The 144,179-nt window shown below is 38.2% G+C and overlaps 1 protein-coding gene and 2 pseudogenes across 1 annotated transcript; 1 reads left to right on the forward strand and 2 right to left on the reverse strand.

Moving 5' to 3' along the window:
* Window positions 1-35,289: 35,289 nt before the first annotated feature.
* LOC124964108 (ATP-dependent RNA helicase DDX42-like) lies at window positions 35,290-38,094 on the forward strand (annotated as a pseudogene).
* An 8,312-nt stretch (window positions 38,095-46,406) lies between these two features.
* LOC124964110 (microtubule-associated proteins 1A/1B light chain 3B-like) lies at window positions 46,407-46,856 on the reverse strand (annotated as a pseudogene).
* A 4,845-nt stretch (window positions 46,857-51,701) lies between these two features.
* Window positions 51,702-94,187, reverse strand: Mtap (methylthioadenosine phosphorylase). The gene is made up of 8 exons (XM_047525331.1): window positions 94,000-94,187; window positions 83,339-83,425; window positions 82,107-82,165; window positions 78,584-78,751; window positions 67,882-67,984; window positions 63,662-63,901; window positions 59,501-59,623; window positions 51,702-56,835 (listed from the first exon to the last, which is right to left on the reverse strand). Exons 1-8 carry the CDS (start codon window positions 94,030-94,032, stop codon window positions 56,797-56,799), a joined length of 852 nt encoding a protein of 283 aa, XP_047381287.1. The 5' UTR covers window positions 94,033-94,187; the 3' UTR covers window positions 51,702-56,796.
* Window positions 94,188-144,179: the final 49,992 nt, after the last annotated feature.

Below are 144,179 nucleotides of genomic sequence, written 5' to 3' on the forward strand. Positions count from 1 at the left end.
ATCCCCCAAAGTCCACACATTGGAAAGTTAATCCCCAATACAATAGTGTTGAGAGGTAGATCTTTAAGAGGGCAAACACCTCATGAATGGATTATTTTCATTTTCTTGAGAGTGAGCTTCTTATCTTAAAAGTGGGTTTGTTATAAAATCCAATCCAGTCCTCTCATGAGCATGCTCTCTTGGTTGTGAGGCCTTCTGCCATGTTAGGATGCAAGAAGCAGCCCCTCACCAGATGCCATTCTTTGATCTTGGACTTCCCAGTCATGAGAACCATAAGCCAAATAAAACTTTATTGCTTATTAATTACTCAGTCTGTAGTAGACTCTTATAGTAGCATAAAATGAACTGAGACACAGGTTGTAACCCTTCATTATGGAAGCCCTACCAAACTAATATACCAACTTTCTAGTAAAAGCCCTATTTCATTTTTTTATTTAAAAATGATTTTTAATGTGTGAAGTATGATTTGGTTATCTCATGGATCAGGGACTTCCAATCTAACTATTCCTTTAGATCTCAGTTTAATTATTATTTCTTTCAGAATACTTACTTGATCAGGATCTTTTTTTTTTTTTTTTTTTCACGGTGCTGGGGTTCGAACCCAGGGCCTTGTGCTTGCAAGGAGAGCACTCCACCAACTGAGCTATCTCCCCGCCACCAATCAGGATCTCCCTGCCACTTAATTGACAACCACTCTTAATAGTTTCCTCAGTCGTGTCCAATCTACCCTGAGCTAATCATGTAACCATTTTATTTCTTTTTGAAGTACCCTTTTTTTAAACCTCAGTTTTTAGTTCTGCTAGTGATAATGTTATTTAATACTTGGTCTCTAGACTCTAAACTCCATGACAGCAGCAAAAGTTTCTCTTTATCATCATAAGCCCAGAGTAGGTACTTAGCAAATATTTGTCAAATGAACTAAAGCATTCCATTGTTTTAAAAGTTATTTCATTTTGAAATACAAATAAGCCTTGGTAAATATAATCCACCAAGCCTTATCAGCCATACAATATTTAATATGTACATGAATGTCAGACCTAAAATGGTGCTGAAATTCGTGTTATCAGATAATTGCTTCCTAAATGACACTTGGCTTCTTTCTCAGTCCTGTTTCTTGATCTTGTTGACTTTGAACATTAGTTTATTGACTTCCCCAGTTGTATGGTCTCCAGAATTATATTCATGGTCTGTTAGTAAGGATTGACTTTAATATTTTGATGGATTACTTAGGAACAATTACCATATTCTAATTTGTTGTAACCAGTATGTGTATCCTTGGCCATATTCCTACTTGTAACCATATCTTCCATTCCAGGTATTAAAACATAAAGGGACAAATGGCCTGCTCTTAATGTTAGTCCTAGGTAGAGGAAGCAGTCTCTCTTTTCCAAATGTCAGGCACAGATACTACTATCTTGAAATTAGCCAGGAGTGCAACATTACTAACCTTGGGGCAGCCAATGCCCAGGTGATAAATGTGAATGCCAGGGAACTAGAACCTGTGAGTTACTTCTGGATTTTTCTTTCAGACATGTATTAGTTTTCCATCACTTTGACAAAACACCTGAGAAAATCAACTTATGAGGAGGAGATATTTATTCTGACTCAGTTTCAGAGGTTTATTCCATAGTTGCTTGGTTCTGTTTCCTTGGGGTCTGTGGCAAGGCAGAGCATCATGGCAGTAAACATGTGGTGGAGGAGGCTACTCTGTAAAATCCAGGAAGCAAAAGAAAAAAAGACAACATGGGTATACTGTGAGAGGTCTCCCTCCCAGTGCCCAATAATAAAACTCTCCCTGCCACTTAATTGACAACCACTCTTAATAGTTTCCTCAGTCGTGTCCAATCTTCCCTGAGCTAATCAAAGGAATTCTTCATTTCTCTTATGGTGTTCTTAGTTTCTAGCATTTTATTTCAATTCTTAGAGTGTCTACCTGTCTGCTATGTCACTCATCTGTTCTTGCATGTTGTCCACTTTTCTACTAGAGCTCTTAGCATATTAGTCATAACTATTTTCAATTTGGGGCTGGATAATTTGAAACTCTCTGCCACGTTGAAGTCTGTTTCTGATGCCTGATTTGTTTGTTTGCCACTTAGTGTGTGCTATGGTCAAAACTGAAACCTAGTCACCAATATAATAGTGTTAGAAGGCAGGAGTTTTGGGAAGTGATTTTGTCATAAGGGTGAAGCCCCCATGAATTGGATTAGTGCACTGTTTCAGAGACCTTAAAGAGATCCCTCACTACTTCCACCATCTGAGGACATAGTGAGAAGACACCATCTATGAACAAGAAACTAGGCCCTCACCAGACACTGAATCCACTACTGCCTTAGATTTGGACTTTCCAGCCTCCAGCACTGTGGGGATTTATAAATAACAAAGTTTGGGATGTTTTGTTACAGCAGCCTGAACAAACTAACCTTATATACCTTGTAACTTTTTGTTGAAAATATGTTGTATCAAGTAAAAGGAACTTTAGATAGGATTTTAATGAGGTTTTATGTTTGTTTGGCTAGGATTTAGGCTGTTTTTACTGCTTACTGTAACTGTAGTGCCAGAGGATAAAATCTCTCTGCTGTCCCTGTTGGTTCTTCCCCTTTGTCCTTATGTCCCTAGAGATAAGGATCTGAGGCTAGCAGTCCCGTGTTTTAATAGAAGGCCCCTCTTGATATGGTGGGAAGATGTGGCAGGAGGGAAAGTCCTCCATATTCTTCTGATTAGGTCTTAGTCCTTCAGGGAGACTGACTTCCCCATGTGGAAGAGAGAGAGAAAGAGAAAGAGAGAGTTGTGGATTTTGGATGTTTCCCTCCCACAGTTTGGTTAGGTTCTGTGCAAAATTCTAGTCTTTGGACACTTTTAAAATAATCCCCAGACATTCGTTAAGAGAACAGAATGCTCTCTGCATATTTCAGAAGGTTCCTTTTCTCCTTCTCCTGCCAGAAGTATGAAGGAGATTTTGTCTTAAATTTCTATAGTGAGAACTATACAGGGCTCTTGGAGGTAAAAACTCACTGAAGTTGTGCCTCCCCATGGCTTGAAATTTTTACCCTGAACTAGTCCACACTGAGTCACTAGTGATTCTTCAATCATAATTTAAAATGTCCCTACTTATCTTTGCTTGAGCTGGGGCCTTGTACTTCTTTACTACCCTGGATAAACCATAACTATACCTGTTATCTACCTGTCTCATCAGTTTTGGGGAAGAAATTTACCCTGTGACCTCAATTCACTGCTGGATTGAAAAAATTCTTATTTTCCTTTCTTCAGCATTTCTTTTGTTGTATGTGATACCTTTTAAGTTTTTTCCACATCAGACTGGAAGCCAGAAGTCAATTTTCTACTCTATAATTTAGATATATTTCAACAAATACATATATTCTATATACACAGAATATATACTCTGATACACATCATTTTAATTTTTCTTTTTTCACAAATGTACATTTATAAAGCTATAAGCAGCATCTTGCAATTTTTGGTTATTTCACCAGGAAAGCTTTCCATGCCATTTTTTTATACGGTTGCATATTCTATTTATCAATTTAATACAATTTGTTAGTAAAATACCCTATCAACAGGCATTTGTTTCAAGTCTATTAGAAATAATATGAAATGGAAAACACTTGTAGATACATCTGTGTTAATCAACTTTTTGTCACTGTGACCAAAATACTTGACAAGAACAACTTAAAGGATGAAAAGTCTTTGGGGCTTACAATTTCAGAGGTTACACCCATGGTTGGTGAATCTGAGGTGAGTCAGGACTTCATGGCAGAAAGGCATAGTGTAGGAAAGCTCCTCAGCTCATGGTAGCCAGGAAGCAGAAAGACAAGAGAGGGAGGAAGGGAGGAAGGGAGGGGGAGAGAGAAAAGAGAGAGAGAGAGAGAGAGAGAGATCATGGATGGATAAAGTCCAATGCTCCCACTGACCTGCTTCCTCTAGCTACACCCCACCTATCTATAGTTACCACCCAGCAGTCTATGCAAATTTCTAATCCATCAAATGGATTAATCTACTGATGATTTTATAACCCTCATAATCTAATCATTTTACCTTTGACCATTCCTATATTACCTAACACGTGAATTTTGGGGGCATTAAAGATCTAAAACATTACATTCCACTCCTGTTCTCCAAAAGTTTGTGCCCATATCATAAAGCAAAATGTATTCAGTCCATCTCCAACAGTCCCCATAGCCTAAATCCTTTCAGTATTGCTCAAAAGTCGAAGTCTAAAGTTCGCTCAAACTCAAGGCAAACTCTTAACTGTGAGTCCTGTAAAAATCAAAAGTAAGTTATACACATTCAATGTGCAGTAGAACAGAGTACACATTACCATTCCAAAAGGGAACAGTAGGAGCATAGAAAGAAAGGATGGGACCAAAGCAAGACCAAAACCTAATGGGGCAAACATTAGGTCCTATAATTCCAGGTCCAGTATATGGGGCATATGGGGCTGAGATGGGAACTCCAAGGATTTGGGCAGTTCCACCCCTTTGGCCTTGCTCACTGCAACCCACAGCTCCTTTCTTGGCCCAACTCTGCTGTCTGCTTATAGCTTTTCCTCAGCAAATGGTACATGTTCCTGGCACCTCTTAATTTAGGGGGTCTTCATTCCACCTTGATGCATCACCCTTTAGAGTTTGCACACAGGAATTCTGACCCTGCTACACTTTGTCTGGTCTCTCACACCCTCCTCCAAAATCTTGGAAGCATCTATGAATCTCTAAATACAGCATCCTGCATTTCTGCACCACATGGACAATGGCAAGATTTGCTACCAGCTTGAATAGCATCTGGGCTGCCTTGGACCATGACTGCAGTGACTTCTGAGTACCTGGACAGCTGAGTGTGGTGAGATGAATTCTGGGAAAACATTTTCCTAGGTACCACTTTGTTAGCAGGGTGCCCTCATTGTCTTTCAAATGTTATCACTTGTTCAAGATTGAGCCTGCTATGGGTATGTTGTTGCTAATTCCTGAGATGCCTGGAAGCATCTTTCCAATTGTTTTTGTGCAAAATATTTAGCTTCTCTTTAGTGGTAGTAAGCTTTTAACAAATACAACATCCTTAGCACAAAATGTTACATGTGATTTTCTGGCCAAAATATAATTTTTAAAAATCTTTCATCTTTGCTTCTGCTTCTGATTATCATAGTAAATTTGTCTGAAAGCTGCTAGCAATATCCATGCCACTGCCAATGCTGTGCTACCTGAAATTTCTTCCACAAGATTAATTAGTCCATCACCTTTAAATTCAGTCTCACTGAAAGTCTCAGGACATGGGCAAAGTGTAGCCAATTTCTTTGCAAGAATGTAACACAAATGGGCTCTAATCTGATTTCAAACAGAGTCCCTTTTCTCTGAAACCTCATGAACTCTTGTCTTTACTGTCCATAGTTCTATCAGCATAATGGTGTTTAGAGCTCCCACCAGAATCACCCATTGAATTCCACTTACAATGTTCCAAAGCTTTTCCAGTTTGCATCTCTAAACTTTTCCAAAAAAATTCCTTTTCCAACAAAACTTCCCCCAAAGTCTTCTGAACCACATGGTTAGATTAGTCACAGAAACATCCACTTCTTGGTACCAATATCTGTTTCATACAACTTTTTTCATCATTGTGACCATAAAACCTGAAAAGAACAAGTTAAAGGAGGAAACATCATTTTTGGCACATGGTTTCAGAGGTCTCAATCCACAGATGACTGACTCCATTGCTCTGGGTGCAAGGTGAGGTAGAACACAATAATGGAAGGACATGACAGAGGAAAGCAGCTCCAGACATGGCAACAAGGAAGCAGAGAGCTCTGCTCATCAGGGACAAAACATAAACCTCAAAGTCATGCTCCCAGTGACCTTCCTCCTCCAGCCACATCCTACCTGCCTTGGTTATCACCTAGTTAATCCATATCAGTATGTTAATCCACTGATTAGGTTATACCTCTCATAATCTAAACATTTCACCTCTGAAAATGCATTGTCTCACACATGAGATTTTGATATCTAAACCATAACAGGGAACATATTTGCCTTGTTCCAGAGTCCCTTTTACTTTTCATTGTAAGTCTCCTTTGAGACTTACATTTGAGTCTCCATTCTTGGCTTCACTTATTATATTAATGACATAATATAATACATGAAAATATATGAATTTATTCTATAGGTATATATAATTACAAGGCAGAGGTTATACATGGAAGAAAAAGAGAGGAAGTTAATTGGTTACCAGCAGCAGGCAAAAACAACAAAAAAAAACGCTTATGTTGAAACCTTGGCTTGCATCCCATCTTGGCCAATCATAAGGACCACTGTGACCTATTTACATATCAACTTCCCAGACTGTTAACCCCAACCAATCTGAAGCAGTACTTCTCCTTATAAACTGTTCTATCCCAAACCTCTCCTTATTTCTTCACATTATCTAGTCCTTTTTATCCATAGCCTATAATGTAAATAATTCATGTTTTTCTTCCCCAAAACTTTAAAAGCTTTAAATCTTTTTTTGGTTTGAGAATTTTGGTTTAACAATATCTAGGGCAAAATGTGGTGTAGAAACAATCAGAATCTATTATTTTTCTAACTGACTTTAATAATTGCTTTTTCTTGTTCTGTGAAGAATGTCTTTGGGGTTTTAATAGGATTTGCATCAAATCTATACAACACTTTTGGTAGTATGGCCATTTTGACAATATTAATTCTGCTTATACAAGAGCATGGGTCTAAGGTCTTCTTCAGTTTCTTCCTTTAGTATTCTGTAGTTTTCATTGCAGAAATCTTTCATTTCTTTTGTTGGATTGATTCCCAACTATTTATTATTTTTTGAGGCTACTGTAAATGGGGTAGTTTTCCTAATTTCTCTTTCAGTGGATTCATCATTGATATATAAGGAATGATTTATGGGTGTTCATTTTATATCCTGCTACTTTGCTGAATTCATTTATTAGTTCCAGAAGTTCTCTGGTAAAATTTCTTGGATCTTCTTAATGTAGAATCATGTTGTTGGCTAATAAGGATAGTTTGTGTTCTTATTATCCTATTTGTATCCCTTTAAATTCTTCCTTCTGTCTAATTGATCTGACTAAAGTTTCTAGAACAATGTTGAACACAAATGATGAAAAGCAATCCTTAAAAAGAAGAGTGAAGCAGGACATATAACAATACTGTACTACAGAGCCATAGTAACAAAATGACAATGTATTTACAAAAACAGACATGTAGATCAGTGGTACACAACAAGACACAGAAACAAACCCACATAAATACAGTTATCTCATACTAGTCAAAGGCTCCAAAAACATTCATTGGAAAAAAGACAGCCTCTTCAACAATGGTGCTAGGAAAACTGGAAATCCATATGCAGCAAAATGAAATTAAACTCCTCTCTCTCACCCTGCACAAAACTCAACTCAAAGTGGATCAAAGACTTAGGCACCACAACAGAGACCCTGTACCTAATAGAAGAAAAAGTAGACCCAAATTTCTACCATGTCAGCTTAGGAGTTTACTCCCTTAATAAGACCCCTAAAGCACAAGAAATAAAAACAAGAATCAATAAATGGGATGAATTCACACTAAAAACCTTTTTCTCAGCAAAGGAAACAATTGATAATGTGAAGAGAGAGCCTACACAATGGGATAAAATCTTTACCACATGCACCTCAGATAAAGCACTAATCTCCAGTATACATAAAGAACTCAAAAACCTCAACATCAAAAAACAAACGACCGATCAATAAATGGGCTAAGGAACTGAACAGACACTTCACAGAAGAAGAAATACAATCAACAAATATATGAACAAATGTTCAAAATCTCTAGTGATTAGAGAAATGCAAATTATAACCACACTGATATTCCATCTTACTCCAGTCAGAATGGCAATTATCAAGAATACAAGCAACGATAAATGTTGATGAGGATGTGGGGGAAAGGTACACTCACACATTGCTGGTGGAACTGCAAATTGGTGCAACCACTCCAGAAAGCAGTATGGAGATTCTTCAGAAAACTTGGAATGGAACCACCATTAGAACCAGCTATCCCACTCCTCAGTTTATACCTAAAAGACTTAAAAATCAATATGCCACATCAACATTTATATCAGCTTAATTCACAGTAGCCAAATTATGCTGCCAAACTAGGTGCCCTTCAATAGATGAATGGATAAAGAAAATGTGGTATATATGTATATGTATGTATGGTTACATGATTGGTGTAATTCTACATCATGTACAACCAGAAGAATGAGAAGTTATACTCCATTTATGTATCATGTGTCAAAATGCATTCTGTCAATTAGAATGAATTTTTAAAAAAGAGAAAAAATTCAGCTGATACTTCCAGATTTGTTCAATATCATTTTCAGTTAATTTTTGTTATACAATTTGAGATTCAGATCAACATTTATTATTTTACCCATAAATAGTCAGTTGCTATAGCTTCATTTTTGGAAAAGGATATTCTCCTTCATTGAACTGAATTTGTACTATTGTCAAAAACCTTGGACATTATCTGCGTTGGTTAAATTTTTGTTTCTCTATTCTGTTCCAATGATCCTATGTATCTCTTTTCCCACTAATACCATTAGTAGTATTGATTACTGCAGCTATAGAGAGATTAATGAAATCAGATGGACTGATTCTCCATTTTTTTCAAAATTGTTTTAGCTATTCTAATCTCTTTGTCTTTTGATATAAAATTTTAAATAGTATTTGCTATGTGTGTGAAAATTTTGCTGGAATTTTATAGGAATCCCAATCCCACTTAACCTATATATCACTTTGGGGAGAATTAACATCCTTATTATGTTGAATTTTTCAACTCACAACATGGCATGCTTCCATATTTGTTTAGATTTTCTTTAATTTTTTGATTAGCATTTTATAGTTTAAAGAGTATGAAAAATGGTGGAATGAGACAAACATCATTACCCTATGTGCATGTATGATTACATGAATGATGTGAGTCTACATCATGTACAACAATAGAAACGAAATGATGTACCCCCCCATTTGTGTACAATGAATCAAAATGCAGTCTGTAAAAAGATTTTAAAAAAATAACAATAAAAAAAGAAATCCTGTACATATTTTGTTATATTTACATCTGGGTATTTGTGTATTTTACTGATTATAAGTCACATTTATTTTTTTTTTCTTTAAAAAGGAGATCTCAATGATTCATATCCAGTTTGCAAATATCTAATCTTCTGAAATCTCTAAAGTCCTAAAGACACAAAAATGATTGAGCAATGACCCAAGATGCCTGTTGAATATGAATACATTAACAGATGTTTTAAAACTGAAAAAAAAAATCAGGATAATTTTGCTCACTGTTAACTTTCAGCCAAGAGTTATTTAGACCCAAATACAGTCTGTACTAGCATTAATTCAAGCTAAAATTATTTCTGGTAACACTTCAGATTATGATAATTTGAAACATATCTATCAATTTAATTTTTTCAGATTCTGGATACAACACAGCATCACAATCTGCTATGTAATAAATTACCACAAATTTAGCATTTTAAAACAACAATACACATCTATCATCTCAGTTTCTGTGGGTCAAGAGTCCTGGTGCAACTTTGCTTGGTCTTCTCTCAATTATATAGACTATAATCAACATGTTCCCTGGTTATGTTTCCAACCAAGTGAAATTTCTGGGTCAAAGAGCACAATGCATTCAAATTTTGATCAGGTCTGTTAATCGTCTTACAAAAAAATTACTTACACTCCCATTAATCCCTTCTCCTAAAACAGATATAAGCAACTTTGTAAATGTGCCAAGTTTTTATATTTAGATGAACTGTTTCCTCTCATTTAGCACATACCTGTGCTTACCTTTGGTCACCATGCCTATACCAGAGTAGTGTAAACAGACCAAGGTTTTGACACTTGAGGAGACACAATCTCTCATGGCACATCCTAAGGAAGTTCATGTTCATTATCTGATCTTTCATTTGCTGATTTCCTGCTTCAGTGAGATTTGCTGGGGAATCTGGGCACAGAGTGTGAAGGGAGGAAAGGAGAGAGAGAGAGAGAGAGAGAGAGAGAGAGAGAGAGAGAGGGAGAGAGAGAGAGAGAGAGAGAGAGAGAGAGAGAGAGAGAGAGAGAGGAGAGAGAGAGAGAGAGAGGGAATAAGGAAGCAAGAAGGCAAAGGTAGTAAGGAAAATATGAGAGAAAAAAATTCCCTTGGTAATTTGCTCACCATGGAGAGCTGGAGTTGTATTGCAATTCTATCTTTTGTATTTCTGGGCAAGGTGGAAAATCTTAAAAGTGGCAGATGTTCAAACTGTGAAAACTGAATGAGTAATCATCCGAAATATCGATACTAGTTCCTGAGTTCTTGAAGACAACATCATTTGAACATTTGCTAAACACAGAAATTACATTTAAAATCTCAAGTGAGTCACAATTGAGTGAAAACAGACTTGATTTGGGGAAAGAATTTGGATATTCAATGCCATTCTCTATATTCAACAAACTGGGGTGGATTTATGATAAGGTTTATGAAACTGAAGCTCTATACCCTAACTTGCTCACCTGCTCAGATTCCTAATATATATGTATGCACACACCACATCCATATGAGGACTAAAGACACAGAGAAATATTATATATATATATGTTTTGTTATATACAATATTATATATATATGTATATGACATATATGTATATGATATATGTATATCATATTATATATATACACATAGATATAATATTCTGTCTGAAACACAGATTCTGAATCAAAGGACAGGCCATTTATTACTCACCAAATCCATCAAAGAACTCAATTCCCTCCCCCAGTCCCCATCCCCATGGGATGATGCAATGAGGACCAGATGGTCACTTGTGTTTGCAGATGATTGCACCACAGAACAGGAACCTTGCAATCATGAGATTCATAGCTTATATGGAGCTGTTGGTACATATGTCCCTTATGCCTTCTGGATATTTACTCTGAAATGTAAATAATCTTCAAGGATTGATAAGAAGATATAGGAAGGTGTCTAGAATGTAAGCAAGAGGTTCCAGGGGAAATGAATCTCTAAATCTCTCTGGAGTGATACACACTCTCTAACTTCCGTGTTTACTACTTAATGATCTTTTAACTCAGTTTGCCTGTATTCTTTGCTTAGGATGTCTGGGTAATGCAGAAAACAGTATATCCATAGAAACGTACTTCCCCACAGCTCCTTCCAAAATCTGAAGGTGGATAGTCAATGGATTCATGTGAATCCTTCATACTTTTAAGGGGAGGGAAATATTTGTAAAACATTATTTTTTGTAATTTTTTTTAAAGTCCTCCACACTAAGTAAATTTAAGGCCCCACAAAAATTGGATTTGACCCTGCTCACAAATGTGCCTGCAATTGTTTACTGTGAAGAGAGAAAACACATTGGTGAAAAAGTGTCCTACAGTGGTCAAGCAAAATTTGTTTCTTTGTTCCTGTATCCCTCAGCACACTCCCTGAGTTCCATCACCAGCTGTGGTGGAGCTCTCCCTCCTGTGTCCCTTACCACACATTCTGAGTTCCACCACCAGCTCTGGTGGAGCTCTCCGTCCTGTGTCCCTTACCACACATTCTGAGTTCCACCACCAGCTCTGGTGGAGCTCTCCCTCCTGTGTCCCTTACCACACATTCTGAGTTCCACCACCAGCTCTGGTGGAGCTCTCCCTCCTGTGTCCCTTACCACACATTCTGAGTTCCACCACCAGTTCTAATGGTAACTTCCCTCCCTTACAACACTCTCAAGTAGTGGCTTTTTTTTATGCCTGCACGGCTCCCTCATGACTTGAGTAATTTTCCTCTTGCTCCTTATTGTTGTGTATGAAATGTTTTTGCTCCTTTCTACCATCCACCCTCCATCCCCATTCTGTAATTACCTTCACTTTTCAATGATTGTAGCTTTTAAGATTATTCTCTTTGTAAATCTATTCCTAATTCCTTAAGAAGCAAGTAGATGGACATTCTCTGATTTTCTCTACCTTGAAGTCTCCTCCTTTGACTGCCTTGTTTCTACCCTAACTCAATCCCATGCTTATATGTTAGATTAATATTTAATGAAACTGCAAGTCCTTTGTGATCTCAATTTCATTCATATTTTTATTACTTTTTTTAACTTGTTCTAATTAGTTATACATGACAGTAGAATGCATTTGGACACATAATACATAAATGGAGTATAACTTCTCATTCTTGTGGTTGTAAGTGATGTAGAATCACAATGGTCATCTAATCATATATGTAAACAGGGAATAATGTCCAACTCATTCTACTATCCTTCCTACCCCCATACCCCTCCCTTTTCTTCACTCCCCTCTACCTAATCCAAAGTACCTCCATTTTTTCCCAGATACCCCGCCCCCCACTTATTATGAACCAGCATCTGCATATCAGAGAAAACATTCAGTCTTTGGTTTTTTGGGTTTGGCTTGTTTCGCACAGCATGATATTCTCCAGCTCCATTCATTTACATGCAAATGTCATAAATTTCATTCCTCTTTAAGGCTAAGTAATATTCAAAATTGTATATATATATATGTATATACATATATATATATATATATACCATATTTTCTTTATCTATTCATCTATTGAAGGACACCAAGGTAGTTTCCATAGTTTGGCTATTGTGAATTGAGCAGCTATAAAAATTGATGTGGCTGCATCACTGTAGCATACTGATTTTAAGTCTTTGGGGCATAAACTAAGGAGTGGATAGCTGCATCAAATGGTGGTTCCATTCCAAGTTTTCTGAAGAATCTCCATACTGCTTTCTGGAGTGTTTGCACCAATTTGCAGTTCCACCAGCAATGTGTGAGTGTACCTTTTCCCCCACATCCTCACCAACATTTATTGTCGCTTATATTCTTGATACTTGCCATGACTGGAGTAAGATGGAATATCAGTGTGGTTATAATTTGCATTTCTCTAATCACTAGAGATGTTCAACATTTGTTCATATATTTGTTGATTGACTGTATTTCTTCTTCTGTGAAGTGTCTGTTCAGGTCCTTAGCCCATTTATTGATCGGGTCATTTGTTTTTTGATGTTGAGGTTTTTGAGTTCTTTATGTATACTGGAGATTAGTGCTTTATCTGAGGTGCATGTGGTAAAGATTTTATCCCATTGTGTAGGCTCTCTCTTCACATTATCAATTGTTTCCTTTGCTGAGAAAAAGGTTTTTAGTATGAATTCATCCCATTTATTGATTCTTGTTTTTACTTCTTGTGCTTTAGGGGTCTTATTAAGGGAGTAAACTCCTAAGCTGACATGGTGGAAATTTGGGTCTACTTTTTCTTCTATTAGGTACAGGGTCTCTGTTGTGGTGCCTAAGTCTTTGATCCACTTTGAGTTGAGTTTTGTGCAGGGTGAGAGAGAGGAGTTTAATTTCATTTTGCTGCATATGGATTTCCAGTTTTCCTAGCACCATTTGTTGAAGAGGCTATCTTTTTTCCAATGAATGTTTTTGGAGCCTTTGACTAGTATGAGATAACTGTATTTATGTGGGTTTTTCTCTGTGTCTTATATTCTGTACCATTGATCTACATGTCTGTTTTTGTGCAAATACCATGCCATTTTTGTTACTATGGCTCTGAAGGATAGCTTAAGGTTTGGTATTGTGATGCCTCCTGCTTCATACTTCTTGCTAATGGTTGCTTCGGTTTTTCTGGATCTCTTATTTTTCCAAATGAATTTCATGACTGCTTTTTTTAGTTCTATGAAGAATGTTATTGGGATTTTGATAGGAATTGCATTAAATCTATATAGCATTTTTGGTAGTAGGGTCATTTTGACAATATTAATTCTGTCTATCCAAGAGCATGGGTGATTTTTCCATCTTCTAACATCTTTCTTCAATTTCTTTCTTTAATGTTCTTTAGTTTTCACCGTAGAGATCTTTCACCTTTTTGTTAGACTGATTCCCAAGTATTTTATTTTGTTTTTTGAGGCTATTGTAAATAGGGTAGTTTTCCTAATTTCTCTTTCAGTGGATTCATCCTTGATGTATTGGAATGCATTTGATTTATGGGTGTTAATTTTATATCCTGCTACTTTGCTGCATTTATTCATTAGTTCTAGTAATTTTTTTCGTGGAACTTTTTGGATCTTCCAAATATAGAATCATGTCATCTGCAAATAGTGATAGTTTGAGTTCTTCTTTTCCTATTTATATCCTTTATTTCTTTTGTCTAATTACACTGACTAGAGTCTGCAGGTCTGTTGAATAGAAGTGGTGATAAAGGGCATCCCTTTCTTTCTCTAGTTTGTAGAGAGAATGTTTTCAATTTTTTTCTATTTGGATGATTTTGGCCTTGGGCTTAGCATAGATAGTTTTTATAATGTTGAATTATGTTCCTACTCTCCCTGGTTTTTCTAGTGATTTGAACATGAAGGGGTGTTGTGTTTTGTCAAATGCTTTTTCTACATCTATTGAGGTGATCATATGACTCTTGTCTTTAAGTCTGTTGATGTGATAAATTATGTTTATTGATTTCCCTATGTTGAACCAACCTTGCATCCCTGGATTGAACCCCACTTGATCATGGTGCACTGTCTTTTTAAATCTGTTGTTGTATGCTATATTCCAGAATTTTATTGAGAATTTTTGCATCTATGTTCATCAGGGATACTGGTCTGAAGTTTTCTTTCCTTTATGTGTCTTTGTCTGGTTTTGGTTATCAGTTTACTACTAGTCTCATAAAATGATTTTGAAAGGATTCACTCCTTTTCTATTTCATGGAATAATTTTTGTAGTATTGGTGTTAATTTTTCTTTGAAGGTCTTGTAGAACTCAGATGGAAGTCCATCTATTTCTGGGTTTTTCTTGGTTGGTAGGCTTTTAATGGTGTCTTCAATTTCTTGCTTGAAATTGATCTAAATTGTGTTTGTCCTCTTGATTCAATTTGGGTAGGTCACATGTCTCTAGAAATTTGTCAATGTCTTCAAGATTTTCTATTTATTGGAGTATAAATTTTCAAAATAGTTTCTAATTTATCTTATGTATTTCAGTAGTGTCCATTGTGATATTTCCTTTTTTCATCAAGAATTTTAGTAATTTAAATTTTTTCTTTTTCTTCGTTAGCATAGCTAAGGGTTTATCAATTTTACTTATTTTTTCAGAGATCCAACTTTTTGTTTTGTCGATTTTTCAGTTGTTTCCTTTGCTACAATTTCATTGATTTCAACTCTGATTTTAATTATTTCCTATCTTCTACTGAGTTTGGTGTTGATTTGTTCTTTTTCTAGGGCTTTGAGATGTAATTTGAGGTCATTTAGTTTTTGACTTTCTATTCTTTTAAAGAATGAACTCAAAGCAATGAACTTTTCTCTTAGCACTGCCTTTATAATATTCTAGAGATTTTGATAGGTTTTATTGGTATTCTCATTTACCTCTAAGTATTTTTTTTCATTTCATCCCTGATTTCTTCTGTTATCCATTCATCATTCAGTAGCATATTATTTAGTTTCCATGTGTTGAAGTAGCTTCTATTTTTTATTTTATCATTGATTTCTAATTTCATTCTATTATGATCTGATAGGATGCAGGATAGGACCTCTATTTTTTTGTATTTGCTAAGAGTTGCTTTATGGCATAAGATGTGGTCTATTTTAGAGAAGGAAATATGTGCTTCTGAGAAGAAAGTGCATTTGCTCATTGATGGATAAAATATCCTATATATGTCAGTTAAGTTCAAATTATTGATTATATTATTTAGTTCTATAGTTTCTTTGTTTAGTTTTTGTTTGGAAGATCTACCCAGTGGTGACAGAGGTATGTTAAAGTCACCCAGTATTATTGTGTTGTGGTCTGTTTCATTCTTGAAATTGAGAAGGGTTTGTTCAATGTACATAGATGCTCCAATGTTTGGTGCATAAATATTTACAATTGTTATGTCTTGTTGCTGTATAATCCCTTAAGCAGCATGAAATGTCCTCATTTGTCCCTTCTTACTAACTTTGACTTGAAGTTCACTTTATCTTTTCAGAGGATGGAAACCCCTCTTGTTTATGTGATCCATGTGAGTAATATTTTTTTCCCATTCTTTCACCTTCAGTCTGTGGATGTCTTTGTCTATGAGGTGAGTGTCTTAGAGCATATTGTTGGGTCTTGTTTTTTAATCCAATCTTGTAGTCTGTGTCTTTTGATGGATGAATTTAGGTCATTAACATCAGTGTTATTATTGAGATATAATTTGTATTCCCATTCATTTTGGATTATTTCTGGTTTTTAACTTGACTTAGTTTTTCCTTTGATTGACCTTTCTTTTAGTGTAGTTCCTCCCTTTACTGGTTTTTACCTTTTTCTTCATTTCCTCCTCATGGAATATTTTGTTGATTTTGTTCTGTAGTGCAGGCTTTCTTTTTGTGAATTCTTTTGACTTTTGTTTATCATGGAAGGTCTTATTTCATATTTAAACCTGAAGCTTAATTTTGCTGGATATAAAATTCTTGACTGGAATTGGAGAATATTATGCTAAGTGAAATAAGCCAATCCCAAAAAACCAAAGCCTGAATGTTTTCCCTGATAAATGGAGAATGATATATAATGGGGGTGGGGTTGTAGGGAGTGAGAGAAGAATGGAGGAACTTTAGATTTTGTAGAAGGAAATGAGAGGGAGGGGGGTATGAAAAATGGACACCATGTACATGTATGATTACACGAATGGTATGAATCTACATCATGTACAACCATAGAAAAAAATGATGTACCCCATTTGTGTATAATGAATCAAAATGCAGTGTGTAAAAAATTTAAAAATAAATAAATAATTAAAAAAAATTCTTGGTTGGCATTCCTTTTCTTTCAGAGCTTGGTATATGTTGTTCCAGGACCTTCTAGCTTTGAGGGTCTGGGTTGAGAAATCAGTTGGGATCTGACTTGTTTCCCCCTATATGTAATCTGATACTTTTCTCTTGTAGCCTTTAAAATTCTATCCTTATTCTGTATGCTAGGTATTTTCATTGAAATATGCCTTGATGTGGGTCTGTTGTACTTTTGTGCATTTGTGTTTTATTTTTCATTTCATTCTTCAGGTTTGGGAAATATTCTGATAATAATTTATTGAAAAGATTGTGCATTCCTTTGGTTTGTATATCTGTGCCTTACTCTATCCTGATAAATCTTAAGTTTGGTCTTTTCATGATATCCCATAATTCTTGGAAGTTCTCTTCATGGATTCTTACCACCTCCTCTATGTGGTCAACTCTATATATTTTGTCTTCATTGCCTGACGTCTTCCAAGTGGTCTAATCTATTGGTGATGATTTCCATTGAATTTTCAATTTTGGTTTATTGATTACTTCATTTCAAGGATTTCTGCTTGATTTCTTTTCATAATCCCTTTATTGAAGTGATATTTCACCTCCTGAAATTTACCTCTTATTTCACTCCTTACATCATCCTGTATGTCATGAATCAGTTTAACCCATTCTAAACTCCTTCTCTGACATTTCTACTACTGTGTTGTCAATGGATTCTATTATTGGAGCATCTTGATTTGTTTGGGGTGCTTTGTTCCCTTGTTTCTTCATGTCGTTCATGTGTCTTCCCATCTAGCAATATGGACCTAGAGATGACAGCCTCCATCTTGGGACACTGGCCAGGGCTTAGAGGCCCAGTGTTGGGGTGCTTGCAGGTCTGTCAACACTGCTGCCATCTTGGGACATGGTCTCCTCCATCTGGGGACACCGACCAGGGCCTAGAAGTCCATTATCAAGGTGCCTGCAAGTTTGGTTACACCTGAGATCTGCTTCCTGGGTGCGCTAGTAACCACCATCTTGCTGCAGAGGTGGGAGAGAACAAGGTTTTCCCCAGCTCACTGGGTCCTGGGGTGGGCAGGGATGGACAGAACTGGCAACAGTGGATCAGATGGTGGGATTAGGATGTGAGGGCATTTTGCTCTAAGTTCTCCCAGCCAATCAGTCCAGCACCCAGTGGGTTCCTGAGGCCCACTCAGGCCATCACTCACTGGGTCCTGGCATCAGCCTATTTTCTCACACAATTCTGGAAACTAGAAGTCCAGTATTGGCAGGGTTATGCAGTCTCTGAAGTAGTCAGTGGATCTAGATTCTCCTTTACATTCTGAAACTCCTAGCTTTTAGCAATACTGGGGATTTCTTGGCTTATAGAAAAAATTATTCCAGCTCTGTGTCCATCTTTACTTGATCTTCTTCCTATGTCTTTTTCCAAATTTATCACTTCATAGGAAACCAAACACTGGATTAGGGTTGAACCTAATCTAATATAATCTCATCTTGACAATATCACAAATAATGTATTTGACAGGTTTTAGGTGAACACGAATACAACCCAGCACAGCCCCCTAATTAAGTTCTCTTCTTACATTGTTCTTTTACCATATATACTTAATACAGCTTGAGGCCTGAGTGATGCTTTTAAATGTAAGTCAGATTTTGTCACTTCTATATATGCCCATTTTAACTCACAGTAAACTTACAAAATTTGCATAGAGTTACCATATTACCCAACATTCCACTCCTAGGTATATATATATATATATATATATATATATATATATATATATATGAATTGAAAAAAATCTATGCAAAAATCTGTACACAAATATTCATAACATTATTGTAAAAACTGAAGAGTAGAGATAACCCAGAAAACAAATGGATAAAAAAATGTACTATAGCCATACAATGGAATATCATTCAGTCCTAAAAAATAATAAAATACTGATATATATGCTATTACATGGATGAACCTTAAAAACATTTTGCCTTATAGCAGAAGCAAGGCACCAAAGGCCATGTATTGTATGATTCTTTTTATATGAATTGTCCAGAATGGGGAATTCCATAGAGACATTAAATACTTACGTGTTTCTAGAGGGTAGGGAGAAGAGTAAATGAGGAGTGATTGCTAAAAGTTATGGTTATTTTGAGAGGTGATGAAAATACTCTTATGTTGTAATGATAGTAACACAACTCTGTGAATATACTATCAATCACTGAATTGTATACTTCAACAATAGGAATTTTATGAATATGAATTGTATCACAATAAATCTATAGTTAGAAAACAGGGGTCCTTCCCCTGTAAATTCCCAAGACTGTCAGTGACTTTCATGGTTACACATGACTCCAGCTACTCTTTCACTGGATCATTTGCATCAGCCACACTAGTCTCTGCCATTCTTTAAACACACCAAGCAGTCTCCCAACTAGTGCCTCAGAAATATTCTCTACATGGAATCCTCTTCCTCAAAGACTGATTCTCTCACCATTGTACATCATCTTCTTATGCTATTTAATGTTGTTTGCAACCTCATACTAAATTTGATTTTCTGGTCCCTACTTTCGAATATACCATAAAATTTACTTATTTTTTATTTCTTTTTTTAATTTATCTTTTAATTTTTTACAGACTGAATTTTGGTTCATTGTACACAAATGGGGTATATCATTTCATTTCTATGGTTGTACATGATGTAGATTCATACCATTCGTGTAATCATACATGTACATAGGGTAATGGTGTCTGTCTCATTCCACCATTTTTCATACCCCCTCCCTCTCATTTCCTTCTACATAATCTAAAGTTAAAAATTTGTTAGTTGTAGATGGACTCAATACTTTTATTTTATTTATTTATGTGGTGCTGAGGATTGAACCCAGTGCCTCACACATGCTAGGCAAGCACTCTACCACTGAGCTACAACTACAGCCCCTCTTACTTCTTTCGGTTACTGTTTATTTTTTCCTTCCAATCTTTGTCTGCTTTGGTAAATGATGTATCTTAAGTACTTAGAAAAATGACTGGCAAATGGGCATTTCATACATATTTTTGTAAACACACAATGGATTTCCCTTTCAAATATTTGAAGAACAATTTTTCCCCAGTCTCTTATTGTGAAGAGAATACAATGGTGATTGCTACATAGAAAAATGTGAGAATGAAGTAAATAAATAATACTTCTGCAAATTGAAAGTCATCTTTTGGTCTCTTTTGCTGAACCAGTCAAGAAGGTTTAGAGCTCTCTGGTACTATCTGAGGTTGCAGAAATCATTATTCTCATAAAGAGGTTAAACAGTGTTTAAAGCATGTAATATGGATTGAATTCTGGTTATGCCACTGTTACTGTGTATAATGTGGACAAGTCACATAACACCTGGGGCTTGTTTTCTCATACACGAATGGGGGAAATTAGTAGTATCTACATCATGGATGTGAGAATCAGAATACTACCTTTTGAATGAATAGTTACTGTTGGATACATGAAAAGTGATGAAAGAATATTAGCTGTTTTTATGTTAATTACACATTATTTTTATGTTTCTCACAGATTCTTCTTCCTCTTGTCAGAGTGATGGAAGAGTTAACCAATTATTAAAGATGTTTATATTGTTGTTGTTGAGGATAATGGAAATGTCAATGTAGAGAGAAAGTGTAAAAGAATAAATCTAACCCACAATAGAATTAAATTTATGTTAGTGTGAGTTATTCTATAATTTTGCTGTTCATTTTAGAACTTGGATGCCCTCAAATATAACCTTCATTGTTGCAGCTATTCAAAAGCAACATCAAAGATACTTGATATTTAGTAATGTATAGAAGACATAATGAGCTAGAAAGGAAGCCTAGATACCCATTCAGCATAGAATCTGTGTGGCCTCATTATCTCCATACAAACTGTCATGAAGTAAGAGAAATAACAATATTTGAAAAGCCATTCCCATGTGAAAAACTTCCAGGCATGGTAGTAAAAACAGAAAATTAGTCAAAGGAAATTATAAAATGTATGAATATAAAATGGTGAAAAATCTCAAGAGACATAGTTCCAAAATGATAAATTTATTCTATTTTAAAAGCATAACTTCAAATATTTAAAATATATTTTAAGTTGGAAAAATTAATATTATCCCAATTTAATAAAAAATAATAAACTAAACTAGTAGAAAATAAAATAGAACCTCTGCTTCCTGGAATGTGGAACAGACATACTTTTCCCTGTTCCTCTTGCTAAGTACAACTAGAGATCATGGACATGATATGTAAAACAGAGAAAGACTGAAAGAAGGAGAGAAGGAGGACATTCTCAGGACCTCAAGACTCAAAGAAAGACACTGTTCCCTAAGTTTTCTGTTTTACTCACATACCCTAGGTCTGGAACTGAATCCAGCAGGCTGGAAACACTGATGGGTATAGGTTTAAAATGACTTAACTAACATAAGATTGTTTTCTCTATCCGAAGGACCAGGAAAGGTACAACCTGTGAGACAAAAATTTTCACATAATAACTGCTCAGGTTCAGTTAAGCACCATAGAAAAAGTATCCCATTCTCACTAGAAAAGGCTCAGTGTGGATCCTAGACCTCTACCCTTGCTAGGCTGTAATGAGGCTGTGTAAGGAGATAGGACAGACATCCCACCTGCTATTAATAAACCCTCCTCCCTTGTGGTGTCAGTGGATCCAAGAGGGCTTGTATTGCTGACTATTACACAATATTGATTAAATAAGAGTAAAATAATTGGAGAAATGTGCCATGTTCATAGATTGGGTACTTGCTATATTAACATATTAGTTCTGTCCAAGTTGACATATAGGCTTAATGTAATTTCTATCAGTAGCCAAGAAAAATTTCAAAACTATGTATGGATAAAAGATTATTCTAAAGTTTATATGGAAGAGTAAAGAAACTAGAATAGTAAGAACAATTTTGAAAAATGGGAGGACTCAGTCTGCCCAAATTTGAGGCAAACTATACAGTTTTCATTGTTAAGACTGTGTGTATTGACAGAAATAGACACAAAGACCAATGGAACAGACTACAGAATCTGGAAATACAACCACATGCAAATATTCCCAATGATTTTCAACAAAAGTGCAAAAGCAATTCCAGAGGGAAAGATAGGGTTTCAACAAATGGTGCTAGAGAAATTGAATATCCATAGTCAGAAAAAGTAACTTAGACCCATTCTCACATATTATACAATAATGAACTCAAAATGCACTAGGGTCTTAACTATAAAATCAAAATTGTAAAACTTTTAGAAAAAATTTGAGATATAGGTCTAGGCAAAGTATTCTTATAACTCTTTTCAGGTTCTAAAATGTATTTATTTGCAAACTACACTGAAAAAAATCCTTTTTGGGATGCACATAAATCCAGACTTTAAATCCTAGTGATGGATATAGAATGCTTATTGTTATGACATTTAAAAAAATAACTTGTAAATTATCTTATAAGGTTTTTTAAAAATTGTGGTAAAGTATACATGAAATTTATCATTAGTTCCCTTTGGTACTTGCACTATCTTGTGAGGCCATCACCAATAACTACTATGAGAACATTTTCATCACCCCCAAAAGAAAACTCCTCACTCTCTAAAAAGTCATTTACCATTCCTGCTTTCTCTCTGACTGTCACTAATACACTTTCTGCATGAATTTGCCTCTTTTGGATATTCATATAAAGGAATTATACGATACATGGCCTTTTGTGTTTGACTTCCTTTAACTTAGCATAATGTGTTCAAGGCTTGACCATGTTGTAGCATGCATCAGTACTTCATTTCAGAGTTCTTATACTTGGAGCTGGGGTTGTAGCTCAGTGGTAAAGTGCTTGCCTAGCACATGTGAGGCACTGGGTTTGATCCTCAGCATCACATAGAAATAAATAAATAAAACAAAGGTATTGTGTCCATCTACAACTAAAAATAAAAAATAAAAAGAGTTCTTATACATGATACCAAAACAAGATCCATGAAAGGAGAAGTTGATAAATTGGACTTCATCAAAATTAAAAATGTTTGCTCTGTGAAAGACTTTTTCATCAAGTAGATAAATAAACAAATTGCAGACTGGGAGAAAATAATTGCCATTTAACATGCTCATTCAACAAGAAACTAGTATCTAGAATATATAAAGAAATCTCAGAAAGAAGAGCAGACCAACACCAAAAGTAGTAGAAGACAGGAAATAGTTAAAATTACAGCTGAAATCAATGAAATTGAAACAAAAGAAACAATCAAAAAAATTAACAAAATAAAGAGTTGGTTCTTTGAAAAAATAAACAAAATTGATAAACCCTTAGCCACACTAACAAAGAGAAACAGAGAGAAAACTCAAATTACTAAAATTTGGAATGAACAAGGAAATATCACTACAAACACGAGTGAAATACAAAACATATTTAGAAGCTATTTTGAAAATCTATACTCCAACAAAACAGAACACCTCAAAGACATCAACAAGTTTCTAGAGACATATGAATTACCTAAACTGAACAAGGAGGACATACACAACTTCAATTTCAAGCAATGGGAAATAGAAGAAGTCATCAAAAGCCTACCAACAAAGAAAAGTCCGGGACCAGATGGGTTCTCAGCCGAGTTCTACAAAACCTTTAAAGAAGAGCTTCATTCCAGTACTCCTCAAAGTATTCCATGAAATAGAAGAGGAGGGAATCCTCCTAAACTCATTCTATGAAGCCAATATCACCCTGATACCTAAACCAGACAGAGACACATTGAGGAAAGAAAATTTCAAACCAATATCCTTGATGAACATCGACACAAAAATTCTCAACAAAATTTTAGCAAATCGCATCCAAAAATATATTAAAAAGATAGTGCACCACAATCAAGTGGGTTTTATCCCAGGGATGCAAGGTTGGTTCAACATCCGGAAATCAATAAATGTCATTCACCATATCAACAGACTTAAAGTTAAGAATCACATGATTATTTTGATAGATGCAGAAAAAGCATTTGATAAAATACAGCATCCCTTCATGCTCAAAACACTAGAAAAAATAGGGATAGTGGGAATATTCCTTAACATTGTAAAGGCCATCTATGCTAAGCCCATGGCCAATATCATTCTAAATGGAGAAAAACTGAAAGCATTCCCCCTAAAAACTGGAACAAGGCAGGGATGCCCTCTTTCACCACTTCTATTCAACATCGTCCTTGAAACTCTAGCCAGAGCAATTAGACAAGCCAAAGAAATTAAAGGAATATGAATAGGAAAAGAAGAATTCAAACTATCCCTGTTCGCTGATGACGTGATTATATATTTAGAGGAACCCAGAAATTCCATCAGAAAACTTTTAGAACTCATAAGTGAATTCAGTAGAGTGGTAGGTTACAAGATCAATGCTCATAAATCCAATGCATTTTTATACATAAGTGTTGAATCTTCAGAAAGAGAAGTTAGGAAAACTACCCCATTCACAATAGCCTTGAAAAAAATAAAATACTTGGGAATCAATCTCACAAAAGAGGTGAAAGACCTCTACAAAGAGAACTACAGAACACTAAAGAAAGAAATTAAAGAAAACCTTAGAAGATGGAAAGATCTCCTATGTTCTTGGATAGGAAGAATTAATATTGTCAGAATGGCCATACTACCAAAAGTGCTATACAGATTCAATGCAATTCCAATTAAAATCCCAATGACATACCTTACAGAAATAGAGCAAGCAATTATGAAATTCATCTGGAAGAATAAGAAACCCAGAATAGCTAAAGCAATCCTTAGCAGAAAGAGTGAAGCAGGGGGTATCGCAATACCAGGTCTTCAACTCTACTACAAAGCAATAGTAACAAAAACGGCATGGTATTGGTACCAAAATAGACAGGAAGATCAATGGTACAGAATAGAGGAAATGGACACAAATCTAAATAAATACAATTTTCTCATACTAGACAAAGGGGCCAAAAATATGCAATGGAGAAAAGATAGCCTCTTCAACAAATGGTGCTGGGAAAACTGGAAATCCATATGCAACAGAATGAAACTAAACCTCTATCTCTCACCCTGCACAAAACTCAACTCACAATGAATCAAGGACTTCAGAATCAGACCAGAGACCCTGCATCTTATAGAAGAGAAAGTAGGTCCAAATCTTCAACATGTTGGCTTAGGATCAAACTTCCTTAACAGGACTCCTATAGCACAAGAAATAAAAGGAAGAATCAACAACTGGGATAGATTCAAACTAAAAAGCTTTCACTCAGCAAAGGAAACTATCAGTAATATGAAGAGAGAGCCTACAGAGTGGGAGAAAATCTTTGCCACTCATACTTCAGATAGAGCACTAATTTCCAGAATATATAAAGAACTCAAAAAACTCTACACCAAGAATACAAATAATCCAATCAACAAATGGGCTAATGAAATGAACAGACACTTCACAGAAGAAGATCTACAAGCAATCAACAGATGTATGAAAAAATGTTCACCATCTTTAGTAATAAGAGAAATGCAAATCAAAACTACCCTAAGATTCCATCTCATCCCAATTAGAATGGCGATTATCAAGAATACAAGCAACAACAGGTGTTGGAGAGGATGTGGGGAAAAGGTACACTCATACATTGCTGGTGGGGTTGCAAATTAGTGCAGTCACTCTGGAAAGCAGTATGGAGATTCCTTAGAAAGCTTGGAATGGGACCACCATTTGACCCAGCTATCCCACTCCTTGGCCTATACCCAAAGGACTTAAAATCAGCATACTACAGAGATACAGCCACATCAATGTTCATAGCTGCTCAATTCACAACAGCCAGATTGTGGAACCAACCTAGATGTCCTTCAATTGATGAATGGATAAAGAAATTGTGGCATATATATATACAATGGAATATTACTCAGCCATAAAGAATTATAAAATTATGACATTTGCAGGCAAATGGATGAAATTGGAGAATATCATGCTAAGTGAGATAAGCCAATCTCAAAAAACCAAAGGACGAATGATCTCACTGATAAGTGGATGATGACACATAATGGGGGGTGGGAGGGGTTAGTGTTAGGGTTAGGGTTAGGGAGGGGGGCAAGAATGGAGGAAGGAAGGACTGTATAGAGGGAAAAGGGGTGGGAGGGGTGGAGGGAAGGGAAAAAATAACAGAATGAATCAAACAACATTATCCTATGTAAGTTTATGATTACACAAATGGTATGCATTTATTCCATGTACAAACAGAGAAACAACATGTATCCTATTTGTTTACAATAAAAAAAAGAACTCTCAGAGCTGTACAATAAAAAAACCAGAAATTTAGCTAGAACATGGACAAAACATGAAGAGACATTTCACTGAAAAAGATAGATTGTCAACTATCAATAAGGATATGTTCAACATCAATAACCATTAAGGAAACTGACTAAAATCACAAATTAAATGATTCTGAGATATCGCTATACACCTATCAGGATGGCTAAAATACAGAACAAGGAGACAACACTAAAAGTTGGTGAGGATGTGGAGAAATTGAATCTCTTCTACGTTACTGGTGGGATGAAAAATTGTAGAACCACTCAGAAAAAACAATGTGGTAGTTTCTTACAAAGTTAATAACACAACTATCACATGACCCAGACATTGCCCTTAAAAATGAAGACTTACATTACACAGAAAATTGTACATGAGTGCTATAACAGCTTTAGCTGCAGTAGTTCACAACTGGAAACAACCCAGATGTTCTTCAAAAGGCAAATGGTTATACAAACTGACATATCAATATGTATTACCATGTATATTAGATTAATGTCATTGTGACAATACACCTGAGGAAATCAACTTAAAGGAGGAAAGACTTATGTTTGGCCCATGGTTTCAGAGATTTCAGTTTATGGTCATTTGGTCCCACTGTTGTGGGCCCATGATGAGGCAGAATATCATGGTAAGTAGCATGTGATACAACAGAGCTGCTTACCTCATGTTAACTGAAAAGCAGGGAAAGAGGAAGGAGTTGGGGAGAAGACATAGTAACCAAGGTATGCCCTCCAGATCCGTTCCCTTCAATTAGCTCCCATTCATACAGTTTCCATCACCTCCCAATTGTCCCTCCAGCTAAGAATCCATCAATGGATTCCACTAATGACCCAATCACTTTCCAAAATCCCCACCTCTGAACATTATATTCATTGGGGCCCAATGAACATTGGGGCCCAAGCCTTCAACACATGAGCCTTTGGGGGCATTCCTGATTCAAATGATAACACCATGCAATATTACTCAGTAATAAAAAACAAAAGTATCAATACAGGCTACAACCTGGAAGCATCTCTAGAGAATTATCTTGAATGAAAACCTGAAAGCAGACAAGTTAATTACTGTATAAGTCCATTCATATAATAATATTTTCAAGATTAAAGAAGTGATTGGGGCAGAAGGAAAGTAGGTGTGACTACAGAATAACTTGGGCAATCATTGTGATAAATGAAATGTGCTTTATCCAGACCGTATTAATGTTGATATCCTGGCTATGATGTTGTACTATAGTTTTTTAAGAGTTTCCCTTTAAGGGCAAACAATGTAAAGAGTACCCAGGATTAGTCCATGTTATTTCTTAGAATTTCATGTAAATCTATAATTGCCTCAAAATAAAAGTTTAATTAGACTTGGTGGTGCATGCCTGTAATCCCAGCTACTCAGAAGCCGAGGCAGAGGATTGCAAGTTTGAGGCCAGTCTGGGCAATCTAGTGAGACCTTTTTTTTTTTTTAATCTTTTTTAGTTATAGATGGACACAAGAACTTTATTTTATTTATTTATTTTTATGTGGTACTGAGGATCAAACCCAGTGCCTCACACATGCTAGGCAAGTGCTCCACCAATGAGCTACAGCCCCAGCCCTGAGACCCTGTCATAAAAAAAAAAAAAAAAAAAAAAATTGTACTGGACGTATAGCTCAGTGGTAGAGTAACTCCTGGGCTCAATTTCTAATACCTGACACACACACACACACACACACACACACACACACACACACAGCACAAAAACTTTAAACATTGAGAAAAATCTTGAAATATCATAAATTTTTCAAAATCCAGTATTTTCTTGAGATGGTGAGATTAAAGGAGATTTAAAATTTTTCTGGTGCTGGCGTTGTAGCTCAGTGGTAGAATCTTTCATAGCATGTGGGAGGCACTGGGTTTAATCCTCAGCACCACATAAAATTAAATAAATGAAATAAAGGTATTATGTCCACCTGCAAGTGAAAAAAAATTTAAAATTTTTTTTCTTGTGACATATATAGCTTCCAAATTTTCTACAGCAATTAGAAATTATTTTTATAGTAAAACATATATGAAAATATAATTCACAAGAAATAAGTGCCCTGAAATCTAAGCACACTAGGTGAAATATATTGATAGTTTTAGTTTATTACATACATTACATATACAAATTATTAAGCATTAAGAACATTATGTGACAGTCTTTACAGATTGGTGCATTTGAACCTAACATAAATTAGATACTACTGTCCACTATTGTCAAAATAGTCAAACTCTAGATTGAAAAAAAAACAAAAAACCTAGATTGGTTGGTCTCACTACCAGGCGTAGCGCCAGCCATCACATGCTGTTTCTTCAGTAACGTTCTTCAACTCCCCACCCCACCCTTACTTAACCCAACCATATTCCTTCATAGGATCACATACCTCTAGTTAGTGGAAAAGTACCTCTGCTTTAACATTCACTTGAACGGCTGGGTTCAGCTGCCGGTTGCTAGGTTTTTCTGTTCCTTTATTGAAAGACTGCCAAGCATTCTTTGGCAGGAAGAGAGATGATTCAACAAAGCTTTTTATTTTTTTCTTTCTCTCGAAAAGGGTTCATTTTTAAAACCCGAGGACATAGTTCACTGTATAGTCTGGTCATTCTTTCCACTAATTTATGACTTTACTACTGCTAATGACACAACTGTGATTATCTTAAAGAGTATTCTTTCAAAAGTGGTCTTTTATCCTTTTATCTAGGTTGCTTTTAAGACTTTTGCTCTGTGTTAAATTCTGCTGTTTCACTATCATTAAAGTTTATTTCTTCCAGTTTGGAATTTATTTTCCTTTTTGAATCTAAGTATTTAAGTTCTTCTATCATCTGGTAAACATTTCAGTCATTATATTTCCCTCTAATATTGCCTGTTGATCCTCCATTTCCTTTGCTCTTTCTATCTAGCACTCCTACTAGATTGTATGTCATTCCTTGTAGTCTGTTAACAAGTCCTGCAAATTTTCTCCTCCCTTCCCCTCTCCTCTCTTCCTCACCCACCTCACCTGTTTCTTACATTATGATAATTTCTTCAGGTCAGTTATCCAGTTAAGTAATTCTCTTACTATACACACACACACACACACACACACACACACACAAATCTACTTTTTAATGACTATGTTTTTCATTTCCATAATTCTACTTTGTTTGCAAAAATACATAACAAACCTTTTCTATTTTCTATTTTATCTTTTTATCATGTTTCTTCACCTTTTTTGGCATCTTAAACTTATTTGACACTTTGATCTGCTATCTTCTATCTTATCTGCTGACAGTTGTTCACAAAAGATTGTTCTCCTTTGGGTTTTATATTTTGGAAGCTTCATTTAAGCTGAGGTTTATGCATAAAAATCCTGTGTAGGCTGGGTTTTAGGTGAATCCATCCATAGCATTTCACTTCTGTTTGTTTCTATCAGGTCTCACACAAATATTACCAGTTTATAGCTGGTTTTTAAGTTAACTTCTTGGCATGGAAGTATAGGTGCTCACACCATGATTGAGATCCCTCATGTTTTAGGGCCCTTAGTAATTATTTTATGTAAATATCATCTATGCACTTCATAGAATGCTTGCTACACTTTAGCCAGAATATTTCACTTTTTGTAGTGAAAGATTATCATATTTTCTAGTCTTTCATATTCCTGAAAAAGGCAGTGATTTTAGGGGATTCTTTTTCAATTGGGGAGAGAACATCACCAACTTTAACTTTTTTTCAAGGTGTGTTGGCTTTAATTTTTGTCTTATATTTAAAATACAGCCATCTCTAATGTTGTCAAATGGTCATTCTACCAAAGACTCTATACAGATTCAATGCAATTCCAATTAAAATCCCAATGACGTTCCTCATAGAAATAGAGAAAGCAATCATGAACTTCATCTAGAAGAATAAGAGACCTTGAATAACCAAAGCAATCCTGAGCAGAAAGAATGAAGCAGGAGGTGTCACAATATCAGACCTTAAACTATACTACAGAGCAATAGCAACAAAAATAGCATGGTATTGGCACCAAAATAGACAGGCAGACCAATGGTACAGAATAGAAGACATAGAGACAAACCCACAAAAATACAGTTACTTCATAATAGACAAAGGAGCAAAAACATACAATGGAGAAAAGATAGCTTGTTCAACAAATGGTGCTGGGAAAACTGGAAATCCATATGCAGCAAAATGAAATTAAACCCCCCTTTCTCACCCTGCACAAAACTCAACTCAAAGTGGATCAAAGACTTAGGCACTACAACAGAGATCCTGCACCAAATAGAAGAAAAAGTAGGCCCGAGTCTTCACCATGATGGCTTAGGACAAGACTTCCTTAACAAGACTCCCAAACCACAAGAAATCAAAGCAAGAATCAATAAATGGGATGGATTCAAACTAAAAAGCTTTTTCTCGGCAAAGGAAACAATCAATAGTGTGAAGAGAGAGCCTACAGAGTGGGAGAAAATCTTTTCCACACACACTTCTGATACAGCACTAATATCCAAAATTTCTAAAGAACTTAAACTTTACACCCAAAACACAAAGAACCCAATCTATAAATGGGCCAAGGAACTGGACAGACACTTTACAGAAGAAGATATACAGGTGATTAATAAGTATATGGAAAAGTGTTCAACATCTCTAGTAATTAGAGAAATGCAAATTAAAACAAGTCTAAGATTCCATCTTACTCCAATTAGAATGGCTATTATCAAGAACACAAACAATAATAGATGTTGGCATGGATGTGGGAAAAAGGCACACTTTTACATTGTTGGTGGAGTTACAAATTAGTATAGCCACTCTGGAAAGCAGTATGGGGATTCCTCAGAAAACTTGGAATGGACCCTCCTTTTGACCCAGTTATCACACTCCTTGGTTTATACCCAAAATTCTTAAAATCAGCATATTACAGAGATACAGCCACATCAATGTTTAAAGCAGCTCAATTCACAATAGCTAGATTGTGAAACCAACCTAGATGTCCTTCAATTGATAAATGGATAAAGAGACTGTTATATATATACACAATGGAATATTATTCAGTCATAAAGAAGAATAATATTATGGCATTTGCAGATAAATGGATGGAACTGGAGAATATCATGCTAAGTGAAATAAGCCCAATCCCCACAAAAAAAAATGAAGGGCAAATGTTTTCCCAGATAAGTGCATGATGATACATAATGGGGGTGGGCAGGGTAGGGGGTGAGAGAAGAATGGAAGAACTTTAGATTACATAGAGGGAAATGAGAGGGAAGAGGGGGTGGGGGTATGAAAAATGGTGGAATGAGACAGACATCATGACCCTATGTACATGTATGATTACACGAATGGTATGAGTCTACATCGTGCATAACCATAGAAACGAAAAGTTGTACCCCATTTGTGTACAATGAATCAAAATGCAGTCTGTAAAATTTAAAAAAAAATTTAAAAATAAAATACGGCCATCTCACTAAGGAATAATGGACTGGTCATGACACTCGCTGTAAGATGACAATGTCTGAACAAACGTTGATCTCAGTGCTGCTCTAAGTGGGGAAAAAGAATTATATGCTGAAAATGTAGTGTTTAAAAATCCCTCATTTATCAACAACAATGACTAAAACAATCTTCACAAAGTAGATAACTCTTTCTGCCTCATTCTGGCTAATGTACATTGTTTTCTTTTTAGTGAATCATGATAGTTTGCTCATGCAATTCAACAATGACTGATATCTGTCTGCACTGATGGTAGAAAGTGACTCAGACACAATGTCTTGGCTTCTGGAGCAAAAGCTGCAGACAGGGGTCTTGCTGAAGGTGTGGAGGGGAGGCCAGAGTTCCTTGGGATAGGCTCCAGCAATGCAAACACCTGAAAAGGACTTTCTTCTCCCAGTGATTCTGCTCCGTGTTTCTCATCTCTTCTCTATGCAGAAGCATTTCCTTCTAATCCACACATGATGTTACCATCAAAGATATTTTAGAGACTGGTTCAGAGTTGGACCTGGAGAACGTTTTTTGATGTCGAGTCACATTTCAGGCTAACTTCTCCATAAAAAACAGAGATCATCCTTCTTTAGCAAGTGTAGGCACACCTCACCCAGGATCACTGGCAGCCGTCCCCTAAATACACTGTCCACTTATCCATCTTCGGAAAGCGTCTACAGTTGACATCATGTAACAAAGCAGGTTCCACTCAGTAAGACAAAGCAGACAGTCCTCCAGTCCTCCTTCCTCACTTGCAATCACTTTCAATTCGTGTTGGCCTTAATTTTTGTCTTATGCTTAAAATGCAGCAGAGCTCCATTTTGAGATATTTGTGCATCTAGTTGAATCAATCATCTCAACAGCTTTTTTATAATAAACTGTTTCGATTCTTTTCCATATGCCACATTATGGTTTATATCTTAGACGTCCCCCAAAAGTTCATGTGAGAGACAATGCAAGAAAATTGAGAGGTGAAATGGCTGAGTTGTGAGGGCCTTAATCTAATCAGTGCATTGATCTCCTGATAGGGATTAACTAGATAGTAACTATAGGCGGGTAGGGTGTGGCTGGAGGAGGTATGTCATTGGGTGTGTGCCTTTGAGGTACATGTTGTCTCTGGTGAGCGAGGGCTCTCTCTGCTTCCTAATTACCATGACCTGAGTTGCTTTTTTCCTCTATACCTTTCTCCCAAGGTGTTCTGCCTCAGCTCCACATAGAGCAATGGAGTTGGCTGTCTGTGGACTGAGACCTCTGAAACCACGGGCACCAAATAAACTTTTCCTCTTCTTAAATCGTTCTTGTCAGGTTTTTGGTCACAGCAGCAAAAATCCTGACTTAAAACACACACCTGGGGCTGGGGATATAGCTCAGTCGGTAGAGTGCCTTGCCTTGCAAGCATAAGGCCCTGGGTTCAATCCCCAGCACCACGAAAAAAAAACAAAAACATGCACCTGTGTCACTTTTGAAATTTATGTGTTTGTGGGGAATTCAGTTTTTATTCATATAATGACTAATTTCATTTTAAAGCAAATAAATATATAATGTATTGGCATTTCTCTGTTATCCCTAATCACTCATTTTCTTTTAAAGCTAGTAAATTCAGTTTTGTTAAGAGCCTTTAGAGGTAATACAACGAGTTTCAATTCTACTCACTTCTCCAGGCATTCTGAGTTCTATTCCTGAATCAAGTTAAATTGGTATAGGAAAACGATGTATATGCATGTATTAAGAACCCCTACTGAAAATATCTAAGATATTTTAGGGTTATAAATACATTATTGGATTGAAAAGGTTAGTTTAGAATGTCAATATGAATAAAAGTAAAATTCATGATCTTAAGTAAGTCCCTCCCAGGATTGACTTCATTGATTGTACAGTAAACTTGGAAGTGAATGATGTACAGTTATCATCAGGACATTTGTTCAGAGTTTTGGCTGCTTTGTGGTATAACACTCTTTATGTTTGGGGAATTCCTAAATTTTATGTGTAAGGTTGGCATGTACAATTCACTACAGCAGCTGAAAGTGCTGGATACTTATTTTCTCTTCCTCTTTTGCAGATAGGGCACAGGCACGCAACACAGGCTCTACCAATCAGAAGCTACTAGGTGGGAGCTGACTTTCCAGCTACAGGAAACAAGAGTTTGAGAGAACATCAACTGTGCAGAAAGGAGCAGTTTTATCTTCAGATCAATTCCAAAACATACTTCAGTGCATTTTCTTAACAGCTTAGCCTTGAGCCTATATCTCACCCATCCTGATAGATTCTATGAATATCCAAATGATAAAATTTACTTATGATTTTTTATTTTTGAACTCTACTTTTGTACTATGATTAGAGGATAAAGGCTCTTTAAAATTTGTTGAGGTATGATATGTATCCCAAAGCATCATCCATTCTTGTAAGTGTATCACGTGTTTTTTTGGGGAAAAAAAGCATATTTTGTTGTCAGTAGCTTTTGTTCTGTAACCAAAATACCTGATAAGAACAATTTCTAGGAGGAAAAGTTTATTTGGGTCATGGATTCAGAGGTTCAGTACGTGGTGGGCCAACTCCATTATTCTGGGACTCAGATAAGGCAGAACATGATGGTGAAAGGGTGTTGGGGAGGAAAGCTGCTTAGTTCATGACAGCCAGAGAGAGAGAGAGAGACAGAGAGACAGAGAGACAGAGAAGAGAAAGAGGAGGAGGAGGAGAAGGGAGGGAGGGGAGAGGAGAAGAGAAGAGAGGCGAGGTGGGGCTTTGGATGGACAGATATGGTCCAGGTCATGCCCCCAGTGACCAACTTCCTTCAGTTATGCCCCACCTGCCTGCATTTACCACCTAGTAATTCATGCAAATGATTAATCCAACAAATGGATTAATCCACCTATGAGGTTATAGCTCTCCTAATCTGATTATTTCACCTCTGCACATTCCTGTATTGCCTAACCCATGAGCTCTTGGGGGCACAGTTTTAGAGCCAAACTATATTTCTAATAATTACATATAGGATATGCTTAATCAACTTTGATAATTGTTCACATCTATATCTAACCTTGTTTGATGAATCAGTTACTAAGAGTGAAAAATAAAAATCTCAATATGTAGTTCTATAAATTTTGCTATGTAATTCTGTATTGAATCTGTAAATTGATTAGTGGAGTATTGACATCTTATCAATATTAAGTCTTCTGATTCATAAACATGGGATGTTTTCCCCTTTATTTACATCTTCTTTAAATCCTTTCAACAGTATTTTGTGATTTTGAAAATGTAATTGCTTTTTAAGTTGTGGCAAAAATCACATAATATAAAATTTATCATTTTGGTTTTTTGATAGTGCTGGGGATAAAATTCAGGGTCTTGTACGTCTAGGCAAGCACTCTACTACTGAGCTTTCAAATTTTTCATCTTAACATTTTAGATGTACAGTTTTAGTGGTTTTAATTATATTCATATTGCTGTGCTTCAGATTTCTCTCCAGAACTTCTTCATCTTGCACAACTCAAACTCTATATCCATTAAGCAATAAGTCCCTATTTCCTCCTCTCAAATCCTTGGCAACTACCGTTCTATTTTCTGTTTCTATGAATCTGACTAGTTAAGATACCTCCTATAAATGAAATCATATAGTATTTTTCTTTGCTTTTTTTCATGTATTCCTTTTTAGTTTAATTTTTCAAAAAAATTTATTGATTTTTTTTTTTTTAATTTGACACAGGGACTGGATGGGCCGAACCCTGCATACTTTGGGTGGTGGATTCTCTCCGTGCAGGCGGTAGTAGCAGCTTCCGCTGCTGCCATAGCAGCATATCATTGGCACCATGAACTGGAATAAAGGTGGCCCCGGCACTAAGAGGGGATTTGGTTTTGGAGGTTTTGCCATCAGTGCTGGGAAGAAGGAGGAACCTAAACTCCCACAACAGTCCCACAGTGCCTTTGGGGCAACTAGTTCGTCTTCTGGATTTGGAAAGTGAGCTCCACCACAGCTTCCTTCCTTCTACAAAACTGGATCTCAGTGAGCCAACTTTGATGAAGAAAATGCCTGTTTTGAAGATGAAGAAGACGACTCCAGCAATGTTGATTTACCTTACATTCCTGCTGAAAACTCACCTACCCGCCAGCAGTTTCATTCCAAGCCAGCAGATTCTGACAGTGATGATGATCCCTTGGAAGCATTTATGGCTGAAGTGGAGGATCAGACAGCTAGAGACATGAAGAGGCTTGAAGAAAAGGGCAAGGAAAGAAAAAATGTAGAGTATTTGAGATGACATTGAAGAGGAAGATGACCAAGAAGCTTATTTTCCATACATGGCAGAAAACCCAACTGCTGGTGTGGTTCAGGAGGAGGAGGAAGACAATCTGGAATATAATAGTGATGGAAAACCAATTGCACCTTCCAAAAATAATAATCGATCCTCTTCCTCCCATTGATCATTCAGAGATTGACTACCCACCATTTGAAAAAATTTTTTACAATAAGTGTGAGGAGATAACCAACCTCACTCCACAGCAGTTAATAGATCTCCGGCATAAGCTCAATCTCCAGGTTTCTGGTGCTGCACGTCCTAAACCAGGAAGTAGTTTTGCTCATTTTGGATTTGATGAACAACTTATGCATCAGATTTGGAAATCTGAGTACACACAGCCCACTCCAATACAATGCCAAGATGTGCCTGTGGCATTGAGTGGTAGAGACATGATTGGTATTGCCAAAACAGGCAGTGGAAAAACTGCAGCCTTTATCTGGCCCATGTTGATTCATATAATAGACCAGAAGGAATTGGAACCAGGTGATGGACCAATTGCAGTGATTGTGTGTCCTACTAGGGAGCTTGGTCAGCAGATCCATGCAGAATGTAAGCAGTTTGGGAAAGCATATAATCTTCCATCAGTGGCTGTGTATGGAGGAGGGAGCATGTGGGAGCAAGCCAAGGCCCTTCAGGAAGGGGCAGAGATTGTTGTGTGTACCCCAGGTCGACTGATCACATGAAGAAGAAAACTACTAATCTTCAAAGAGTCTCTTACCTTGCGTTTGACAAAGCAGATGGAATGTTCGATATGGGATTTGAGTACCAGGTTTGATCCATAGCAAATCATGTCTGTCCTGACAGACAGACTCTCTTATTCAGTGAAATTTTTCGGAAGAAGATTGAAAAACTGGCCAGAGATATCCTGATTGACCCTATTCGAATGGTGCAGGGAGTTATTGGAGAGGCAAATGAAGATGTGACACAGATTGTGGAGATTCTCCATTCTGGGCCTAGTAAATGGAACTGGCTTACCCGGTGTCTGGTGGATTTTACTTCTTCAGGCAGTGTCCTCCTTTTTGTTACTAAAAAAGCCAATGCTGAAGAGCTAGCCAATAACCTTAAGCAGGAGGGTTATAATCTTGGGTTGCTCCATGGGGACATGGATCAGAGTAAAAGAAACAAGATTATTTCAGACTTTAAGAAAAAGGACATCCCCGTCCTGGTGGCCACAGCCCATGGTCTGGACATTCCTTCAATTAAGACTGTCATTAACTATGATGTGGCACGAGACATTGATACCCATACTCATAGGGTTGGCCGCACAGGAAAAGCAGGCGAGAAAGGTGTAGCCTATACCCTATTGATCCCTAAGGACAGCAATTTTGCTGGTGACCTTGTCTGGAACTTGGAAGGAGCCAATTAACATGTTTTGAAGGAACTTCTCGATCTGGCAGTGCAGAATGCGTGGTTTCAGAAATCCCGCTTCAAAGGAGGAAAAGGCAAAAAGCTGAACATTGGTGGAGGAGAACTAGGCTGTAGGGAGCAGCCTGGTCTAGGCTCTGAGAACAGGGACTGAGGAAATAACAACAATGTAATGAGCAATTATGAGGCCTATAAGCCCACCACAGAGCCATGGGAGATCGGCTGACAGCAATGAAAGCAGCTTTCCAGTCACAGTACAAGAGTCACTGTGTTGCAGCCAGTCTAAGTAATCAGAAGGCTGGAAGCTCTGCTGCTGGGGCAAGTGGATGGACTGGTACAGGGAGCTTGAATTCTGTTCCAACTAATTCAGCACAGCAGGGCCATAACAGTCCTGACAACCCCATCCCCAGTGCTGCCAAGAGCACCCCAGGTTTTGGCAATACAGGGAACATCAGCAGTGCTCCAGTGACCTACCCTTCTGTCAGAGCCCAGGGAGTCAACAACACAGCTTCAGGAAATATCAGCCGAGAAGGAATTGGGAGTGGCAATGGGAAAAGAGAGAGATATACTAAGAACCGAGGTGGTGGCCATCACAGTCATGGCGAGAGTAGCAATCGGCGTGGTGATAGTCCACGTTCTGGAGATGGTGGTCGGCCTGGAGATGGATACCGCCGCTACCCAGAAAGCAGCAGCAGCCGCCATACTGATGGCCATTGGCACGGGGAGAACAGGCATGGAGGAAGTACAGGTCGGCATGGGGAGAGCAGGAGTGCAAATGACGGTGGGAATGGAGAAAGCAGGAAAGAAGGTTGTAATCCTGAAAGCAAGGTGGACCCCAAGGTGGACAGTAGCAAGATGAACAAGTGGACAGCAAGACAGATAAGACAGCAGATGGTTTCGCTGTCCCTGAGCCACCCAAGCGCAAGAAAAGTACATGAGATAGTTAGAATGCATGTGCTATAGCGTGAAATCAGGTGTCTTTAATTTTATTTCTAGAGAGACTTTGGTAACTAGGTGTCTCAGGGCTGCGTTAGGCCCAAGGTGTAAGACCCCCTGCCCTTAGTGGAGAGCTGGAGGGCAGAGGCATTACACCTTCATCTGAACCATGTTCAGATGTTCAGATGCTTTCTTGGGAAGTTGTTTTGGTCCCAGCAAGCAGTGAGAACTGGGTAGCTTCTTTTGGCTCTGGGTGAGTTTCTTAAGGGTAAGTGGAAGGTACTTTCAGAGAAAAGGGCCTTATAGGGCACAAAACTCACTTTTGTTTTATATAAGTAGCTTCTGTTTTTTACTAAAATGTCACCTTATAAACATCTATAAATTGAATTTCTTTTTCTTAGCTATATGGTCAAACAGTCCCCTTTTTAGGAATTTGTGTCTGCAAACTCAATCCATTGAGTTGTTAGGGATGTTTGGGAAGCAATTTGGTGCTTCCAGACATTCACGAGAGGGGAAATGTCCAATTCCAAACAAGAGTTGACACTCAGGTCCCCTAGCCAGGTTTGTAACCAGCCCCGAGACATGTATCCAGTCCTCAGACATGGAAGGCAGCCTTCTAGACCTAGGCTTTGAGATTTCCAGAGCCACTATGATTGAAGGGAAGTGATTGCTCCTGGAAAGGTTTCCAGGATTGCTCCAGGTCTGAGGTGTTGCTAAATTCAAACTTAAAAAAACAAACTCAACAACTTATCTTCTCCCATTTCATTGTATTTTTTTGAACTTGCTCCAATGGTAGAAATGTCTTTTGCTGAAATGATTTTGATGATTTTTGTTCTATCTTGTTTATAAAAGAAAAAGGAATACAGAAACTTCGAATTTTGTGAAAAAAAAATTTGACACAGAAACTCACTCAGTTGTTTAGGGTCTACATTGCTGAGGTTGGCTTTGCACTTGGGATCTTCTGCCTCAGCCTCCTGAGTCACTGGGATTATAGGGATATGCCACATGCCCAGCTCAGCTTTTTTTGTGTGTGTGTGACTGTTTTTCACTTAGCATAATGTCCTTAAGTTTTCTCCATTTTGTAAGATGTGACAGGATTTACTTCCTTTTCAAAGTTGAATAATATCTCACTCTAAATATATGCTGCATTTTGTTTTATCCATTCACTCCTTGATCCACCTCTTGGCTCCTGTGGACAATGCTTCAATGAATATGGGTTTGCAAATACCTCTTTGAGATGCCATTTTCCATTCTTCAGCATGTGTATCTAGAAGTGGGATTATTGGATCATACAATAGCTCTATTTTTAATTTTTTTGAGGAAAATTCATTCTCTTTTCTGTAGCAACTGTGTCACCATTTTGCATTCCCAATAATAATGTACAAGTGTTTCAGTTTCTCCACATCCATGATGTCATTTGATCATTTGTTATTTTCTGGCTTTTTTTTTTTTTTTTTTGTGCTAGAGATTGAACTCAGGGGCACTCACCACTGAGTCACATTCCCAGTTCTATTTTATATTTTATTTAGAGACAGGGTCTAAGTTGCTCAGTGCCTTGCTTTTGCTAAGGCTGACTTTGAATTTGTGATCCACTTGTCTCAGCCTTCCAAGTCATGTGCCACAGTGCCTGGCTTATTATCTGGCTTTTTAATAGGAGCCATATTAATGGATGTGCAGTGATATCTCAGTGTGATTTTTAAAAAAGGTTTTGAAAATTTCTTCTAATTAGTTATACATGACACCAGAATGCATTTTGATCCATCATACATAAATGGAGAATAACTTCTCAGTCATCTGGTTGTACATAATGTAGAATCACATCATCATGTAATCAAATATGTACATAGGGTAATAATGTTCGATTCATTCTACTATCTTCCCTACCCCTATATCCTCCTTCTTCCCTTCACTCCCCTCTACCTAATCCAGAGTATCTCAATTTTTCCCTAGCCCACCACCATGCTTATTGTGTGAATTAGCATTCACATATCAGAGAAAAAACATTAGTCCTTTGGTTTTTTGGGATTGGCTTATTTCACTTAGCATGATATTCTCCAACTCCATCCCTTTAATGGCAAATGCCATAATTTCATTCTTCTTTAAGGCTGAGTAACATTCAATTGTGTATATGTATCACATTTTCTTTATCCTCCCATCTGTTGAAGTGTTTTAGTTAACTTTGCTTGCTGTGACTAAAATACCCATAAAAGAGCAACTTAAAGGGGGAAACGTTTATTTGGGCTCACAGTTTCAGAGCTTTGGTCCATAGTTGATTGACTCCACAGCTCTGGGTCTAAGGAAACCATTTATGTGTTTCTAGGAATTTGTCCATTTTATTTAGATTGTCTAATCTGTTAGCACATAAGTTTTGTAATATGCCTTTAAAATCATTTTTATTTAATATTTTTGATAGATCCCCTCTTTTCTAATTCTTGTAATTTGAGTTCCATCTCCCTTGTCTTTATTATTCTTCTAAAGGTTTGTCAATTTTGTTGATATTTTTTAAAAAAACAGTGTTTGGTCTTGTTGATTTTTTTGATTGTTTTCTAGTTCATTAGTGTATGCTCTAATCTACTGTTTATTTCCTTCTGTTTGCTTTAGGTTTACTTTACTCTTCTTTCTCCTGTATCTTAAAAAGGAAGGTTTTGAAGTCTTTTTTCTCTCTTTTTTGGGGGGAAGGGTATATATTTTATTTATTTCTTCTAATTAGCTATATGTGACAATAGAATGCATTTTGACACAAACATAAATGGAGTATAACTTCTCATTCTCTGGTTGTACATGATGTACCCAGGTCATGTAATCATATATGCACATAGGGTAATATTGTCTGATTCATTCTACTATCATTCCTAGACCCATGCCTCCTCCCTTCCCTTCACTCTACTCTGTTTAGTCCAAAATACCACTATTCTTCCCCCATACACTCACTTATTGTGAACTAGCATCCCCATATCAGAGGAAATATTTGGCCTTTGATTCTTTGAGATTGGCTTATTTCACGTAGTATAATATTCTCCAGTTCCATATTTTTACTTGCAAATGCCATAATTTCATTCTTCTTTAAGGCTCAGTAATATTCAATTGTTTATATATACCACATTTCCTTTATCTATTTTTCTGTTGAAGGACTCCTAGGTTGATTCTCTAGTTTAGCTATTGTGAATTGAGTTGCTATAAACATTGATGTGGCTGCATCACTGTCGCATGCTGATTTTAAGTCTTTTGGGTATAAACCGAGGAGTGGGATAGCTGGGTCAAATGGTGGTTCCATTCCAAGTTTTCTGAGGAATCTCCATACTGCTTTCCAGAGAGGTTGCACCAATTTGCAGTCTCACTAGCAATGTATGAGTGTACCTTTCCCCCAGCATTCTTGCCAACTTTTATTTTTGCTTGTCTTCTTGATCGCCATTCTGACTGGAGTGAGATGGAATATCAGTGTACTTTTGATTTGCATTACTCTAATTGCTAGAGATGTTGAACATTTGTTCATATATTTGTTGATTGATTGTATTTCTTTTTCTGTGAAGTGTCTTTTTTCAGGTCCTTAGCCCAATTATTGATTGGGTTATTTGATTTTTTGGTGTTGAGTTTTTTGAATTCTTTATATATCCAGGAGATTAGTGCTCTGTCTGAGGTTCATGTAGTAAAGATTTTCTCCCATTCTGTAGGTTCTCTCTTAACATGGATTATTTCCTTTGCTGAGAAGAAGGTTTTTAGTTTGAATACATCCCATTTATTGATTCTTGATTTTACTTTTTGTGCTTCAGGGGTCTTGTTAAGGGAGTCAGTTCCTACACTGACATGGTGGAGATTTGGGCCTACTTTTTCATCTATTAGGCACAGGGTCTCTGTTGTAGTGCCTAAGTCTTTGATCCACTTTGAGTTGAGTTTTGTGCAGAGCGAGAGGGGTTTAATTTCATTTTGCTGCATATGGATTTCCAGTTTTCCTAGCACCATTTGTTGAAGAGGCTATCTTTTCTCCAATGAATGTTTTTGGAGCCTTTGACTAGTTTGAGATAACTGTATTTATGTGGGTTTGTCTCTGTGTCTTGTATTCTGCACCATTGGTCTACATGTCCTTTTTTGTGCGAATACCATGCTGTTTTTGTTACTGCTGTGTAGGATAGTTTAAGGTTTGGTATTGTGATGCTTTCTTGCTAAGGATTGCTTTATCTATTCTGGGTCTCTTATTTTTCCAAATGAATTTCATGACTGCTTTTTCTAGTTCTATGAAGAATGTTATTTGGATTTTAATAGGAATTGCATTATATCTGTATAGAGCATTTGGTAGTATGGCCATTTTGACAGTAATTTTAAACATGTTTTAGATGCTTATTTATATGTGGTGCTGAGAATCAAACCCAGTGCCTCAAACATGCTAGGCGAGTGCTACACTCGCCACTGAGCCACAACCCAGCCGCCACATTGACAGTATTAATTCTGCCTATCCAAGAGCATAGGGGATCTTTCTATCTTCTACAGTCTTCTTCAATTTCTTTCTTTAGTGTTCTGTAGTTTTCATTGTAGAGATCTTTCACCTCTTCTCTTAGATTGCTTCCCAAGTATTTTATTTTATTTTATTTTTTGAGGCTATTGTGAATGGGTAGTTTGCCTAATTTCCCTTTAAGTGGATTCATCCCTTATGTATAGGAATGCATTTGATTTATGGGTGTTAATTTTATATCCTGCTTTTTGGCTGAATTCATTTATTAGTTCTAGAAGTTTTTTATAGAATAATGTCTTCCACAAAGAGTGATAGCTTGAGTTCTTCTTTCCCTATTTATATTTCTTTAATTTCTTTCATTTGTCTAATTGTACTGACTAGAGGACTATGTTGAATAGAAGTGGTGATAGAGGGCATTCTTGTCTTGTTCCAGTTCTTACAGGGAATGCTTTCAATTTTTCTCCATTTAGAATGATGTTGGCCTTGGGCTTAGCATAGATAGCTTTTACAAAGTTGAGTATGGGTCCTACTCTCCCTAGTTTTTCTAGTGATTTGAAAATAAAGGGGATGCTGTGTTTTGTCAAATGTTTTTTTCTTCATCTGTTGAGATGATCACATGATTCTTGTCTGTAAATCTGTTGATGTGATGGATTATGCTTATTAATTTCTGTATGTTGAATCATCCTTGCATCCTTGAAATGATCCTCACTTGATCATGGTGCACTATTTTTTTAGTATGTTTTTGTACACAATTTTCCAGAATTTTATTGAGAATTTTTGCATCTATGTTCATCAGGGATACTGATCTGAAGTTTTCTTTCATTGACAAGTCTTTGTTTGGTATAGTATCAGAGTGATAATAGCTTCATAGAATGAGTTTGGAAAGGTTCCCTCCTTTTTTGGTTTTCTCTCTCTTTTCATTATCTCCTCATGGAATATTTTGTTGAGAATGCTCTGTAGTGCAGGCTTTCTAGCTGTGAATTCTTTTAACTTCTTTTTATCATGGAAGGTTTTATTTCATTTTTAAATCTGAAGCTTAATTTTGCTGGATATTAAATTCTTGTCTGGCATCTATTTTCTTTCAGAACTTGGTGTATGTTGTTCCAGGACCTCCTAACTTTGAGGGTCTGGGTTGAGAATCAGCTGAGATCTGACTTGGTTTCCCCCTATATATAATCTGATACTTTTCTCTTATTGTCTTTAAAATTCTGTTCTTATTTTGTATGCTAGGCATTTTCATTATAATGTGCCTTGATGTGAGTTTGTTGTAATTGTGCATTTGGAGTCCTGTAAGCCTCTTGTATTTGATTTTCCATTTCATTCTTCAGGTTCGGGAAATTTTCTGATATTATTTCATTGAAAGATTGTGCATTCCTTTGGTTTATATCTCTGTGCCTTACTCTATCCTGATAAATCTTAAATTTGGTCTTTTCATGTTATCCCATAATTCTTGGAAGTTCTGTTCATGGTTTCTTACTATCTTCTCTGTGTGGTCAACTTTATTTTCAAGGTTATATAATTTGTCTTTGTTGCCTGAGGGTCTGTCTTCCAAGTGGTCTAGTCTGTTGGTGATGCTTTCTATTGAATTTTTAATTTGGTTTATTGTTGCCTTCATTTCAAAGATTTCTGGTGTTTTTTTTTTTTTCATAATCTCTATCTCTTTATTGAAGTGATTTTTTGATACCTGTATTTGCTTCATTACATCATCCTTTACTTTGCAGATCAGTTTAACTATGTACATTCTAAGCTCCTTTTCTGACAGAAAATTCTTCCACTATGGTGTTGATGGATTGTTTTTGGAGTGTCGTGGTTTGTTTGGGGAGATTTGTTCTCTTGCTTTTTCATGTCGTTTGTGTGTCAACCTTTCTAAGAGTATGGATCTGAGGCAGTATGGTTTCTACCCTGTGGGCTTATAGCATCTCTGAAGGTTTCACTATTTAGTGGAAGACAAATAATAACACCAAACAATGCAAACAATACACAGCATTAAACCAAATAGTTCCTACTATTACTTCTATAATGTTAATTATTACAATAAACAGAAATGATGTGATCAGTTGTTGCCTATAATAAAAACAGCTTGTTTGCAAAAGGTTTTACATTTTCAAATGGCAGACAGGGAAAGAACAGAAGCGATATAGATGTGATTGTTATGAGGCAGTAGTAGAGAAGACAGAAATAAAATATTAAAGGAAGAATGAAAGAGAGATCAATAGGGATTGACTGTTAGCAGAAGAGAGAATCAAGGCAAACAGGTAGGTAGGAGAAACTATATATAAAGCAAAAATTGAAATAAAAGAATTAAAAATAAAAGAATACAAAACAAATCCAACATACTAATCAAACATCCTAGTTCAGAAAAAACTAATCCATGTAAAATAACTGGCTTCAAAAATGCTAGATATGAGAAGAAAAAATATAGGAAACTATATAAATGTCCATGTACCATTAAGGTCACAAATAGTGAAAAAGAATTAAAAAAAAAAAGAAAGAAAAGAAAAAAATTTTGATGAAAAGTTAAAGAATTCTTTCAGTTGGAGTTCAAAATATTTTCAGCTTCTCTTCTCAGCAGTTTTAGGTGGGTCTTCTGGAGTGTGATGCTCCACCCTCTGGATTGCTGGAGTGAGGGAGGTCATCCCACAGGTGGAGTTCCTGGAGGTAGGGCTTAGCCTTAGGCAGGCTCCAGGCTCTTCACTGAATGCTAATTTGTCTGGAGACTTTAAATCTGCTCACCTCCAGCACCCAGTACTTGCTGGTGCATGCTAGAATACTTTATTCCAGGGCTTGCCTGGGTTCCATTATGTGGTGGGGGAGCCAATTCTTAGTCCCCTATGTCACCCACATTTCCTGGACTCAGGTTCAGTCTCCACACAATTTCTCCCACTCTTTCGAGTTCCTGGTCAGATGCATCTTCCTCACAGATCCTGCAAGCAGTCAGATTGGAGGGGGTGGGGTAGAGCCAGGTGGATTTCCGTGACCAGTTGTCCCCTGTGTGAACCTCTCTCGACGTTTGATTTTCTTCTGGTCACTTAAGCACTCTCTATGTCATGTAGCATATGTCTACTGGACCTGTATTTCAGTTCAAACTTGGGTTTGCCAGGAATAGACTTTCTTCTTAGCTGGTTGCTGCACCTCAGCTGCAAAATGTTTCCTTCCTTTGTCCTCTGCATGCTGCCTGGAGATATGGTGGATTCTTTCTCCACGCGTGGATATCATGCAGGGAGTCCTTCAGGTTTGTTGGGCAATGTCCTTGGTCTCTAAATGCTTCCTCTGTACCCAGACACACCTTGGGCCTCCCAAAAATACGCTCACAGAAGATCTCTCTAGCTGGAGCTTCCAGCCCAGCTCTGACAGAGGCTGTATGCTGGGGACTTTTTCCTTATTTTATTATATCCAACTTCCTGTATCCCTGCTCTAATTTGAATGCCCAGTTTTAGGTTCCAATATAATCCCCTTGCCCCTTTTTTTGTTCACCCACCCTGAGGAGAAGCTTTCTTGGTTTCACGCCACTGAGCAGCTAAGAAGGCTTCCTCTTCTTTTCTGCCATCTTGGATTTCCTCTTCTTTCTTTCTTTCTTCTCTCTCTCTCTTTTTTTTTTTTTTAAACTGGCAACTTAGGACTCGAAAGTATTTTATTTTTAAACTTCTAAAATTTGGAAACAAGATGCCTAGGTCAAATAATATAGTTTCCAAAGCTGAGCGTGCTCAATTGGAGTTCCATTTTTCTGCTTGAAATACAAAAACTCCTAAAGCTCCTAGGTGGAACATAACTGCTCTGATGGCCTGTGACTAGATGAACTCATCAGTCTCAGTTGGTGACATCCCTTTTTCTACTTGGCAATTAAAAAGCTGACACAGGACCCTAGTCTTACAGTGCTGTCCTGCTCCCGAACGTCTCCTGGGAGGCATACACCATGTACAGGAAGCCGCCCTCGTCCTTCTCACTCTCCTACACTCGGACCCGGGCGTGGACACGCTCACCATGCTGTGCCAGTTCACCAAGAGGAAGAAGGCCTCGTTTGCGTTGAGCTGCAAGCGCCTTCTGATCATCTTGATGAGCTCGCTCATCGTGGTCGGGCACGAGGAACTTGGTCTTGTCCAGGACGGGCAGCTGCTTCTCGCCCTTGTATATTTCTAATATCACCGGGATCTTCGTGGGATGCTGCTCTCGGATGAGGCGCACATCTTCCACTCTCTTGGAAGGTGCAGAGCTGCTTGAAGGTCTTCTCCGACGGTTGCGCTGGAGGCCCCAGGCTCGGCGGCAGCGGGTCCGACTCCGGCGACGGCGACTTCCCTTGTCTTTATTCTTTCTTAACATAGGCATTTACAGATAAAAAATTTTCTTTGAAGACTGCTCTTGCGCAGCCCATGTTTTTGTATGTGTGTTTACTTTCATTTATCACAAAGATTTTTCTAATTTGACCCTTTCCTCTTTGATCCTCTGGTTATTTAGGAATGTGTTGTTTAATTTCTACATATTTATAAGCTTTGATTTCCTTCTTGATTTCTAGTATTTTTCTGATTGAAAAATTTTATATGATCTCTATCCCTTTAATAGTTTATTTCTACCCACCACACTTCAAATTTATTGAGGTTTCTTTTACTGCCTGTGGTCTGTCCTGGAGAATGTTCTAGGTATACTTAAGAAGTTCATATTTCACAGTGTTCTAGAAATATGTTAGCTCTAGTTGGTTTGTAGTATTGTTCAAATCTTCTATTTCTTTGTTTATATTCCAGCTAGTTCTTCTATCCTATTCATTACTGAAAGTGGGCTATTGAAATCTCTCAAACTATGATAGTTGCCTTATATATTTCTCTTAATTTCCCTTAATTCTGCTTCATGTATTACTATGCCCTTTTATGAGATGCCTTTGTGTTTTTGTTATATGTCCCTCATGTTTTGACACTGTTATCATTTGAAAAGTGTCTCTATTGCTAGTAACATTTTCAGTGTTTATTTTTCCAACATAAGTATAGGCACTCCAGTTTTCTTGTGGCTGTTATTTGCATAATAAATCTTTTCATATTCTTTTACTTTAAATCTATTTGTATTTTGAATCTAAAGCATGTTTTTGATCCTGAAATGAAAGATATACTGCAGCCTGACGTATATATCTTATCCTAGACCTAAAGCTGGAACCATCCTGGGGGGATGACCTCTGATGGCCAAACCTAAGCCACCCCAAGCTCCTAGGGAGAACACGAGGATACTGCTTTATCTAGCCACAGTATCTTCATACAAATGGTGAACATGATGATTTGCTATCAGAATAAATTGAAATATATATATGTACAAATATATATGTGTGTATATATATATATATATATAAAATATATATATTTAAACAGTCTTTGCCTTTTGATTGAATTATTTGATCTGGTCACATTTAATGGTATTAATATAGACATAGATTTATGTCTGCCATTTTATGTCTCCTGGTGTCTCATGTCTTTTTAATCTTTCTAGCTATCCTTTATTTTTTTTATTTTTATTTTTTTGCAGTAAATGAACATTATATCAGGTAGCATTTTTATATCTTTAAGATTTTTCCCTATATGGATTCTTAGTAACTTCCTTAGTGTTTGCTCTAAGGCTTAAAATGTACATTGCAATTCATTAGAATCAGCTTCAGGTTTATATTAATTTTTGAGAGATTAAGAAACATTACTCTCATGTAGCTCTATTCCCTTTCCTTTGTGGTTGTATATATGATAAGTCTATAAATGTTACAAACTCAACAATACATTCTCACATTATTAATATGTATCTTTTAAACTAGCTGAGAGAAGAAAGGAGACCAAATACGTTTATAACTTTTGTTATATTAATGTTGTCTTTTTAAAGTTATTTTATTTGTTCTAATTAGTTGTACATGACAGAACGCATTTATACATTTGACAGATCACAAATAAGAGTGTAATCTCTCATTTTTCTGATTGTACATATTGCAGGATCACATCAGTCATGCAGTCATACTCAGTCACACACGTACACGAGGTAATACTGTCTGTTTCACTCTATCATTCCTACCCCCATACCTCTTCCTCTTCCTTCATTCCCCTCTACCTAATATAATGTAACTCTATTCTTCCCTATCCCTAACCCTTATTGTGAATTAGCTTCCACATATCAGGGAAAACATGTAGTTTTTGATTTTTATCCCTACTATTTCTCTTTATTTGTTCTTATGTATACGAGTTGCCATCTGGAGTAATTTCCTTAGCGTAACACAGCATTGTTCTTACCCTCATGTGGTATTATAGAAGAAACAGATTGTCTCTGTGATGATAATTCTTGAAGCTGGGTGACAAGTTGGTGTTTATTATACTGTTTTTTTGTACTTCATGTATATTTGAAGTTGACTTTCCTTGGATTCTTGACTCTTAGAACTTGTAAACTCAAGTGAGGTTGCAGAGAGAGCAGCTAATGAATACATCATCACATTCCGATGTGTAGACTTTTAAGACTGAATCATTTGAAAACTGGGGACAGTTTGAAAACATGGACAATTTCCTGTTATCCTCCCTAAATGAAATCATCAACTTTTGTTTATTCTAAAAAAATCTGCTTTGTAACAAAATACTTATGAAATCAGGCACATCTCTCCTTCATTTTATAAACTGAGTTGTGAAATAATGCATTTTGATCTTTGTACTTTTTCAAAAACCATTTCCTCAAGATTCTGTTCTTATGACTGGTGTTCCATTTTCATGAAGTTTAAACTGCTGATTGAGGTAAAACATTTATTGGCTGCTCAATTAGATCATCTGGAGGCTATAACAAAATATCTTGGCTGGGATAACTTACAAACAACAGAAATTTATTGCTCATAATTCTGGAGGAGGAAAGTCCAAGGTCAAGGCAGCAGCAGATTCAGTGTTTGCTGAGGGTCCACTCTGCTTCATAGATGTCTCCTCACATGGTGGAAGGGGCAAACAAGCTCCCTCAGGCTTCTTTCATAAGGGCATTAATTCCATTCATGAGGGAGGCACCCTTGTGACCTAGTCACCTCTTGATACATTGCTCCAGGAATTAAGCTTCCATGTATGAATTTTGGGAAGACAGATACTCAGACTTAGCAACTATTCATTAAGTGTAAGGCATGAAGCCAGACCCTTGGGAGTGGAATCTAAATTAACTTATAGGAGCCTATATTCTCCTTGGAAGACAAATTACATGACAAATTGAGTGAATTTGCCAATTCAAAATTCAATACTCAGAATTTCCAGTTATCTCCATCCTATCTATATATATATATATATTTAAAAACCAATTACACCCTCATTACCCATCAGTTCTGCTAAGGTAAGGAGGGTAGAAATTGGGAAAATTGGAGGAGGGGTCTAGTAACATTAAAGCACCAACATATTCACTTGATGAATAAAGCATATTCATTCCTTCTTGAAACACATAAGGCTTTTGGTTTCTGCCATGCCAGGTCACCAACATCTTTGTCATGAATTGAGCTGTTAACAGAGACATCAGGCTCACAGCCTCCTGAAGCAGGTCCCATATTGCCTCTGGAGTTCTTTATCATTAGGACTATAGTCATAAAATATGAGGGATGAGAAGTTCTTATCTGTATGTAATCATTGTCCCACTCATCTTTTCTCCAATCTGGTAGGGAGCAAGGGAAAAATAGTTACTGCTTGCTCTGTATTACATAGAACAGATCTTGGTATAAGTTTCATAATTTAGTTTGCTTTCTTCCTCTATAGCTAGACTACTGAAGGATACTTCAATGTAAAAGTGAAAAATAAGCTTTGTTCTTCATTGTTTTTTAGCCAAACAGCAATAAATGAAAGTTTGTACATCACATTTTGATGACTGACAGTGTATATATGTATACTGAGGGACATGTTCCCTGCACCAACAGAAATGAAGAAGTCTGTGATACAAATGACATTTTGATGAATGATCAAATACACAGACATGCAGGCAAAGAGGCATTCAGGGAGTAGTTTCATTTCTTTTAAGAACGATATTGGCTTTAAAATGCAGTCAAAAGATTGAGAACAGATAGTTTTTAACATTGTAGTTAAATGGGGAAAACATTTCATTTATCCTAGGGGAGGAATTACTAAGCACAAGACTCAAGTCAGGCAATGCATTAAATAATACATCAGATTTTTACTGAAGGCTAATGTAAGTCATCTTCTTTTCCAGAATTCCTGTTCTTTCAGTTTTCATTATCTAGTCGGGGAGGCAGAATTTGCACACAGTAAACCACATAAAAAAATGGTCCTTGAATGATATGGAATCCAAGTGGTTCGGGAATCAAAAAGGAGGAAATATGTACCATGGGCTGGTCTGAGGGGTTCCTAGAACAGAGTTGAGCTGGAAATGTAAGTATGACTAAAATATCAATATGCTGAAATGTCATAGACTTATACATTTATTTAACAAATATATGTATATAGTACCTCTTTGTCAGCCACTATGCTAAAGAATCTGGGGATACAAAAGTAAACACGACAGACATATCCCCAGCACCAATGAACAACAAATTAGGTTATTCTAATACAGTGTAACAATAATGGAATATGTTGGGTATTTGAGGAGTGCAGAGAAGGGCTAATTTAGTGATTGGGTCAGATAAAGGAGGTGATGGTGGAGCAGAGGACAATCTTCCAGGTGGGAGGACCACAGTTACAAAAGGCCAGAGGCAAGTGCCAGCCTGGCCTGCCCTGAGCTGGAGCCACAGAGTTATGCTGCCAAATACAGCAGCCACTAGACACATGTGGCTGTTCAACATTTAAAATATGGGCAGTGCAACATAAAAAAAAAAAAATGAATTTATCATTTAATTTTAATTAAAAAATTTGAGAACTACTTCAACATATTTAGAATAGCTTAGGTATGCAGATTTACTTTTTCAAAGTGAATTTTTATGGAATTTAAATAGAAAATATTTCTCAAGGAAATTTAGCATCTGAATTGATGTTTTAAGATACATATCTGATTCCAAAGACAGTATTTGAAAAAGAGTAAACTTTGATATTTTTTATATTGATTACATGTTTTCATAATATTTTGGATATATTAGGTAAAATAAACAGTAGTGTTACAATTAATTTCCCTTTGTTTTTTTTTTTTTTTTTTTTTTTTTTTGCTTTTTACACGTGGTTCCTAGAAAATTTTAAATGGCCTATTAGCTCATATTCTACTTCTATTGGACAGTGCTAATCTAGAATGTCATGAGCTGTGGAAGGTGGGAAGAGACAGGAGCAAGTCACAACATTCCAGAATGTGAAGGGTTTCCTAAGCTGTGTGTATTGGGAAGCTGTACATCCAAAATGGTATTGGCTGGAAGTCTGAGTGCCAGGAACTAGCCTCATCATTTGGATTATCAGTGAGTGATTAGGTTCTCACCCTCAGTTCACATTTTACTGGGCGTGTATTATGTGTGCGGGTGGGGGGGGCCGTCAACAAATAAATGAATATAACAAACAAATATTAGAGTATGTTGGCAGGAGTTAAGAGCTATGGGGGAAAAGCAAGCCAGGTGAGTTGCTAAGAGTGCTGGAGGTATGGAGTGAAGGGCACTGCACTCTGCTGAAAATAGGATGGTTAAGGTTGACCCACTAATTTTTGAACAGAGATTGAAAGGAGGTGACATAGAAGAGTTCCAGGTAGAAGGGGCACAGATGAAATACTCTGGTGTTAAAGGAAAGAGAGGGCCCGGGCATGTTCTAAGAAAAGCAAGAAGGTCAGTGGGGATAGCGCAGAGCAAGTTAAAGGGATGGTACTGAGAGGAAATCTGAAATTCAGGGCAAGTGAAGATGACATGGTGATGTATGGGTTACCCTGAAGACTTGGGATTTTGGAGCAGAGAAATGATGTTTTTTCAAAGGACTAATCTGGCTCCTGGGTTGTTATAAGGGCCGAGTGGGAGCAGAAAGACTTGTTAGGTTATTGCAGTGTCAGGTGAGAGATGACAGTGGCTCAGTCTAGGGTGGAGGCAGTGGCTGCAGTAAGGAACAGTGTTTCTTGATAAATGAGGGTTTCAAAGAGAAAGGATGATTCCAAGTTTTGGTCTGGGGACCTGGAAGGATGAAAACTGCCAATTACTGAGATGGAAGAATGCTGGGTAAACAGGTGTAGGGGAGATGCAGCGTGATCATCAAGAACTGGGCCTTGGGATGGACAACCTTAGAACACCAGGGAGATGACTAGGAACCAGCAAAGGAGATTGAGAAGTAGCAAGCAGACAAAAGGAAAAGCAAAATGTGGTGTCCCCAGAAGCCAAGTGAAGAAAGCTTCTCAGGGGAGGGATCCAGCAGGACACTACCTGCAGGATAAGAAGGGTGAAGTCTGAGAATCAGTCATTAGTTTAGTAAAGAGGTGACCTTGAGAATAATTTTGGTGCTGCTGGGCATGGGATATGGCAGAATCCAAATTGGAATGGGCTGAAAAGTGAATTGGAGGCAATAGGAATAGATAACTCTTCAAGGGATTTTATTTCAATAAAAGGCAAAGAGGTGAGATAAAAACCACCTAGAATTCAGGTCGAGAGTTTTAATGACAGCTGGGGGTTTAGTTTAGTGGTAGAATACTTGCCCAGCACACATGGAGCTCTGGGTTCAATCCTTAAAACCATATATGTGATACATTTAATGGGAGAAATAAAGCATAATTTTGTGATGAAATTATCCAATAAAGAGGGGAAAATAGATTATGAAGGCAGAGTTGTCAGTGATGTCCTTGACTGGGTCAGAGGTTTGGGATCTGGTGCATAAGAGGATGATGAAGCAGAAACAGTTATGACAATGGTTCTCAAAGTGGGGTTCCTGGATCAGCAGCATTACCTGGAACTTACCAGAAATGCAAATTATCAGACCCCACCACAGACCTTAGGAGTCAGAAACTCTGAGTTGGGGCCAGGCAACATAATAAGCCCTCCAGGTGATGCTGATGTTTCAAGCTTGAGAAGCACTGTCGTGGATGGTGACAGATGGAAAATAAGAGTTTAGGGGAGGGAGAAAGGGGTCCTTGGAAGTTCTCTCCTGATGTCTCCATTTTGTCAGTGAAGGAGCGGAAAGTGAGGATGGGAGAGGGGTTGAGAGAGCTTAAGCATCTTAAGATATGTGATCAGTTTTTCATTTACACAAATGTTTATTCACTATGTGCTAAGAACAAGGGGAACAGAGGATCCTACACTTAATTAGAAAATAAAAAAGACATGGTCCCTGCCTTTATGGGGCTTACAAAATAGTGAAGAGACAGAAGTTTGTAACTGAATGACTTTTTTTATGACTGAACTTTTTAACACAGGAAGTTTTTACTCAAGGTTTCCTTTTGAATGGTGAGATATATTTTAACCATTACCAATGTGGCATGTCTTTCCCAGTTGCCTCACCCCTTTATTGGTGCTGTTTAGATGGCCAATGTTTCCCTTTAAAGTGCTGTGACCAAAACTGAATACCGTGTTGCAGAATTTAATGCCAACAGAAATTCTACCTTATTTACACAACTGTGATGGAGCCAGCAGTCCTCTAGTCTTCTTTCTTTAAATTGTGTTAACTGAAGGAGTAGATGCAAAGTTTCTGATAGTACAGAAAGGTATGAAGTACTGAACAGGTCTTCTGATTCACTACCTCAGAGTTTACCACTAAGCTTCTTTCCAGAAACCTCCTATGAACATAGAGCAGATCCACATGCTCAAACTGCATACTTATTTTACTTCACACATTTTTCTGATTTACATTTATTTATTACATTGCTCCACACTAGTACATAAAGACACATCTGTTCTTTCTGACAACTGACTGCACATGTACCATCATTTATTTAGAGCAACTCATGCCAAGGAGAATTTTAGCCATTCCCCAGTGCTTGCCTGTTACAATTTCTGAATGCACTTAGGTTAATCTGCAAAATATTTTCAGGTATCAAATATAACACTGCTGATCCAGTTTTTTCATTCTTTTTGGTTAACATTTCACATATTATTTGGGTTGCCATTCTCAAAATCACGAACATCAATGACAAACACAACAGATTATAATGCCAATGAAAATTCTGCTTGAAGCAGATGCAAATCCACCAATTAGTAAGATGTGAAGTCATTAAGCCAGAGCTTTCCAATTGTGCCCATCATCCTTTCAAAATGATCAAAACTGATCATAGTGTTCACTTAATTTAGTATCTTAAAAAAAATAGAGCTGGGGATGCAGTTCAGTGGCAAAGTCCTGAGTAGTTGTATGCCCAGTACTTAAAAAAAAAAAAAAAAAAAAAACAAGGTAAGTAGCACAAGTAGCATAGAAGTGAGAAGTGAGAGGCACTGAGCAACATCCTCAAACATAAGGCAGGAAAATTATACTGGTTTTGTATAAAGGGTGAATGATTAATAACAAAGAAAACCAGAGTTTATTCCATTTGAGAAACTGCTAGAAAAGGCTACTGGACTCAGAAAAGTTCTTTTTCAAGGCAGAGAAAAAATTATTTTCTGAAGGCTGCAATACAAATGTCCACAATGTTTCTGCCTTGACATTCTTGGGTACCTACTAATAATGAGGGATAGTAAGGTATGATCTGTTACAGTGCAGTACACTCATGGGTTGCAGAGCTGGAGAACCCTGGTTCAGATCTGTCATGTTGTCCGTGGACCTCTCTAACCAGAGTTGGAACCACTGTATCAGGGAGTCCAAGTGTCATTATCACATGTAACCCAAAGGGCTCAGTGTCACTGCTGGAGAGTGAATGGTTTCCTTACTGTCTATACTTAGCAGTTTATCATCTTGAAGTTAAAGCAGTTTATCATCTTGAAGTTAAAACCACAGACACAAACACATTAACTTTACACTCTTTAAGCAAAAGACCCTGTATCCCCCATCTTAAGGTATCCTGTAATATATCACATTAAGAAATATTCCTATAAAATCAGTAATATATATACTAGAGTTGCAGCTCAGTGACAGAGTGCTTTCCTAGCACCTGTAAGCACTGGGTTCCATCTCCAGCACCACATAAAAACAAATAAATAAAATAAAGGTATTGTGGCTACCTATAGCAAAAAAAATTTTTCAAAAAAAATCAATAATATAAAATATACAGTAAAAAGATTCTTTTAATTCTATTAAGAAACAAAAATCACCAACTCATGAAAAGTTAACAACTCATAAAGAGTAGAAAAATATTAATTTGAAAATATCAGACACATTATAATGTATTTACTTTTAAAAATAGTTTTAACATTTAGACAATCTCAGAATTAAGCATGTGGCTTTTTTCTGGGAGTTGATGAAAACCCAAGGTGTATGGCAACCAATGGTCCTTTTTCTAACAGAAAAAGAAGTAACTTCCTTAAACAACACTCCTTTTAAATTTTGATTTATTGCCAGAAAGTGTTTAAACCCACTTCTATTTTTCAACTTTATTATTTTACTAACTGTAGAAAAATGTGAAGATACAGAAAGATTCAAAGAAAATTAAAATTATCTAGGATCCCTTTCCCAAATACAATAAAAGATTATGTATACTTCCTTCTGGTCTTTTTACATTTATATAGCATTTTAAAACAAATCTAGTATAGTTAAAATGTTCCCTTTTTCTCCATTTCATAATATACATCGACCATTTCTTTAGAACATTAAATATTACATGAAAACATGATCTTCAGCTGATTGCTTTACAATCTAATTATAACTAAACCATAATTGACCTTCAGTTGTTGGAAATCCAGATTGTTTTGAATACCTGCTATTGTAACAATAACTGTTAAACATCTTTCTTCATACATAGATTCTGTATGTATCTCTGACAATCTTTTAAAGAGAAATTTCTAAGAACACCCAACAAAGTGCATAAATATTTCTAAGCCTTCTGATACATTTTACCAAATTGCCCTCCAAAAAGATTGTACCAATTTACAATACATAGCCAGAGTTCCATTTCTTCCCCATATTCCTTGGCAATGTAGGAAAGTAGGTATTACCCTCAAACCTTTATTGTTGCATATTTAATAGGGGAAGTGAGGTGAGAAAGCTCACTTCTTGGTGTTTTCCCCTAATGTAAGACTGCCCCTACGTTTACTGTTTGTTCGTTTGCTTTCCTCTGTGCTGTCGAGCAGTCTCAGTCTCTAAGGCAGGGTCTCCAGTACGTGCAATGTCCTCCCACATGCTCTTCTTTTGCAGGCAAGGACATAAGAGCTCCTTGTCTTTCCCAAGTTTTTGCTTGTTTTTTGTTTTCCCCTCAAGTTAAGCAAATACCCAAAATGACTGGAAAATCTTCTTTTCTTCTGGGCAGTCATACTATTTTAGTGTCTTGGTAATAAAACAGAAAACTGGGCCATATTCTGAAAGGAAGAAAGCAGGAGGAGGTGACAAGCACTGTAGGCAGAGGTAAGTATGCTAATTAGCTGGAGTGTCTGCTAAAGCTGGGCTTCAAAAACAACAGCAACAGAGTCCTCCAGATTTTGGTTTTTAGATTATTCAGAACATTGTGTGTGTGTATGTGATATTGGGGACTGAATCCATGATCTTGTGCATGCTAGACAAGCGCTCTACCACTGAGTGACATCCCTAGCCCTTTTTATTTTGAGACAGGGTCTGTCTCATTAAATTACTAAGACTGTTCTTGAACTTGCAATCCTTTTGCTTCAACCTCCTGAGTAACTGGGATTACAGGTGTGTTTTATCACTTCTTTTTCCCATAAATGAGGTTAAGAATATTCTGATAGACACATATCCATCCATGTACTAGGACACATTTTATGTTCCAACTTCAGCCTGGATAATTGTTTATGCAACCTCTATCTCTTATTCCTATCTCACTGTTTTTAAAAGAAAAAAATCACTGAAATTTTAATGTGTCTTTATTTCCAAAAGAATAGAATCATCACAAGAAGTCTTTGTGTATCTTTCAAAACCAGTGTTTGACATACAGGCACATCAGTATTTCTGAAATGAATTAGAGAGCAAGTGAATGAATGATATACATTTTAGTGCTTAAAAGACTGAAAATACTACCTAGTTTAGGGACTGTTTGTATGGTGTTCCTTAATGTTTCAGAATGAAGGCCATAATAACTCAATTTTGTCTACAGCAGTAATTTTTCTTTTCTCTCTTTTAACTCTGAAAATCTGAAGATACACTCACCTAGTTTAAAGGTGCATACATATAACAAATTCAGAAGCTTCCAAAAAAACCCCAAAAGTCTTCTGCCATTAAAGCATGTTTTTTACCTAAGAAATTATTTTTCAGTTCAAGAGTCTATGGTGGAGGTGGGGGGTGGTTAGTTGAGAGACACCCCCCCTCCCCAAATCCCACCTCTATCATAGCTGGCAGATAACATGTACTTACAGCAATGAAAAGCTGAATGACATTTCCAACAAACAGACACATGACTGTCACACAAGCTGAGGTTTGGCTGCCCTGCTGCATTATACTGAGATGAATGTAACATTTCAAAATGGAATAAAAAACAAAAAATAAGCCACCTGGCTTAAGTTTAAACCAACGTCACTAACCATAGAATTTATTTTTTGTTTTCCTATTCTTCATAATTAGAATAATAATAAAGGTTTCCTGTATCTTAATTATGATAAAACACTTCATGTAGGAAAGGACTATCATTTATTCATTAAATAACATATACCTGTAATCATATGCCTGCATATGCCTGTAATCCCAGTTACAGCAGAAGGATCCCAAGTTCAAGGTCAGCCCAGCAATTTGGCTAGACCCTGTCTCAAACACACACACAAATTATCTCCTAGGTACACATTACCAAAATCTACAGATGAGTCCTCATAGGGAGGATAATGTATTTTAACACTCTTGCCTGGGCCAGTCCTACAAGCCGAGACATCTTAGTGACAGTGGTGTGCTAGAACTTGCTTGTACCAGCTTGCAAGAGCCATTTCCCAACTTCTCAGTGGCTTCACACTGGCAACTTCACATGGGCTGTCCTAGAGTATTTATACTATATAAATCAGCAAACAACACGAGTATCCTCATCACAGTAAAACTGTAGCTCTCATTTCTTGAACTGCTAGGTGGTAATCCAGGTAGGCAGGGCTCTATCAACCTTCATACACTCTCTCAGCTTGTCATAAGACCAAAGAATGTAGGTGTGCGCTAGGACACCTTGAGATAGAGACCTCTTTTTTTTTTTTTCAATTAACTTTTTTATTTGTTCTAATTAGTTGTACAAGACAGTAGAATGCATTTATACATTTTGATAGATCATGCATAAATGGTGCATAATTTCTCATTTTTCTGACTGTACATATTGTAGGATCACATCAGTCATGTAGCCATATATGTACATGAGGTAATAATGTCTGTTTCACTCTATTATCCTTCCTACTCCCATACCCCTCCCACTCCCTTCACTTCCCTCTACTTAAGGATACAGCCCTTTTAGATAATAAGGAAATGCAATAACTGAACAATTTGAGGCATCATGTACTTTTAAGGTGGTTTAAATTATATTCTGGGAGCTAATACCAGAGTTGGAAAGCTATCAATCTGAAACCAGTTTCACGTTTATCATTAATGACTATTAGTCTGATGCAACACTGCGTCACATATTCCCTGACGCCATTTTGGTATTGCTATGTCATTTTTGGTTTTGAAGGCTTGCCAACACATTGCGTGAATCTACCAAAGAGAAAATAGCTTTGAAAACAATGTAAGCCATCACAAAGAAAGCACTGTCAGTCTCTAAAGAAAGACTTAGTAATAGACTGCAACACAATGTGAATAATCTGGTACACAAGATAATAAACTCTCCCCACCTCAGCTTCCAACGGTCTTGGTCTTGCATTATTAGTCAGAAAATATGATTGTTCAGTTTCACAAGTGATTGGTATGGTAGTAAATGGCATAAAAACTTGTTTAAAAAATTCAAGATTGCATAAAATACATAGGGAAATGAACCCAGTGTGAAATGCAAGTGAGAAGACAATGTCTAAGGTATCTGGAAGTGTGTGCTTGCAGCTGGCTAAGGACACTTACCTTCAGGTTATGGAGTGTTTCTGACCATTCCATGGATCCTATCTGAGGTATGGCAGTGAGGAGTAAACTTTTAGCTTTGTTGGCATTTTCTTTCAGGGTCTTTAAAACCCGGTCCACTGAAACCTAGAGAAACAACAGCATAGGATGTTAACTGAATTTACAAGTTCACTGCTGTTCACAGAATATTTCTCTGAGTTCTACCCTTGCTATGGTGTGAATGTGTGTGTCCCTCCCAAATTCCATCTGTTGAAAACTAATCCCCAATGTGAGGGTGCTAGGAGGTGGGTCTTTAAGTTGTGAAGATAAAGCCCTCATGAAAGAGACTAGAGATCACAGAGAGTGCCCTCCCAGCTTTCGAGGGTAAGTGAAAAGTGAGACGGCTATGAGGAGGCAAGCCCTCACCAAACACCCAACTGGCCAGTGCCTTGACCCTGGGCTTCCTAACCTCTAGAACAGTGAAAGAAAAACTTGTCTATAAGTTACCCAGTCTGAGATTTTCTGTTATAGAAGCTTGAACAGAATAAGAAGCCTGACCGGTAAAATCTGTTTACATCAAGTTCAATCCCCTACACAAACACTGCATTTATCAAGATGATTTTAGTCTTAGGTGAGAGGTCTTGGAGGAAAAAAAAAAAACAAACAAAAAACGCATTAACAATTTTCAATATGGTATCTGAAAAAATATTTCAGATGTATAATGGACTAGGATGATCTGAAAACAAGGTTCTGTTTTCTCCATGTCCATAGTAAAATGAATTCCACTCTTAAAATGGTGGCTACATTGGATAATCAAATGTAAAATAAGTACTATCTCTTTAGAAAGGTGTTCTAAAACTACTAAAGAAAAAATTATAGAATCAAAGAATCAAAGTATCACTACTGATGACCACTGTAATGAATTAATGGTTTGGCTGCTAACATCACAAACTAACCAAAACAAACCAAAACCTCCCTACTTATCATGGGATTCTAGGAAAACAAACAAAAAACCTAATAAAGACACCTGAATCTGATTAAATTTCTAGATCTAGCTATCAATTTTCAGAAAATACAGAGGGTAGAGAAACCTGTTACTCCAAGAGGAAGCTTTCCAAAAATTCAGACTGTGAGAAACTCAATAGGACAAGGGTCTTGGTTTTGAAACTTAATAGGAAAAAAAAATTCTTTATGACATTGAATGAGAAACTTGAGTTTTGCCTGGATATATTAAGGAATTATTGCTGTAGTATGATAATAATAGTGATTATATTAGATAATTCCTGAAATGCTTCTGGATTAAAATTATGGAGGAGAATGCAGATGAAATGTGACTGGACATAAGTTGAGAGGATAGTGGTTAGAGCTGGACATCGGGACTCATGGATGTTCATACTATTGTCTACTTTTGTATTATAACTGAAATTAGATTATACCTTTCTGTTTCATGTCCAGATTGTTCCCACAAACACTGAGGAATATTTAGGGGGAAAAAAACCAAAACTAACAAACCAAAAAAAAAACCCCAAACCATGGAAACCATAGCAGAGGGAAATTTCCAGTACCAAGCAACACAAAGCCGTGGATAGCTGGGTATTTGCCAAGAACATGTAAAGGCATGGTTTTAGCTGAGTCATTAAATGCAGGTATATGAAGCACCCAAGAGATTACCTTATTTTTAATCATCCCCATACTCTTCCTGTGAATGATATATCTATATAGACTCTGACCTCTCTTTTTGTTTCTGCTGTGAGGTTTCCCCCAAACGCCCTTCCTACTGACTAGCTCCCTAGAAAAATTTAACCATCTCTTCAAGGTCCAGCTAAAACCTCAAGTTAGGTTCTATGCAAACGTTCCCCTGATACTACTCCCCCTGCCCAACTCCATCACGGCTTCCCCCTTATGAGCCAGTACTGTACTAGTTGTTCTATACAGATCACTTGGTTTAATCCTCTCAGTAGTCCTGCAAGGTCAGAATTGTAACTAAACAACTCCAACCACTCACTCCTATCCCCTGGCTTCATTCTGCACAGCAGTTAACAGGTTCAATAACTTGTCTAGTGTCATAGGTAAATGAAGCAACTAGACTTGAAGGTGGGTTCAGGCAACTCTAAAACCTTCTTGCCATACCAGGTGGCAAGTCTGGCTTAAAGCACACGACACACAAGGCCAGCTGAGTTGGTGCCACCTTTGTGTGTCTTCCTTGTGGCATTTAACATTATTTGTCTTTATGCCTACCACTTAGAGAGTTCAGGTTCTCTGCTTTTGAATGAAGTAGCTCTGACTGACTGCTTTCCAACTCTTATCTGAGCTGCTAAAGGAAATCACTTCTACTTCTGCAAAGGATACATGCTGAGCAGAAAGTCACAGGCAGGAAGCAAACTCCTCTTAGGGAGCCAGCTGCAAGGGCTGAAGTTGCCTATTAATTGGATGCATCATCTCAACATTAAGAAACTGGGTCACCCTTAGGTTACAAAGCTCCCAGCCAGATAGTATGGTGGGACTTGAAGTCAGTATTTGCAAATATGTATAAAAGGTATTGTAGTACTTAGCAATACTGCATTACACTGAGGTGCCAGGATGAGGCATTCATGTAAAACCAAGACCCTGTGTTTATCTATCTATGCCCCCAAGCACCACACACATGGACAGGCATGGCAAGAGTAGCTAACCCTTTTTGTTTGTTTTAAATCTGAAATTGGATGGTAAAACAAGCAACTCTCTGAGATGTGATAAGGTCTTCTTTGGAGGTGTCATCCCCTTCCTTTGAAGTTGATGTGTGCAGTTTTGTCCCTTTCTCTATTTTATTTATATTCTGGTATTAGAGATGGAACCCAGGGGTTCTTTACCACTGAGCCCTTTTTGTTTTTCATTTTGGGATAGAGGCTTGCTAAATTGCTGAGGCTGGCCTTGAACTTGTGATCCTCCTGCTTCAATATCCTGAGTTGCTGGGAATGCAGGCATGTACTCCTGCGCCTGGCCCCTTCTCTATTTTAAACTGAGATAAATGAAAGAAAAATGCTCTCTCAGGAATGGGAAAAGAGGGAAGAGATTATTAAAAGATACTTAAGAGGCTTATCATTAACATACAATGTTTGGACTGCTAGGGATCCTTATTTGACTAAACTGCTAAAAATCTTGAGATCAGAAGGAAAATACAAGCAGTCTAAATATCTTATTATATCAAGAAACTAGTAACAGTAGTGTGGCTCTTTTTCAAAAATTAAAAAAAAAAAGATGCCATTTTAGAAACCTATTCAGGTCAAAAAGAGAGTGGGGTGGGAGAAGTGGGACAGGACATATGTATAACACAAGACTTGCCAGGGCTGGTACCTGTGGAAGTCGAGATGTGGGTTCCATAGATGTTTAGTTTCCCCACAATAAAAATGCTTGTTTTGGAAGCTTCAAATTCTAGTGGAACCTGCTATCTTCCCTGCCTCAAGCCCTCTGTGATCTTGCATCCAGAAGGCTCACACCATCTGTGGGCCTGCCCTATCTTGCTGCCATATCCTTCCTCTACATCATGTCCTTTTTTTTTATTCCACATCATACTTAAACGGGGATGGTTTTCAGACTTCAGATAAGTCGTTTGATCAACTGGAACAGGACTCCTGTATCTCAACACATTATTTTTTCATAACCCCTGATTTTCTTACACTGGCTTGCTCAAATGTCTACCTTCCCAAAAGAATGCTAGCTTTCTAAGAATTTGTCGGTCAGTTGTCACACTCAAGTGCTGAGCACAGCATCCGTCCATGGCACATTAAACAGATGAATAGGGACTTAGGGATACACAATCTTAGTAGGAAGAGGTAATTGTTTTTCCCCACTTGAAAACAAATAAAAGAGGCATAATACAAGAAAATTATGATCACAACACACCTTTATCCTTCAAATAAGGCCCAATTCTTATTGTGATTCCCAGCAGATCTACATGCCTACAATGAATGTACTGTTTACTCTTGATTCCTGGACAAAAGTGTCTTTTGTTTTTCTGTGAAGATCTTTGTTCTTATCTTCTAATGGGAACTACAGAACATACCTCATAATACCTAATAATAACTTTAAATCTTGTAGAAAGGCACTCACACACACACCACACACAAAATAGTTAAGACACTTTCTCAAAGGCTCTTGGTACCTAGAAACCCATGCTGCGCATGTTCAGAAAAGAATTCCACCTACTGCTTCCTCGTGCTCCTTCCAGCAATCATAATCTGTTGCCATGGCGATGCCTGCATAGCAAATTCCAGCCTCCTTAGCAAGAACCACCTCTGGAACTGTGGTCATATTGATCACGTCTGCCCCCCAGGTGCGGAACATGAAGCTTTCTGCCCGGGAGCTAAAACGAGGTCCCTCGATTGTGACTATCGTCCCCTTTGAGTGACATCGGAGTCCTAGCTTCTTAGCAGTTTCTATGAGGACCTAGAAAAAAGGACCACAAACTGAAAACATACAAACATATGTATGACTTATAATTTTATTTCTTCCCTGATGTTTAGCAAATTACTTATTTAAAATAGATTTTTCATTAGAATGCCCTTGGAGAGAATCTCAAAGACCACAGAATGGGGTCTCCTACCCTACTCATTTATGTAGTCCTCTGTTCTCCCAGTCCCTTGCATACATAGCTCAACACTGCAGGAACAGATAAAATTTCTGTATGTACCAGAAATTTGCTTACCTGCTTTAATCTCATTTACATCTTAACAACTTTAAGAATCTAAGCTGGGTTGTGAATTTGGACTCGGGTCTTAACTCTTGACCTCTCAGGGTAAGCTAAGGTGCCTCCTTGTCATGCACACCTCCTCAGAGTTGTGCTGAGTTCTATTTCCTAAGCTCCTGAGGAGTAACTACACATGTTTTTTTATGCAGAAACTGTAGGCTTTAGTACACTCTTTGCTTTGAGTTAGAAAGTCATTTCTCTGTTGCCTGTTGCTGCTCTAAGGTATATGGTATACAGATTTTTTTCCATCCAGCAATAAATTTGTCTTGATATTCCTTTAGTGGCGAGGGCCATACAAGGGTTTTAGAAACATTAAAAATTTTGATCATTTAGTTCAGTTTTTTAATAATGAATGTCTATCTTTAGGGTATTAATTTCATTTATTTTTAGCCTTTTTTTTTTAACATTCCCTTTTAAAAAAAAATTAGCCTCTTCAACTTAGCTGTTAACCTACTAAAGCACTGGTAAAAGTCACTTAACTTCATGCCTTAGTATTCCCGTCTGTAATATGGGAATAACAGTGCTATATAACTCAGAGATATCATGAGGACTAAATAAGCTAAGGTATATGGTTGCACAGAATTGTCCCAGGAACACTGTAAACACTACACAAAGGCTAAACTGGTCTTCCAATGATTATTAATACCAGCAACTTTTACGTGTTTGCCATATGAATGGCAAAGATTCCTTGGATATTGGATATATAAAATGGAGGAATTCAAAAGTCAAAAGAAGACTCTAATCTAGGCCCAAGTTTTATCTGCACAAGGCTGAACTCTATAAGCAAATTCATCTATTTCCTTACACATAATTCACATTATGCCATGGAAAAGGGAAAAAACATTTTAACAGGAGCCTTGGCAACTCCCAATTTGGAATCACGATAAGCAATCAACAATGAACGCTTAATGCTATACTGTGCTTATCTTACAAATGCTGAAAATATGTTTAATCTAACCTTTCTCCCACACAATACAGGTTATAAATTCAAGGGTTCAAGTCCTTACTTCCCCTTCCCCAAACCCAGGCTTGCCTTCATTAAGTGTCTTTAAAGAATAATAGAGCTATGTGTCTTGGCTAAACTTCACAGTGTTTTTGGACATGTGTTAACATCACAGCTACTATGTCCCACTGGTCAGTGAAACCGAAGTCCTCATCATGGCTCTAAGAGTTCAGAACCATGATCATAAGGAGGAAAAGGAGACTCCTGGATGTAGGGTGGCCAAAGTGACAGGCCCGGGGCCTTGCTGCTGAACTAGGACTTTGCATACCCAGGAGAACAGATAACACCATCCTAAGGAAGTGGGAAAATAACCACAGGGCCAAACTCAGTTCTAAGGCTGACTTCATTTTCTTGTCTTGAGTAATCAAAATAGAGCTACTGAAACCACCACAACCCTCACAAAGGGGCTGGCATTATTAGATCACCAAATAAAAATGTGTTAGAACATTTTTATCTTCTGAAATGACTACAAGTGACATCATTTTCAGAATGGGTAACGTGTGTACATGGTCCAAACCAAAATAGTGTGGAGAGAATTTCTCTCACCCTGACTTAGGAATCAGGTCACCTGCCCTCCAAGGGAAACCCCTGTTACAAGTTTCCGGTTAAATTTCTAAAAATACTCATCTCTTTATGTATACACAAATTTTTAACACCAGTGGTAGGCTATGGCACAACCATCGAGCACCTTGTTGCCACTTGCCAATTCATTGTGACAATCCTTCCTGATGAGAATGGGAAAGATCGTGCTGGGTTGAAAATGATAATTACCAAGTGGCAGAATCACCCACGTGTGACATTCTTATACAATATTTTAAAATCTCTTTTTGAGTATATAAGAACAAAATAATACTCAGAAGACATTTTTGCCACTTTCTTCAACTGATTTTCCCAGTTGTCTCTCCCTCTTTATGTGGGGCTCTTGGCTTGGCTAATGGAGGCTAAATTAATTCAGTTTCAAGGGAAGCTAAACTGTATTACTGGAGACTATCACCCCATCAACATGTGCTCTATAGAGATCATTAACACTTCTCTACCTGCTTCTACTCTTAGTTCCCTAAGACACTATCTTTTGCCTGGCACCAGATCCCAGGCTGCATGCTAACACACGCACTCACTCCTTTGTCTAGTTCTTTCCAAGATGCCCCCATGTTGAAATGGATGAGAATCTTATCTATACTTCATTTCATCCTGGATAGCAAATTTATTATGTGGACAGATCTGTATTTCAGAGGTAAGACTACTAATATTCTGACCCATTCTGCTGGCAAGCAAGTATTCACAAGTGTGGTGCTCTCTCTGTATTTTTTTTTTTTTAACAAGTAAAAAGTGTATTTCTACAGAAGTCACAGAGAATCATTAAGTTGGACTGAGCAAAAATGCTAAACAAATCCCTTTTTTCTATATGTGGGTAGTAAAATGATCTGAATGACTAATTTGTTTAGGTATTTATATTCTTTAAGTTAATTTATATGGTAGATTTTAAAAGATAATTTGTTTCTGGCAATACTTCTGATCTTTTGGGTTATCCTTGACTTTCAAACCGAGGATTACAAGAAAAGTGACACAGGACCTTTGAGTTGTGAGAGACATTTTTAAAATTCCCCGGGAGCTAAGGTTGTGAGAGTCTCACTTTATGCCATGAATGGCCCCTGTGTGACTGCCATCACATTTCTGAGATTTTACCCTAATGTTGGAGCAGAGCTGGACAATAATAGACAAACTCAGCTCAAAAGCTGAAGATGCCAATCCAAACAGTTTTAGATTATTGATAATAATTTAATTCATAAAACCAGTTACCAATCATTGGATGTCCTGTAACTGACAGGCATGGCTCAAGGCACTTTGTATTAGTTCTTTTGCCCCTCACAGTCCTGGGAAATATGTTATCATTGTCTTCTTTTTACAAATGTGATCACTGAAGTCCAGAGATGTTAAAGAATCTGCCCGATAATACACAGCTGTCAAGCTGAAGAGCAGAGACTTGATGCTAAATAATCTGGCTTCAGGCTATATTTATGTTTTTTTTTTTTTGGTACTGGGGATTGAACCCAGTGGGACTTAACCACTGAGCCACACCTCAACCTTTAAAAATATATTTTTATTTTGATATAGGGTCTTGCTAAATTGTTCAGGGCCTTGTTAAGTTGCTGAGGATGGTTTTGAACTCACAATCCTCCTGCCTCAGCCACCTGAGTTTCACCACTGCACCCAGCTCTAACTATATACTCTTGACTAACACACTGTCCTATACTAAATTATTTAAAAAATATTCTGACAGCAGAAAATAGACACTTTTTCTCTTTTGGTAGTACTAGGGATTGTATGCTGGGCCTTGCACATGGCACATGGCAGTAAAGTGTCCTACCACTGAGCTACAACCCCAGCCTACAAAATAGAAACATATTAAAAAGGTAGGCTGCAGTCGGGTATGGTGGTACATACCTATAATCCCAATGACTCGGAAGCTAGCCTCAGTAGCAAGACCCTGAACAACTAGTGAGAGTCTATCTCAAAATAAAAAATATAAGGGAAACAACTCTTAAATAAAACTTGCACAAAAAGTAAGCTTGAAAGAAGAAGGGAGATCACCTGCTCAGCTAATTTATCTAACTGCAGATGTCACCCCAGGCCCTTCTGACCTTTTCTGGTACACTTTCCTGAAAGTTCACGAACCTCTCTCGTTTTGGGGCAGAACGGCTCAGCCAATGGAATATGGCATACTCCTCTGGCACAGGAATGACATCCATCATAGAAGGTCTGAGGCCTCATGGTGGTCCTATAAAAAAATTAAGTGAAAGGTTAAAAAAAAAAAGCCACCTCTCCATCCTCTGAGGGCTGATAAACCAACAGCATCTAGGTCAACATCCTACTCTTTCACTCTACAATCAACAGCCCCAAATGATGGCAGCAGTTGCTCATAAGGCAGTTTCAGGAGAGCATCTGACTCTTCTGGTTCTGGACAGCTCAACAGGAATGAAAGTGTGACCACTGGGAATGTAGGTACAACTCGGCCACAGGTTCAGGAGGCCAGGTAAACACATAAGAAGTCAAAATGAAAATGTTTCATCATTGGGAATTATAGATCACACAGTGAGCCCTGTATACCCATCACCTAGATTCACCAGATTCCGAATTTTGTCAGACTTGCTAGGTTTGACAAAACCTAAAATTTGTTAGGTTTTTCATGGTTGTAATCCCAGGCTTTCACTTAGACCATGTTCAGATCTCCCTGATAACTTAAAAAAATTTTTTTGTTTAACTGTTGTATTCTTAGTTTCAGTGTACAAACAAGATCCTTACCTTACATTTTGATTGCCATACCTCCGAATTAAGGGTAATTCCCAGACCACTGACCCATTGAATAAAGCAGCTATCTTTCCCCGCATACCGGGATCTGTCTCTTTGCCACCTCATTTAGCTTGCTCCTTTTACCAACTGTAACCAGTTCTCAAGTTTCTTGGTTCAAGTTTTTGGTACAACATTTTTGAATCTACAAGAGGGGTTAAAATTACCCTAAGGTCAAGTCACCCAGAAATTTCTTGCAGAAGTTTTTATAACAAACTACTTTTATTTATTTATTTTTCCATGCTGGGAACTGAACCTAAGGACTTATAGATGCTAGGCAAGTACTGTACTTCTGAGCTATCCCTGGTCCTTTGAGAAAGGAACTCATTAAATTGCTCAGGCTGGCCTCAAATTTCAGATCCTCCTGCCTCCTTATCCTACCCCTCCTGAGTAGCTAGGATGACGGGCATGAGCCACCATGCCTGTCTCAGAACAAACTACCCTTTATTTATGTCCATTAATTTTTTTTTTCTAAACTTGAAACAGGAAAAGACAACCATTTTTCCCACAGAGAGGAGAGACAGGGAAGGATGAAACAAAAGAAATCCACAGGGGAAGGTATATAATCTGATGTCTTCTTCCAGAGGTGGGAGTAGGGGACAGTACTGGGAAATCCTTTTACAAGTCCCATTTACACAACCACATATCTATGGACCAAAATTAACCTGTTACTCCCATTTCACCACACTAGCTGGCACTGAAGCCACCTCACTTGGAGATGAGGCCTCAGTGCACTCAAAGAATGCAAATGCTGCCCCTGATCCTCCCAACCTCTGTGATAAGTATCTTAGGGGATAGGCTTAGGTAACCCTAAGTAATGTCAGAAGGGTTAAAGAACAGGTCCAATGGCTGCTACAGCTATGTCAACAGATGCTCCTCTCTGTTGGAAAGACTGCCCAGCTAATGGTGCAACATCCTTAACTCCAGCTCCGCCTGGTCTCAGTCTCCAGTTAGTCAAGTATTAACAACAATCTCACTCGCAGCCATGATTACGAAAGAAGGGTTTCAAATCCTCCAGTGGCTACACCCCAACAGACATCTAAGCACTACCACCACATCTTCTCTGCCTACCCCTCCCATTTCTTTTTGGCTCTTTGCCTTGTTATTCCCTCCTTTGTACTGAACTGCTTTACTTTAAGGTAAAACATGTATTACATTATGCTTTATGTTTTATTACGTACACGTGATGCTTGTTTACAGTTTAATTCCTTATTTAAAGTGGAACATTTTATTATTTTCCCTTTTCAGAAAAGGTCCCTCTGGAATTACAGCTTGTTGCAAATCTCATCTCTTTTGGCTTCTCCATTTTCCAACCATGAAACACGATGCATTGTCCACCAATTCATAAAGGACTTAGGAAGATAAAGCCAACCAAAAGGTCCAAATAACCCACAGCAGATCAGAAGTGAGGAGTGGGCCTGAGACAAGAGCAATGGGATTTACTACCAGAGCTGAGGAAAGTAGATGACATACCCAAGAGAAATTCTAGAGTGAAATGTGTTTAATTTTAAGAGAATTTGTCCTCCTTCAGAGTTTTCCTCTGAAATCAGAGAAATCAGAGCTTTAGCAACTCAGCCAAAGCCAGGCATATCCCATAAGTGGGGACTGTTATATAACACTGCAAGTTCACTTCTAATTTCCAGTCAAAACAGCTCTTCTATATTCACCACTGTGGTTCAACCTGGAGTCATTTTCTGAGTGAGTATAAAAATAGAAAATGCAGTTTTGCTACAGAATTTTAAATTAATCACAGAATACATGTGTTTTGGGCAAACTAATTAGCCTCCTCAAATCTATCCTTCCTTCCTTTCAGATGGGATCACCATGTTGCCAGCTCATGACCCTCTGCCTTAGCCTCCTGAGTAGTTGGGATTATAGGTATGTGCCACCATGCCTAATTCCCTAAATTCTCTTCACAAGTTACGTGGAACCTCTCTGCTGCTATGGTCTGAAGGTGTGCTCCCAGAATTTCTGTATTGAAACCCAAACTCCTAAGATGATATTAGGAGGCTATGATTAGGTTGTGGGGGTAAAGTCCTCATGACTGGTTATCAGTGCCCTAATAATAGAGGTAGCAGATGGAATTACGGTTGCTAAACAGCTGATCTTAAGATAGATTATTCTGGATTAACCAAGCAGGAACAATGCCATCACAAGATGACATTAGAGGGAGGTGGAAGAGTCAACTTCAGAGTGATGAGATGAGAAAAGAACTCCATCCACCATGGCTGGCTTTAAAAAGATGTATGGGGACCATGAGCCAAGCAATGTGGGAAGTAGATTCTCTTAATCCTGCAGAGGGGAAGGTGGCTCTGCGGACACTCTTTTTTTTTTTTTTTTTAATTTTTTTAAGCTCAGCGAGACCCAGGTTAGACTGCAAACTTGCAGACTTGTAAGACAATAATTTTGTGTTGTTGAAGTCACTTAAGTTTGTGTAATTTGTTGTAACAGCAATAGGAAGTAGATGTGGGTGCTTCAGTGGTGTGAGATATGATTAACTCCATTATGGTTTCTACAATAGCAAAGAACTGCTGCACAGATCTGCCCCTTACTTTTTCTTCAACCAGTAAACCTTTCTAGAAAGGCAAGGAGACTAAATTTACTTTCCCAAAGCATGGGATCCACTGATTAGCTGGTTTTGCCATTTACTGGCTGTACACCTCTTACAAAGTAACTTTGATCTCTTTGCATTTCAGTTACATCAGCTTTCTCCTATTTAAAATGGAAATAAAACCATTTACCTCATATGGCCATGTAAGAATTGAATTATATTAACAAGGTGCAGGTGCTTGGCACTCTACCTATTGCTCATGTAGTTACTATATGAGTGGTGGTTGCTAGAATGCCTGCTTCTGTACATCTCTTCTACCAACCTTACATGGTAATTTTGAGGAGCCTCTAGTCAAGTATATCCTCAGAATTGCTTGAGGTTGCCAACCAAAGATATAGGCAAAGAAAACTGAATGCACAATAAATGAAAAAGTGCCCTTTGAAGAGTGAAGGAAACAAAATCACGATGTGCATTGGCAAAATTAATGAGTTTAAGACAATCAAGGAGAGACCACTGGGGACAGGCACAGTGGGAGAAAAACCTGGAGAATGACTGGTAGGCTGTTTCTTAAATCAAGACCCTTGAACTGGTTATGGTCATTTGTTAATATTTCTCCTTTGGGGAAACATGGAGTTGCAAACAAGTTGAGGGCAAACACCTGTCTCCCAGCAGAACCAAATACAAACCACATACCTCTGAGGCAGTTTCAGAACATGACCTGCCTAAACAAGCCCTGGCACGCAGGAACATGAGTCAATTCATTTCCTGGCAAAGCAAAATGTCTGTGTTCACAAGGAGGGTGGCTTTGGGGAAGTGATTCTGCCAGCTTTATCGAAAAGATATCCAAATAAACAATAACGTGAGATGAGATAGAGGGAGTTCTGTCTGATATGAAGAGCAACAGATTAAGAGAAGTGGATCTGTTCTATTAACCAGAAGGAATTGAAAAAGTTATGAATTTATCATTAGGATAGTCCCACTGCTGCAATCTCCGGAGTGTCCCTAACTGTTTATGGTGCCATAAAAAAGAAAAAGAATGAATGCTTTTATCCCAATGACAAGAGACTGCCAATTAACATGTTACATATTTTCCCTTCCCATTTTCTGTATTTTCATGAGGTCTTACTAAACTGTACACTGAACAGTACTACAGAATAAAATCCCTAACTGTGACCCATGTGGGGACAGCAATCTCTTTGTTCTTACCTGTGAAAGGATAAAAGATACTAAGGGGGGTGCTTCCTTGAGTTGTGATAATTTGCAGTCAGGAATATCATTTGGGTTACAAAAACATTTCCTGAAGTTACTATGCAGCTTTATAAGCATCCTGAGAACTGCTGCAGGTCAATGTATGTCACTTTACTGAGTCCCATGGCTATGCAACCACTGTCTCTGGTTATTCACCCAGGAAACAATACACACATGTCCTTGTATATAAATTAGAAAAACACATGCTTTGGTGCTTTTATTCTTAGGACCATACACTACAAAGGGGGAAGAAGGTTGGTTGGAAAAACCTGCACGTTTTAAAGTTTACTAATGGGACACAGAAACTTTCCAAAAGGGGCCTTACCATTTCCAACAGCAATAGTCAAATAAGTGTTGCTATTTCCAGGATCTAACGTCAACTGACATGTGACAAGGGCTTAATATGTTCTTTCACGTTGGAATTATTCAGAGATAGACTGAATTCATGTTCAGAAGACCAGATATGATCAGATAATAAGTATTAATATTCCCCCCCTGGGGGAGAGAAATGAGTGGGGATCCTGGGCTTTCTAAGTGTAAATGTCAGGGAAGAAAACCATTTCTACAAAAGCAGTAAGAGATTTTAAAGCATATGTCAAAGATTTCAAAATCAAAAATGAAAGAAACTACCAACAAATTACATCCCATTATAGGATCCGTTGAGATCGTCTATGTAAATAGCATTGTGGACATCATTCCTCCTTAGGCTATGTGGTTAATTAAAAAATCTGGGTGCAATGCTGCTGATCACTGCTGCCACAGCCCTGAGGATCAGATCCCAGAGGGCAGCAGATGCCTGGGCTCCATACTTTTATCACTGTCTCTTAGTTTCTACTTCCAGAGAGAAGCATGGGAACCAGATTCGAGGGGAGACAAGCTGAGAGGAGGAAGAATGTCAGGGAAGGAGCTCACTCCCAGGAAGGCAGTGAAGATGTGAAGAGAGGTGGGCTCAAGGCATGCCAAGTGACAAGACAGCACCTTCTGGAAACTGGACACAAGGGTGACAGATATTCCCAGCAATGAGGGGACAGCACTGCCAGTGTTCCTTCCAGATATAGTCCAGAAGTGTGGCTTGGGGGAGGGAGGGTGGGGCCCGAAGACAACCACGGGAGAGAATTTAATCCTGAATTATTAAATGTGAAGTCTCTCTGGGGCCTTGCCTCCAGGCAGCCAGGGTGGATCTAATAAGGAAGAGTAGGGCTGCAAGCATGACGGGCAGTTAAACTAATAGGCTTTGGATATGAAGCTAAGTTCAAATCCCACAGGGTCCACTTTTGAGTCAAAGGTAATATTTCTGAGTCTAAGTCTCCTCAACTATAAACTAGGGAAATGACTGCTGTACAAAAAAAAAAAAAAAAAAAGTGATGACCTGATGATGTCACCTAGCAGGAATTCAATCCTTGATAGTTCAGGATTTTTTGTAGCAGGACCTACTGATGGTGAGAAATCAGTAACAGAACTAGGTTCTGGAGCAAAACATAAGAATGGATTTCACACAGGGGAATAGTTGGCCCCACTTCAGGGATAGCTCTAGCAGGAAGGTGACAAAGAAAAGCAGGTATGCAAGTAAATGGTGGAAAAGAGCAAGAAGGAAGCTGTCAAGTGGCAGAAAGAGCAAAGCAGAGGCTCCCTGTAAAATTCTTTACCCTGAATCTCCATTTCCAATCATCAGAACCTACGGGAAGTCTGACAGACTTGTAATGGGGAGCACACCCCCACCAGGGCTAGGGTTCCATACAGTGATGTCATGGGGAAGCCCAAGGCAGGCTGAGTCTCTGGGAGGGGGGAAATGAACGGGTATAAATGATCTCTCAGCACTATTTACAGAGGGACTTTCCTAATGAGTCAGAGTGCATCACAAAAGCATACCCAGAACCCTCCCAGTTCATACAAGAAAATAAGTTGCAGATGATAATCTACAAAAGGATGCCAGAATTCTTAGGAAACAATCCAAAACCCTTATTTACCAGATGAGGGTGCCGGGTGACAAAGAATTTTGCAGCAGAGTCAGAGGAAAGAATTTGGATGTCCTCCCTCCCCAGCTAGTGCTTCTTCCACTGCATTCTGTAAGCAGAACTTAACCAGGGGCCAAGGTCAACATGTTAACTGTACTTCACAGAAACCACTTGGCACTAGGAATCACATTCTGCTTTCTATAAAACTTTTTGGTTGTATTTTTCTCATTGTTAAAAAAAAGTTCTTATTTGCCTTACTTGTATAACATTCCTCATAAAACCTACTATTAAAAAGAAATCTCATTTTCCTTCTTATTGATATGTTTACAAATTTTACCTTCAGATATTTTTGACTGACAGAAGCAGATTCCAATAGTCTGATTATTGTTAAAGTTTAATGTGGGCACTTTTCCAAACAGTTTACAAGTCTAGCTGTTGCTTTTTACATTTGCATAATTCCCATAATAATGAAGATTGATAGCACAGAGAAGCAAGGTTGTGTATAGAAGCTTCTGGAAGTCACTGCCTCTGTGCCTTGCATGGCAAGGACAATTAGCTCTTTGGGGTGAAAAAAAAAAGACCTTATCACCAGTTCTCCCACATGGACAAAAGAATCTGCAGCAGTATCCAATAACAACTGAGTTAGAAAAGTGGGGGTGCACAGGCCACAAGGAACACAGGAAGAGGGAAAAAAAAAAAAGCCTCATGCTTTGATGAAAGCAGCCAGAGGGAAACAGTCTTGCTTTGCTCCAATAGCAAAAACTTTAGGAGAAATCACTCCTATCTAATACTTTTTAATGTTCTGTGGAGGTCAAGCTTTAAAGTGAGGTGTATAATGGAAAGGCTGATAAACAAAAACAAAACAAAAGGCCAGGCCAATGAACCATCATGCTTATAAACTTCTCCACTTCTGATCCTGAACCTGTTAGGCTTACACAGGGCCTGTGCCAAGTCACAGCATGGAGAAGCCATGTCAAGGACTAGATTAAAGAACTGCCCATTACCTATCCTGCTGGACTCAGAAGGAGGAAGCTGTTATCTTACACTCAAAGAAGCCCTTGTAGAAAGAACTGTTACTACCCTGAGAGGAAGTGACTACAGAATCAATCAACAAGTAATGACGAGTTGGTTCCTCACTGTCCCTGTACAGAGAGGGGAAGAGACACAGAAAACATGCAGATGCCAGGAAGAAAGCACATGCAAAGCCCAAGGAGAAACCATCTACAAGTCCACCTGGAGCCCTGAGAGCAGCCGACTTCAGGGTGCCCTTTATTCTTATGGCAAAGCCAGGGTCTAAGCCAATATTGGGAATGAACCTGGGGTGCTCTACCACTGAGCTACTTTCCCAGACCTTTTCCTTTTCCTTTTTGGTACTGGGGATTGAACCCAGGGGCACTTTAATACTGAATCACATTCCAAGTTCATTTTATTTTTTATTTTGGGGCAGGATATCACTAAGTAGCTTAAGTCCTCACTAAGTTGCTGAGGTTGCAACTTGTGATCCTCTTGCCTTAGTTCTCCGAACTGCTGAGATTTCAGAGGTGCACCATCACTCCCAGCTGTGGAATCTACTTGGAGTCCCTCATGAGCTTTATCTGTCTACCCCCACTTATAAAACGTGGCACTCTGGTTACCCACAGAGTGCCATGGTGACAGGGTTGAAAGTCAGATATACTCTGTCCATACAAGGGTATGCACCACAGGAGAGAAACCCAAAATTATAAATCTTGAAGCAGATTCTTTTTGAGATCCTTTTGAAGTACAAGTGGCTGGACAAAATTCTCTTAAGGGACAGATAAAAGGTCCACTTCTTTTCCCTGTTCAAATGGACTGTATAATGACCATAAGGAAGTTAGAACAGGTCCCAGTCCTAACCATGTTCTATCCTCAGTGGCCAAATGACTTGTGGCTCTGACAATGGAGACTTTATACAAAGTAGGACAAATAGATTCATTGCACCCAACACAGCAGGAGGCACAGGGCACCAGAAAATGTACTGTGGACAAGACTCCTATGGATTCTCAGTAGGAATTTCTATTTTAATTTTTGGTTTATGAAGACCATCTCACATGGATACGAGGACCAAGGGCAAGGGAAGAATGAGGAAAACCGCACATTACAAATGGGAAAATGAAAACCATAATGCCTTCTTTTTGGTCTTTAAGTTCTAGACTAAGACATTTTTTTGCTTTCCATGGCAGACCTGATCACAAATGAAAAATGGTTGTTTTTCCTTTAAATTCTTAAGGTATTTCTTTGCATGTTTGACAAGGACCTGAGGACTGAGTGCACATGCCCAAACGCCACTGGGCCCACTGCCCTCTCCCCTGGTATGCTTCCTGTTTTCTGCAGGACATTCTCAGCCTGGACTCCCCTTTGCTCAGACCCAAACTTTTGACTTTTTACTTGCTGGGATGTAGCAGAAAAAATAAAAATAATAATAAAAAAAAAAAGACTTTCAGAAAAGAATGACCTTACTTTCTCACAAGAGCCTTGTCAGACTCCTCCGAGGGTTTATTTTATGATTACAGCAATAATCTCGTATTTCTGAAAACAACTCAACCTCTAAGGTATACACGGCATGGCTGATGCACAGTCCATGCTGGGGACTGACAGATGAGAAAGGACGTGCTTTAGTTATGCCATCTATAAAGTCAAAAGTCTTACTACCTGATTCCAATTCTTTATTTGTTACAAAGTGATGTTAGAAAGAATAAAATCAATCTTTTACTTTTAGACAAAAACAACTTCCCTACCCTTTGAAGATTACTTTAGGATGAGGATGTTTTTTCTGAGATAATATGCTAGCAAAGTTATGGCAATAGGCCAAAGTGTATGTCTCTAGATCAGCCCCCCCAAAAATCCATGGGCAGTGCTGGGGAGCCTGAGAGACAGTGTAGTTCAACCCTTCATTCTGATGGGGGACTGACACACAGGTAGGTGACTGATCTGCTTGAGGCAAAACAGAGCCAAGATGAGATCTCGGATTGAGTACTCCTGCCCCTTACCCTGCAGCCCTATGATCTGTGGGGCAGGTATGTAGAACGTTACAGTTCTGTCAAACAAGTTGAAGCTCTGGGAACCTTAGGGCAAAAACAGCACAGCCTCAAGCTCACTTCTCTTCCTCAGTGACAGCACCAAGACAGAAGTCAAACATTTGCCTCAATACACACGCACAATCCACTTTATTAAGAAATGTGTTTTCAGTACAGCACAAAGATGGCATTACCCACAAGGCAAGAGGTTCTAGTTTTCTTCTCAATGACATGTTCAAACACATACGTGCCCACGTCTGGTTAAATGGAAGCCTCGTGGCTCAATCAGGGGCACTATCATTTTAGAAAATGCTGGCCAACAGCAGTAAGATACAAGCTACACAATGTAATTTTGAAATTTCTAGTGGCCACACTAAAAAAATAAGAGAAACAGGTAAAATTAGCTTTAAATCTTATCTAACCTAATTTATCTAAAAATTTAATCATTGAAATATATGATCAATATAAAAGTTGAGATTTCATCATGTTTTGAGCATATTCCAAAGGAAATGAATTCAGTATATAGAAGAAACAGCATGTGCAAGTTCATAGCAGTGTATTTACAATGCCATGATGTGGAATCAATCAGGTTGTCTATCAGTGCATGAATGGATAAAAAAAATAGTATTCCATTATGTGAATGTACATACAAAATGGAATACTATTTAACCATAAAAATGAACTGTCACCTGTGACAAAATGAATGAACCTAGAGGACATTATAAGAATTGAAATAAGTCAGGCACAGGACAAATACTGTTTGATTTTACTGATGTGTAAAATTTAAAAATATCCAACTTAGAAGCAGAGAGTAAAACAGTATTCATCAGAGGTTGGAAAGATGTTGGTCAAAGGACACTGAATTTCAGTTAAGCAAGAAGAAAACCTTTTTGAGATCTATCGTACCAGCATGATGATTATATTAATTGAAACGTATTATGTATTTCAATACTGTTAAAGTAAAAATCAAATGTTCTCACCACCAAAATGGATATAATGTGAGATATAAATTAGCTTTATCAATCATATTAATCATTGTGTAAAGGTATACATAAACTCTCCAACTGTATCCCATCAATATATACAATTAAAATTTGTTAAGTAAAATTAAAACTTTCACAATAAAAAGCTTCAAGAGCTTCTGTGTCCTGCCCTCCCCTCCTCCCTGTAGTTCCCACACATCATCCTTCTGAGCTGGGAGTGACCAGTTAGTTACAAGAGCATTTTAGATGATTGCTCACCTGTCAATGAACTGATCGATGACGACGATGTCACCAGGCTGAATCTCCTCCCTCAAGGAACCACAAGCTGTTGTCACTATGACATGTGTACAGCCCTCCTCCTTCAGAGCCCAGATGTTCGCCTGGTAGTTGACTTTTGAAGGCATAATGGTGTGCTGCCTCCCATGTCTAAGGGAAAGAGGATAAAGATGGTAAACGAGTGGTCAGGGCATCTTAATACTGTTAGAAAAGGAGACTAATTCATAGCAGTATTTATTGGCCTTTTCTATAAAAGCATTTTTATTGACAGAGGAGGAATGAGAAAAGATCAGGCAATAACTAGTCTACAACAAGCACAGACTAGTTCATCTTAAGATGCAGACCAGCTTTACATTCCATACATTAATTTTCCCATAAGAGCAGGTAACAACTTGCTTAGAATCCACATTCCAGGAAGGTCTGGAGTCTATCTATCATGTGGGGGCATGAACACCCCAGAGTGAGGCATGTGGTCTCACGTGCACCACTGTGTAGAAAACAGAAATGGAAGCCCGAGTTCTCAGTTGGGTCTTTCCATTCCTTTCTGCCTGGCCCCTAAAAAGCTAATGAAAACTTGAAAGGTACGAGAATTCCCAGTTGTTTGGAGTGACATTAACAGGTTTTGTCCAAGGACTGATTACCTGACTCATGACCACTGTGATGGTCTGCATGGTGACCTACCAAAATTCTTATGTTGAAGACCTAAACTCCACTCCTAACTTGGAATGTGACTGTTTTTTGGAGACAAGTCTTTACAGAAGTAATCATATTAAAATGAGGTCATTGGGGTGGGCCCTGATCTAATATAACGGGTGCCCTCAAAAGAAGGGGAAATTTGGACACAGATATATAGAGAGGGAAGAGGATATGAGGACACCGAGACAAGACAAGACAAGCTGAGAGAGGCCTGGAACACGTCCTTTCCTCACGGCTCTCAGAAGGAAGCAGCTCTGCCAACACCTTGGTCTTGGAGTTTTGGCTTCCGGAACTCTGAGAAAATTCATTTGTTATGCAGGGCAGCCATTCTGCAGCACTGTTAGGGTAGCCCCAGTAAATCAATACAGCCACCAATGCTTCCTATCATGCTTCAATAAAACCCAGCACTTTACCATAGATTTCCATCTCCTGGGTCCCAGTTTAATGACACATCCCAGCCCTTTCCTCTACCCCTCCTAACCCTGGGCTCATGGCTCTGCTGTATCCACGCTCACTCCTGCTCAGGCCTCAAAGCTCTTTAGGTCTCAACTCTAAGATCACTTCCTCTGAGAGGTGCTTTCTAAGACCACCACATCTACGGTGCAGTTCCTCAAACTCATTTTTCTTTATAGCGCCTCTCAGCACCTCAATCTATCTCCTTTTTGTGTCAGTCATTTCAACTGGAATCAGCCCAGAGGGTGATGTCATGTCTGCCTTCCTCCCTGGCACCTAGAACAGGACACGTGCAAAGTAAATGGTTTGATCTGTTAGATGAAAAAATGTGTTTGGTTAAATTTCTTTGATTGCTTGAAATACACAACAGCACACACACACACACACAAACACAACTACCTGGAGGGACTCCAATGAGCAGCTAGTAAAGGGAACTCAATTTCTGAAATTATTTCTAAAAATTCATGTGTGTTACAAGGCATGCTTGGAGGCTATATTTCATAAAGAAACCTAAAATTATCTAGGCTGCTTGAATAACTAAGACCCGTCATACTCCACCACAGAAAGGCAATGCCCAAAGTCGTTTCTTTTCCATGTGATCATGCAGAAGGAATATCACACAATACTTACAGTATTTGATGATGATTAGAAATTTGGTCTTTTGTTTTTGTTTTGCATTACATATTTGCTTGTATTTTTTGGTGAGCACACTTACATTCTATTTTACATATGTGTAAGGCTGACTTTCTATGTGTTTAATATTAATACTCACACAGACATATCTAGAAAAAAAGACTAGAAATAAATATATCCAAATATTAAGAAAAAGTTGGGGCTTTGAAGTAAAATTTTGAGTTTGAAGCTCTACCACTTACTAGCCCTGTGACCTATCATTCACTCAACTCTCTCAGCCCAGTTTCTTTTCATCTGTAAAATAGATAATGAAACACCTACATAATAGGATTATTATTAAATACCCCTTGTAATTATCATGTTTACAGTTAAAAAGTATCTTTAATGTCTTCCCTGATTAACAACAACAGAAGTATTAAAACATCAAAATAACTACATACACATGTAGCATATGTGGGCTTCTATCCTGAGTTCATAGATGACCTCTCAGAAGGTGGGGAGCATCTATACTCAGAGAGTACATATATCTTTCTGAAGTTGGTCTCCAAAACTCTGATTAGATATTTCAAAAGAAATTTTAAAAACCAAAAGCGGTTCAGAACCATTGCATTAGAGGGTCAAACATTTCGCAGTCTGACAGGTTAGTTCAGGAATATAAAAGCCTCAGTGTCAGGCCACATTGCCAACGGTCTCCCCTGAGAGCTTGGAAAAAATTAAGCAATTCTCTAGCAGTGACCACAGACCAACAAAAGGAGGTGGCCTGAAATCACCTTGGCAACCATCTAAAACAAACTGAGGGTCCCACGTTCATGCCCTGCATAATCCCTTCCCCTTCAGCATGGGTGGACCGGAATCACTTCCAACTATTAGACTTCAGCAAAACTGCAAATCATTCCATGACCAGGCTCCACCTTGCTGGTGTGCTACTGACGTCCTACTGGCCCTACTGAAGCGAGCTGCTATGAGGTGAAGAGCTGTGGGGAGGCCACGGGGCAGGGAGTGTGCGCTGCCTGTAGGAGCTAATGGCCTCAATCCTCCAACTGAGAGGAACTGATTCTGCCCAAAATACGGAAGCCTGAACAAAACTTGAGCTCCATATAAGAACAAGCACTGAATACACCTTGCATGACCCAAGCAGAGGACCTCATGAAACTGTGCCAGACTCCTGACCACAGAAACTGTGAGATGTGTGTTGCTAAATGTGTCATAATCTATAACACAGCAATGGAAAAGTAATACATGTAGTCTGATTAATTTCCAACTGTGTAATAGAAACAATGTTGACTCCTTTAAACAAGGAGCAGCATGAGCCTCAACCAGGGAACAAGGGTATAGGCACTACAATCAACCCACTTCAGAGACCCTAAGCCCCTCTCCACAAATGCGAAACCACTATACAAGGAGCTATGAATGGAACACTGTTCTTCATGTTAATTAGAAAAGAAATGAACAAAAAATAATTTCTTCTTGCAGTTAGAACTGACATTAGAGTTTGAATTTTATTCAACAGATTACTTTTCCAACCTCCACGGGTGGAGTAGAACATGAACTCTTTGATCTACATATGCACTGCTTACCCCAGTAATTAATTAAATAATTAAAGGTGGTTAAGATGTTCTGACTCCCCCAACATGTAAAAGCTCATGCCTGTAGCACTACTCTTCCAAGAATTTAAGCTAAATTTAAATTTAGTGATAATATTGTAAAAGCTCAAAATACCTACCTTGCAAGGAGGACACAATCAACATTTTTTATCTTCCCCAAAATTAAGGCATCAGATGGCTGCATGCAATGAAAAACAGTTACACCTCAATGATTTTAAAAACACATAAGCAAACAATTTAAAAAGATGCCATTTAAATTGTTAACCTACAATAGATTCATGGAGACTTGCAGTCTGAAAAAACAGCTTAGAAAAGAGTCTAGATATGATTGATTAACATAATCATCAATGAATATGCATTGAGCTCTCTACTGCAGACTCTGGTTCTGAAGGTTGCTGGAGGCCTACATAGGTAGCACTTAATAAGGTCATTTGTAGCAAGTATTCAGGGACTCTGATGGCAGATTCATCAAATTTAGACGTGTCAAGGGTATATGGCAGGCTCAAGAACAGGTGTGAGTAAAAGGCAGAGAGGTAATGAGATCACTGTCACAGGATGAAGGACTCAGCAATAGTGCTGTCTGCTTGTGTTAACCAGGTCTCAGATGGCCATGGGGTGACCTGAGGTGATTCAGGGCAAGGCTCTGTGCACTGAGGGGTTAACAATGCATGAGGCTAAGAGGAAGGCCAAAATGACACAGGACCTAGAAGTCATGAGGTCAATCCAAAAACTAAGCTAAACAGAAGGATTTGATTAGAAAGGACAGATGCAGAGATCGTCAGAAGATCAGAGGAAATACAGTATTTGGAAGTGGCAACAGAAAGTGGAAGGCATACACCCTCACCCTGGCCTGGGTAATAAGCAGACGGTCCTGGAAAAGGAAGAGTACTTCCCTCCCAGTGCTACGAATACCCATTGTGTTCGGATCTCCAAGACAATCCTCCTCTGGCTCTGGGCTCACTCAAAAAATTGCCACTTTGTAATGGTACTTCATCCTATTAGTCATCAGCCTGTCCCCTGAGTTAGTGTGCTGTGACCTATGGTCTCTGAATTAGAAGCTTATTTGAATGCAGACTTGAAAAGCATAGCCGTATGTCTAAAATGAGTGTCTGCCTTCTAGCAACAAAAATTGAGAAGTCACTTGTGGACATTCAAAAGCTGTGTTGTCAAAAACAGGGAGCTCTGAAACATCCTTACCCTGGGCTGATGAAACCCAATGGCAAGACCCCACACTCTGCCTGGAGCAAAGACCTGGGCTGCCCATACAAAAGCAATTTTTTTCTTTTAATTTAAAAAGCAAGCCAGTAAGAAGTGGATAAAGCCAACATGTCTCTACTAAATAGATATTAACCTTGCCAAATGGAGTATCCACATATTTTTCAGTTCTTCCTTCTAAAATTTCTGGATCATCCAGGCCTGTTCCACCAATTATTCCAATCTAAGGGAGGAAAAAAGATCATCACAATGGGTCATTTTTCATCAGAAACAAAATAATTATTTTAAATGAATTCACTTACTTGTATTCATAGGTTCTTCTCCATTTCTGCTAAGCCCATTTCAAAAAAAAATTGAAAACTACTGAAACACATTCAAAAACATTTGAAGATCTTCTTTTGTTTGGAAATAATCAAAATGTAATTTTTTTGACTATATCACATTTCTGACTGAATTACAAATAAACAGAGAGACATTTTTAGATATCTAATTAAGTAACTGACAACATCTGGAAGGAGAAAGTATTTAAACAGTCAGAAGCTAGACACCATACCACTGGAAATCTCATGGAAAGTGACCGGAACAATCCCTCCAACCCTAAGGAAAAGGTTTAACCCTACTGAACAAAGTAGCTTTTGGAACAAAAAAATTCAAAGTTAAGAATTACTTGAACATCTAAAGTAAGCCATTTTTAGGTCAGGTTATATAAATTGATTTATATCAACACAGAGGAAAATGGCTCTTTCTCTGGCCCTAATTTCCTGGGGGGAAAAAAAATCAACAAATTGAAAATAAATAAATAAACAAATAAATAAATAAAATTCGGGAATTTAGTGGGATCTTGCTGAAAATTCTGTTGGTTTAATACATTTCCTTAAGTGGCTAAGTCAGTTTTGATGGAGCCACCTTGTGGTACATTACTGAAACCACAGGTTTTATTGTTTTATGTCACTTAAACATTACAAGTGAAGATTAATCAACATTAGTTTTCAAATCAAATCAACAGCAGTGCTCCCTTTAGTCAATACATTAAAACCATCTATTTGAATAGAAATTTTTGTTTTTAAAAAGAAATCACAAGGCCTTTTTGCAAACCTGGCCGTTCCTTTAGCCTGGTCTCTCCATTTCATCCTTCATTTCACGTACCCTCTGAAGCCCCACAGGTCATGGGAAGGTTAATAAACTGTCCCGTCCAAGTCCTCATCTTGGTCACAGAAATAAATTGCCAACTCTAAAAATCAGCCTATTCTTTGGAGATTCAGCTACTCAAAGAAATCCTTGCATTTTTACTTATGAACACTTTGAATTGATTACTTTTAGATATTCCCTGGGTCATGGCCTGGATTCTGGATTTAACACTGGACCCCTCAGGCTTGTAGATACAAAACAAATCTAATTTTGGAACCATTCCCTCGTTTTTATGCTAGTCTGGCAGGGAAGCAGTAATTAAGAAACGCTAGTGGGGCATGGTGATGCATACCTATAATCCCAGTGGCTCAGGAGACTGAGGCAGGAAGATTGCAAGTTCAAAGCAAGCCTCAGCAACTTAGTAAGGCCCTACGCAACTTAGTGAAACTCTGCCTTGCTTGCGTGGCAGAGGGTGGGGGGCGCTGCTGGTTATGTGGCTCAGTGGTTAAGTACCTCGGGTTAAATCCCCAGTCCCCCCCCCCCCCAAAAAAAAAGCTAGCCAGGTGTCCTGCTGAAATTCTGCGTCCCAAACTTCAGTTCACACCATCCAGGCTGTATGATGGCCCTGCATTAGGCAATTGACAACTCAGCCCTGAGCAAGGCATGTACAATATTTGACTAGAAAGCAAGTAGTCCATGCTTGCCAGGAAGACCAGGATGGAGTTTCTGGTATTGAAAATATCTGCAGGCAAGCCCATCCAGTCTTCCAACTAGTTCTAGTAGTTTATGGAAACCCATCTTCCCAGGGATAAAGTAACAAGTATAGCAAGTGGGTGACGTATTGCCAACCCAGGAAATTGGACAGCCAAGATGGAGGCTGGTAATGCCAAAATGTGGCCAATGTCGCCACCTGCTGGCCCTATGTCAAAGTACAGTTGAAATGAAGCCTCCAAGCACTGATGACCCAATTCTATTTACACATTTGCAAGTCTCTAAACTCAACTATCAATTCAATACTTGCCTTGAAAATGAAATGACTGTGTCTGAGTATTTACATGTCAGATGTACTGTGTTAACTGCTTCAGAGGCCTAATTTGTTATTTAATCATTACACTTACCCTATGAGACAGGCCCTATACTATTATACCCATTTTACAAAGAAGCAAAGGTAAACACAAAAATGAAGAAATTTGTGTAAGAGCAAATCCTAGGGAGCAAAACTGGGATAGGGATCCAGGTGCCTAAGACTTAACCATCATGATATGCTATGTCCTAATATCCCATGGAGTCTTTCTTGACATCATGCTCTATTTAAAAAGTTTTGCAGTTTCCATGTTATGAGGAAATATGCTCAGCAGGGTCAAGTTCTTGACCAAGGTCAGAGAGCAAGCAAAGAAATAGTATCTCTGGGTACCAGATGAGTGACCATCTCAGAGAAGAAGGTTGATCACTGATAACCTCATCCATTCTCAGGAAACAATAAAACCTTGTAAGACCCATGGGCTGGATCACCAGTCCCAAGTTCAGGTAATTCTAGACTGCCTAGAAATAGGCCTAGGGTCTGAGATGGGATTTCTGGGTCAATTCTGCCCATCACACACAAAGTTCTAAAGTGGAAATTCCCTGGTCAATCAAGGTCACTAGAAGATTTTGTCAGTTCCTCCCACATTTTCACACTGACAGACCACTAAGCCAATCTTCACAAAAAGAGAAATACAAGATTTGACTTCCTCTGAGACTGTGGAAGGATCTGTCCAAGTGGTGGTTCACCTAGCCAGAATGGTTACATCCAGCAAGGCTGACAAGGTGAATCCTAATCCCTACACTGTGTGCACTTTCCTTAGTACCTGGCCCCAGGACTTCATCTACCCTACCGAGTCTTAGGACCCATCACTTTGAGACATGGACACCCTACTTCAAGAATCCGGTGCTCTATGATGGCATTCTCAAAAGAGATGGACTGCGTTTGAGTGCTTCAACTCTCAAAGAGGTAAAAGTCAGAGCAAAAGCCAGCACAGTCTATGATCTGAGCATTTCAGTCTGTCAGTTCTGGTTGCTGCTAAGTTTGGTAAGCTCAGCAGATAGAAGCCCTCATTATTTGGCCAACTAGGCTTTAAAGTCTCTGAGGACTTTTCAAAATCCTGGATGTCCTATATGGGAAAAGAGCAGCCAAATGTCTCAGGCTGGCAGGCCTATTTAAAACCTGCAATATGGTTCAAACGTCCTTTGTGAGGAATTATTATGGGCTGAGCTGTGCTCCACTCCCCCAGATTCATGAAGTTCTAACCTGCAGTACTTCACAATGTGAAGGTATTTGGAGACAGGGTCTTCAATGAGGTCAATAAAGGTTAAATGAGGTCAATGGGAAGGGCCCCAAAACTGGAGTCCTAAGAGGAGTGATTCAGACACCTGCATAGAAGACTGTGAAGATGCATTGAGAATATTGCCAGGGATAAGTCAAAGACAGAGAAATTGACCCTGTTACATCCTGATCGTGGACTCCAGAACTGTAAGGTAATAAGCTTCCATTGCTTAAGTCACCTGTCAGTGAGTTTTATTATGGCGGCCCTGGTAAACAGGGATGTTACATTTCAGTCAGAGAAGCCTGATGGCCCCACAGATCAGAACACTCACGACTTTGATCAACCTCTCCTTACAAGTCCAACGAGGAATCACTCTTGAAGACACACTTCACTCCTGAAATGCTACAGTAATTTTTGAGGGTTTTCCTCAAAGCTCACTGTGTTCTTTAGAGCTCTCCTTCTCAGGATCTACCAGAGTTCCTCCCAAGTCAGCTCAGGGATGCTGAACTTTCAATGCCAATGCTCAGGTCCCAAACTGCAGAGATTCTGATTAATGAGAAAGGCAGAATTTGTTTTAAAGCCCCTCAAGTGGTTCTAATGTACACCCACAATTAAGCATGCTGCTCTAGGGCTTAAGCCACAAATTTATAAAATGTGGCCTAGCTGAGTATGGTAGGCTGAATAATGGCCCCTATGTTCATCAGTTTTTTGTAGCTGTGACAGAATAGCTGAGGAAATAAAGGAGGAAAAGTTTATTATGGCTCAGGGTTTTAATCCATGGTCACTTGGCCCTGTTGCTTTGGGCCTGTGTGGAGGCAGAACATCATGGTTAGGAGCGCATGGTAGAGGAAAGCTGCTCACCTCATGGTTACCAGGAAGGCAAAGGGAGAGAAGGGTCCTGGGTCCCAGTATCCCCTTTAATGACCTAACTTCCTCCTCCTAGGCCCACCTCCTAAAGGTTCCACTACATCCCAATAGCACCATGGGTTGGTGACCAAGCCTGTAGCATATGGGTCTTTGGGGGACATTTAAGATTCAGACCTTAACAGCACCCCAAAGAGATTGTATTTATATTCAAATTCTCAGAACCTATGAATGCTAAATGACCAAATTAAGAACCATGAGATGGGGAGATTATCTTGGATTATTTGAGTGGACCCTAAATGTACTCAGGAAGGAGATCTTACAAAAGGGAGGCCAGGTCAAATGAAGGTGGTGGGATCTTGGGAGCAGAGGGAGAGAAAAGGGGATGTGACTGTGGGGTCGTGAGCCATGCCAAGCTGATGACTCCAGAAACTGGGAAAGGCATGGAACTGGTCTGTCTTTTAGATCCTCCAAGAAGAGGATACTGGCAGCTGGATTTTAGCCTTGTTAGATTCATTTTGGACTTCTGGCCTCCAGGACCATGAGAATATACTTGTCATTTGAAGGTACTCAGTCTGAGGTACAGCAGCCACAGAGAAAGCAACACTGAGTAAGACTCACCATTAGAGTCTGTTAGAATGCAGGTGCCAACTCTTTCCAAAGCTCCAGGGTTGGTGGACATTTAACATCCTGGGGTTTGTTGAAGTCCCAAGTTTCTGGTTCAGCAGGACTGGGACAGGGCCCAAGATCTGCATTTGTAACATCACCAGGTGAGGCAGATGCATAGGAAGCTTTGAGAACCACTGGTTTAGATGCCTCTGAGGTACAGACTAGAATACAGGGATTACAATCACAGGTAAGGATCGAGCATCCCACTGCATACAAATATTTATGCTATGTTTCCTCATCTTCCTTACCTATGAGGGTCAGATTTCTACTTAATCTACAGAATTATCATGAGAGTCAAATGAAATACCACATTAGCATCAGTTACTGTTTCAGTTCACCTTATTAGCCCCAGGAAAACACACACAAAATCAAACTAAACTTCCTCAAAGCAAAAAAATCCCCTTACTTCCTTGTTTTTCTCTGCTGGTCTATACACAAACCTGGCTGCTCCTAACTCTCCTCACCAGGCAGGCTTTCAGGAATGCAGTACAGGGGTCTCCAACCCATTGTCAAGTGGTTCTCCTGGGGGTGTCTGGAAACATGGGACATTTGTAGTTGTCACAGTGATTGGGGGCAGTGCTGCTTGTTTTTGGGCAGGGGTGTGCTAAGGATGTGCTCTATGTCCTTCAATGTTCAGGGCTGTCCTATAAAACAACTGTCCTGCCCCAAATGCCATTGTGTCCCTAGGCAAAAAAAAAAGGGCTGATTGGTAATTCAATTTTCAACAGAGGTGTGTGTGTTGTACCCCAATTTTAGAGTACCACATAGGGACTTTCAGTCTGAAGTCCTCTGCCGGCCACACTTGAGAAAGCCAGAAATAGTTTTAAAGGCTCAGTCTCCACAAACAAGACACCGACTTGCCACTTTCTTTCCTACCATTGTTTTGGTAGCTTACTACCTGTCTAAAATGGGACACACCTGTTGGGAGCAGTGAATAGATCACTGACTTGAACGATGTAACCCTGGACAGTGAGGCGCCACTTGCTTCTGGGAATCTATTGGTGCAAAAGTGCCACAAGTGCCGAGGGAAACACCCATCTGTAGGTGACTCCACACTGCTGATAGGGAGAATTCCATGCTTGTCATGGAATTTACTAGTTCAAAAGCCTTGAATTCAAATCCTAGGAATTTACTAGTTCAAAAGCCTTGAATTCAAATCCTAGCTGCCCAGAAGTAGAAGAGACGGGCGCAAACTGATAAGGCCCAACTAAGCTATTTTGCTCACAAACTTCCTCCTGTTTACCTGGAAGAAGCCTCTTCACAGTGAATTCCTTTGATGTTTATACCTATATAATAAACACGGACTCTTGCTCTTAGTTAAGCCAAACTCTATCACGGTTGTTTACCCACTGTGTCACTTTTCCACTTATAATTGTGTCTTTGTCTTAATTTTTATGATTTCTAATTTTCCTAATCTGACCCACCACCTGCATTTAGAGAATTGTTCACTCACCGGGCAGGTCACTGCAAATCATATCTCCTCCTTGCCACAACAAAAAAGATTAAAAGGTTATTTTTTAATCTCCCAAAGTGAAAGTTGGGGAAGTCACAGTCCATTGAGAGACCCCTTAGAATACACTCTCTCTGGATGCCAAAGACCTGTTTGGCCTTTTGCTTCTGCTATGACTGAAGCAAGCGGACAATGTCTCCCTGAGGTCCCCCTGGACAATGCCAGGTGTTAATCCCAAGGCCTTTGAGTCCCGCTGGCTCTGTTCCTGGCTGCCCACCTGTTATTCTCACCCCCTGCATGAACCACACCCAACTACAGTGAACTGTAGACTATCTCAATTACTCTTCTTCTCAGGGGCTTCCTTCCTCCCTCAATCCAACATCACGCTGCACCACTTTATTCCTATAGCAATGAGACCCCGTGGCAACATATGTCCCAGCCTGCTAACTAGCAGTATGTCAGAGGAAGGAATCCTATATTCACCCTCTTTGCTTCAAAGAGTCACTCATGGCTCCCATCTCCTATTTGAAAATGATTAACAGTATTACCATCCTTTGGGTTCCCCAGGTCAGAAACAGAAATCCTCCTGTTTCTCTTGCTGCAGTCCCCATATCTTGCCAATCTCCATTCTACTACCTCTGAGGCTATCACCGCGGACTGGAGCACTAGTGCCACAAGCACTTGGCCTGATTTAGCTCTTTCCCCATGCAGGCTACTTTATACACAGCAGCCAAGCAATCACTTAAAACTGTAAATCAGATGCTACCTCTCTGCTCAGAATCCTTAATGGTTCTCAGAACATTTAGAATCAAATTCAAATCATGGTCTATATGGAAGGTTCAATAAATAAGCTGCACCCACCCAATTCTCAACATGCACCAGCACTGAGATTTCTATTCCTAGGACTCCAGCTCACTTCTTCCTCAGACCTTGGTTCTAGCTGTCTTGACCCCTATCTTTCCTCAGGTCTTCACATGGTTCTTTATCCTCATTTTGTCTATTAGTTTGTATTTAATCTGCTCAAGCTGCTATAACAAAATACCACAGACTGGGAGGCTTATAAGCAACAGATATCTATTTATCACAGTCTGCAGGCTGGAAATCCAAGATAAAGGCAGATTCAGTGTCTGGGGAGAAACTGTTCTGGTTCATAGGTGAGGCCTTGCATGGTACAGGGAGACAAGGCAGCTCTCTTTCAAAAGAGCAATATTCTCTGGGTGTGGTGGTGCACAGCTATAATCCCAGCTGCTAGGGAGGCTGAGGCAGGAGGATTGCAAGTTCAAAGCCAGACTCAGAAACTTATCAAGACTTTGTCTCAAATAAAATATAAAAAGGGTTGGGGATGTGACTCAGCAGTCAAGTGCTCCTGGGTTCAATTCCCAGTTACCCTCCTCCAAAAGTACTATTCACATGTCTGAATACTATTCAAGACTAATCACCCCCCACAAAGCCCACCTCCTAATACCATCACACTGGAGATTAGGTTTCAACATATAAAATTGGGGGAGACCACTGCACAGCTTAGAATTTGCTTTCCTAGAGGCCTTTTCTGACTCCATCATTCTGTTTCACTCTCATGTTGGCTGGCCTTCCACCTCCACTAGAAGATAAGCTTGAAGAAAAGAGGGACATTGTCTTACTCAAAGATGCACCCCCAGTGCCTGGCAGGTAGGTATTCAGTACATACTTTTGGACAGGATTCAGCCACTAGACAGCTAGATTTTAACAATATACAAGTATCATGCTTCCAATCCCAAGTTGATGATGTTTTTCACCTTTATGATCTAACTGCACCTCCTAAACCAAGGTGACTGAATTTAAGTTCCAACCTCTATTAATAGTTGTATTTTACAAAGGGAGGTACTGGGGCTAGCATTAACAGAGTGTCTAGAACTGGGCTGGGTGTGTTACATATTACTGTGCTTAAATCCAACACTTTCAAAGTAGGTGTGATTGGCGCTCCTCTGACAGCTGAGGACCCTAACCTAAGGCTCAGGGGTAAGGTTCTGAGGAGGAAGTGTTAGGACCAACTGGGATATCGACTGAGCCTCTAGGCTCCATAGCTCTTTCCTCCCCTTTCTACCTTGAGCTAAGCTGCAGCACCCTCACCCCATATCACCAACCGAACTGTGGTTTAAATGACCAGATGAAATGATGGCAGTAAGTCAGGTCACATGTCACCTGCCAGTGATGTCAATAGCTATGGGCTCAGACATACAACTGTGCCCCTACACCAGACCTGGAGAGTGTTCAGAGGGCTCAGGGAGATTTACCTGCTTTGTGCGTGCATTCCACATTCCCCTTCCTAAGCCTGGATGTCCTCCTTACTCACAATAAAACAGGGTACAGAGACATTTCAGAAATGCCTCACATCTAGTTGGTGGAAGGTCAGGTTCTACGTCCAATTCTGCCATTATCTAGGTCCTGCTGTATAATTCTGGACACCTTAGTTGATCTTTGACATTTGCAAAACAGTGTGGTCATATGGTCTTGAAGGAAAAGTGCTGCCACTACTACACCACGATGAAGGGAGAGAATATGGTTCTTATTAGCTGTTTTGCCCTGGACACAGGCACCTCATATTTTCCACACAGGATGCTGCCTTAGCAGTCAGGGAGAAACGATGTTGGCAACATGGATTCTCGATGACGAAGTTGTCACTTGTTCTAGCCTTGCAGAGAGAAATCAGCAGGCAGGCCTTGTTCCATTTGTACCTCTTAATTTTATACCCAGCAGCTTGCCAAGAACAAAAATATACATCATTCAATATTTACATCAGGACTTAAATCACACTGCCTGTTCTGTACTTTAATGCACTGCATTATTTTACAGGGAAACTGTCATGGAGAATGCTAACCAGATTAAAGTGAGGCAGTTTTAAGGAAGATCCCTCTTTCTGATGGTGCTTTAAATGAATTCCTGTAAGAGAAAACTGTGACCTAATGATACCTAACATAATTTAATTCTTGGAGAAATGGTAATTTAAAATCAATTTAAGCTCTCCCACTTACAAACATTACTATTTAATAAGTTTCAACCATATGTAAAATATAATCCTAACCCTCCCAATAATTTCTGCAGTGAAATCTGCACATCATAGATAGGTACTTTAGGAAATGTAAACTTTGCACATGAGTTTCATAAAAACCCTTTCTACTTTGTTCTCTCTGACTGGCTGGGAGAGGTCTTCTATAAATGTAAATAACTCTTCAAAACGCAAAAGTTTGAAAACATCTAATTTTTACTGCAACACCCTCACCCACTCCTCTCCTTGTAAGTGGTTCATGAAGCACTGCAAAAACCTAACATACCAACCCCTCTCTGGCTGACTACCAACTTATCCGGAGAAGTGGTTTATCCCAGGAGAGCTGCACACAAGTCAAGGAACCGAGATGTTTGGAGAAGACAGCGGACCTTGTGCTCCGTGGGCAAGAAATTTCTAAAATTGAACCAGGTTAATTGTGTTGTTGGTCAATAATAAACAGTCCACAAAAGGCCTGAAGTTTTATCAAAAAATTTTGTGTACTGTAATTCTACTCACACTCCACTAAAGGAAAGAAGTGTTTAAAACTCCAAGGAACCTCGCTGCAACTCTCAAAAGTCACTCCCAACTCTGGCCAGATATTTCCTACACGTTTTGATCCCACGTGCCCAGACCTCTGAGGACCTGGGGCTTAAGGAATCTAAGCTCTTAACTTTCCAGATTGCAAACAAAGCAGCTTCAAGTCAAAGGCCTCCAAAGCGAGAGCGGCCCTATGGAAGAGCCGCCTGTACTCCTTTATGGTATTTAAATAAAAGTCTCAGATCCCCACAGCATTGTGCTGAGGGGAAAACTTCAGCAAGGAGAAAGCTAAGTTTGTAAGAAAAAGAAGCCGGAAGCTTGCAAAAGAGCAAGTACGCAGCCCTCCCACGTGGGCCGAGGATAGTGAGAGTCAGAAAGCGGAAGCGCGAGTCCCGCAAGGCACCAGGCGACAGTCGTAGCAGCTTCAGAAGCTCGGCCACCTGAGGCAACAGCAAGCTCTAGCAAGAGCACCTCCAGGGAAAGGAGTGGTGCCCGGGAAGGGTGGCAGCGCGGGCGAAGCCAACGGCTACCCATTGCCCCTCTCAAAAGGGCTTGGCACCGCCCTGCAGGCTGCGGTGCAGATAAGCCCCAACGTTGGGGAGAGGAACACAGATAAGCCCAAAGGTTGGAGGCGAGGAGGTGTGCACCCCTCCCGGAGGGCAGCGCCCCAGCCCCTCGCCGCCGCGGCAGGGCTGCACTAGCAGGGCTGCACTGGCAGGGCTGCACTGGCAGGGCGCACAGACCAGAGGTGCGGTCCCCTGGAGCCGAGGCGAGAGGATACCCGCAAGGCGGGCCACAGCCGCCGGGCGGGCTGATCTCACCTTCACAGCAGTGGTAGCGGCGCCCGAGGCCATGTCTGCGCTGGGGAGAAGCTGCGACAGGCGAGCGCGCCGGGCCCAGACGCGGCAGCGGGGCCAAACACACGGCGCGGGAGGCAGCAGCGCGGAGTCCGGGGGTGGGCCCTGACTCCTCCTCTTCCTCCCCGGGACAGCTGGATTGGCTGCGCCCGTGGGCTCTCCCCCGCCACCCCCCGCCTCAAATCAAGGTTCCCGCGTCCCGCCCCTTTTGCAGACCTTTCCGGTTCTCGGGCTTTCTTTCCTTCATGCCCAGTTGTAACGGGTTCACGAGAGTGGTAATAATGGGTCGATGTAGGGGAAACTTCTATTAATCCAGACTCTCGCTTTGTACTTTAATTAGCTCCTTAACTTTCACCAGAACCCTGTAAGAAGAGCAGTACTCCCAGGTCGGCTCAGTACCAGATGCCTCTACGCCCCGGCAGCGAAACCAGGCCCGGCTGCGTTCCAGAAGTTCTCGCGGGAGGGAGAATCCTCGGGGAAGAACTGACTGGCTGAGATTTCCTCCGGCGCCGGTGTGGGCGGGGCGGGCCGGGGCGGGGGCGTGGTCTGCCCTTCCTACCTCGGTTCACCAACCCTTCAATTCCCCACGGGGGATGTAGCAGGGAAGGGTAGACACAAACCTCCGGGTTGACACAAACCTCGGGGTTGACAAAAGACTGAGTAGCGTGCTATTGGTTTGCAAATTATGATTTATTCATCTTAGTTTGAGGGGAGGCTTTCAAGGGGATGAAACCCCCAACTGGCTCCCAGCCCGGTTCCAGCAGGCAAAGGCCTTCTTTAACCCTATCTACGCTGGAGCAGCATCCAGTACACCTAGATTCAGAATCTGGACAGATGTTGCCATCATTCAACACTGGCAGGATGCCCCGCTCCCTACCAGCCCTTTATTGGGATAATAGTGTTATACATATGTATATGTATATATATGTTATAGTGCATATATGTATGTATATGTATATATACACATATATACATATATGTTATAATGTTATACATATGTATATGTGCATGTGTGTGTATATATATATATATATATATATTTTTTTTTTTTTTTTACTCGGAGTAACCTCTCCTAAGCAAAACACTGGCTGGTAGCGATCTTAAGAATGGTCTCTGAGACGCAGAAATGCTGCAAATGTCTCGTGGGTAGGGGGTCTGAGGAAGGAGATACATACCTCTTTCCCTACCACAGCAAAACACAGAAACAATACACAAGTACAGTTTTACTCAAAATATCACTGTCTTTTTAACTCGGATGTTGCCCATAAAACCTGCTTATGTAAACAGTATATACGTTGACTCTCCCATTATTTGCTTTAGCACTAAGTTTTCTCTCAATGTCAATTTTTCTGCTGCAATTACCTATTTCTTTTAGGTCATAAAATGAAATAGCAAAAGGAGTAAAAGTAGATAAGGTGCTTCCTTGGAAGGGCAGGAGGTTGAGAGTTCTTCATGGATGAAGAGAAAGTAGTTTTCTAGGGGCCTTTCTGACGACCGCAGCATTAGAAGCACACACTTAGGGACAGATAGTTGCAGAGCACACAGGATTCAATGGGTTTTATGACTGCTGCTTCAGTAGGGGATCAACTTACCGGCTTTGATGTGACACCTAAAGTCAGTTTCTCCTCAGCACCCCCTGCTGAAAGTTAGACACTGTAAGCAAGTTAGACCTGTAAGTATGAAAACATCCCTCAGCAGAAGAAACTGGAAGCCTAGAGGGAATTTGACTGAACTTCTGGACTTCTCTGCTGTAACTTGAAGGTCAGGCTCAAATATTTGATTTTGAACACCTGATGTTCGCTAAAACAAAACTTCCTAGTCTGGTCTGGTTTCTGGGTGATAAAGTTTGCAAGCCGTCTATGAGAAGAAATTAGCATTTCTAGACAAAACTTAAGCACTTTTCTGTCCTCTTCTAAGAAATTAGTTACCCACCCACCAGCTGATTGTTAGGCACTATTTTGTTCTTTGTGTATAGGGACACATAGTTCAAGAAAAAACTAGCCTACCTCCCAAGGAGAACCCCAGTTTTCATCAATGTGCTATATGAGACCAAACATGCAAATACTAAAAAGCACAAGACTGGTCAACTAATGGTGATTTGAACCTAGAGCAACTACTACAGGAGTCTTAAAATCATTTTTAGAAGAATATGTCAGATTTTCAGGTTAAACATACAATATTCAAATATACAGTCTGCCTGTGTCAGAGATATATTAAACTCATTAACAAAGGAATCAGTTGGTGACAAAGCTGATTATTCAAAGGAGGATATAGTAAACTGAAACAGTAAACAGAAAAGAGAATACTGGAATAAAATTGAAAACTTAGATATAAAATTGGGTTTGTACTTTACAAGTCAATAAAACTGTCTTATGGAGTTCTTCCCTAGATACCATTTACATCTCTGGGGGACAGGGGCGGAAACTGACATAAATTTTCTACAGGGTAATACCTAACACCACAGACTTGGAATGCTTACCAGTAAGAAACAGTAAAACAAGTTACATTGCTTAAGAAACAGGTTGGCAAATCTTGCCTACCAAAAGGCAAACATTGAGAAGCCCCAGAAGTTCAAAAGCATAGAGAGTACCTAATAAAATGAACATGACTGTAATCTAGTACAACTTTATGGATGCTAAAATTGAATTTCATATAACATGAAATATTATTTTTCTGGTTTTGGGGTCTTTATTATTATTATTTTTCCTTAACAAGCCTAGAATAAAAAGAGGACAAAATTTCAGATATCGGTATTAAGGCTTGGATATGAGGTGTCCCCTTGAAGCTTTTGTGTTAATGCAAAAATGATCAGATTGTGATAGCCATAGCCTAATCAGTCCAACCTAGGTTGACTGGGTTGACTGTGTACTAACTGTAGACAGGTGAGTCGTGGCTGGAGGAGGTTGGGTCCCTGGGTGCATGGCAGAGCTTTAGCCGAGGTGGACTAAAACTCTGAAACTGCGAGCCAAAATAATCTTCTAGTTGTGCTTGTCAGGTGTTTTGGTCACAGGGATACAAGGCTGACTCAAACATTCAGAGATCTCTTTTTGATTGGTATGGGGAATCTTCAGCGAGACAGGAGATGTCTCAAAGATCTATCTGTGAAAGTCATATCTTGTCCTCTGTTTGATTCTTGTCCTATAAATTCTTCTCTACTAACCTGTAAACTTAAATTTCTGAAGATAATTCTAATGAAGTACCCAGATCACCTTTTAACGATTCTGGTTAGGAAGCTGTACAAATATTTCAGTGACTTCCCCTTTAAAAATAATCTTTTACACAGGCCTCTCCAACTTCCAGCTGCCAGTCAACAAGGTCCTGAGATGGTGTGACCTATAGTGTCTATATTGGGTCTTCAGCAGTGGTCCTTCAGTGTCCCAATGAGAAGTACTAAGAGTGTACAGATTACAGTGTACAGAGAAAATCTACAATAACATGTTTTTAAACATGAATAACTTATATACTATTTTGAAGACTTCTCCAAACCATTCCAGGAATAACACATGTTCATAAAATGTGATGTGTCACCTCAGCCAATCACTTTTTAGTTTTCCCTCTGAATCATTGAAACCCTACTAGAAATCACTTAGGTTGCATGTAATTTGTATTTATTGATGTAAAATCTTACTTATTCTCCACTCTCCATAGAATAATGCTGCGCATTAAGAACATGTTCTGGTTGCTAGATGATATCTATCCTTGAATCCCAGAATCCCTACATCTTTTAAGGTAGGTTTTAATATCTCTATTGTAGCATGAGCAAAGGGCAAGATAAAGCCCTAAATCCTTCACCTCTCTCCGTAAAGAACAGTATGTTCAATCTTTCAGCAAAGAGACATGATTCCTACTTTCTGTGCTGTGTATTAAAAAGGATATTATGATAATGGTATCTCCCCTGCAACTGTGGTATATGTACACAATGTAATATTATTCAGCTGTAAAGAGGAATAATATTATGACATTTGCAGATAAATGGATGGAATTAGAGAATATCATGCTAAGTGAAATAAACCAATCCCAAAAAACCAAAGGCTAAATGATTTCCCTGATTAATGGATGATGATGTATAATGGGGATGGTGGGTAAGAGAAGAATGGAGGAACTTTAGATTATGTAGAGGAAATGAGAGAGATGAGGGAGTATGTAAAATGGTGGAATGAGACAGACATCATTACCCTATGTACATGTATGATTACACGAATGGTATGAATCTACATTGTGTACAACCATAGAAACAAAATGAGGTACCCCATTTGTGTACAATTAATAAAAATGCAGTCTGTAAAAATAAAAAATAAAAATTAAAAAATTTAAAAAAGGATATTATATAACAATGTGGTCAGGATGAGGTTAGAGAATATGAAAGCACAGAGTGCACCTTTCAAGGTTCTGGAGTGAGATAGTGAGGTTCAAGGTGGTAGAAGAATAGTAAGTTCTAGAGGTAATGGCAAAATCTAGGAAGGGAACAGCTGTATTAGATAATCAGAGGGGACAGAAGGTGCCTGCCTATTGCCCACTTTCATACAGTCTCATGGGACAGTGGCTTGTAGGGCTTGAGTTGTTGGGGTTGGAGGTTGATAAATCAAATCTACAAGACTAGTCAGAGAAGGGTAGAGCCAGATGACAGAGACCCCACAATAGCATTAGTTGTTATAGAGATCTTGGAAGTAAGTCCACCTGGAATTGGCAGAAGCAGCCTTTATCACAGTCCCATGTTAAAGTGAATGGAGAGGAGATGATGGACTAGATTTCAGTAAAGACCAGAAGATGAAAAGGGTGACTCAGAATGAGGATGGGGTTGCAGAGGAACTTGTTACTAGTCAAACACTTCCTGATAGATTTCTGGACAGTTCTTGTGAAGTGAAGTGGGATGAGGTCAGCATATAGGGAAAGTGGACGGGGAGAATCTTGTTTTCCTTGATGTATCTGTTTATTTTAATTGATAAATAATAATCTTACATGTTTATGAAAAAAATGTGATGCTATGATAAATACGTATGTACAGGTGTGATGATTGAATAACACTAAATACCATATCTGCCACCTCACAACTGTCAGTGTCTTTTAACGCCAACACCATACTGTTTTGATTACTATAGATTTATAGTATAGTTTAAAGTCAGGTAATATGACTTCCAGCTTCATTCTTGCTTAAGATTTTTTTTTGAGTATTCAAGGACTTTTATGGTTCTATATAAATTTTAGTAATATTTTTCTGCTTCTGTGAAAATGACAGTATTTTGCAAGGGATTGCAATGAATTTGTAGAATGTCTTGTGTAGTATAGACATTTTAACAACATTATTTCTTCCAAACTGTGAACACAGAACACCTCTCCTTTGTTTTAATCCTCCTCAATTTCTTTCATCAATGTTTTAGACTTTTCAGTACATAGGTATAGCATGTCCCTGGTTAAATATACTCTTTTTTCTTTTCTTTTTTTTTTTTTTTTTTTTTTTTTTTGCGGTGCTGGGGATCGAACCCAGGGCCTTATGCTTGCAAGACAAGCACTCTACCAACTGAGCTATCTCCCCAGCCCTAAATATACTCTTAAGAAATCTTTGGGTGCTATTGTAAATTGTATTGTTTTCTTTATTTTTCAGATAGTTTATTATTGTTTAGAAATACTTCTGATTTTTGTATCCTGCAACATTACTAGAATTTTAAAATAATTCTAATAGTTTTTTTTGTGGTGTCTTCAGGGTTTTAAAAATGTCTAAATGTTACCAGAATATACATCAACAGATTCACTTCTTCCTTTCCTACATGATTGCCTTTTATTTCTTTCTCTTGCTTGATTGCTCTAGCTAGGACTTTCTGTAGTATATTGAATAGGAAAGGTGGGCGTGACATTCTTGTCTTATTCCTGATTTTAGAGAAAAAGCTTTGAACTTTTAACAATTGAGTATGATGTTAGCTGCAGTGTTGTCATACGTGGCCTTTGCTGTTTGGAGAAACAGTCCTTCTATACATACTTTGTTGAGAGTTTTTATCATGAAAGAATGTTGTATTTTGTCAAGTGCTTTTTCTGCATCTACTGGGATGATCCCGTTTTGACCTTCTGTTCTGTTAATATGGTGAGTCACATACTAGCAAACCAAATTCAACATCACCATGAAAATGTCATTCACCATGATCAAGTGGAATATAGTTCTGGGATTCAAGAATGATTTAACACACACAAATCAATAAGTGTAAGTCACCAAATTAACAGAAAAGGTAAATATTTTGGGGGGAGGAGAACTGGGGATTAAACCCAGAGGTGCTTTACCATTGAGTTACATCCCTTTTTATTTTTTTATTTTGAGACAGGGTCTTGCTAAGTTGCTGAGGCTGGCCTGGAACTTGCAATCCTCCCGCCTCAGCTCCCGAGTAGCTGGGATTACAAGTGTGTACCCCTGGGCCTGGTCAGAAGAGGTAAATCTTAATCAGATTTTTCTTGGGAAAAATCAGGGAGAACTCTGTGATGAGTTTCTGAAGAACAGTTCCTTGTAAAGGGGAGTGGAAAGAGGACAGAAAGAGACAAATGCCAGGTTGCTTTATTGCCTGCCCTTCTTTCCCTTCTGTCCTTCCCTATCTGCCCGCTTCCCTCCTATTTCTTTCCCTTCTTTTCCCTTTCTCACCATCTTCCCTGCTGCCCACTCTCTTCTCTCTCTTCTTCAAGCTGTTATTAAAGCCAGACATCATGGATTTGGTCTAACTAAACTGATGGACTCCAGGGACACTTTAAACCAGATTTTCATGTAATTTAGTATTGAAAATTCTTCATTTTTTCTTTCCTTATCACATTGATCACAATTTTGCATCCCAGTCATTTCTAATAGAGCATGGTTCATAGATTTATGATATAATTTATGTTCATTCACTGAGGTATGCTTGAACAAGCACATTAATTAATTATTTTGTTTTTAGCTTTAGCAAAATAGGCACAGGAGTGAAGTTAGATAAGTGGAAGAACTTCTAATGTTCTATACCACTGTAGGATAACTATGGATGACAAAAATTAGTTGAATATTTCAAAAGTACTTAGTAGAGAGGATTTTGCGTGTTTCAACACAAAGAAATGATAAATGCCTGAGGTGATAGCTATGCCAATTACTCTAATATGATCCCTATACATTGTATTCATATATTGAAATATCGCATTGCACTTCATAAATATGTACAATTACTATGTGTCGATTAAAAGTTAAAGTAAAAAGATACACATATAAAGAGCCAATGAAAGTTCAGAAATGCCAAGGAATCTGAACAGCAGGGGGCACCAAAAGGTTGATTTTTTTTTTTTTTTTTTTTTTTTCCCTCAAACCTAGAGGTGGACCCGGTGTAATAATTAAGTCATACTGCCTCAAGTGAGAAAGAAAAGTAAAGAAAATGAAAAAAGAGGAAAAGGGGTGGAGAGTATATAATTTGAAGGCAAGTTCTAAAGTGGGTAAGTACAATTCATTTTAACTCACTTTAGCTGCTTCTAAAATTATGCCTGTGTTTTTTTGTGGTTCCTTCCTAAAGGACCTCAAATAGTTCATATGGAACCAGTGGCCAGTAGATGGCAGCACTTCTCATGAGTCAGAAATACAGGACCAGATTTTTTTGGGGGGGAAAAAAAGTAGGGCTAGCAGATGAAATCTTTATTTTAAAACCTAAACAAACAAGCAAGCAAAAACCAACCAAAAAGTAAAACCAACATTAAACAGAGGATGTATGTATCAAATCTAAATGAAAGGAGGGTAGAAGTTTAACCACAGGTAAATAGTTTTGAAGTAAGGTGGTAACTAAAATATTTTCAAATGCCAAGTTTAAACCTTACAAAAGAATGAGCTGTAATTGAGGGAAATCATTTGGATTTTACTGTGTACTTTTAGAATACTTCTTTATCGGATTTTTCAATGCTCAATTAATTCGCAGATTTTAACCAAGAGACTTGGACACAATGTTTTTAGATTACTGATTAATAGCACTAAATGATTTTACCATTGTCCTTGGTTACGTTATTTAAGTGTCAACAGAGTACCTTGGAGTCTCTTATATATTATCAGGCCTTCACATTTTCTAAACATTGGGCTACTTTACTTGGATATTTGTAATCAGATAAAAGGAGGAACGGTGTCTGTAGTTGGAGTACTTGTAGTGCAAAGGAAAATGCAGAACCACTGGTTTCTGAGAGTGACAGTCCTTGACCCGAAACTTCAAACACGCCTGTGAAACTTCCATCTGGGTGAAGGAGCAGAGGCCAGTCTAGCACTTAGCTTCTTTTTAGATTTTCTGTTCCTTAGTCATGTAGATAAGTAATAACTGCTTGAATGGGAATAAAAAGCATTCCGTTGCTTTTCTATGTATAACAAAAAGTCCCCCTGTCTCTGACTGTTTGATTTCCCACATGAAGCCCAACTTGGATTTCACTACAATAACAAAGAGCACTAGAAAAAACAAAAGGGCATATTTGCTTAAATTGCTGTTTTCACCAAAAGAAACTGCCTAATGGGGTTATCACTAGGTCAGGCTGCACTCTTCTTTTTCACCAAGGCTGAATTGAGGGCAGATGAATTCAGGAAGTCTGCTGGGTTTATAGTCTTTGAACACCACTATTTATATAAAAATCCTTCATGACAAAACCATCTCTGAGCCCTTTTATTTGATTATTAATTGAAAGATACATAAGAAAGGAACTAGAAACACAGAAGCATGGTCAGCTACTAGGGGAAAACTTTGGATTTAATTTTATTTCCAAAGAACAACACTGCTTCATATGGGAGAAAATATGGTATAGGGGCACGTCCAGAAACAGGATTGTGAATTCTAGACTATCTGTGCTGAATCTTGCGACTGTCCGAGCTTCAGTTTATCTGTAAAATTACCACAATTACACAGGCTTGGTGTGAGAGTTCAAGTTAGTTCTTGTGAAGCCCTTGGAACAGGGCACATGCTGTATTTGTTGGTGGTGGTACACCAGGTACTGAGTTAATACTGAGACCAGAAATTGATAAGGTACTGTCTTTGCCTTTGGGGAGCTTAGAGCCTTTTAGGAGGAGTCAGGTAGACAATAAGGGCAAAATATTTTAAGCATAATAGGGAGGTTATGAAGAGTTTGGGGATAGTGGGGTACAAGGAATTATAAGGTAAGTTTGGCCCTGGTTGGGGTGAAGGATGCCTTGAAAAAGGGACCTTGAACTGGATCATATAATGCAACTATGTGTTCACAGATAAGAAAGTGAGTTAAGGAGGGGCTTTTGAACTTGTGATTGAAGAAAGGGCAGGGGAACACATAACTGAAACCCCAGAGTGAGAACTGCAGTTATCAGAATATGATTAGAGCATCAAGTAGAGTGGGAAATGAAGCTCTACAGGTGAACAGGTCAGAGTACAGCATTGCAAACAGGAGCCCCTGGAATGAACTGGGGAATTAGGTGGATTTTCTTTGGCTCACTGAGTGTGTAGGTATGGATGTATGTATTTGGTACTGGGGAATGAACACAAAGCCTGTACATGCTAGGCACTCTACCACCAAGTTACATCCCCAGTCTTTTTTTTTTTTTTAAGTTTTATTTTGAGACTAAATCTTGTGATATTGTCTAGGCTAGCTTTGAACTTATGATCTTTCTGCCTCGGCTGCCTGAATAGCAGGGATTACAGGTGTGTGTCATTATACCTGGCTAATATTTTTTGAAAAAGTTTTCAACATGTAAAATATATGATCTTTTGTATGGAAAAATGTGAACTTCCAGGATTTATAGAAAATTTGGAGTGTCTGATGCAATCATTCTGTGATTGAAGCATAGTCATCAATACATGACATGTGTACTGTCCTGCACCACACCTCTCATTAGCCTCACTTCCAATACCATGAGTCCTGGGGTCTCTGTTCTTTGCGAAGCACTCTAACAAGCTCTGATTTTATTCCATGGGGCTAGGAGAACACTGAAGAGTTTTAAGCAGGATATTCTGCTGTGGTCCAATTTACATTTCTGTGAGGAAGATAGATTGAAGGGCAATATGCTAAATTGTTTTCAGCTTCCACAAGTTATATCATAAGTCGTATGTGAACACATATAAGGGCAATTGAATATCCTTACCTTTTATTGCTAGATTTGATTAAAAAATAAAATCCATTCTTTGAAAACCCTAACCTTTAATCTTGTCATGGAGGAATGATCAATTTTCCAGTCAACTGTGTATTATTTTTACAGCTAAGCAGGAGGTCTAGAATTTTAAGAAGATAATTCATTCTAGTTTGGCAGCTCCTTTAAGAATCAATCATTGAGAAGATGTACAAGCAATCAACAAACATATGGAAAAATGTTCAACATCTCTAGTAATAAGAGAAATGCAAATCAAAACCACCCTAAGATTCCATCTCACCCCAATTAGAATGGCAATTATCAAGAATACAAGCAACAACAGGTGTTGGCGAGGATGTGGGGAGAAAGGTACACTCTTACATTGCTGGTGGGGCTGCAAATTAGTGCAGCCACTCTGGAAAGCAGTGTGGAGATTCCTTAGAAAACTTGGAATGGAAACACCATTTGACCCAGCTATCCCACTCCTTGGCCTATACCCAAAGGACTTAAAATCAGCATATTACAGAGATACAGCCACATCAATGTTCATAGCTGCTCAGTTCACAATAGCCAGATTGTGGAACCAACCTAGATGTCCTTCAATTGATGAATGGATAAAGAAAATGTGGTATATATATACAATGGAATATTACTCAGCCATAAAGAATGATAAAATTATGGCATTTGCAGGCAAATGGATGAAACTGGAGAATATCATGCTAAGTGAGATAAGCCAATCTCAAAAAACCAAAGGAAGAATGATATCGCTAATAAGTGGATGATGACACATAATGGGGGTGGGAAGGGTTAGTGTTGGGGTTGGAGTTGGGTTTAGGGAGGGGGGCAGGAATGGAGGAAGGAAGGACTGTATAGATGGAGGGGAAGGGTGGGAGGGGAGGGGGGGAAGGGAAAAAATGGCAAAATGAATCAAACAACATTACCCTATGTAAATTTATGATTACACAAATGGTATGCCTTTACGCCATGTACAAATAGAGAAACAACATGTATCCCATTTGTTTACAATAAAAAGAAAAAAAAAAAAAAGAATCAATCATTGGTTCCCTTGGATTGATAAAAAATAAAATCAGATCTTATCACATCTGCAAAGGGCCAAAGGGAATGCCTGCATTTCAATAGGGGAGGGGGCTGGTTGAGAACAACAGTTACTGAAAGGCAGCAAAGTAATTCCTACAGAATGGGTTTTGTTATTTAAAATCTGCTCTGTAACAGAAGAGGAAACCTCTCATTTTCAGATAGACTATGACTCTCTGGGGGAAAGTCAGACAACTTGACTTGATGGATACAGATAAATCTGGCTTGTGGTTCAGGTCCCTGAGAGGTTAGCAGAGGCAGAGCAGAAGCAGCTTTATTGCCATCAAAGCAGAATGATTCAGATGTTCATGAAGCACCTTGCATCCACTTCCCTTTGGCCCTGGGACTGAGGAGATGGGGATGAACTAATCCTATACTCATTCTGTGACTGTCTGTAAAAACACTGGAGGGTTCCTAGCAGAAGAGTTTTCTAGGTGTGTCAGACAGTGTTCTCCAGAAAAAGAGAACCAGCAGGCTGTGTGGTGTGTCTGTATGTTCTCTCTCTATAGCATTAAATATGTTATATAAAAAATATAATACATATATATCAGAACCAATAGAATGTGTGTATATATAACACATATGTATGCACATATGTGCATATTTATGTATATATGTATATCTAAATGGCTGTGGGGGCCAAATATGAAATTTGTGGGGCAGACTGGAGTCTAGAGACCCAGGCAGGAATCAGTGTTGTAGTCTTGAATTCAAAATTAGTCTGGATGCAGAATTTCTTCTTCCTTGGAGGACCTCAGTCTTTTTTCTTAAGTCCTTCAACTGATTATGTGAAGTTCATATACATTATGAATAGTAATCTGCTTTAAGTCTACATTAACGTCAAGGTAAAAATACCTTCACAGTGGCTTCTAAACTTGTGTTTCATAGAAAAACTGGGTGCCACAGCCTAGCCAAGATGATATATGAAATTAACCTTCATGCTGGGGCATACGCTGGTCTGCTTGATATAGGTGGGAGAGGGGAGGAAGACTGCTACTGAGTTTTGCCCATCTCTGAAAAACTAAATTTAAACTTTAGAGTTACAGTTAGTGTTCTGTGAACACACATGGAACTGTGTTTAAAGCTTTTTACCAATTCTTCTCTGCTTTAAGGGAGTCTATTGTTATTGTTAATACTTGAAGGAGGGGTGAAGATGCAGACAGACACCCTGGGAGGCAGCTCAATTTGGTGGAGGGTACTGGGTTTGGAGAGAAGAGTGCTAGTTTCAGATGTGTGACCTTGGACAAGTTTTCACCCTTCAACATATTAATTCATGGTTGAGTCTATTTTACTAAAACCCACCAACTTTCTGAGCTTTATTACATGCATCTGTCAAATCAGCATAATTTAAGAGGACTTAATAGAATAAATATGTAACATTTTCTGATACAAGTTAATGACAATTGGCTTTTGCCCTCCTTCCAAATCACACATACAGAGTAAAGTGGGGTGTGAGAAACTATGATGAGAAAGGAAGGGCAAGGCAGACGGCATCAGCTGTACCCCCAGCCAGCAGCCTGACCCCTGCACTGGAGGGGGAAGATCTGTGGTGCTGTGAGGCACCATACTGACCTAAGATGATTTGCTTAAAAAAAAAAAAAGATGATGTGCCTGAAATCTAGCATCATTTTAGAATGACTATAAAACCAGAGTGATTTTCACCCTTTTTAGCTCCTTATGCCATACTCTCCATTTATTGTTTTGAATTTTAAGCAACAGTCTTAAATCTCAAAATTTAGTGCTTAGGAAATCCCAAATGTTCTAAGAACATATTACAGTGAAATAATCACCAGATTCTTATATCAGACAAGTAAAAATGGATGAACCTGAATATACACTTTGTATAATTTCTCTGATCTACATTGTTCTGTAACAGTTAAGTCAAAGATGATCAAATTCTGGGCTGGGGTTGTAGCTCAGTGGTAGAGCGCTTGCCTAGCACATGTGAGGCACTGGGTTCAATCCTCAACACCATATAAAAATTAAAAATAGGCACTGTGTCCATCTACAACTAAAAAAAAAAAAAGATGCTCAAATCCCTGTTGTGGTCTCTTGGTTCACTTGTCGAAAGTGATGCTGTAAGTTGACAGTTGGTTCTCATACTAATTTTCATATCACTGCATTCTCTGGCATGCTTGTGTTTGACAGAATACCTGTATTAGACCCACAGATGTCCAGTGAAAAGAAAGAGAACCTTTTATGATTTGTTGATGACTATTAACATTAAATAAGCCTACAGTAGGGTTTCTGGCCTGTTCGTGGGGTGGGGGATAGAAAGTTATTTTACTTTTTGAAAGGTAAATTTGTTGTTCTACCCTCTGAGTTTGTTGAGGTGGATCATTATGTTTTTTAACTTGACAATAAATTGGTAGTAAATGGTACTTGTGCATACTATAATTAAAAATTATTGGTAATAAGTAGACACCAGTAGGAGATCTGATGCTGGAAACTGTAACTTAGCTGGAGATTGGGTCAAGTGAACCAAACCAATTGTTACCTACAAGCAGATTTTTACTCATCCTTAGAGAAGCCAGTGTGATGACCCTGGAGAAGACCAGGTCAGAATGGGATGATGGTGCCATACCATATACATATGGTTAGTTCAGCTGTTCCAAACTGTAGGTGCAGATTATAGATAAATGCATGACCAATTAAATCAGCAAACCAGTCTCACTGAAACTGTGCCAATCTGGGGGCTACTTCCAGATCCAGCTCCTAAGAATCCAACTCAAGAAAGTCAAGGTTGTATAAACACCTAGCTAGCATACATGGTAACTAAAGACTTCAAAATGAGCTATTCAGAAGAGACATCAGAAAGACCAGAAAGAAATAGAGTAAAAGAAGGCTTCTTGGCACATATTTCTGTTACTGCCTTGAGCATAGGACCAGTACTCAGCAGTGCTCATTGAATGGGTAAGTTGAAGCCTGTCTTCTCCCACAACAAAACAGAAAGACAAAATCTACAAAATCTAAAAGCAATTCCAGAGGACAATAAAGAAGTTCTGCAAAGATCAAGAAGGAAGGCTAATGAGATTTGAAAGAAAAACAAGAGATTTTATTTAAGGATTCAACAACCCTTTTCCCCTGGAACACCTGCTGTATATAACTGTATGACACATAGCTAAGTATGTCTTATAGACGCTCTGATTTAATTGTCAAAGCAGTGTGAAATGGATACACACATTATGCTCATTGCATAGAGAAGAAGACTGAGGTTTAGAGATTAGCCACATGTTCAAGGTTAAATAGATGACTGAGGTCAGACAGGTTTGTTCCAAGCCTGTCTGAATCTAGAGGATATAGTCCTGCCTACAACGTGCTTTCTTTGAAGGCTGGGATGACCACATGTTTGGGCCAGTTCAAGTTTACCCCTATTGTTCTGGGTTTTTGACTTATTAAATCCTGCTTTTTAAAAATTTGTTCTAATTAGTTATACATGACAGTAGAATGCATTTTGACACATACATAAATGGATTATAATTTCTCATTTTTCTGGTTGTACATAATGTTGAATCACATTGGTCATGTAACCACATATGTACATAGGGTAATAATGTCTGATTCATTCCAGTATCCTTTCTACCCCCATACCCCTCCTCTCCTTTCCCTCCCCTCTGCCAAATCCAAAGTACATCTGTTCTTCTCTAGTCCCAACCCCTTATTGTGAATTAGTATCCACATAGCAGAGAAAATATTAGGCCTTTGGTTTTCAGGATGGGCTTATTTCACTTAGCATGATATTCTCCAGTTCCATCCATTTACTGGCAAATGCCATCATTTCATTCTTCTTTAAGGCTGAGTATTCCACTGTGTTTATATACCACAATTTCTTTATCCATTCATTCATTTGTTGAGGCACATCTGGGTTGGTTCCACAGTTTAGCTCTTGTGAGTTGAGCTGCTGTTGATGTGGGTATATCACTGTAGTATGCCAAATTTACGGCCTTTGGGTATAAACCAAGGAGGTTTTGAGGAATCTCCATACTACTTTCCAGAGTGATTGCACCAATTTGCAATCCCACCAGCAATGTATGAGTGTACCTTTTCCCCCACATGATTGCCAACATTTATTGTTGCTTGTATTTTTTATAATTGCTGTTCTGACTGGAGTGAGATGAAATGTTGAACATTTTTTCATATTTTTTGACCATTTTTAGGTCTTCTGTGAAGTGTCTGTTCAGTTCCTTAGACCATTTATTGATTGGGTTATAAATCCTGCTTTTTGCTTTCAAAATCATTCAAGATTGTATAATAAGTTAAATTGCACCCTGGCTATACTGTTCACTTAAATGAATAACACAGATTTTGACCTTCAAGGCACTTATAGTCTAGTATAGGAAATAAGCCTGCAAACAAATAATTGTAATTCAAAGCAGAGTGGCAAGAGAATGTCCTTGCGGGGCAGAGTTGGGGGTTTACAGGCTAGAGAAAGCAATTAATTCTATCCTGTGGGGGATGTAAACTCATTTTTATAAAGAAGGAAATGAGATTATAGTTTTTCCCCAAACTTTTCTGTGATAATGACCTGGAAATTATTCCTGGAAAAAAGATCCTATAGATGGACAGAACTGACTAGAAATGAGTATATTCTAACCTTCCATCTTATGTTAAGATTAAATCTGAGCAGAAGAAAATTCTCATTCCTATGCCAGGCAGCAGTTACCTCCCAGTCATTTCTCTTTATTATCATTTTAAGAAAAACACAACAACAAAAAGTGATGGGAAAAATGCACATTAAGCTTATAAAACTGAGGTTTGTGACATTTAAAAAAAAACTTTGTTTAAATTAAATGTTAGAAATTTCATGCTGAATCATATCTCACATAAAAAATGTCATTTTTCTCAATGAAAACTTTATGCCTTTTTCAAGTAAAATACTTTAAAGAAACAAGTTTAAGACAGAATAGTTTTTATTTTTTGAGGGAATACAACTGGCAGTTGTATACTTTATATATTCTCAAGTAACATATAATGTATTATATATTATGCATAAAATGTCTCACTCAATCTATTATTACCTCTTATATATTGAATTTATTCTAATTTATGTATGTGTAATTTTCACTCAGAGTAGCATTAAAGATAGTTAATGCTTTTTACTTTGTAGGAATAAAAATCCCATTAGGAGAATTCAAAAATGTTTTTCTAATGTGCCATGGAATAGGGTTTTTATTAGATTTTAACATTCCATATAATATTTATACTTACTTGTATGATATGGTATTATTATTTGATACAAGGATATAATGTGTAATGATCAAATCAGGATAATTAGCATTTTCATCTCCTCCAATATTGTCATTTTAATGTGTTGGAAACCTCCTAGCAAGACTGATAGTTGAAATGAGTTCTGCAAAGCTGATAAACATGAGCAAAGCTTACCCCTGACTGGTACTGCCTTTATCCTGTCCTGAAGTACAATAACTAGTCAGTCATGAAGAAGGCATTTCTGAGCCTCATGGCTAAGGAAATTTGCTTGGTCGTGGATAGGCAGGTAGGTTAAATGCATTACTTTTTCTATCTGCTGAACAACACCCTGAACATCTTGTTTGCGATCCAAAACGCTGATTTAAAATCTAAGACAAAAAGCCCCAGCCAAGTTCAAACACTTTCAACTACTCCTAGACAATAAAAGCAGTTTCTAATCTACAGATAAATCAAAGGCGTTCTCTAAAGTGGAAGTTACTTTGTGTATTTATTGTTTTCTTATTTGGTCTCGGGTGTCTTTCATTATTAATGAAGACCTGTAGGAAAGATCCGTGAGGCACTTAAATCTTACTATATTGAAAAAAAATTCTAAAAGGATGCTGATTCTTTGGAGTGAGCTAGAAGGGAGGCCTCCTTTGAAATGATGAATCAGTACCTGGGGTCTCCTGGAAATGTCACCACAATCCTGGTCCCATGCTATGTAAGATAAACTAGTGGATTATTTTTCTAGGAGGAATGTGAGCTGAATATACATTCAGGATGGCACTCTGGTTTACCTGGTTTTTGATTAATGGCAAAAGAGTTTGGTATGTTATCTGGTAAAAATGCTCAGGGTAGAATTTCCTGCAAGCTTTTGTTCATGAAAGGAAAAAACCCCCAACTGTTCTAACACATTTTATTTTTTCCCAACTTGTGCCTCTGTGATCAAGGAAAGCATCATTTTCTGTTACTTGATTGTAGTTCTTCCTAGTGTGGGAGTTTTGGTTTACAGTGGGGTGCAGAGTGATCACCAGGTAGATGGGAATGCACCATCAACACCTTGATCCCAGCTTGCAGGGTACAGCTCTCCCTCGCTGCAGGTATAGCCGTGTGATTCTTTATGAATAACACCAGAAGTGGAGTGCTAATTCTTGTGTTCCCAGGTGCTCGTTTAACTAAAAAATCCTGAAAGAGAAATCACCATGGAATTTGGAAAGCACTACAGAGATGTTTTCCATACCTTTAGCTTTTTCTGGAAAAAAGCTAATTCATTTTAAAATAATTTAAGCAACATCACAATCACAATATAGAACAACTTTAAAAAGGAAAACAACCTGTAGTTCTATGCCATGAGGCCAAATTACCTAGGTTTGATTCTGTCTGTGCTATAGGGCAGCTGAATGACCTTGAAAAAACTTAGTAAGCCTCTGTGTGCTTTAATTTCCTTACAAAACGGAGTTAATTATTATTACCTACTTAATAAGCTTGTTTGAGGATTACATTAGCTTAAATATACAAAGCTCTTAGAGTGATGTCTGGCACATGCTAAGAGCGTAGTAAATATTAGCTGCTACTATTATCACATTTGAAATAATTATATTAAAAATGTAGTCCCTTTTAATCTTAGTCCAAATTCCTTATATATATATATATTTTAAAAATATCAATTAAAAAATAAACTTTATTTGGAAGCCATTGGCATTTGAAGTTTGTTTTTATCTGCAGCAAAGCTAACTGATACAGCCACACTCTGCGATGGAGTAAAGATTCGGGCAAGGGGATGTTTCTGCTTCAAAGAAAACCTAAATAAAGGATTAAAGGCAAATTTTTCTACACTCTGAAAAACAATATATTCGCATTAATGAATAACAATACAAACAACATTGATTTCATGAGTAACTAATACTTAGATGATTTTGAAATCCTGTGTAATGATTTGAAGAAAATTTTATTTAACAGAACAATTTTTATTAGAAAAATAAGTTGATGATTGAAAAGGTGAGACAGAATGTTGGTGTGGCCATAACTACTCTTGGTAAGGGGAGGTTAGGTTTTTTGCTTTTTTTTTTTTCCTTTTTTTAAAATTTTTGATTCATTGTACACAAATAGGGTACAACTATTGTTTCTGTGGTTGTGCATGAAGTAGAGTCATACCATTTGCACAATCATTCATGTACATAGGGTAATGATGTTTGTCTCATTCTATAATCTTTCCTTCTCCCACCCCCACCCCTCATTTCCCGCTACACATTCCATCCTTCTTCCATTCTTCCCTTACTTCCTCCCCACTACCCCCTATTATCATCATCATCCACTTATCAGAGAAATCATTTGGTCTTTCGTTTTTTGGGATTGGCTTATCTCACTTAGCATGATATTCTCCAACTCCATTCATTTACCTGCAAATGCCATAATTTTATTCTTCTTTATGACTGAATAATATTCCATTGTGTGTGTGTGTATATATATATATATATATATATATATATATATATATATATATACACCACAGTTTCTTTATCCATTCTTCTATTGAAGGGCATCTAGGTTGGTTCTACAATCTAGCTATTGTGAACTGAGCTGCTATAAACATTGGTGTAGCTGCATCACTATAGTATGCTGATTTTAAGTCCTTTGGGAATAAACTGAGGAGTGGGATAGCTGGATCAAATGGTGGTTCCGTTCCAAGTTTACTAAGGAATCTCCATACTGCTTTGCAGAGTGACTGCACCAATTTGCAACCCCACCAGCAATGTATCAGTGTACCTTTTTCCCCACATCCTTGCCAACACCTATTGTTGCTTGTATTCTTGATAATAGCCATTCTAATTGGGGTGAGATGAAGTCCTTAAATTTTGTATTGGGTGCAATCTCAGTACTCATACAATTTTTATTTTTGAACTGGAAATCTAACTCAGAGGAAATTTACCCCTGAGCTACATCCCCAATCCTCTTTCTTTTTTATTTTGAGACAGAGCCTTGTTAAATTGCTGAGGCTGGCCTTGAATTTGTGATCCTCCTGTCTCAGGCTCCAGAGCTGCTGGGATTACAGGTGTGCGCTGCCTTGCCCAGGAATACTTATACTATTTTAAACTTGTTTATCATATCAAATATCTTTTCCATGTGTCTATATAGTATTACCCTTAATAATGCCATGAAGTTACTGTGTCCTCCTGACTACAACAGCCTGATCACCAGGCACCATTCCATGGTACTATGTTGTACACTCCCTTTGCTGTAATTCCTCCTATTTGCCCCTATTATGATTTAATACTAATAAATAATACCACAATGAACATCTTTGAACATTTTAAATTCACTGTATTGATATTTTTTTCTTATGAAACAATTGCTAAAGATAAAGTGTGAACTTTTACAAAAAGGATCTTTTAGTATAATTTTTCACAGTGGCTGCCCTAAGCTATAATATCACAAGTACTGTGGCTATTTTGCAGCACTTCTTCACTAGCATTTGTATTATCATTCAATCGATAAAAACTAATATCTCGAATTTTTGTTATTTTGTGTTTATTTATAATTTATGTTTCTTTTGCATGAAGCTGTTGTTCCTGTTACTTGACCCTTAACCCTTGAGATTATTTTCCCCACCACTTAAATATAGATATTAACCTGTTTTCATATTTGGCGAACATTGTTTTTCCTTTCAATTGTAGTTTTGTGTTTTACATATTTGTGATTTTGTACATTTTTGTACATTTCGATATTTTCATTTGAGTCATTTTAAAATCACATCTGGGTTGCATCCAGATAAGATTACTTTGTTCTATTTTTCTTCATTTTTCCCCCTCATATATAAATTCTTAACTTTGGAGTTCATTTTGACATGATTTATAAAAAAGGCTGTTTAAAAATAACATTGTTGTGAACCACTATATATTAAAGGTCTGATATTCAGATTTTGAAATAATAATTATAAATATGGGAAAAATACAACAGAATTCTACTTCATATATAATAAGCTGAGAGCAAATGACAGATTCTTTGAGGAGAGAGTCTTTGCTTTCTTCTTTGCATTAGATTGCCCCAATTCCAAACAACAAACTCTAAGACAGGGAAAATCTTGGATCCCAAATAGAGCAAAAAATTTAGAATTAAAAACAATGCTAGCTTTCATTGTCTCCTTTAGTTAGATTATGTATTTATCTTTTCACAAAATTAATCTTGGGCATACATGCTGTTCATGCTTTTAAATTAAGGGTTGCTTAATGTGCTTAGTGTGAGCTAGAAATATTGATTTCTTAATGTAACACTTAAACACATATATTATTGCATCAGTTCCTGGCAGAAACTATTTAAATTTAATTCTTTTTATCAGTACAAAACTAAAAGCACTGTTTGGTTATAAATGTGCATTAATTAGTAACCATTCCAGCCTGGTTAGGTTACAATCCAGAAATGCTAACAAAAATAATTCACCTCATCTTGTTACTTTACTCTAGCACAACAAAACTGTTTCACTTTTAAAGTTAATTCCAGTACATCAGACATTTATCAAATACCTGCTCTACACCAGGGACTGTGCTGGATGCTGTGGGTAAAAAGAAAAGGATTCTGCAGGGGCAACTTAAAACCTGGTTGTAGAAAGACAGGTAAATAGATGAACTGGTAAGTCCTGATGCAGACCATTTAACTGCTCATGTCAAATATGTTTAAGGGAAGCTCATAGCTCATAGTTAACAGTGATAGGACTGTTATATACCACCCTCCTTTCATATTACCCCCACCCAACTGAAAAGGACTTAGAGCCAGGTAGTCTCCCTTACCACCACCCTCATACCAGTTCAGTCAAGGGCTTTCTTACCCTGTGGTACACAGTACCCTATCCCAAGAAGGAAGCTGTAATTGGATTGGATTTCCACCAATGCAAACCCAATACTCTCAATGATCTCTGTCGCTAGTGGAGGTTCAAGCCTTCCATTCATCAAGGGAGTCATCTATATCTCCCTCTATCTGACCCAATCTCCCATTTCTTCCCAAACTGCCATCCCCTCCAGTATGGTCATTGATACTCAGGGCTTGAGCAACAAAATCTCTTTTACCTTTGAATTGTTCTTTAAATGATAACTTCACTTACTTGCTCTGAGTCATGGCTCACCCACCCCATTCTGGATTCTTTTTCTCATCAGCCCTTGCGGGCAGTGGCTGTTTTTGTTCCCACACTCCACATTTCCAGGTTCAGGAGTGGGCTTCTCTTTCAGAGTCTCAGTCCCCCATCCTCCCTGTCATTCCTCCTCATGAAGGAAGATTTTTAGGTCAAGTCTCGCTGTGTTCCCTTCACCACTGCTCCTGCCATCATTTTTGGTGACCTTGACATTGATGTAGATCATTGGTCCTCAAATTTGGCTGTACATTTGAATCACTTGGCAACTTTTTTTTAAATTGCCTATGCTCAGTCTTCCCGTTGAGCCATAAAGGTACTGATTAACTTAGTCAAGGGAGAATTTAGACAATAAGTCCTTTTTATTTATTTATTTTTTTAACGCTTATGGCTTGATGTGCAAGGAGTGTTAAGAACCACTTAGAAGTTCAGTTCTACAGTGTAGCTTCTCAGTTTCTTGACTTCCTGTCTCCAGCATCTCTTCTCCCCCACACTATCATCAGGTTCACCCACTCAGTAGTCATACCCTAGATCTTATCATACCAGAAACCTCTAACATCTTGTCTCCCATCGCCCCACTTTCTGATATACTCAGCCTCTCTTCCTGACTCCTCCCTCAAATTCAACACCATCACAAAAATCCATGGATCCATTCCTGATCTTCTCCCTAATAACTTCTCCCCTCTTGTCTCCTCTCCTTACTCAGTTTAGATTCCTGCACCCTCAAATCTTTTGCCCTTGCCTCTCTTCACTTTACTTCGCTGGCAAATTCAAACCCTTATTATATTAAATTCTACCTAATCCACATCTGCACTCAAGCAACTCAATCAGATGGAAGAAAACCATTTCACTTTACACATGTGGCTATAAATGCCTAGTGGGTCCTCAGGACTACAGGGAATTTTTGCTAAAATTCCTTGATCAATTCTTCAACCAGGTGACTATTTTATATCTTCTCTCTTCTTAAACCTCTATCACTTTCTCCAAGTCCTCTCTTTCAGCTAATAATTTTGATTTTTACTTCAATAAGAAAATAAAAGCAAGCAGAAGAGAACTTCTCTTTTCTCTTTCTCAAGTTGATCAACCTCCTTGCTCCATACCCATAGTCACAAAGGATGAGCAGCTCCTGCTTCTTCCTAAGGATTCCCCTGCAGACTGGGCCCTATCCCTTTTACCTGTGCAAAGCCTCCCCTCTTGCAATTATCCTCCCCTGCACATTGACTCTTCCCACTTACTATAGGCCATGCTCATGAATAACACAAAACCAAACCTTTCATAGACTTCCTACTTCATTCTCTAGCTTCAGCTGCATTTCTTGACATCCCTTTGTAGCTAGACTTCTTAAGAGTTTTCTGTACTCACTGTCACTTTCTCAACTCTCATCTCTTTAATCCATGTTGGTTGGGATTTTTTCTTGAAATTGCTGTGTCAAAGTCACCAGCAACCTCCGTATTGCTAAACACAAGATCAAGTTTCTATCATTTTGTGCTACCACTCAGCAGATATGGCACAATCATCAGGCATCTGCAATCACTTACTTCTCCTTGAGTGTGGGTGCTCACCTGGTTGTCCTCTCATCTCTCCACTGTTGCTTCCTAGTTTCCTCTGCACACTCCACCTTCTTTCTTAGCTCTCAATGTTAGAGGGACCCAGCTCTAAGCTCTTGGACCTGCCTGTATTAGTTCAGGTTCTCTAGAGAAACAGAACCAGCAGTCTACGTTTATATATAAGGGGAGATTTATTAGATTGGTTTACATTACCAGAAGCTGGATAATCCCACTATGGCTGTCTGCAGGCTGAAGAGCTGGGGAAAACAGTGGTTGCTCAGTCCAGGAAGCTGGAGTCTCAGGACAAGAGAGACCAATGATGTGGCTCCAGTCCAAGTCAGAAGGCCTAGAAGCTCCCTGGAGAATTCACTTCGGAAGACTGGTGGATCTGGAGTTTGATGTCCAAGGGTGATGGCATCAGCAATAGATGCACCTACTCAAGAAGAATCAGTCATGCGTCCTTCTGCTTTTTGTTGCACCAGAGCCCCCAGCCTATTGGACAGTGCTGACCACATTCAGGGTGGGCCTCCTGCCCCAGTGCTGTTCCACATGCCAGTCATCTCTGAAAACACCCTCATAGACACACCCAGAAGTGTGTTACCTAGGGGTCTCTCAACCCAGTCAAGTTGACAATCCAGGTTACCATTCCACTACTCTTGACACTTTCTGAACTCATTCCCCAGGTGATCTCATCCACGCAGATGACTTCAAATAGCATCTTCATGCTGATAATAATCCCCCTGAGAGACCAGTAGAGTAGGGAAAGAGGATCAAGGGGAGAGAAGCAGAGAGGAGGAGAGGTGCCGGGGAATGAAATTGACCGAATCATGTTATGGGCAAGTATGAATATATCACAATGAATTCCACTATTATGTGTAATTACAATTAATCAACAAATAAATTTTATAATTAACCAATAAATTAAAAAGTTTTAAAAACCCTTCCATTCTATCCCTTAAGCTCCAGGTCCAACTATGTACTAAATAATTCCACTGGTTTCTAAAAAGCAAAACATGTTAAAGCCAAAATTATTGTTTTTTCTTTTTAAAATCTGCTCTTTTATAGGGATTCCTCTTTTCAGTATATGGCATCACCATTCGCTGAGCTGCAGGATCATGTGTCTAGGCACCATCCTTTCTTCTTTATTTTCTTAAATTTGACACTTCTTCCATCAACAAGTCAGCTCCACCTTCAAAACATACCTTGAATGTGACAGTTCTTACCACCTGTGCTTCTCTCATTTTGTTCAAGCTGTTATATCTGGCTGTGGCAATCTCCTAACTTGTCTTTTTATTTCTGTTCTTACATCCTTCCAATCAGTTTCCCACACAGCAGCAGATTATGTTTTCAAAATATAAATTTGTTCAATCAACGTGGCTGATGGGGAATAGTATCACACTGAGAAGACGGTCAACTCCTACCAAAGCTATAAGGCCCTCCGTGAATTGCTTCCAGAACCACTTTTGGAACCACCTTTGCCAACGTCTCTTTTCTGGGTCTGGCTGATTCTGCTTCCTGGAAAGTAACAGGCTTGGGCCTTCTTTTAGGTCTTTGTATTTGTTGTCATTCGTTCTGTCCAGAATGCTGCTCCCTTAGATTTTGGCAAGACTCATTCCCTTATTCCAGAGAAGGGATACTTTTTAGGAAAAGGAATTTCTGGAGCTCCTTGTCTCAAATGAAGCCTCTGCTGCCCAGGTACTTTTGATTCCCTTATTTTTCAATATTTCCTTTGTACTACTCCTCACTACCTGAACTTAAATCTATTCATTACTTTACTATTTCTTGCAGAATATAAGCCTCCTGAGGATGGAATCTGTCTTGTTTAAAAAGGTATCACAATGCTTACCTAGAGATTCTCATATATATTTGTTCATGTGGGATATGGTGGCACACATATGTAATCCCAGTGGCTCTGGAGGCTGAGGTAGGAGGATTGCAGGTTCCAAGCCAGCCTCAGCAACTTGGCAAAGCTGTAAGAAACCTAGTGAGACCGTCTCAAAATGAAAAATAAGAAGGACTGGGGATGTGGTTCAGTGGGTAAACACCCTTGGGTTCAATCCCTGGTAACAATCAATCAATGAATCAATATTTGTTCAATGAATTAATAAAAGTCATCATTAAAACTGATGTTAGTATTCTTGCAAAGAGAATTTGCAAGAATTTTTTGATGTTACTTTCTCGTTTAAAAAAAATGCATCACTATGTTCCACTTGCAACTGTCTTGCCTATGTTTAAATACTAGTGTGGGTGCTACACTTTCAGTTAGCACTTTTATCTGTCCTGTGAGCAGCATGATCTTTGCTGACCCTGACTAGTTCAATCATGCATGTGTAACTGGCAAAGAACAACCAATATGTAGTTTGATTACTGACCAATCTGTTGGCCTGGTTTGAAAATCTTGCCATTCCTACTTAACTTAGGCTGAGCCTGCTTCTGGATAGGACAGAGTAGCTACCAGCAGATTGTCATTACTGTCTTATTTATAGTGTTAAAATCTAAAACACCTGATGTTCAATGTTAGAGAATTGGGTAAATATATAGTATGAGATGCTACATAGTCATTAAAAAAATGCAAATAAAGACTTTTGAAAGATAAGCTCACCATGTAATGTGTATTGTTGAATAAAAGAAGCAGAGAGCAAAGTTGTTTATATAGTATGATACACACACACACTCTCTCTCTCTCACACACACACATCATATAAACACATATGTAATCTTCACCAACACATGCACTAAAAATTTCATAGGATTTTTCTTCTGCCTGGATGATGAATGGTGGCTCTGAGAATTACAGCAATGTCCCTGTTATAAATGGTTCTTTTCCCTTGTGGTCTTATGAAAATTTCAAATTAAATTAACTTAGTTAGAATAAAAACCATGCCATTTAGAAACTTTTCCACAAGAACATCCTAAAGTTTTTCACTGTTTAAAATTACATTAATATTTTTGTAATATTAATTACCTTAGTATATTTGTGTGTATAAAATTTTGTGCATGTTACATATAGTTATGTATTATATATGTATTTACATCAAGTAACAGATTAGATTACACTTTGTATATCTACACACAGACATGTAATTTTAGAGTTTATCAAGTTCTTTAGCAGTCCTTGAACTGCAACTTCAGTTCAAATTGTGAAGTGTGATTTTATAATCCTTGTAAATGATTGTCAAACATTTTCTTTTTCTTCTGAAGAAAATCCAATACAGATAAATAAGTCTAAGTGCAATTATATAATTTTATTAGAATTAAAAAGTTAAAGTCTAATTGTTTAAACATCAACTGTGGAATAATGAGAACCTTATTTTAAAATTATCGTTCTTTTCATATACTTAGTGTATCTCTAATGACCTCCCCTTTAACTCCTAAATTTTGCATGCATACAGAGTAGGGAATTCAGCTATTGTGCAAAAAAATCTCCAAGAGTAGTTTATTATAATTTAAATATTTGGGTTTGATATAATATTGATAATTATTTGAAATAACAGTTTAAAGATGCCAAGTAGGAGAGAAATAAAAATGGATTTTGAGTTAGGAAGTAAAAGTGATGGACTTAGTTTGTATTTAATTAGAAAGTCCTCCAGTTTGTTTAAAATTCAAGGTTAGCCGTAAATCTTCTATTCACTTATTTGATAAATATTTATGGAACATCTGCTGTGTCAATACTAAGAACACAGTGGTGAAAAGGAAAGATGAACACTACCTTTTTGAAACAGACTGTGTTGGCTAATTCCACAATTTATCAGCAAGTTATAATTATGATATATAATAGGAAGTTGAAGTGTGCTCAACATGAAGTCTGAAGTGAGTTTTAGGTATGAGTACTTTATACTTTCTTCTAAAGAAATATTTATGGATCCCAAATCCTATTGACCTGAGGTACTCTGGCAGGAGGTGGAATCTATTGGAAAGTGATTATATAATTCGACACTGATATGCTTGAAGGTCTATACTTACTTTACCCCTGGTAGGTACCGCAGAGTATCAGGTTGTAGAAGACTGAGAACATGGGCAGGTGCTTTCTTACCTGTGAGAAGTCCTCCAGATGGTGTCCCCATACTCCCCAGCCATGTGACAGCCCAAATTGGTCCATTGACCATTCCGAATGAATGAACAAAAATATTTCTGTGGTGGAGTTCTGGGTGAAAGGACAAAGTAAAGGGGAGAAACTAATAACTATTTTAAGAAAATGAGTTACCAATTTTTACACCCCTAACATATGCCAGAAGCATTTGTGCTAAGTCTAATTTTTTTTAAGAACTCTGCTGCATATATTATCACACTTTAAAGGTGATATAACTTAGGCCAAGGAACACTGAAGCATTTGCTCAAGGTTATTTAACAGTATGCATTAGGTCTGTGACTGAAATCCAGGTCCTTCAAACTCCAGACCCAGTACAATTTTTATATACCTCAGTACTAGTAATGGAATATCTAAACGAGTGGGAGATGGGGAGAGTAACTACAGAAGATGGTGTGGACGTATTATAAATATGCTAAAAATTAAGACTGCTAGCAAACAACCCCATCTAATGTTTCTAAATGTAATGTATATAAATTTGGAACTGCCTAATTCAAGGAATTGCTTGCGACTCATAGCTATTCCAAATGCAGTTTGCTTTTCTTCCACTTCCTTCAGTTTCCTCCTGCTAAGAATTTTTTTCACCAGGAAGCTCAGCATATCCTGTGGAATGGATGATTGTGGCAGATTGAATTTTTGGTTTCAGTTTTACATGGCTGTCTTTCTTTCCTTACTCTGTTATGAATATTTTTATGGCTCTTTGGGCTTAGACATATAACTTGCTTTGGCCACTGGCAGGTTGGGAACACAAGCAGAGACCAGAAATGTTCCTGATTGGTTCCACTTGTCCTCTTGTGCCCTGGCTCTTCAGCATGAGAGGAACATGCCCTGAGTTGCTATTTCCCTACCAGCCTGGCCCTGGAACAAGTCACATGGAACAGTTTTGAAGTGAATCTGTAGCCAGCACCCAAGGCCAGCAAACCCAAAGCCTGATAGTTTTATTAGCTAAACTACTCCACCTACAGATCCATGGTGCAAGAATAAATGCTAATTGTCATAAGTCATTGAGTTTAGGGATCTTTTGTTATACAGTAATTGTGCCTCCAGGTGACTGATATAGACATGATGTGTACATAAAATTACTAGAGATACATAATAAGAAAAACATTCTTTGATGTTACTCTGATCATCATTCTTTCTGAGTTATTCAAGACAGGAAGTCAGAAACAAAGGGCCCTAACTAAAGGACTTTAATGTATGAACAAGTATGAGAGGACTGTTGCTGAGTGGTTATTTGTCTGACAAGGGTGAGCTGAAGGGTGGAGGATAGCCCTGCTGGTGTGAGAGCTTGTCCCCAGCCTGTCTCATACATTTAGCTCCAGGAGCCAACTGCATGTTGCCTGTCAGTGGAAATAAGATAATGAGCAAAGATTAAAGCAGTGGTTGTCTTGACTCTCTGCTCTGCAGCCTTACAAATGGAATCAATAAATTGCTAAACATAGTTGTTTTGTTACTAGTTGACTTCATTTCATTTCCCTATAGAATGGTATTTTCAGACAAATAAGACTTAAAATTTATTAGATAATACAGGTATATATATTTACTTATGAAGTAAACTATAGATTAAAGTCACTGGAACAAAGCACCAAAAAGGAAGGTGCTTGAGGCAATCCCAGTGAAGGATTTACCACAGAAATGTAGTATTCAGAGTTATTCAGGTGGGGATTTACTGTAATATTTAATAAAAACACACATAAGACTTATCATGAAATGTGCTAGTGTGATGTCTGACATCCCTGAGGAGTCTGGCACTAGCACAAAAACTTGGCTGTATGGTGACATATGATATAAGGTGGTGTACTTTTAAGAGGTACAACTATTTGATTTTATTCAATAGATAGTAGAAAAGGCTCTTCAGTTCAGTTAGAAACATCCATGTTGTTACCAGTTTTAAGTCATTTTCTGATAATTTAAATGGTTTTCTGATAGATTTCTTCACTTGGCTAACTCTCTTTTATTGACTTTTAGTTTTTGAACTTCTTACATGGAAAATTGTAGTAGTATGGGGGAATCTTTTACTACTTAAGCTATTAAAATATTCATCCCATGATTGTGAGATGAGTAATAGTTCTTAGAAAAATTCCTTTATTATGTGCAGGTCAACTTTCTCGATTTTAAAGACATGAGTTATATCACTATAAGTATAGTCAATCAGTGCTACACATTTGGGGAGGTAGGAGTGGAAGAAATTATAATGTCATTAGAAAAACCCCAGAAACTTCATCTCTTTGCCTTCCTACAAGTCCAAGCTTTGAGACTACTTCATAGTAGAGTATGAATATTGAAGAAATTAACTCATCTTAGGTGGGACTCACAATTTCTCCTCTAAAATTCAGGGACATAATAGTTCATATTTGTATTAGTTTCCTGTTGCTGCTCTAACAAATTATCATAAACTGAGTGACTTGAAACAGTACACATTTATCTTTTAGTGTTATTGATCAAAAGCCTGATGTGATGTGATCAAGGGGGAGAATTGGTTTCCAGGCTATTTCCAGTTTGTTGCTTTGTGGCCTTCTTTCATTTTCAAAGCCAATGATGACCTGTCAAGTCTTTATTTTGCATTATTCTCACACTGACTCTTTTTCCTCCTTCCTCAACATTTAAGAACTCTTATGATTACATCCACCCAGAAGATTCAAGATAATCTCCTTGTTGTAAGAGCATTTGATTAGCAATCTCTGTCTAAATGTTACCGAAATTTCCTATTGTGATGAAACATAACATATTCACAAACTTGGAGATTTAGGATGTAAACATCTGGTATGGTTCAGATATGAGGTGTCCCCCAAAAGTTCATGTGAGAGACAATGCAGGAGTGTTTAGAGGAGAAATGATTGGGTTATAAAAGCCTTAAGCCAATCAATGAGTTAATTCCCTGAGGGGATTAATTGAGTGGTAACTGAAGGCATGTAGGGTGTGACTAGAGGAGACAGGTTCCTGGAGGTGTGCTTTTGGGGCATATGTTTTGTATCTGAGGAGAAGAGTCTCTTTGTTTCTTCGTCATTATGTGAGCTGCTTCCCTCCGCGACACTCTTCCACCATGATATTCTGCCTTACCTCAAGACCCAAGAAATGGAGCCAAGCTATCTATGGACTAATACCTCTGAAACTGTGAACCTCCAAATAAACTTTTCCTCCTCTAAAATTTTCTTGTCAGGTCTTTTAGTCACAGCAGCAAAAAAGCCGGCTAAAATAACATCTTTTGGAGACCATGATTCTGCCTACCTTACTCCCTTTGAATAACTGATGTGAGCATTAAAAATAAAATAACACATATATAAATCTATCCCATGGCAAATGCTCAATGAATATTAGTTAATATTATTGTTACTTTGCAAAGCCAGAGCCTCAGTTGTGTTTCTCACCAAACACAAATACTCACCAAACATAAATACTACTTCCCTTCATGCTCAGATAAATATTCATGAAGACTGAATTTTAGAAAATCCCAAATCTTAGAAGACTAGGCATCTGGACCTCAATATCTGTCTGTTGTATAAAGAATGGAAATCAAGCAAGTAAGAAATGTTATGATTCGCAGGACATGATCTACATTGCTGGGATGGTCATTTAGACATGCACAGCAGTCAAATTTTGAGAATCTAAAAGGACAAAATAATGTAGAGTGGTGTTTGAAAGTCTTAAGAGACAGAGAAAAATTGTAAGTCAGTGACCTATTTGGTTAGCATCAGGTTCCCAACCAGTGGAAAAATAAGGTAGACTCCATTTGAGTGGAGGAATCCTGATGAAAAAAGTCTTAGTGACTGGAATCCAACCAAGGACAACACCCAAAGGCCTAAGTGGGGAAATAGAGTACACAACAGGAAACTGAATAACAGGACCAGTGTTGAACCATAGAGCAATAAAGCCAGTTGCTGAGCAAAGAAAACATCCTGGTGGGATCACCTTGTTACAGTGACTACTTTATATAGGTAAATAAGAGTAATTCTAGATTAGATCAGTAGATGAGCCTGAAGCTGGAAATATTTAACTACTTTGGCTAGGTTTGACTCAAAGTCTGAGCCAAGCTCTACTAGCTGGTTATGCGTTTTTAGTAGCCAAAGCTGATCAAATCTGGGGAGAGACAGTGAGTGTCATATACTAGATTCATAAAATAGCTTAACATTAGTCATTGGTATGGTTTGAATGTGTTCCCCAGAAGCATGTGATAGAAACTGATTCCCTAAGGCAACAAAGTTGGGAAATGGGACCTAATGAGAAGTTGTTAGACCACGAGGTCTCCACCTCTTAGATGGATTAATGCTATTATTGGGGGAGTGGGTTTATTAAAAAAGGGTTGATTCCTCTTCTCTTGCTCTTTCACCTTTCATCATGGGATGACACAACAAGAAGGCCCTGCCCGGATGCCAGAACCTTGATATTGTTCTTCCCAGCCTATAAAACTGTGAGAAATTTCTTTTTTTTATAAGTTACTCAGTCTCTGGTATTTTGTTATACAAAACAAACTAAGACAGTCATTAATTTACAAATAGTTATTAAACTTTGTATGTGAGTGTGTATGCTAAGGGGTTTAAGGAAAAGACACTAGAAAGAATATAGGTTTTGTTTACAGGCCATTTTTTAAAAATTTATTTTTATTGTAAACAAATGGGATACATCTTGTTTCTCTGTTTGTACATGAAGTAGAGGCATACCATTTGTATAATCATACATTTACCTAGTGTAATAGTTTTTGATTCATTCTGTTATTTTCTTCCTCCCCCCCACCCCTCCCACCCCTCTTTCCCTCTATACAGTCCCTCCTTCCTCCATTCTTGCCCCCCCACCCAACCCCCATTATGTGTCATCATCCACTTATCAGTGAGATCATTCGTCCTTTGGTTTTTTGAGATTGGCTTATCTCACTTAGCATGATATTCTCCAATTTAATCCATTTGCCTGCAAATGCCATAATTTTATTTTTTTTATCGCTGAGTAATATTCCATTGTATATATATATACCATAGTTTTTTTTACCCATTCATCTATTGAAGGACATCTAGGTTGGTTCCACAATGTGGCTATTGTGAATTGAGCAGCTATGAACATTGACGTGGCTGTGTCTCTGTAGTATGCTGACTTTAAGTCCTTTGGGTATAGGCCAAGGAGTGGGATAGCTGTGTCAGATGGTGGTTCCATTCCAAGTTTTCTAAGGAATCTCCACACTGCTTTCCAGAGTAGCAGCACTAATCTGCAGCCCCATTAGCAATGTATGAGTGTACCTTTTTCCCTACATCCTCTCCAACACCTATTGTTGCGTGTATTCTTGATAATTGTCATTCTAATTGGGGTGAGATGGAATCTAAGGGTAGTTTTGATTTGCATTTCTCTTATTACTAAAGATGGTGAACATTTTTTCATATGTTTGTTGATTGCTTGTAGATCTTCTTCTGTGAAGCGTCTGTTCATATCCTTAGCCCATTTGTTGATTGGGTTATTTGTATTCTTGGTGTAGAGATTTTTGAGTTCTTTATATATTCTGGAAATTAGTGCTTTATCTGAAATATGAGTGGCAAAGATTTTCTCCCACTCTGTAGGTTCTCTCTTCACATTGATGATAGTTTCCTTTGCTGAGAGAAAGCTTTTTAGTTTCAATCTATCCCAGTTACTGATTCTTGCTTTTATTTCTTGTGCTATGGGAGTCCTGTTAAGGAAGTCTGATCCTAAGCCAACATGTTGAAGATTTGGACCTACTTTCTCTTCTATAAGATGCAGGGTCTCTGGTCTGATTCCAAGGTCCTTGATCCATTTGGAGTTGATTTTTGTGCAGGGTGAGAGATAGGGATTTAGTTTCATTCTGGTGCATATGGATTTCCAGTTTTCCCAGCACCATTTGTTGAAGAGGCTATCTTTTCTCCATTGCATACTTTTGGCCCCTTTGTCTAGTATGAGAAAATTGTATTTATTTGGGTTTGTGTCCGTGTCCTCTATTCTGTACCATTGATCTACCTGTCTATTTTGGTACCAATACCATGCCATTTTGTTACTATTGGTTCGTAGTATAGTTGAAGTTCTGGTATTGCGATACCCCCTGCTTCACTCTTCCTGCTAAGGATTGCTTTAGCTATTCTGGGTTTCTTATTCTTCCAGATGAATTTCATGATTGCTTGCTCTATTTCTGTAAGGTATGTCATTGGGATTTTAATTGGAATTGCATTGAAACTGTATAGCACTTTTGGTAGTATAGCCATTTTGACAATATTAATTCTGCCTATTGAAGAATGTGGGATATCTTTCCATCTTCTAAGGTTTATTTAATTTCTTTCTTTAGTGTTCTGTAGTTCTCATTGTAGCGGTCTTTCACCTCTTTTGTTAGATTGATTTCCAACTATTTTATTTTTTTTGAAGCTATTGTGGATGGGGTAGTTTTCCTAACTTCTCTGTCTGAAGATTCATCAGTTATATATAAAAATGCATTAGATTTATGAGCATTTATCTTATATCCTGCTACTTTACTGAATTCACTTATGAGTTCTAAAAGTTTTCTGGTGGAATTTTCCGGTTCCTCTAAATATATAATCATGTCATCAGCAAATAGGGATAGTTTGAGTTCTTCTTTTCCTATTCATATCCCTTTAATTTCTTTGGTCTGTCTAATTGTTCTGGCTAGAGTTTCAAGGACAATGTTGAATAGAAGTGGTGAAAGAGGGCATCCCTGCCTTGTTCCAGTTTTTAGGGGTAATGCTTTCAGTTTTTTACCATTTAGAATGATATTGGCCATGGACTTAGCATGGATGGTCTTTACAATGTTAAGGAGTGTTCCCACTATTCCAATTTTTTCTAGTGTTTTGAGCATGAAAGGATGCTGTATTTTATCAAATGCTTTTTCTGCATCTATTGAAATAATCATGTGATTCTTGACTTTAAGTCTATTGATATGGTGAATGACATTTATTGATTTCCTGATGTTGAACCAACCTTGCATCCATGGGATAAAACCCACTTGATCGTGGTGCACTATCTTTTTAATATACTTTTGGATGTGATTTGCTAAGATTTTGTTGAGAATTTTTGCATCAATGTTCATTAAGGATATTGGTCTGAAATTTTCTTTCCTCGATGTGTCTCTGTCTGGTTTAGGTATTAGGGTGATATTGGCTTCATAGAACATGTTTGGTAGGGTTCCTTCCTCTTCTATTTCATGGAATACTTTGAGGAGTATTGGAATGAGCTGTTCTTTAAAGGTTTTGTAGAACTCGGCTGAGAACCCATCTGGTCCCAGACTTTTCTTTGTTGGTAGGCTTTTGATTGCTTGAAATTGATTTATTTAAGTTGTGTATGTCCTCCTGGTTCAGTTTAGGTAATTCATATGTCTCTAGAAACTTGTTGATATCTTTGAGGTTTTCTGTTTTGTTGGAGTATAGATTTTCAGAATAGCTTCTAATTATGTTTTGTATTTCACTCGTGTCTCTTGTGGTATTTCCTTGTTCATTCTGAATTTTAGTAATTTGAGTTTTCTCCCTCTTTCTCTTTGTTAGTGTGGCTAAGGGTTTATCAATTTTGTTTATTTTTTCAAAGAACCAACTCTTTATTTTGTTAATTTTTCTGATTATTTCTTTTGTTTCAATTTGTTGATTTCGGCTCTGATTTTAACTATTTCCTATCTTCTACTACTTTTGGTGTTGGTCTGCTCTTCTTTTTCTAGGGCTTTGAGCTGTAGTGTTAAGTTGTTTATTTGTTGATTTCTACTTCTTTTGTTGAATGCGCCCCATGAAATAAATCTTCCTCTAAGTACTGCTTTCATAGTGTCCTAGAGATTTTGATATGATGTGTCTTTGTTCTTGTTTACTTCTAAGAATTTTTTTATTTCCCTCCTGATGTCTTCTGTTATCCATTCATCATATAATAGTGTATTATTTAATCTCCAGGTATTGGAGAAGTTTCTGTTTTTATTCTGTCATTTATTTCTAATTTCAATCCATTATGATCTGATAGAGTACAAGGTAGTATCTCTGTCTTCTTGTATTTGCTAACAGTAGCTTTGTGGCATAAAATATGGTCTATTTTAGAGAAGGATCCATGTGCTGCTGAGAAGAAAGTGTATTCATTCTTTGTTGGATGGTATATTCTATATATGTCGGTTAAGTCTAAATTGTTGATTGTGTTATTGAGATCTATGGTTTCTTTATTCAATTTTTGTCTGGAAGATCTATCCAGTGGTGAGAGAGGTTTGTTAAAATCGCCTAGTATTATTGTGTTGTGGTCTATTTGATTTCTGGAATTGAGAAGGATTTGTTTGATGTACATGGATGAGCCGATGTTCGGGGCATAGATATTTATTATTGTTATGTCTTACTGATTTATGCTTCCCGTGAGCAGCATGTAATGTCCTTCTTTATCCCTTCTGACTAGTTTTGGCTTGAAGTCCACATTATCTGAAATGAGGATTGATACTCCAGCTTTTTTACTGTGTCCGTGTGCATGGTATGTTTTTCCCCATCCTTTCACCTTTAGTCTATGGGTATCTCTATCTATGAGATGAGTCTCTTGCAGGCAGCATATTGTTGGATTTTTCTTTTTAATCCAATCTGCCAGTCTATGTCTTTTGATTGATGAGTTCAGGTCATTAACATTCAGGGTTATTATTGTGATATGATTTGTATTCCCAGTCATTTGACTCATATTTGTTTTTTGACATGATTTGGTTTCTCCTTTATTTGGCTATTCCTTTAGGCTAGTTCCTCCCGTTGCTGATTTGCATTGTCGTTTTTCATCTCTTCCTCATGGAATATTTTTCAGAGAATGTTCTGTAATGCCGGTTTTCTTTTTGTAAATTCCTTTAGCTTTTGTTTATCATGGAAGGATCTTATTTTGTTGTCAAATCTGAAGGTAAGTTTTGCTGGGTATAAGATTCTTGGTTGGCATTCGTTTTCTTTCAGGGCTTGGTAAATGTTTTTCCAGGCCCTTCTAGCTTTTAGGGTCTGGATTGAAAAATCTGCTGATATTCTTATCGATTTCCCCCTGAACGTAATTTGATTCTTTTCTCTCGCGGCCTTTAAAATTCTGTCTTTATTTTGTATGTTAGGTATTTTCATAATAATGTACCTTGGTGTGGGTCTGTTGTAATTTTGTATATTTGGAGTCCTATAAGCCTCTTGTACCTGGTTTTCCATTTCATTCTTCAGATTTGGGAAATTTTCTGATATTATTTCATTGAATAGATTGTTCATTCCTTTGTTTTGTTTCTCTAAACCTTCCTCAATCCCAATAATTCTTAAATTTGGCCTTTTCATGATATCCCATAATTCTTGTAGATTCTGTTCATGATTTCTTACCATCGTCTCTGTTTGGCCAACTTTGTTTTCAAGATTAAATATTTTGTCTTCAATGTCTGAGGTTCTGTCTTCCAGGTGTTTTATCCTATTGGTTATGCTTTCTATGGAGTTTTTAACTTGGTTTATTGTTTCCTTCATTTCAAGGATTTCAGTTTGTTTTTTTTTCAGTATCTCTAACTATTGAAATCATCTCTTGCTTCCCATATTTGCTCTTTTAACTGTTGATTGGTGCGATCATTCAATGCCTGCATTTGCTCTTTCATCTCCTCCCTCAATGCCTGCATTTGCTCTTTCATCTCCTCGTTTGCTTCCCTGATTGTTTTAATTATGTACATTCTGAACTCCCTTTCTGACATTTCTTCTGCTGTGCTGTCATTGGGTTTTATTGATGTAGTATCTAGGTTTTTTTGGGACATTTTCTTCCCTTTTTTTCTCATATTGGTCAGATGTCAGTGGGACTCTGAGATATTGCAGATTTCTTCTATTGGCTTATAGTGTCCCCGTAGATTTCCAGTGTATCACCTCCCAGCCTTCAGTAGCCTGAAGTCTTGGAGGAACTTGATAATGCAGTGCTTCTGAAGAAAGCTGCCCCTAGACTGTTACTGGTTCCAGGGCTTGGAGCTGGTTCTGTGCAGAAAGGCTCTCACTGGGGGGCCTGCTCCGAGAAGCTGGCCGTGTGGGAGGAGCCCACCGCCGGAGTGTGGAAGGCTACCTGGGGAAGACTCTAGCTGCCCTGGCCTGCTCTGATAAGCCGCCCCTATCCGTGCCTGCCACCCAGGCCGAGCTTCACCCGGTGGGGGAGACTCACCCCATGGCTCTATTTTTAGTCCGAGTCTCTCAATGCCTCCCCTTCTTGAATCCTGGGTTCTGAAGCGACTGGAGATGCAGTCACCCTCTAGTCCGCCATCTTGGATCGCCCCGTGGAAGGAGCCTGCGGCCGGAGGGGGCAGGGCCGCCTGGAGAAGTCTCTGGCTACCCTGCCCTGATCCCAGAGGCTGCTTGCGGGTCGAAGCTCTCCATTGGCTCGGGGACTTGTGTCTGGCTCTGTGTATAAAGGCTCTCACTGGGCTGTCTGCTCCGAGAAGCTAGCCTTGAAAGGTGCCTCCCGCCGGAGGGGGCTGGGCTGCTTGGGGAAGTCCCTGGCTGCCCTGTCCTGGTCCCTGAAGCTGCTTGCGGGCCAGAGCTCACCTCGCTGGCTCCAGGACTTGGAGCTGGTTATGTTCAGAAAGGCTCTCACGGGAGGGCCTGCTCCAAGAAGCTTGAGAAGCTGGCCGTGTGGGTGGAGCCCACCGCCGGAGTGCTGGGGGCTGCCTGGGGAAGACTCTAGCTGCCCTGCCCTACTCTGATAAGCTACCTCTATCTGGGCCTGCCGCCCAGGCCGAGCTTCACCCGGTGGGGGAGACTCACCCGTGGCTCTATTTTAGTCCGAGTCTCTCAATGCCTCCCCTTCTTGAATCCTGGGTTCTGGAGTGACTGCGGATGCAGTCGCCCTCTAGTCCACCATCTTGGATCGCCCCGTGGAAATAGCCTGCAGCCAGAGGGGGCAGGGCCACCTGGAGAAGTCCAATTGTATGATTCTTAAATTTAAGTCTGTTGATGTGGTGAATTATATTTATTGATTTCTGAATGTTGAACCAACCTTGCATCCCTGTGATGAAACCCACTTGATCCTGGTGCACTATCTTGTTAATATGTTTTTATATGTGATTTGCTAAAATTTTGTTAAGAATTTTGCATCTATATTGATTATTTAGTCTTCAGGTGTTGGACTAGTTTCTGTTTTTTATTTTATCATTGATTTCTAATTTCATTCCATTATGATCTGATAGAATACAAGGTAATATCTCTATTTTTTGTATTTGCTAAGAGTAGCTTTGTGGCATAACATATGGTCTATTTTAGAGAAGGATTCATGTGCTGCTAAGAAAAAAGTGTATTTGATCATTGATGGATGGAATAGTCTATATATGTCTATTAAGTCTAAATTATTGATTGTGTTATTGAGGTCTATGGTTTCTTTGTTCAATTTTTGTTTGAAAGATCTGTCTTATGGTGAGAGAGATGTGTTAAAGTCACCTAGTATTATTGTGTTGTGGTCTCTTTGGTTTCTGGATTTGAGAAGGATTTATTTGACATCCATGAATGCACCGTTATTTGGGGAAGAAATATTTATGATTGTTTTGTCTTGCTGATTTATGCTTCCCTTAAGCAGTATGAAATGTCCTTCTTTATCTCTTCTGACCAACTTTGGTTTGAAGTTCACTTTATCTGATATGAGGATTTTTTACTGAGTTCGTGTGCATGGTATGTTTTTTCCCATCCTTTTACCTTTAGTCTGTGGGTATCTTTTTCTGTTAGATGAGTCTCTGAAAGGCAGCATATTGTTGGATCTTTCTCTTTAACCCAATCTGCCAGTCTATGTCTTTTGATTGTTGTGTTTAGGCCATTATCATTCAGGGTTATTATTGAGATATGACTTGTATTCCTGGCCATTTTGGCTTATTTTTGGTTTTTAACTTGACTTGGTTTCTCATTTAATTTGCTTTTCCTTTAGGGTAGTCCCTCCCTTTGCTGACTTACATTGCTGTTTTTCAGTTCTTTCTCATGGAATATTTTGCTGAGAATGTTCTGTAGTACAGGCTTTCTATGTGTAAATTCTTTTAGCTTTTGTTTATCTTGGAAGGATTTTATTTCATTGTCAAATCTGAAGATAAGTTTTGCTGGGTATAAGATTCTTGGTTGGCATCCATTTTCTTTCAAGAGCTTGAAATATGTTGTTCCAGGCCCTTGTAGCTTTTAGGGTCTGGGCTGAGAAATCTGCCAATATTCATATTGGTTTCCCCTTATATGTAATCTGATGCTTTTCTCACACAGTCTTTAAAATTCTATCTTTATTTTGTATGTTAGGTATTTTCATTATAATGTGCCTTCGTGTGGATCTGTTTTAATTTTGTACATTTGGTGCCCTGTGAGCTTCTTGTACTTGATTTTCCATTTCATTCTTCAGATTTGGGAAATTTTCTGATATTATTTCACTGAATAGATTGTTTATTCCTTTGGTGTGTATCTCTGTGCCTTCCTCAATCCCAATAATTCTTAAGTTTGGTCTTTTTATGATATCCCATAATTCTTGGAGATTCTGATCATGATTTCTTACCATCTTTTCTTTTTGGTCAACTTTGTTTTCAAGATTAAATATTTTGTCCTCATTGTCTGAGGTTTTGTCTTCCTAGTGATCTAGTCTGTTAGTGATGCTTTCTCTTGAGTTCTTAATTTGGTTTATTGTTTCCTTCATTTCAAGAATTTTTTTTCAGAATACCTATCTCTTTATTGAAATGAGCTCTTGCTTCCTGCATCTGCTTTTTTTAACTGTTTATTGGCATGATCATTCATTGCCTGAGTTTGCTTTCTTATCTCATCCTTTGCTTCTCAGAGCATTCTAATTATGTACATTCTGAACTCCCTTTCTGACATTTCTTCTACCACGCTGTCATTGAATTTTATTGATATAGCACCTAGGTGTTTGGCACACTTTCTTTCCTTGTTTTTTCATGTTGTTCATGTAACTTCCCCTGTAGCAGTGCAAATCTGAGGTATTGCAGTTTCCCACCTATAAATAGTGTTCCTGCTGGTTTCTAATACCTCACCTTAAAGTGGGAGATCAATATTAGCAGCATACAATATAAACAATATGCATACTTAACCCAAATAGTCCCTATTAAGATATTAACAGTATTGTCTTAATAAACAGAGATGATGAGTTTGATTATTAACTACACCATAAACAATAGGTTTGCAATAATGACCACAATTTCTAATGGTAGACAAAGAGGATGGGGAGGGGTGTAGGATGTAATGCTAGTGAGATAAGAAGTGAGTCTGTAGAGGTACGATGTCATAGGAATATTGAAAGTGGAATTTAAAGAAGTTGGTTGTTAGCATGAGAAGAGGGAGAAGGAGTCTCCAAGGAAACAGATAAAAAGTAAATATAGAAAATAATAAAGAAAAAAAGAAAAGTAGGTATAATAGGAATAATTGTAATACTACTACTAATAAAAAAATGCTACAATAGAACTATACTGTACTGTTCAAACCTCTTAGTCTTCAGTAGCCTGATGCCTGAGAGGTACTTGATAATGCAGTGTCCCAAGAAAGGAGCTGCCTGACTAGGAATGGTGGCCTCCAGGTCGGGAATAATCCATGATAGTGGGCAGATGCAATCCCGCCTGTTGTTAGATGGTCAGCCACAGCGCAGTGAATGGGCGGTAACTCGAGGCCTGGGAGGTGGCGCTGGAGATGTGTGTGGGTGCTGGGCAGGGGATTTTCATTTTTTGAAATATTTATCATTATTTTTTTTGAAGTTATTTTATGGACCATCATTGTGGGTCTATTTCTATTAACTTATTTTTCTCTTTATTTTGGAACACATTTACCTGTTTCTTTACATTATCAGTAATTTTTAATGGCAAATGAGATATTAGAGATGATACACTATAGAGATCCTGGATTGTGCTTTCTTTCTTTGGGGATTGAACCCAGGGGCTCTTAACCACTTAATTGGGCACTTAAACATTCCCAGTCCTTTTTATTTTTTAATTTGAGACAGGGTCTCACTAAGTTGTGGAGGCTGGCTTTGAACTCATGATCCTCCTGCCTCAGTATATTTCTTAATAGTATACATTGGAAATTTTTTTCTGTAAAGGGACAGATGGTAAATATTTTATTCTTGTGAATCATCTATGGTTTTCCTCCACCTCCTTCCCTCCTTCTTCCTCATCCTCCTCTTCCTTTTGCTCCTGTTCCTTTTCTTATCCTCCCCTTCCTTTTGCTTCTCTTCCTCCTTTTCTTGCACCCTAAAAGTGTAAAAATAATTTTTTTTCGTGGTGCTATGGATTCAACCCTGGGCCTTGTGCTTGTGAGGCAAGCACTCTACCAACTGAGCTACATCCCCAGCCCCAAATAATTCTTATATTGAGATCATACATGTGTACTCCATAGGCTGTAGTTTGCTAATCCTTATTCTAAATAAAGTTAAGTTTTGTTCCAGGAGACAGTTAAAATTTAGGAAAATCATTTTTGAACTTATGAGGTTTTATTTTACAATGTTCTAAATCAGGTCTGTTTGTTTTGGTTTTGTCTTTAGTTTAAGAGCAGATCCCATAGCTCTGGATCATAACCTTTACTTTTTATGTGTTACCTTTCTAATTTCAATGAAAAATTCAACATGTTTACCAAGCCCTTCTTCATTTGGCTGTATTTGAACTTAATACAGTTTCTCTGCAGTGGGAGCAGCTAGAATATCTCACCAGTTCTTCCAGTTGTCAGTCTTTTAGCTTTTGCTTCCCTTTGGATACTTCAGAGTCTCTCCCATGCACATGCATTTGAGGAGTCATCCAAGGATTTGAGGGACTATTAACATTCATTCTGAGGCTTCCCCTCCTGTAACTTTATCCCTTTTTAAAGAGAAATCCTGAATTTGACTCTTGATGCCAAATAAGTAATCAAGACTTTTTGAGTTCTATGTTTGAAAAATTGCAGAGACCAGACAGGATCTCAGTGGAAAAACAATACAATACCTGTGTGGTTTTCTGATTTTGAGGATTAAATCACCTTTGGTTTCTGCCTGCTATTTTTGTTCTCCCATGCCTTCAAATTGTTGTTTTTAAAATACTTTGTGCATAATTTATAATTGTTTTCTGAGGATGGGTTCATCTGATATGACATTCTACTATTATCAGGTTAGAAGACTTGAAGATCATAATATTTGAAATTCCACTGAAACCATTCAAAGAAAGAATAAAAGCTATAGATTGAAAGAAGCACTGGAAAGGTGATGAAGGGTACAGACAAGGTGTGACATTCTCACCATGTTTTAGATTGATCTTTGTGGTGGAAGACTGGGTGATGGATTTGAAGGAGCAATAAGAACTCAATGCAGGGAGTCCAATTAGGAGAAAACTACAGTGGTTCAGCTGAGCAGTCTTAGGGCGGTTCTAGGGTCTTAGGGTGGTTCTAGATAACACAAGTTGGACTTGAGCAATAGTTAAGAATTATAATCAGCTGAAATCAAAGACCAGCTAGATGTCAGGGGTAAGGTCTAGCATGCGTCCCAGATTCTTGTCTTGGTGTCCAGTAGTGAGAACAAACCAGCAGGGAGGTAGAGAACACATGAGGATGAACAGGCTAGCTAAAGAGAAACTGAGAAATTTGCTATTTTGTAACATGTCATGTCTAAATCCAGGTTTGCTTCATGTACAGATGAAGATGCAGACCCTTTATTCAGCTTGGGTTTGCTGTGGATATTTTGAGAAAAAAACTAGAAATATCAGTTTTTCAAAATGATATATTGATAACAAGGAATTCACATTAATATTATTCTCCAGTAATGTTGTTGGGTACCTGTCTTAGTCAACTCTTTCACAGCTGTGACCAAAGGACCTGAGAAGAACAACATAGAGGGGGAAAAGTTTATTTGGGGCTTACAGTTTCAGAGGGCTCAGGTTATAGAAGGCTGGTTCCATTCCTTAGGACTTGAGATGAGGCAGAACATCATGGTGGAAGTGTGTGGCGGAGGAAAGCAACTGGGGATATGGCACCAGGAAGTTAATCCCTCACAGGACATTAATGCAGTGATTAAGTTAAACCTCTTATAACCCAATCATTCACCTCTAAACCTTCTTGTATTGTCTCACACATGAGCTTTTAGGGGACACCTCCTATCCAGACCATAACAGTACCTAATATATATTAATAGCATATTGAGCCTAAGCAGGACAACATTAAACATTTATTTTCTATATATTTTTCCTTCTGCAACATTCATCACATGATAAGATAGGTTGGTTTGTTGCTGTTTTTCCATGGATTTTCTTATCAGTAATTTCTGTAGATAAGAAACCTGGAATATATATTTTTAAAAGCATCATATACAAACACTGACAATTTCCCCAGGCCTTGATTAGATTAATATTAAATGTTGTTTTAGTCATTCTTCAAAATGAAATCAGTTAAGGGAATCCATCAAGCTTTTTGGGTTTTTTTATTTCAATTATTTTTAAGTATATATTTATTCTTCATGCATTTTAGAAAGTACACAATGTTAATAGAATACATAATTCATTGCTCTTGGATTCAAACTGAAACTGATGTGCACTAAAAAATTCACAATATGCACTTTTTCAGATTATATTAAGTAATTTGTTATTTGTATACAGAACTTTTATAGAATGGTTAAAGTGTGAATCTTGCATTTCTTCCTACATGTGAGATTGGCTAACTAAAATCTGAATGATGATGTTCTATGTAAATAGTGCTGTAGTGTTATCTTACAGTAAGGAGTAACTTGAAAAATCAAATGGTCTAGCACTGAATGACTAGCAGATTCTTTTTTTTGTTTTTTTTTTTAGATTTTTAAAAATATGTTAGCCATAATTTTTTAAAAAAATTGTTATTTTAAATATACATGAGAGTAGAGCGTATTTTGACATATTATATATATGTGGAGTACAACCCATTCCAATAGGATGACTAGCAGATTCATATAAAATATTGTCAAGAACAGCTCTGAATCACTTAAACTGGATATAACTAGTTTTTGATGAAAACAAAGCTCTATGCTTAAATTTATGGAATCATATTACTGAGCTCAGTAAATAATCTTTTGGATTATAATCTTGATTCCCTTGTATCCATTTCCCAGCTTCCTTCTTCCTTTCATCGATAGATCTATTTATTTGACTTTCTAAAACCCTCTGGACTGCATCCACTTGTCTGTTTCCTCTGCCACTATCCTAGTCCACACCACCACCTTTCATACCTCTTTTTGGTTTGCTTACTAACTTCCCCTGATGATTGGTCACATTGTTGCCAGTTACATTTTTTTCTCAATTAAGAAACACTTCTGTGGCTTCCTACTTTGTTTAGGAAAAGAAATTTATAAATACCTAAGCATGGATCACAATTTTCTCTTCAATATGATCCTTGGGTTTCATATTCATCTCTTATTCTGTACCTTTGAATCATAGCATCTTAATCTGTTTTCTGTTACTGTAACAGAATACCACAGACTGGACAATTTATAAATAATAGAAGTTTATTTAGCTCAGAGTTCTAGAGGATCGAAATTTCAAGGGCATGCCACCAGCATTTGGTGAGGGCCTTCTTACTGCATCCTACTATGGCAGATACATCACATGGCAAGATAGAGCAAGCCTGCTACCTTAGATCTCTCATTTCTTTTTTTTTTTTTTTATGCTGTGTGTATTTTTTTTTTTTATTGTAAACAAATGGGATACATGTTGTTTCTCTGCCTGTACATGGCGTAAAGGTATACCATTTGTGTAATCATAAATTTACATAGGGTAATGTTGTTTGATTCATTCTGCCATTTTTTTCCCTTCTCCCCCACCCCTCCCACCCCTCCCCTCCCTCTATACAGTCCTTCCTTCCTCCATTCCAGCCCTCCTCCCTAAACCCAACTCCAACCCCAACACTAACCCCTCCCACCCCCCATTATGTGTCATCATCCACTTATTACCGGTATCATTCGTCCTTTGGTTTTTTGAGATTGGCTTATCTCACTTAGCATGATATTCTCCAATTTCATCCATTTGCCTGCAAATGCCATAATTTTATCATTCTTTATGGCTGAGTAATATTCCATTGTATATATATACCACATTTTCTTTATCCATTCATCAATTGAAGGACATCTAGGTTGGTTCCACAATCTGGCTATTGTGAACTGAGCAGCTATGAACATTGATGTGGCTGTATCTCTGTAATATGCTGATTTTAAGTCCTTTGGGTATAGGCCAAGTAGTGGGATAGCTGGGTCAAATGGTGTTTCCATTCCAAGTTTTCTAAGGAATCTCCATACTGCTTTCCAGAGTGGCTGCACTAATTTGCAGCCCCACCAGCAATGTATGAGTGTACCTTTCTCCCCACATCCTCACCAACACCTGTTGTTGCTTCTATTCTTGATAATCACCATTCTAATTGGGGTGAGATGGAATCTTAGGGTAGTTTTGATTTGCATTTCTCTTATTACTAGACATGTTGAACATTTTCCATATGTTTGTTGATTGTTTGTAGATCTTCTTCTGTGAAGTGTCTATTCATTTCCTTAGCCCATTTGTCGATTGGATTATTTGCATTCTTGGTATAGAGTTTTTTGAGTTCTTTATAGATTCTGGAGATTAGTGCTCTATCTGAAGTATGATTGGCAAAGATTTTCTCCCACTCTGTAGGCTCTTTCTTCGCATTGCTGATAGTTTCCTTTGCTGAGAGAAAACTTTTTAGTTTGAATCTATCCCAGTTATTAATTCTTGCTTTTATTTCTTGTGCTATGGGAGTCTTGTTAAGGAAGTCTGGTCCTAAGTCGACATGTTGAAGCTCTGGACCTACTTTTTCTTCTATAAGATGCAAGGTCTCTGGTCTGATTCCGAGGTCCTTAATCCATTTTGAGTTTAGTTTCGTGCAGGGTGAGAGATAGGGGTTTAGTTTCATTCTGGTGCATATGGATTTCCAATTCTCCCAGCACCATTTGTTGAAGAGGCTATCTTTTCTCCATTGCATATTTTTGGAACCTTTGTCTAGTATGAGAAAATTGTATTTATTTGGGTTTGTGTCCGTGTCCTCTATTCTGTACCATTGATCCACCTTTCTATTTTGGTACCAATACCATGCCGCTTTTGTTACTATTGCTTTGTAGTAGAGTTGAAGATCTGGTATTGCGATACCCCCTGCTTCACACTTTCTGCCAAGGATTGCTTTAGCTATTCTGGGTTTCTTATTCTTCCAGATGAATTTCATAATTTCTTGCTCTATTTCTGTAAGGTACATCATTGGGATTTTAATTGGAATTGCATTGAATCTGTATAGTACTTTTGGTATTATGGCCATTTTGACAATATTAATTCTTCCTATCCAAGAACATGGGAGATCTTTCCATCTTCTAAGGTTTTCTTTAATTTCTTTCTTTAGTGTTCTGTAGTTCTCATTGTAGAGGTCTTTCACCTCTTTTGTGAGATTGATTCCCAAGTATTTTATTTTTTTCAAAGCTATTTTGAATGGGGTAGTTTTCCTGATTTCTCTTTCTGAAGATTCATCTCTTATGTATAAAAATGCCTTAGATTTATGTGCATTGATCTTATATCCCGCTACTTTACTGAATTCACTTATGAGTTCTAAAAGTTTTCTGGTGGAATTTCCTGGTTCCTCTAAGTATACAATCATATCATCAGCAAATAGGGATAGTTTGAGTTCTTCTTTTCCTATTCATATCCCTTTAATTTCTTTGGTCTGTCTAATTGCTCTGGCTAGAGTTTCAAGGACGATATTGAATAGAAGTGGTGAAAGAGGGCATCCCTGCCTTGTTCCAGTTTTTAGAGGGAATGCTTTCAGTTTTTCACCATTTAGAATGATATTAGCCATGGGCTTAGCGTAGATGGCCTTTACAATGTTAAGGAATGTTCCCACTATCCCTATTTTTTCTACTGTTTTGAGCATGAAGGGGTGCTGTATTTTATCAAATGCTTTTTCTGCATCTATTGAAATAATCATGTGATTCTTGACTTTAAGTCTATTGATATGGTGAATGACATTTATTGATTTCCTGATGTTGAACCAACCTTGCATCCCTGGGATAAAACCCACTTGATCATGGTGCACTATCTTTTAATATGTTTTTGTATGCGATTTGCTAAAATTTTGTTGAGAATTTTTGCGTCGATGTTCATTAAGGATATTGGTCTGAAATTTTCTTTCCTTGATGTGTCTCTGTCTGGTTTAGGTATCAGGGTAATATTGGCTTCATAGAATGAGTTTGGGAGGGTTCCCTCCTCTTCTAGTTTATGGTATACTTTGAGAAGTATTGGAATAAGCTCTTCTTTAAAGGTTTTGTAGAACTCGGCTGAGAACCCATCTGGTTCTGGACTTTTCTTTGTTGGTAGGCTTTTGATGACTTCTTCTATTTCATTATTTGAAATTGATCTATTTAAATTGTGTATGTCCTCCTCCTTCAGTTTAGACAATTCATATGTCTCTAGAAACCTGTTGATGTCTTCGAAATTTTCTATTTTGTTGGAGTATAGGTTTTCAAAATAGCTTCTAATTATGTTTTGTATTTCAGTCATGTCTGTTGTGATATTTCCTTGTTCATTCCGAATTTTAGTGATTTGGGTTTTCTCTTGTCTTCTCTTTGTTAGTGTGGCTAAAGGTTTATCAATTTTGTTTATTTTTTCGAAGAACCAACTATTTATTTTGTCAATTTTTTGTATTGTTTCTTTTGTTTCAATTTCGTTGATTTTAGCTCTCAGTTTAACTATTTCCTGTCTTCTACTACTTTTGGTCTTGGTCTGTTCTTCTTTTTCTAGGGCTTTGAGCTGTAGTGTTAGGTCATTTATTTTTTGAGTTTTACTTCTTTTATTAAATGTGCTCCATGAAATAAATCTTCCTCTAAGTACTGCTTTCATAGTCTCCCAGAGATTTTGATATGATGTTTCTTTGTTCTCGTTTACCTCTAAGAATTTTTTAATTTCCTTCCTAATATCTTCTGTTATCCATTCCTCATATAATAGCATATTGTTTAATCTCCAGGTGTTGGAGTAGTTTCTGTTTTTTTACTCTTTCATTTATTTCTAACTTCAATCCATTATGATCTGATAGAATATAGGGAAGTTTCTCTATCTTCTTGTATTTGCTGACATTAGCTTTGTGGCATAATATATGGTCTATTTTAGAGAAGGATCCATGTGCTGCTGAGAAGAAAGTGTATTTGCTCTTGGTTGGATGGTATATTCTATAAATGTCTGTTAAGTCTAAATTATTGATTTGTTATTGAGATCTATGGTTTCTTTGTTCAATTTTTGTTTGGAAGATCTGTCCAATGGTGAGAGAGGCATGTTAAAATCACCTAGTATTATTGTGTTATGGTCTATTTGGTTTCTAAAATTGAGAAGGATTTGTTTGACATACATGGATGAGCCACTGTTTGGGGCATAGATGTTTATGATTGTTATATCTTGCTGATTTATGCTTCCCTTAAGCAGTATGAAATGTCCTTCTTTATCCCTTCTGACTAACATTGGCTTGAAGTCCACATTATGTGAAATGAGGATGGATACTCCAGCTTTTTTGCTGAGTCCATGTGCATGGTATGTTTTTCCCCATCCTTTCACCTTTAGTCTATGCGTATCTCTTTCTATGAGGTGAGTCTCTTGCAGGCAACATATTGTTGGATCTCTCTTTTTAATCCAATCTGCCAGTCTATGTCTTTTGATTGATGAGTTCAGGCCATTAACATTCAGGGTTATTATTGAAATATGATTTGTATTCCCGGTCATTTGGTTCATATTTAAAATTTTGACACATCTTGGTTCCTCCTTTATTTGACAGTTCCTTTAGGATAATTCCTCCCTTTGCTGATTTGCTTCTTTGTTTTTTATCTCTTCCTCATGAAATATTTTGCTGAGAATGTTCTGTAATGCTGGCTTTCTTTTTGTAAATTCTTTTAGCTTTTGTTTATCATGGAATGATTTTATTTCATCGTCAAATTTGAAGGTAAGTTTTGCTGGGTATAAGATTCTTGGTTGGCATCCATTTTCTTTCAGAGCTTGAAAAATGTTGTTCCAGGCCCTTCTAGCTTTTAGGGTCTGGATTGAAAAATCTGCTGATATCCGTATTGGTTTCCCCCTGAATGTAATTTGATTCTTTTCTCTCACAGCCTTTAAAATTCTGTCTTTATTTTGTATGTTAGGTATTTTCATTATAATGTGCCTTGGTGTGGGTCTGTTGTAATTTTGTGTATTTGGAGTCCTATAAGCCTCTTGGACTTGATTTTCCATTTCATTCTTCAGATTTGGGAAATTTTCTGATATTATGTCATTGAATAGATTGTTCATTCCTTTGGTTTGTTTCTCTAAGCCTTCCTCAATCCCAATAATTCTCAAATTTGGCCTTTTCATGATATCCCATAGTTCTTGCAGATTCTGTTCATGATTTCTTACCATCTTCTCTGTTTGTTCAACTTTGTTTTTGAGGTTAAATATTTTGTCTTCAATATCTGAGGTTCTGTCTTCCAGGTGTTCTATCCTATTGGTTATGCTTTCTATGGAGTTCTTAATTTGGTTTATTGTTTCCTTCATTTCAAGGATTTCTGTTTTTTTTTTTTCAATATCTCTAACTCTTTATTCAAATGTTCTTTTGCTTCCTGAATTTGCTCTGTTAACTGTCGATTGGTGCGATCATTCAATGCCTGCATTTGCTCTTTCATCTCATCATTTGCTTCCCTAATCATTTTAATTATGTACATTCTGAACTCCCTTTCTGTCATTTCTTCTGCCATGCTGTCGTTGGATTTTATTGGTGTAACATCTAGATTTGTTTGGGGCATTTTCTTCCCTTGTTTTCTCATATTGTTCAGGAATCAGTGGGTCATTAAGATATTGCAGATTTCCTCTATCGACTTAAAATGTCCCTGAAGATTGCTAGTATATCCCCTCTTATCCTTCAGTAGCCTGAAGTCTTGGAGGAAGTTGATAATGCGGAGCTCCACGAAGAAGCTGCCTCTCTAGGGGTGGTGACCCTTAGGTGGTGTATATTCCCTGCTAGTGGGTAGAGGTGCCTCCACTTGTTGACCAATGGTCATCCAATGGGGAACTAGGCTGTGGGCTGAGGCAAGGCCTGTTTGTGCCTGTGTCTCTGGTTTTACTGTCCCTGTGGGAAAACCTCCCCCGGCAGGGAAGACTCACTCGGTGGGGACGTCTCGCTGGTCAGT

The sequence above is a fragment of the Sciurus carolinensis genome, chromosome 14, assembly GCF_902686445.1.
Source record: "Sciurus carolinensis chromosome 14, mSciCar1.2, whole genome shotgun sequence".
Taxonomy (NCBI): domain Eukaryota; kingdom Metazoa; phylum Chordata; class Mammalia; order Rodentia; family Sciuridae; genus Sciurus; species Sciurus carolinensis.

Bases quoted from the DNA above. Each gene is read 5' to 3' on its own strand.
- Mtap (XM_047525331.1), bottom strand. From the start codon at position 94,032: ATGGCCTCGGGCGCCGCTACCACTGCTGTGAAG. The intron at 67,985-78,583 runs GTGAGCAATCAT...ATTTTTTTATAG, and splicing joins ATCGATCAGTTCATTGACAG to GACCACCATGAGGCCTCAGA. The intron at 56,836-59,500 runs GTAAGTGTCCTT...TCTTCCTTTCAG, and splicing joins AAACACTCCATAACCTGAAG to AATATGGCCCAGTTTTCTGT.